At 34.9% G+C, this 144,179-nt stretch overlaps 3 protein-coding genes, 2 long non-coding RNA genes and 1 pseudogene across 5 annotated transcripts in view; 4 read left to right on the top strand and 2 right to left on the bottom strand.

The window, feature by feature from the left end:
* LOC140853304 (uncharacterized) overlaps window positions 1-1,773 on the top strand; it is a 2,538-nt gene extending 765 nt beyond the window's left edge. Inside the window, exon 2 of the long non-coding RNA XR_012136315.1 lies at window positions 1,458-1,773. This is a non-coding gene — a long non-coding RNA (uncharacterized lncRNA). The remainder of the gene's footprint in view (window positions 1-1,457) is intronic.
* Window positions 1,774-37,930: 36,157 nt separating this feature from the next.
* Window positions 37,931-40,764, top strand: LOC140853359 (uncharacterized). Its single transcript, XR_012136360.1, has 3 exons — window positions 37,931-38,541; window positions 39,552-39,664; window positions 40,516-40,764. It is a non-coding gene; the product is annotated as an uncharacterized lncRNA (long non-coding RNA).
* A 15,437-nt stretch (window positions 40,765-56,201) lies between these two features.
* LOC105060714 (zinc finger protein 1) lies at window positions 56,202-57,389 on the bottom strand. Its single transcript, XM_010944523.4, has one exon. It carries the CDS (start codon window positions 57,173-57,175, stop codon window positions 56,456-56,458), a length of 720 nt encoding a protein of 239 aa, XP_010942825.1. The 5' UTR covers window positions 57,176-57,389; the 3' UTR covers window positions 56,202-56,455.
* Window positions 57,390-81,340: 23,951 nt separating this feature from the next.
* On the bottom strand, window positions 81,341-97,643 carry LOC105060713 (mitotic checkpoint protein BUB3.1). The gene is made up of 9 exons (XM_010944522.4): window positions 97,320-97,643; window positions 97,058-97,188; window positions 91,078-91,160; window positions 86,185-86,451; window positions 82,791-82,866; window positions 82,026-82,106; window positions 81,859-81,937; window positions 81,671-81,771; window positions 81,341-81,570 (listed from the first exon to the last, which is right to left on the bottom strand). The coding sequence occupies exons 1-9, from the start codon at window positions 97,443-97,445 to the stop codon at window positions 81,483-81,485; spliced, it is 1,032 nt and encodes a 343-aa protein (XP_010942824.1). The 5' UTR covers window positions 97,446-97,643; the 3' UTR covers window positions 81,341-81,482.
* Window positions 97,644-107,635: 9,992 nt separating this feature from the next.
* LOC105060711 (uncharacterized) lies at window positions 107,636-121,987 on the top strand. The gene is made up of 10 exons (XM_073247770.1): window positions 107,636-107,867; window positions 108,494-108,574; window positions 111,635-111,752; window positions 111,854-111,948; window positions 114,328-114,399; window positions 116,701-117,009; window positions 117,140-117,248; window positions 120,311-120,497; window positions 121,168-121,255; window positions 121,604-121,987. The coding sequence occupies exons 1-9, from the start codon at window positions 107,844-107,846 to the stop codon at window positions 121,253-121,255; spliced, it is 1,083 nt and encodes a 360-aa protein (XP_073103871.1). The 5' UTR covers window positions 107,636-107,843; the 3' UTR covers window positions 121,604-121,987.
* An 11,416-nt stretch (window positions 121,988-133,403) lies between these two features.
* LOC105060731 (uncharacterized) lies at window positions 133,404-135,148 on the top strand (annotated as a pseudogene).
* Window positions 135,149-144,179: the final 9,031 nt, after the last annotated feature.

The raw sequence follows: 144,179 nt of genomic DNA, 5'->3' as shown, positions 1-144,179 counted from the left end.
CTGTAAAATGCTATGACTTTACAGATTGTTTAGATATGTTTGGAAAAATATTTCACGTCCTCGACTCAAACAGGCAGCAGACTTGATACCATGTATGTACTTAAACCCAATTGCTGTGTATTTGAATTGTCTATATATCCCAACAGGGGTTTGATAAAAGTAATTCGGATTTGTTATATTGTTCTACTTAGCTTCTCGAACTGCAAATTGGTTTTAGATGGTCTATAGATTTATTACCCAATAGCTATAAGATATTCGTATCAATGATGCATCTTTTGATTTTTTGCTATTGACTGATGTCAAATTTTTATGCTTCAAAAGAACTGTTGTTGCTAGACTATCATCCAAACATTTTTGCTCCTATTATGCACCATCATTGTTATGCTATTGACCACTGTCCATGGACTAAAACAGCTAGCAGAAACATGGGCCAAATCAGCTAGCAGAACGAAGCAAAAACAGCTAGCTAGCATTGAGAACAATAATTCACGTTACTTCGACCACATCCACCATAACATGTCTTGTCTTGATTGAATCCAAGATTCCAAATGCAAATTTCTGCAGTAGGAATGCTTCATATTGCTCGTTTCTTCAAGAATAAAGTTTTACATCTTATAACAATCAAATATATTACCTACTACTCATAACAATCACATGTCTAGTTCACAGAAAGTCACTTTAACTTTAGCATGGGCTACAAAACTATTTTTCTTCATCATTCCAACTGCATGAATGCCAGTTGAATATCAACTGCAAGAGCTATTTTGCAGAACCTCAGGATGAATGCCATCCTGCAAGGAAAATCAACAAGTTTTAATTGCTGGGAAAATCCTTCAAGCAACAAACTGCCACCAAGGATAACAAATAACAGCCAAGACCTAAGCAATGCATATTTATATACCTTCTCGGTCCCTCGAGCTATTGTTTACTTTTCCATAATTATCTTCTCCTTAGTATGAGTAATTTGTTTCTTCTCTTTAAAAAAGACATGCCTCTTGCTGAAGCCTTATAAATTTCTCCGTAGTTTTTGTGGCTAACTCAGTCTCATATCTGCAAATAGAAGAATCACTCCGCTTAAAGTACTTGCATTGCTCATTAACCTATAAAGCAATTGTTTCAAATACTCAAATTAGCTCTCACATCTAACTAGAAAATTAATGAAAATCCAAAAATTTAAGAACTTGTTCTATATCTGAAGCAATCACAAAACCGTCTTCCAAAAATTTTCTATCATCCATGATCTCTTTATATTTGATCGGACGAAATCAACCTATTATTGGTGTTGCTTGCAAATGATAAATTGGAAGACATAGTTCATAGCACCTGTATTACCTCAGTCCAAGGATTATATCAAAAATACATCATATTCTATCAGCAAGTTTTAAGTGAAAACAACAATTGCTAGGTAGCTTACCAAATCAGTATGTTCTTACTTTTCTGCTTTGGGTTGGTGACAGGAGACTTGGATTTGGTGAAAGAAGTTACAATTTGGAGATTTGGGGAGGGAAATGATTCAAATCAAGTGAAAATGAATCCTGGACCTCTATTTTCAGATGAAGTCGCACTCTGTCACTGTACAGGTGGGTAACAGAGTGGCATGGTGCACAACGGAGCTTAGCTTAGGTTGGTTAAATGTTGCCTTTTAAACCATATGTGGATTTTGTGAAATTTGACCATAGCACATATGGATAATCTATAATTACTCCTATATAATATTATATGTTATATATATTTTATATACAATAAATTATCGGATTAAAATTTTAATTCGTATATTCTTTTATCCTTTGGATCAATTAAATTTTAATTTAGACCTGAATCATATGTTGAACTAGAACTTGAAATCAAGAATCAAGCATTCATTTGGGTTTGAACCAGACTTGGTTCAATGTCAAGTTGATTTTAGATCTATTTGGGATCATCAAGATGATCAAATAGGCTCAAGTTTGAAATAATGTCAAAACAAATCAATCTTGATTTGGAAGTCCAGCTTGAAGTTAATTTTTTTGCGATCCAAAGCTTGAAGTTAATTTCAAAGCAAGCTTCATCAAACCCAGGCTATTACACCTTAACCAATGGCCTGTTCTCCGTTGCTTCAACAAAATCTGACCAGCCACTGGGAACTACTCCCGCGAAAGCATTGGAGGGTCTTTTGGGGGGCATATGTTGGGCAATTTCTTTTGAGAATAGTAGATTGTATAAGAAATCTAGATGCATATCTTCATATAGAGCTTGCTTGTACTCACAGATTATTGTGGATTCTTGTTCTTAGAAAGGAAAAGATTGTGCTTAATTTTGAGCAATAGCTCAATGACTAAGCTTTACAGGATGATTATAGTTGGTGCATGCAAAGGCTAAATGGATTTATCAATAGGTCTAGCCTAAGTCTACACTAGAAATCCAAAACCTAGAAGCTAGATCTAGGTTTGGTAGAGCAAACAAACAAAACATAGAACAATTTATGTGATTCAGCTTATGGCCAATGCTCACGGGCAAAAACGATGAGATTTAGCTCACTAATAATGCAAGAGAACAAAGGAAAAGAAAGATCTCCCAATCTCGCCTACACTCCAATGACCTAAAACAAGAGATAGTTAGTCCCCAAATGCCAAAAGATCCAAAATACACATGCACCAATTCCTCAAACACCTTGATTTGATGGCTCTAACCCTGAACCATCAGATGGGCCACCTAGCAGTGTGGGGCTTCTTCAATTGGGCCTCAGCCTCTTGGCCGAAGGCAGAGAAGAGGAGGTCCTCTTGATTTGATGGCTCTAACCCTGAACCATCAGATGGGCCACCTAGCAGTGTGGGGCTTCTTCAATTGGGCCTCAGCCTCTTGGCCGAAGGCAGAGAAGAGGAGGTCCTCTTAATAGTGTATCCTCTATCTTTCAAATACAAGATACCACTATAACATAAGGTAGTCTGCATATATTACAATTTGGTGACTTTGAGAGTGTAGAAGACAGAGAACATTAACAGCAACTTATATACATACTAAAGAATCAGGAAAATGGTTTCGTGTATCACTTGTCAAGACAAATACCAAACCACATCTACAGTAACGTTCTTGGCAGTGAACTTGGGGGGGTGGGGGGGGGGGGGCGCAAATAAAAAATAATCCCATTCTTTGATCTCTCTGTTTGAACGACTGCGAATCCAATCCAAAACGGTCTCTTTGGTTCAGTTTATATTGTTTTTTGAACATTCAATTGGTTTCGGTCTGAAAAAGTTTTAAATCAAAATCATTTGGATCAGTTTATATATATATATATATATATATATATATATATATATATATATATATATATATATATATATATATTCAAACCTATCTGGTCCAATCCATTTACATCTATATCTATAAATTTTAATTTTAATTTGTTTTCTATTTTTTATATATATATAATAATATTTTTATATTTAAATTTGGCCTAATCCATCGAATATCAATCCGATAAACCAAATTTTTGGATCAGTTTCTGGCGATTGTTATATACAATTTTTTTCAAACATGCACTCCTAAACATTAAAATTTACATTAATACATTTTCAATATATATATATATATATATATATATATATATATATATATATATATATATATATACTCATAAAATATTTGTTTTGTACGTGTATCCTTCTATTTTCTTTTTTTGGCACATGTAACCATGTCATCTAACACCGATAAGAAATGAATAGTTTTAAATTGAAATAACTAAAATTTCCTTAATGGATCATATGCAAAAAAAAAATATTTATAAAGGCATATATACGTAAATAAAAATTTTATGAATATTCATGTAATTTCATATATTTAAGAGGGTACATATGTACAAAAAATCTTTAGATTTTTATATGAATGTTGGCTTTATGTGAATACACTTCTAAAATTGATATTTGCATGCATATTTTTATAAAAAAATTATTTTTATATCAATACCTTCGACATGGCAGTTCTATTGATATTATTAGCTAAAATCATATTTTTAGATTAAAAATTAATTAAAATTATAAAATTATTTTTTTATTTTAAAAATAGATAATAAATTAACAGATTCATTGGAAACTTATCCGACCATTTGAACTTCCTCTCTTCCCAATAACAAAACATTTTGTTATCTAATCATCGAATCGTTCTATCTTCTAAATAATATTTTCATAGAAAATATTATTGAGAAAATACTAAACTAGTCTAAGTATTAAAATAAGTTAAAATAGTTAAAAATAGAATATTTTTTTTTGTATGTATGCCCTCCAAATATGTTAAATTACATGAATACCCTCATAAAGTTATTATTTACATATAAAATCCATAAATATTTCTTTTGCATGTCTATCTATCGAAGGTATTTCATTTATTTCAATTTTAAACCATTAATTTTTAATGGTGTCACATGGCATAGGTTCATGTGGAAAAAAATAAAAACAAAAACAAAAACCAAGGAAAAAAATAAAGGCATACATGTAAATTAAATGTTTTATAATGATATGTACGCAAATATTAATTTTAGAAAAGTATTCACATAAATTCTAATTTTTGGAATGGTATATATGTAGAAAAGCCAAAGTATATCAGAAAAAATCTTAGAAATGATCAAAATAATCTTAAGTGATAGAATAATCATTCAAGGATATAAGAAAGTGCACGCATTTTTCTCTGATATTAATTTTTCATTGTAAATAAATGATTTCATAAATATTATTAATTAATTAATTGAATGAAAGTGTAGATTTTATAAATTATTAGATGTAAGTATAATAAATATAAATCTTCAAAAGAATTTTGCAATTTACTTAACTTTTTATTGAGTTGCTTGCGAACCATCAAATGGAATGTGCCAGCTGGTGGTTTGCGTCAGTAATTGTATTCATACATTGTCTTCGCTGGAATGCGGAGGATGATGGGTTTGGAGAAACCCATCATAATAATAGCCAATAAGAAGTGATCCACTCTTACTTCATAAGCAGAGTCGATTAGTACAGGGGGGTTAACCATGCAAAAAATTACTTTATTAAAAATGGATAAGAAAGTAGATATTAGGATGATGAATGTGAACCCACAAATATTTTAGTCTATTTATATCCATAATATGTCATTTGAGTGGATAATTTATAAGTATGTTACAATTTCTAGTAAATTTATTTTTCTTATCTTGCTTTTGCTTAGAGAGAGGCAGTGGAAGAGAAGCAAAAAAAAAAAGGGGAAAAAAAAAAAAGAAAAAAAAAGGGAGGAAAAGTTATGTCAAAAAGTATGAAGCTAATCAAACATAAAAACAGAGGAAGAACTCTCAAGAATCATGGTTCATGCCTAAAACTGTTGATCATGGGGGATTGTGTCGTCAAGCACAGACCAAACAGCTCCTTGTTTGATTCTTCAGGATTATTTATATATTTTTATACTAATTCAATTCATTCTTTAAATTCAAATTCATTCTTTTCTCACTCAACCATAATATTTATGCAAATGTTTTTATCATGCAAGTTATTTTTTGACCATCTTCAAGTGTTTTATCATTCAAATATTCAGTTGATTTATTTTTCGAGATTTTTATGTACATACCCTTCTAAATATTAAAATTTATGTAAATAACCTTCTAAAATTAATATTTATATATATCTTTATAAAATACTTATTTTGTATGTATGTCCTTAATTTTTTTTTTCTCTTTATTCATATGTATCCATGCCATATAATGCTATTAAGAAATCAGCAGTTTAAAATTGAAATAACGAAATATCCTTAATAGTGGCACATGCAAAAAAAATTATTTATAAGGATATATATGCAAATAGCAACTTTGTGATAATATTAATGCAATTTAACATATTTACGAGGGTCTACATTCAAAAAGAAATAATTCAATTTTTATCTATTTCAACTTGTTTTAACACTCAGACTCACCTAATGTTTGCTCATCAATAATTTTTATGAAAATATTGCTTAGAAAGAAGATCGATTCGATAATTAAATAATAAAAAATTATTATTGCAAAGAGAAGAAGTTCAATTAGTCAGATAAGTTTCTAATAAGACCCATTAATCTATTACCTACTTTTGAAGTAAAAAAATAATTTCATAATTTAAATTAATTTTTAATTTAAATAAATATAATTTTGACTAATGACATCAGTTGAACTATTATGTCATAGGTATTTATATAAAAATAATATTTTGTTAGAATATATATGTAAATATTAATTTTGAAAGAATATTCTTGCAAATCTAATATTTAGGAGGGTGTTCACATAAAAAATTTAAAGACTTTTTTGTATTTATATCCTCTTTAATATATGAAACTATATGAATACCTATAAAAACTGCATTTTGCATATACACCCTTATAAATGCTTTTTTTTTTTTTTTTTTTTTTTTGCATGTGTATCTATTAAGGGTATTTCAATCCTTCTAATTTTAAACCATTAATTTTGTAATGGCATTAAATAACATGGATATATGTGCAAAAAAAAAAAGTAAATAAAAGGATAGACACACGAAATAAATATTTTATAAGAATATACATATAAATATCAATTTTAAAAAGATATTCATGTAAATTTTAATATTTAGGAGGATATGTATGTAAAAAATTCTTATATATATATATATATATGGTCTTTTTAATTTCAGTGTTAGAAAACCGGTTTGAACCGGTTTTGATTTCCTATTTAGCTCCAAACCAACCAGATCTGACCATGCACACCCCCGGCAGGAAGGCCCATGTATTCTCAAGAATAAAATATAAAGAAATTCTGCAAGAGCAATCTAGTAAACAGGACTTAATCATAATATGATATTCTCATTCTGCCATCTGGTAAAAGAACAAACAAAATGGATGAGAACTACCATGAATAATAATATTATCTTGGTTAAACAGAATTAGTGAAACATGAAAAAGTAAAAACGAAATATTGGATTAATCAGGTATTATAACCAGTTAAATATTAATCTTTGTTAAAAAATGTAATTCAATTAGGTTCAATACATACCTGATTTCTAACCCATAACGGGTAGGTTTGTATCAATCTTGGAGCCTTATGAAGAAATATATTATGTTGACGAGCTCCCCCTCCCACCATGGTCATTGTAAACACTAGAATAAAGGATGGTTGCAGCAATTTTCCCCTCAGAACCAGGATAGAAGGCATGGTATAATTCCTAACTCCACCTCCCATAGCATTTTTATCTTGTAAAAAAACATGAAGAATGGCTGTCCAATTTGTAGCGCAAAATAGTTCTAAATACATGGCATCTGGTACCGAAAATCTGATACCATACATTTTCTAATCCTATCCTTACCAAACTCACCTTATCAAATTAGATATTTAGCGCACATTTGGTTGGTGACCAGAATTCAAATCGGAATTGGAATGGGATTTAAATACCGAAGGAGAATGGAGATTAGATTTTGAGGCATTAAAGCATACACACTCCCTCTATTCTAATTCTCTCCAATCAAATGACTGGAATGAGAGTCAATCATTCCTATTCTTATTCCAAAATTCAACTTTCCCAACAAAACATGCACTAGACACACTGGAGGTGGATATTAGATCCATTGATACATATGTTCATGAATGTAGAATTAAAGCATGATGTTGCGAACCTCCACCTCCTACATCCATTTTATGTTCCTCATCAAGTGAATTAGATCAATCCATATTCAGATGCTATACTCTACCACCCTCGATGTCGGTGAGGAAACAATGGATGCTTGGCAGGCTCTTTGCTCATCTTTCCAATTATCAAAGGTGGTTCACCATTCTCGTGAGACTGGTGCAGAAACTTTATTTCCATATAAAATCAAATAACCCTTTGGATCGAATAGGTAGCAGGTCTAAATTTCACAGCCAAATCCACTGTTGCTTGCCCACAGGCTTGAAGAAATGGACATGATCATGCATGCTATAAGTAGCAGCTTTTGATGATTGCTTATGCAGGAAAATCTCCTAGCATTTGAAGATTAAAAGGTTTTTGGGGAATAATTTGATGCTGCCACGAAATTAAACATGTTATTAAGATATACAAGCAATAATTGGTCTAGTGAAAGAAAAAAACCTTAAGTTAAGAGGTCGCTAGTTAGTGGATGCAACCCTGGTTAAGGTCGACTAAAACTGCAGAAGGACGAAAATGCTCTTATCTTAACAACGAATGAGTCTTGGGACTTGGCCTCTTCTCACTTGCTTCGCTCTCTTCTCACTCCGGACTGGGCTGCTGGGGACCGACAGTAGAGAGGCATAGGTTAAATGGTTGATTAACTTTGAGGAGTGAATACAAAAATATCTAGAAAGTATGAAATTTATATCATTGAGAGATTAAAAGTAAAATATGCTATTCAGATCTAATTATGTCAGCTTGAGAGATGTTTAAGCAATAAATTACAAAATTTTAGGGAATAAAACTAAAATGAAAAAGACATGGATTAATTTTCCAATATAGAAGTTTTTAGGGACTAATTTGCAAAAGCCCATATAAATTTTATTTAGTTCGTCAGCTTATTTCCTTGCCCAAATGCAATTAATCAGTAATACTCGATAGAGTAATACAATTTGGATGTTCCAAGTACTGATAGAATCCATTGGAGAAGAAAAAGATAAAAGACAATAAGTGCATTAACTGTAACTCATCCATGTTGCAGAATGGGGAGAAATCTCTTCATTACTCTCTAGTCTAATGGGAAACCACATCTAAATTAAGGTGGTCTACGGTATCTTAATGGGTACTGCTTCAGCTGGAGTTGGCTGGGACCTTGTTGCTTCACATAAGGCATGGTTGAGACTCCACCGTAGGACACAATCCTCTTCCTAGCTGGAGACAATTGCTTGTGACCCAATTTGGCTGCGGAGGATGCCCAAGTTTCACATGAGATCGAATCTCAGGGACCAATTGAAGCACAGCTCTTGAGCTTCTGGCATCCATCATCCAGACTGAGCATCAGGGAAAAAGGAAAGGAATCAGATTTTTTTTTCTTTTTTGAGAATTCAATAATCAATAATCTTGAATGTCAAATATTGTAGTAGTATGGTACATGCATAGACTAATTAAAAAGTTTATTCATCACTTTTACTAAGTTTATTGACTTTTAGTTTAAAACTCAATAAACTTGGTAAATTATGCCAACCAGACTTGGCCAACTGGCACACCTCTTGGCAATAGCCAAGTCCCTAATTCAACTGAGGAAGGCATGAATCCAATCATATATCTTGAAAAGAGCAAAACAAAATAAAACGGTATAAAAATATTAACAAGTGATGCTAATTTATGTGTTCCAACAACTGGATTTAATTATATTAAGATATCATCATAAGCCATCCGAGTACAGTAATACTAGCCCTTTTAGCAACAAAATTTATATATGGCACTGAGTTTCTCCACTATTTATTATGTTTTAAAAATTATGGTAGAAGAATTATATTATATATATATATTCTAATAATAAAAAGGCACTAGCAGAATAATAAGGTTGCTCTGCTGTGATCTAAATGTTGTAAATTCAAAATATGAAAATAACCTCTTCATATGTAAGATAAGAGATTCTGCCATAGCGAAACTCTAGGGAACCATTGTTAGATTCTAATAAGTAGATTTTTTTTTTTAAAAAAAATCTAGATCTAGATGCATCAAAGTATCATCTCACAAACTTACCTAGTGCTTAATGGATGATGGGTAAGTTGGGATCAAACTTTGAGCCTTAGGAAGAAAAATATTGATACACTCTTGCTGCATTATCATGGCAACCACTAAGATCAAGAGCACTTGCAGCAATTTTCCCCTCCCAACTGGAGACAAATGGAGATAGAAAACATGGTATGACTCCATATTTGCTACAACCACTTGCTTTTTGGTCTCGTCAAATCCAGGAAGAATGGCTATCCAATTTATAGCTCAAAATGATTCCTGATACATGGCATCTACAATGGCAAAATCTAGTACCATATCTTTCGATCCATGGTCACTCTTTCTAACTGGATACATGGCATCTGTAGTGGGAAAATCCAAAGCGGTATCTGTCCCATTCAGTTCATCCCATTATCGCATTATCTAGATGGACACATTGCATCTACCATGGGAAAAATCTAGGGCCATATTCTTTTTCCGTTCAATTTTTTCAACAATAACCTTTTCTAAGTTGATAAATGTTATCTACATGGAAACAACCCAGTGCCATATCTTTGCCCTTCAATTCTTACCGTAACCTCCTTTTAAAAAAATATACAACGCATCTACAATGGGAAAATCCAATGCCTTATCTCTCTAATTTAATTCTTATCGTTGTCACCTTTTCTAAATTCACAGACTGCATTTATGATGGATAACTGATGATTTTTGTTTTGTAGCAAAACTAGTATGGTAGATCGTGACCAATAATGTTGGTTTTCATATTGGGAGGTTCAATTCATTAAGTTTGATTAGGAAGCATATGGAGCTAAATGCTCCCGGAAGCATTCCACCTTAATTGTACAAGCACATGTTCATATGCACAAATATCTATTACTTGTGCTTGCACGCATGCATAAACTTGTAAGAACCCGATCCCTTTTATTATCCCCACACGAATGTTAAAGCAGAACCAAAAAAGAAAAAAATGAACCTCACGCGCTTAGCATAGGAGTAAGAGAACTTCCAAAGGAGTCCATCTCCTCTTTGATTCCAACCAGGAAAGAGAGTCTAGGGCATATCAAACTCCGATGAGGACCTTAGGATCCCTGTCTATAAATCCATCAGTTCTTTTCCTCTATGCATCGTCCAAAATTTCTATCAAATCGCCAGCAAAATCACAAGATTCATTGGATTCTTTCTATCAAAGGTTTCTGATGAGCTACCATCAATTCATCACCAAACTTGAGGTCTTGATCTTGTTAGCCTTATAGGGGACAGTGTCTTTTGAGGACTCACTAGTGGTGCATGATGGTCCAACCTACCGCTTGAAATCAATCTAACTTGATGCAGATCCACCCGCAATACGTATAGATGTGAAGTTCTGTTCCCATAGATAAGGGCGAATAAAATCTGTCTTCTATGGAGCAATTGCCTTTTAGAAGAGTGGTCAAGGCTATGATCCTAACATATGGTATCAGAGCGAGGCCTCTCTTGAGGACTCTTTAGCAGTGCATGACAGCCCAACCTGCTGCTCGAAGTTGATCTAACTTGATGCAGGTCGGCTCAAGTGTGAAGCCCCTCAGGCCTGCCCACAATACATATAGATGCGGGATGCTATTCCTGTGGATAAAGTCTAATAAACCGTAGCTTCTATGGGACAATTGCTTTTTAAAAGAGTGGTTGGAGATACGATCCTAACAAATCTTCTATTCTCCTTCCTCTTTCTTATTCCGAATCCTACGAAGTCCTTGATAGCTAGATTAAGCGACCGACCACCAAATTTTATTGGAGACCAAACCTCTCCTATTTCTTCTTTTTCTTTTCTTCAACTGGAGTGGCCACTATCACTTGATGTGGTCTTGCTCCGATGGCCAAGGGTTGAAGCCACCCTTGCCAGAGTTGTCGGGGGTTGCTGCCATCGAGGGTCGTGGCCATGAAGGTGGTTGGTCCTAGATTTTCTCTTCTCCTCATTTGCCACAAAGAAGAAAAATGAAAACGAGAAAATAGAGAGAAGGGAAAAAGAAAAGAAAATAAGAAAATAAAGAAAAAAATAAAAAATGAGAGAGTTTCTCTCTCTCCCTTCCCTCTTTTCACTTGCTTTTCTTAATTTCTCACTCTACAATTTTCTCTCTTCACATACTTCATTCTTTAGAAATTTTATAGATCAATGGAAAATTCAATTATCTAGGTAAATCCAGATCAATTGGTTGACCCTAGAAGGAGTCCTAGATCTATAGTATTCCAGTATTTTTTATAATTTTCACCATCAATGGTCATATATAATTTTTATGTCTAACCCTGATTATTTAAAAGTGCAATTATCTACACAAGGCGTTGAGTGAAATACCTTGACCTTGAGTTCGAGAATCTCGGGGTTGATCGATTACTGTACTTGAGTCTGAGACTGAAAGAGATAAAGATCTATTTAATAAAAAAAAAGAGAGATAAAGATCCTTTTACATGATCATCTATATGTATGTTTTTATATTATGTATCGTCCAAAATTTCTATCAAATCGCCAGCAAAATCACAAGTTTCATTGGATTCTTTCTATCAAAGGTTTCTGATGAGCTACCATCAATTCATCACCAGACTTGAGGTATTGATCTTGTTAGCCTTATAGGGGACAGTGTCTTTTGAGGACTCGCTAGTGGTGCATGATGGTCCAACCTACCGCTTGAAATCAATCTAACTTGATGCAAATCCGCCCGCAATACGTATAGATGTGAAGTTCTATTCCCATAGATAAGGGCAAATAAAATCTGTCTTCTATGAAGTAATTGCCTTTTAGAAGAGTGATCAGGGCTATGATCCTAACATATGGTATCAGAGCGAAGCCTCTCTTGAGGACTCCTTAGCAGTGCATGACAGCCCAACCTGCTGCTTGAAGTTGATCTAACTTGATGCAGGTCGGCTCAAGTGTGAAGCCCCTCAGGCCTGCCCACAATACATATAGATGCGGGATGCTATTCCTGTGGATAAAGTCTAATAAACCGTAGCTTCTATGCGACAATTGCTTTTTAGAAGAGTGGTTGGAGCTACGGTCCTAACAGATCTTCTATTCTCCTTCCTCTTTCTTATTCCGAACCCTACGAAGTTCTTGATTGCTAGATTAAGCGACCGACCACCAAATTTTATAGGGGACCAAACCTCTCCTATTTCTTCTTTTTCTTTTCTTCAACCGGAGTGGCCACTATCGCTTGACGTGGTCTTGCTCCGATGGCCAAGGGTTGAAGCCACCCTTGCCAGAGTTGTCGGGGATTGCTGCCATCGAGGGTCATGGCCATGAAGGTGGTTGGTCCTAGATTTTCTCTTCTCCTCATTTGCCACAAAGAAGAAAAATGAAAATGAAAAAATAGGGAGAAGAGAAAAAGAAAAGAAAAAAAAAATAAAGAAAAAAATAAAAAATGAGAGAGTTTCTCTCTCTCCCTTCTCTCTTTTCACTTGCTTTTCTTAATTTCTCGCTCTACAATTTTCTCTCTTCACATACTTCATTCTCTAGAAATTTTATAGATCAATGGAGAATTCAATTATCTAGATAAATCCAGATCAATTGGTTGACCCTAGAAAGAGTCCTAGACCTATAGTATTCCAGTATTTTTTTATAATTTTCACCATCAATGGTCATATATAATTTTTATGTCTAACCCTAATTATTTAATGGTGCAATTATCTACACAAGGCGTTGAGTGGAATACCTTGACCTTGAGTTCGAGAATCTCGAGGTTGATCGATTACTGTACTTGAGTTTGAGACTGAAAGAAATAAAGATCCATTTAATAAAAAGAAAGAGAGATAAAGATCCTTTTATATGATCATCTATATGTAAGTTTTTATATTATGCATGATAACTTTTGGCTTTATGATGGATATAAGATTTTTTATTATATGTGTATCACATGTTGACTATTTTGATTATTGAAAATATAATTATTAATATTTTAAAATTAAACAAGAAATATAATATAAATTATTGAATGAATTGTTGACTGTGTAAGAAGATTTGAACTAGCCATAATATGGATTGTACGTCATCCATCAAATTATGATATTCACTATAAGAATTCAGACTATTAGCGATAGTTAGCTGCCATTGCTAATAGTCCATATCCGTCGCTAATAATCTCACCATCGCTAATTCTGTCGTAACAGCCAATCTAAAAAAATCTTATCACTAAATATCTTTATTAGCAATGAAAATCCTAGGCGTCGCTAATAAAGCTATTAGTGACGGCTTTAGCAATGAAATTTTTTCATCATTAATTATTTTTTAATTTTTAAATTAAATTTTTAAAAAAAATTTAAAAAATATTAGCGACGATATTTTTATGGTTAATGCCATCGCTAATAATTATTAACGATCAATAATACTGTTGTTAATATCATCTCTATTTTTTTTAATTTTTAAATTAAATAAAAAATTTAAAATATATTAGTGACAGCATTATCATCGCCAATGTTGTCACTAATAAATATTTACGACGATATTTTTCATCGCTAATACCGTCACTAATAATTAATTTTATTTTTTTAAAAAATAATAATATTATTTTTTAAAAATTATTTTAATTAATCATAATGAATTATGATTCCTAATATCTGTTATAATTAAAATTTAAAATTAATATGACAATCAAAAATTAAAAATCAATTATATTATATTAAAATATAAATTATATAATTTTTTTTACAAGCAATATCAAAAAAAAAATCAGATTCGATCCTCATCGTCGTCCACCTCCTCCTTCTACTCCTTTCCAACAGCTAGTGGATGAGAGCCGGATGTCTCAAGATCATGTAATGAAATAAATAAAATAATATTAGTAAGTTTCGATACGGAGGTGTATCTTTCGATATACTCCTTCAATTCTTGAATAAATTATTCCTACATGTTTCATTCGATGATATGGAGCTATAGACACCCCTAGGCTCATCGATTGAATGGTTAGATAGAATTTTTAGCCCTTAGATTTTTTTTTCGGACTCAAACCTAAATATATGAAGCTTCTAAATATGAAAACTTAAAACAAGTAAAAAAATTTAATAATATAATTATCTGATATAATGGTTGGGACGACGAGCTCAGATCTGAGATGTTGAGGCCTGTGAGAATGCCAAAAAGTATCAAGTCGTTGGAGGATTGAAACTATGACCTGACTCCTACTCACCCCCTCGTGGTGTTGAGCCATCCCTCAAGGTCAAAAGGGGCTGAGAAGACAGATCATCGCCGTACCTCTCAGCAACATATGCCGCATAACGCATCTGCATAGTTCAGAAATACATTAGTTCTAATATAAAAATCAAATTTTATAACAATTTAATTAATAAATAAAGTTTGAAGTTCTTACCGCAATCTGTCATGATGTAGAATCTAAATAGTTACCAATCCTTTCAGATTGGTGTGTGGCCGCCATAACTGCAGCTGGTCTGGTGGATGATCCAACATCCATATCTATAATAAATAAATAATAAAATTAAATTAATTAAAATATACATACGAGAGTTTTTACAGTTCTAGTGAAGAATTTTTGTATAGATTTCTTACCAGTTTGTCGGCCACAATATGTGTGCCGATCGAGCCGTTCGTATGCCTGATCGACCCTGCTGGGTGGTCCAATTCTACTGAACCTTCTACCACCTATTAGAGCACTCCTCGCCACTCCACTGTCACAGAGGGCCTACCATATATCCGCCCGTATCTAGTATGAAGGACCTCCAATCCGATGGTGACTGGGAACTAAAGTACTAGATGGCAGACTGTTTGAGGCTGTAGAGGCCATCTCAGAGCCTCCGTGTAGCCACCTTCTCGAAGATCCGATGACCAGTCTCCTCATTCTGGGGAGTCTCGAATCGGTAGTACTCCTGCAAGATAGAAACAAGCATATATTAATATGTAATTAAAATACCAACATACTGAGAATTTAAAAATTAAACTAGTTTTTACTTATCAAAAATATCTTCTAGACTGCATCACGAGCTCCTGATGGCCAACTCAAGAACTCGTTCATCAGTTTCGACATCAATCGGCATATGATCCCAGTAACGATACAAGATATAGAAAGCTCTCTGAATGTACTACAAAATTGATTTCAAAAAAATAAATATTAACTATAAAATTATTAAATTCTAAACATATTAATTGAGCATGTAGTACTTACGAGCGACTCTGGATATGGATGATCTCTCTATCTTTTGATCAAGTCGGAGATGCTGCAAGTCGGATGAATCCTCGACCATTATGCTGTATCTGAGAGCCGACGGTCATTGCTGCATGTGACTGTGGGGTCATTGGTGACCCCCTGTCCTCTGAACTTGAGCGCAAAACATCTAAAACAAAGAATATTATGTTAGTTAATAAATGACAAAATAACACAAATAAAAATATATAAAGTGTTAGAGCTTGTTGTCTGATGTGAGAGGTGCAGACCACACAAGCTGGCCGCATGATCACTCTCTCCTCGAGAGCTCTGCCTTTGGCTGGTGCGAATCTGGCCTCTAGAAGACATGATGTATGCTCTCTGAAAATAAAAATAAATAAATTTACCAAATTAATTATACAATTATGGATGGCAATGGAAGATTTAAAATGATGCAAGATAAATAATTAAAATGATCCAAAAATTATATACTTAGCACTACTCATCGGCCTCTTCAGATGTTTAGTATTCTTCAGAATCTTCTTCCTTTTCTTCCTTTTCTTCCTCTTCTTCCACCTCTTCCTCCTCTTCTTCCTCTTCTTCCCCTTCTTGGGAAGGATTATCCTTTGGAACAATCTCAGTTGGATCTACCCTCATGTTGGCCATCTTCACGTCGGAGAATTCCTGGAGCATCCAATTCCACATCATCAAAAGATTGATGAACTCCTACTGTTTCATCTTCTTGAAAGTATTCTGATAATTGACGCTCTTCTTCTTCTTCGAGTGTGTAATAAATGGTTCGAGACTTAATTTTGCATACAATTCACCAATCTCTTCTTCCTCTTTTCTTTAATAAAAAAGAAGTATAATACACTTGAGCAGCTTGTGCAGCTAGTACAAATAGCTCATTGACATAAGCTTTTGATCCATGTTTGATTTTAATAAGCCTATGCCATGGATCAACCTTCATACCATTATCGGTATCGAACTATTGGGACTTAAATAGAATGATACTATTATCTTCAATGTAGCTCATCTTCATCACTTTTTCTAGGATTCCATAATAGTCGCTCTCCACTTTATCTTTCCACCAGCTGTCTTTTATACACATACCACTGTTCATTATACTTTTATAATTTTTATATTGCTGGATGTGAAATTTTAAATTATTTATGTTATAGCCATTATAGCATGTCACATATTTTTCAAGCCCGTAACCTAATGGTCTCAGCTTCATTGGGATTATGATGGACACTTACAAGATATGTGGGTCGATCTTTGCGTAGTTTAACAAAACATGTCTCTACCTATCGAAGTTTAGTATCGGAGAAAATTTGACGAACCTCATGCTCAAATTTTTGAGCAAGATAGACAAATATTAAGATCTCCTGCTTTGATCTCTCAGCACCATCGTCATCATTTCGGTCCACTTGAGTCAGCTTGGTCTGCACACTAGAATTAAAGTAGTATCGACTGAAATTTAAAATCTCTTCTATTATATAAGTCTCCATAATAGAATCTTCGACTCGGGCCTTATTTTTCACTTTCTTCTTGAGACTGTACATATATCTTTCAAATGGATATATCTATCCGTACTGTACTGACCCCCCACCCTAACTTCATATGCCAGATGAATCACGAGGTACTCCATGGAGTCAAAGAAGCTGGGAGAAAATATTTTCTCCAACTTGCATATAGTCTCGACACTGCTAGCCTCAAGACTGAAGATGTAGTCGGTGAATAGTTCGGTAGCACAATTGTCTCTAAAGAGAAGGCTAAGCTTGGTCAAAGAACTTCATATGGAGTTGGGAATGAGATCACACCAAGTCAATGAAAGTAATTATTGTATTAATACATGGCAGTCATGGCTTTTTAGCCCATAGAACCTGCAATCTTTGACATTGACGCACTGAGCTACATTACTTACATAACCATCTAGAAATTTAAAGCTCTTACACCATTCGCAAACATCATTCAGCTACTCGCTTTTAAGGTATAAGATGTTTTCGGCTTCAAAAATTTTTCAGGTGACACCTCAATCAACTCTAATAGAGGATGCTTGCATATATTCTTCATATCTGCTCGAGCCTGGAGATTATTTTTCATCTTGCCCTTGATATCCATAATAGTATAAAAAATATTATCGAATATATTCTTCTCGATATACATGACGTTAAGATTATGACGGATCAAGTTGGTGGACCAGTGCGATAATTCTTAGAAGATACTTCGTTTCACCCAGTTATGAGTAGTACCGAACCCTCGAGGCTTCTGTTTGTCAAATTTAATATCAAATGAAACTTCATCCAATTTGGATACCCCCTAAAATACTTCTATATCACTGATGCACTGGGGTGCATGGTCCTTCTCTATCTTATTTCTCCTAAAACTGTCCCACTGCTTTCAAAAAGAACGATGCTCGGGAAGGAATTAACGATGACAATCGAACTAGTAGGGCTTACGACCATACTCAAGATGAAATAATTTTGTATTCTCCATGCAATAGGGACATGCTAGCTTCCTATGAGTGCTTCATCCCGACAGCATCCCATAAGCAAAAAAATCGCTAATGGTCCACATCAATGTGGTCTTCATTATAAAATTTTATTTTTTTGATATATCAAAAGTATGAATGTCATCGGATCATAACAAATACCTCAGCATACCGTTTGATTATTGTAATAACCTATAGAATTACTTGTATTTCTCAAATTATCCATAATGGACAATCAATTGATCAATGTACATAATTCTTCTATCTGCACCAAAATAAATAAATATATGAATATATTAGAATATGTACATCAATCAACTGACAGGTCTATCGCTCCATGCAATATAAATTTTAAAAAAATTAACATATAATTAATATTGTCCGATACCTTTCATCGATCAGAGCGCACAGGGCGTGCAAGGGCTAGCTGCCTTGGATGCTAGCTGTGACTCGAGGCCCAGACACGTAGGGCACGCCTCGGTCCCATGTTTGCAATACTGTCCGGCACCTTTTCTCGATCCGAGCACTCTGTATGACAAGACCCAAGTCCCATACATCTAATTAATTAATTAATTAATTAATTATCTAATTAATTAATTAAATCAATATTTAATTAATTTTTAGTGACGATACTAGCCATCGCTAATGCCATCACTAATACTAGACAACACTAGCCATCACTAATGTCGTTGCTAATACTCATAATAGTAGGCGCACAGTCAGAATGACGGGGATGGGGCCATAGGGAGGCTGGTGGGGATGGGGCCATAGGGTCCGATCGATGGAGTCGGGGTGGCCACGGACGAGGTGGGGCTGGGGTAGTCGACTCGGGGCTGCAACAGAGGAGGGGCTGGTGGGGTCGGGGCAACCGCAGGCAAGGCAGGCCCGAGGTGACAGGCTTAAGGCCATGACATAGGAGATGTCGGTGGGGTCAAGGCGACCGTGGGTAAGGTGCGGTCAGGGCGGCGGGCTCAAGGCTACAACATAGGAGGCATCAGTGGGGTCGGGGCAACTGCATGAGAGGCGGGGTTGGGGTGATAGGCTCGGGGCCACAGCGTAGGAGGCACCGGTGGGGTCGGGACACCAGGAAGGAGGACGTGTGGGGAGCGGGGAACATCGGGAAGGACACGTCGAGGAGGAGGGTCGCCGTCGGTCAAGAGGAGGCACCGGTGGAGTGGGGAAAAGCTGGGAAGGAGGAGAATGAGAGGAGATTCACGGAAAGGAGAAGAACAAGTATAGAATTTATTTTTCCTTCCGACGGGCTGGGGTGTTTTTTGCCTGATAATTACTGATGGCAACGCGACCGTCGATAATATGATCGGTAAAACTTTATTTTATATGTCAGGATATTAGCGATGATAATTTTCATCGATAATACCTATCCACCGTCGCCAATACTATTAATTTTTTTAAAAATATTAAATTTTTTAAAAAAAATTAAAATAATATTTTTTTAAAATTATTAACGATGATAAATTATTCTATTGCTAATGCCGTCGCTAATACTATTAAATTTTTTAAATTAAATTTTAATATTAAATTTTTTTGGTCATTTTTTGGGTGGTTAAAAATCATTATTAGATGTTACTAAATTTTTAGGCTTAATTAATTTATGGATCAAGTCTTAATTGATTTAAATTTAATTTAATTTAATTAGACTTGACTTAATTTGAGGTTAATTAGGTTTTAATATTCTAAGTAGAACTTAGATTCAAAGCCTAATTAAACTAGATTTAACAGAATTTTAAGTTGGATTCGAATCGGATTCAAATTGGATTCAAATTGAATCATGGATCAAGTCTTGATTGATTTAAATCAGATTTAACTAATTAGACTTGACTTAATTTGATGCTAATTAAATTTAATAATCCAAGTAAGACTTGAATTCAAAGTCTAATTAAATTAGGTTTGACAAGATTTCAAATTAGATTCGAATCAGATTCAAATTAGATTCGAATTGAATCATAAATCAAGTCTTAATTTATTAAAATTATATATAATTTAATTATATTTAACTTAATTTAAGATTAATTGAGTTTTATAATCCAAATAAGACTTAGATTCAAAGTCTAATTGAATTAGGTTTGACAAGATTTCAAATTAGATTCGAATCAGATTTGAATTCAATTCGAATTAAATCATGGATCACGTCTTAATTGACTTAAATCAGATTAATTTAATTAAATTTAACTTAATTTAAAGTTAATTATTCTAAGAAAGATTTAGATTCAAAGCCTAGTTAAATTAAGTTTGACAGAATTTCTAATTAGATTCGAATCGGATTCAAATTAGATTCAAATTGAATCATAGATTAAATCTTAATTAATTTAAATTAGATTTAATTTAAGCAATCTTGATTTAAGTTGAGTCTAATTGAATTTTATAATTTAAGTAGGACTTAGATTCAAAGTCTAATTGAATTAGATTTGACAGGATTTCAAATTGGATTAGAATCAGATTTGAATTGGATTCGAATTAAACTCAAATTAAAAATTATTTTTTTAATTTATTTAAATTAGATTAAATTTAATTAAATTTGATTTAATTAAAGGATAATTAAATTTTATAATCTAATTAAAATTTAAATTCAAAGTCTAATTGAATTAGGTTGATAGGATTTTGAATTGAATTCGAATTAAATCCAAATTAAAAATTATTTTTTAATTAATTTAAATTAAATTAAATTAAATTAGATTTAACTTAATTTGAAGATAATTAGGTTTTATAATCTAAGTAGGACTTAGATTCAAAGCCTAATTAAATTAGGTTTGACAGGATTTTAAATTAGATTCAAATCAGATTTGAATTAGATTCGAATTAAATCTAAATTATTTTTTAAATTATTAGCAATAAAAAAATATCACTGTCACTAATAATATTTTTTTAAAAATTATTTTTTAAATTATTATTTTAATTTTTAAAAAAATTATTAGCGATGGTAAAATTTTTATAGCTAATAACCTCAATTCGCCATCACTCATAATTATTTTATATTTAAATATTAAAAAAATTTAAAAAATTTAAATACTTTTAGGGATGGCTTTTGCCGTCACTAATAATTAAATTACCGTCGCTAATAGTATTCGCTATGGCTAGATTTTTTATCGATTTTGTGGTGGCTAAGAGGTGGTATTAGTAACAAAAAAATTTTCATCACTAATATCGTCGCTAATATTCAATATTCTTATAGTGATTTTAGATTATCAGTCATGAATCAAATCATGATATCCTGATTTGCCATCGCAGGCCAAAGTGCAAATATTCTAGTTTGCCATTATAGACCAAAATTTAGATATCTTAGTTTGCCATCGTAGGCCGAAACATGGATATTATGGATTATTATTATCAGTCGAGGCATAGTTTATGGTTTGCCAGTCACAGACTGAAGCATGACCATGATTAGTTTCAAAATCAAAAGACAATTATTGATTTAGAATATGTTAATGAAACATAAATGATAGGTCATATGAAACCATTAGTGATACCTATGGTGGATTTATGATAATGCATGATTTGTGATATATGTTTATATAACTATTGAGTTATATTGGATACTTGAAATGAAATTTTATAATTTATATTTTTTTTATAATATTATTTATTAATTATTTTGAATTATATTATTATATTGGTGTAAGTGTGCTAGGATTCTTATTGGATCATAAAGCTTATAATCCTGATTTTTTCCTCTCTTTCAGAGTTACAGGATGTGTAGCATTGGATAGATCTAACCATGGAGTTTGAATGATAGAGTCATCTTATAAGCCTTGCATGATCTCTGGGATTGTCTAAGGGTTTATGCAGCCGTGTCATATGATCAACCTAGATGATGGGTTCGGGGTGTGACAGAACTTGTGAGTACACTTTAGCCTACACTTATCATGCATCCTCTACTAAGTAAATCCTTTGCATATTCCTCATGAAATGTGTCAAATCAATCTGCATTGAAATTCTTTTTGGGAAGGAAATCTTGCATGATTTATGGGAATTTTGCTTTTCTCTATCAATTGTAAAATGGTAGTATATCAATTAAAACGTCAGTGGATTTTATCAAAAAAAAACTAAAATGTTAGTGGTTCTAAAATTTTTCATTAAAATTTGTAAGAGCAAATCTAAATAAATCTAACAAATCTCCATCCCAGATCATAATTTGTTATGGCAAAAATCTAGATCCAATGCTAGTAAACTATGGGATATTTAATCATCTATAGGTTTTTCTAAAAGAGATAACCATAAAACATGATTTGTATATGAAAAACATTGGAGACACAAATCATAGTTTATGGCAAATTTTGAAAAAACAAGTTTTATGTAAAACCTCTAAATAGAAAATCAAAAATGGATATCGTTATTTACATGTTAAAAGGGATTGAAAACTTTTTCTAATGAAGTATGAAGATAAAGTGAATTTTATTAGAAATCCCTCAATTCTGTCACTTCTTAGAATCCTTTAAGCAACAACATGAGCCTAATGCCCTAAAATAGTTAATTTATATGTATATAGGTACTTTCAAAAAATTGGTTCAGGGGCTCCAACTCGAACCATTTACCTATGATGATATTCATGCATATTGCATGCAAGGACCACCATATTGGTCTTTAGTTCCAAGTTTAAGGCTCAAGGAGGAGCCCTCTACCAATACATCCTCTAGATAACATAGCTCAACCAATGATATTTCTTTTTGAGAGTACAACTACTAAAATTTTTAAATATAAGTACGGGACAGCGGAAAGACATACTCCATCTTGTCCGGTGAAGATACATCATCACCTTATATGATTGGTCCTAACTCAAAATTAATTGATTCACATATCCTCTCCTTCTCAACAATGGTCCTAGGTCTCCGTACTTATGGTAGATATGGCTATAAACAAACCAAGCCAATAATCCATCGCATAAGAGCTTCTAGATCTCAATGATAATAATGGAGATGTGGAAATTAATCGTTCTATCACTCTATGTGGGGTACACAAATTTTAGTTTTCTTTTGGACATACTCAACCTCATAGATCAGTCCCTTTATATAGAGTAAATCCCACTAATAAAAGATTAGAATAAAAAGTTTTTATCATATCGGTTGGTTGCTAACTAATCTCTATGGTGTTAGTAAGATTATTTCAATTTTAAATTCATCAAATCCAGCCCACAAATTGGTGCAACAAATTCAATTCCAACTGAATGCCCAACATTCTTCCACTCGCATATTACGGGAGTGATGATATAACAACTACATCTCAACATTGCTTTATTATTGAATCTATTTATACAGGCTAATGAACAATGTGACCACTGAGTCAACCTACACTTTGAGAATTTGATATTGAAAATTACTTAGATCAGCATAAAGACATCAACCCTCTAAAGATGAGCAACTCAGGATGCCCCAAACCAACTTGATTATGTTAAGCTAAGCATCTCTAATCCCTCAAAGAGTCATGCTTAACTTCTCAACACATTCTATTCTATACCCATGATCATATTGCTACTTCAAAAGCACCATAACCTGTTGACAATGATACATAACACATCGACGTAATTCAAATTGTCTTCCTTTGCCCTAATACCATTAAGTTGGTGATCAATTGCTTTTCCAATAGTGTTCCTTAAAACTGAATTAATCATGATCATAGGTAACATGCTAAAGTAGCTAACACTGATTATTCACTTCATAACATAGTCTAAAATCACAAAGTAATCAATGAGGATAATATTATATATATCCTAAGGACTCACACAGTGGTGAAGTAGGGATCCATTCATTCTCTTTTTTGATGCTTGAGAAAGTATATATAGTATGAAATACATGCTATTGCAAAGAATCTCAATCAATTAAGTGCATGTCCTTCTCTCACATATGCCATACGAATCTTGGTTCAATCACTCTCTGAGTGCTTGAGTTCTCCATTTGCTCACTATTCTAAGTGCCAAATAGTGATCTCACATCCGGCTCTAAAATCAGGCTTATATGGATTGTGGGACTATTCATATATGGTTTTTCTAAAAAAATGGATCTCATCTTAGCATCTACTAAGATGGCTTACTTAATACCTTAACTTTTACTCGCTTACACAAGCACCAAAAAGAATGACTGTCTGTGTGAGTGGCCAATCAGCATGTGGCATACTGCTAATCATAATCAAAAAATATAAGTGCATATATATATATATATGTTGCTAATTTTTGTTTATGCCAACAAATATATATATATAGATAAATAATAAAATTTTATTATTGCATGAATAACCAAAAATATTCTATGTACCAATAACATAGAAATGATCAACTATCTATATAATCAAACTCTATGAAGTCCAAGCGACCTAACATGAGCCAAAAATATATTTCTATGAATAGGCTTAGTTAGAAGATCAACAACCATGCGACTCATAAAAATATGTTCCAAAACTACTTCCTTCTAGTTTACCATCTCACAAATATAGTGATACTTCACATCCATATGTTTAGTCTTACCATGATACCTGGGATCCTTTACATAGGTAAAAGCTGCCAAACTATCGCAATAGATTGTTATAGGATCGAAAGCATAAGCGACAACTCCAAGATCTTGAAGGAACCTCCTCAACCAAATAGCCTCTTGAGCTACAGTTGAGCAAGCCACGAACTCTACCTCCATAGTGGATGAGCCATACAAGTCTGCTTCCTGCTACTCCACAATATTGTGCCATGGTTCAGTAAGAAAATGTATCCCGAGATCAATTTACTCTCGTCTAGGTTATTAGTCCAATTGGCATCACTATAACCTATGAGCCCTAAATCCGATCCCGATTTTATAGCATGTCGTCCATAGTTTCTTTAAGATAGCAAAGTATTCTCTTGACCGCTTTTCAATGCTCGATTTTAGGATTCAATTGATAACGACTGACCAAATCTATAGCATAACAAATGTTAAAGCTGAGTACATATCATAGCATATATCAAGCTCCCAACTACACTAGCATATGGGATACGATTCATCTTCTTCTTTTTGTTTCTAGCCAATAAGATATTATCAATATACAAAGAGCATAACAAAACTTCTCTTAGACCATTTAACATACACAATGGTCTTCTTTGATCATTAAGAATCCATCATCAGTGATGGCCCTATGGAATTTTAAATACCACTGCCTGGATGATTGCTTCAAGCCATAGATAGATCATCGGAGCTTACAAACTTTGTGCTTCTCACCTCTACATCGAAGTCAGTAGGTCGATTCATATAGCTCTCTTCATCCAACTCTCCATTGAGAAATATTATTTTGACATCCATTTGGTAAAGTTTCAAATTCAAATGTACAATAATAGCTAAAATCAGATGATTTAAAACAAATCTAACAACTAGAGAGAAGATTTTCTTGTAATCAATATCTTCTTTTTAAGTATATCCCTTTGCTACTAGATGAGCTTTGTACCTTTCAATTGAATAATTTGTCTGGTATTTGACTTTCAGAATCCATCTATTTTCGATGGTTTTTTATCCTAGAGATAAGTCAACCAAGTCACAGATATGGTTAGACTTTATGGATTCCATCTCCTCCAACATCACATCCATCCATCCATTCCTTACAAGTAGATAATGAGATTGCCTCTTGATATATACTTGGCTTATCATCATCATGTACAACAATCATAAAAGCTTCTCCTTCAACCTCAAAACGACAACAGGGAATGCTTACATGCATACTTCTATGTAGCTGAGATTCTTAAGAGCCTTGAGTTGGTGGAATCGATTCACTACATAGTAAGTCGCTCCCACTATCTCCAAAAGGTCTCGAAGTTGCTTCCTCAACCTCAAATGGTCTTATAGTAGTGACATGCCATGAATCTTTCTTATAAAATTCAATCTCTCTCCAAACTTCGATCTTATAAGAAAATTCTTCTCGAGAAATTTAACATTTCATGACTCAATTTCAGTCACACTTCCATCCGAGTGCTTCCTGATAAACACATAATTTTTTGAGTGCTCAGAGTATCTTATAAAGACACATTTTTCTCTCTAGGGCCTAACTTTCATACTTTTGAGAAGTATTATATATGTAAGCTGCCGAATCCCAGGGTCATAGATTATCCAAATCTTGTTATTTGCTAGTCCAAAGCTCATATGGGGTGGAAGGTACTGATTTAGAGGGCATATAGTTTAAAATATAGGTGGCAGTCAGTAACCAAAAAATGGATAAATTAGCTTACAGTATCATCGATCTCACTATGTCAACCAAGGTGTGATTCTTTCTCTTAGCAACATCATTTTACTGCAGAATCCTTAGAATCGTCAACTATCTAATTATTTTCTTTTCTTCATATAATTTTTTGAATTATTCTGATAGATACTCATGGTCTCTATAAATTTTTATAATTTTTATTTTTCAATCTAACTAATCCTCAACCTTATTGATAAAGTCTAAAGTAGTCTAATGCTTCAGATCTATGAGATCAGATAAACATGACAGAAATATATATGGTCATCTATGAAAGTGATGAAATAGAAATTACCATGCCTTGCCCTAATATTCATTGGGTCATAAATATTGAATAGATCAATTGCAGTGGATATTCTGCATGAGTGGTTTTACCAAAAGATTTTTGAGTTTTTTTTTTTTTTTGCTAGACAATGCTCATAAATAGACAACTTGACTTTAGCGAGTGAGCCCAATAAGCTTTCTCTAACTAGTCTAGTCATTCTACATTGGCCAATATGATCCAATCTAGCATGTCGACATTTAACAAATCATCATGATCATTATCTACAAAAGATAGTAAGAAAAAAAAAAACTATCAAAACTATTATTTAAATAGTCAATATCAAGAGTCATAAAATCATTCATAATAATGCCACAGCCATAATAAATTATTTCAAGATGAATTTCAATAAAAATATTCTCAAAACTAAAGCAAAATCCTAACTTAAACATAGTAAGAACATAAATAAGATTTTGTTGGATCTCTGGAATATAAAAAGCATCATGGAGGTAAAGAGTGCAACCTCCTCATATCATCAGCTTATACGTGCTGATACCCAATACATTAATATTGGAATGATTCTCCATGAACATCTTCTTGCTTCCAGTAGGTAGTTGTGGTACTCTACAAATCATGCTCGATCCTTTGTTGTATGGTCGGTTGTTCCAAAGTCTAGAACCCACACAGGAAGAGATTCACTAACAAGCACAATACATACAACAAAACAATGAATATGAGAATTGTGACTATTAAGACTAAAATATACTTCTTCGGCTCAGTGCACTCACGAGCGAGGTGTCCCAACTATCCACAATTATAGTAAGGCATCTTGATCTTATCTTTCTTGCCAGCACGTTTTTCTCTCTTCCTTTTGGTATTATTCTCCTTTTTAAATAGGGTTCCCATATTTCCTTGTGCTTTGTCATTTTTCTTTCACTTGGACGTAAGTGCCCTACATGGATTAGTCTCCACAGCATCGAAGGTTTTTAGCAGCCTCAAGGTACTCTTCCTCGAGTTTCAAATGGCACGCAATGTTCTCGAACATTTTCACATTCTCGTTGTACATCATGTTAATTTGCATATGTTCTCACAAGTTGGGAAGGGAGCCTATTATAGTCTAGTCCTGCTGCTAATCAGTCAAATTATTGCTAGTAGACTTCAACTAGCGAATCATGTTTGATATTATCCTTAGGTGCTATTTCATAGTCTAGTTAGCACGTTTTTGGTAACCATCAAAATACAAGGTCAAACTACATAATCTAATGGCAGAAGTAGCACCAAACTTACTTTTGAGAGCTTTCCATATATCATGTGCTATTGCATACTACTTAAATTTGTACAAGATATCATTTTGCATGCTGCTCAACAACAAAATGCAAGCGATATGATCTTTCTGGAGCAAACTCTGGTAGGATTCTATCTCTCCATGACTTGAGCAACATTAGCCTCTCTGGGTTCTTCCATAATTTGGATCAAGGTCTCAATAACCTCTTGCTCATCAAGCACATATTGAATCTTATGGTGCCAGATATCATAATTGTCACCATCATATTTCTTTCTTTTATTAAAATCAGCAACTATTTATTTTGAGGTTATTTCAAGCTGAAATATTATAGCGTGCAGAAAAGGGATATTTTAAAATTAACACCACACTTATATATATATATATATATATATATATATATATATATATATATATATATATATATAAAGCCTTCTACAGAAAAACTCTAATAAAAATCAGACCCTAAGCATGTAAAGAAAAAATTACTATGCTCATGATCACATTACATAACTTATATCTAATTATTAATATCGAATTAAATTATGCAAAAAGAATACGATGATCAATAATTTATTTAAAGAAAAGACTTCTATTAGATTCAACATGTCAATAAGAATTTAATACCGAACATGCATTTTCAAATAAATATACCATTATCTAATTTATCAAAATAAAATTGACTAAAAGGCATAACAAGCTAGTTAACATACTTTTTACATAGACATACTAAAAATCAGTAGAAAATATTTTTCTAATAATAGCTGAAAAGGCATTATAAATAAGCTTTCATTGGGCTTAATCTAATTTTTAGCCTATTAAAAATAGTGCCAAATAATTATCTCTATATATAAAATAATTTTAAAGAAATTTTCATGGTTCAAAAATATCCTAGTGCATGTGCATCATGAAAATATATAGCTCGCAAATGTAGATGAGTGCACTTTCATGCACAAATACACACTGTCACATATAGGTGCACGTGGTAGAGTATGCAGTGCGGCTGTTGATGATCCGTGCATCTAGTCTAAAATTAAATTCCGCAGATGCATTGGGCCAATCCTACATAGTGTTGGATGGGTCTGCACTATCACACAGAGTCTCTTTTTTCTATTTAGGATGCATGATTGGTCTGGCACATGCTCGTAGGATGTTACCATAGCATATTAATGCACAGCCCAAAAAGAACTAAAACTTTCTTTCTAAAGTCATAGATCTTGAGAAAAGGTGGTCAATACCTCAATCAACTATCCCAAAACAAAAACCACAATCAAAACAAAAAGGAGATGCAAAACTGAGCGCCCGCGATGCGATCACATGTCCACATATGATCATCTTCTTCCTCGAATGGATTTTTAAAATAGAATTTTTTGAGAAATAAAATTTTCATTACATAAATCTAAAAAAATGAATATAATATATCATTGAAAAGCTTATTCTAATAGCTTTCCAATGTTACCAACATTCAAATAAAATAATGACCGTAGAAGAAGGTATATGTAATAAAAAAAAAGAATCTATCTTTTAATCTATAAAACATTATTTTTGCTATTATAAAGGGTGTCAGAGCATGAGAGTTTTCTGATTAAAAGAACATATATATAAGAGCATAGATCTACAAAATTTTGGCCTAACTCTAGTATACAAAAGAAATGTCATTAACTAGGTTTTAAAAAATCTAGGATTGCATAAAAGAGACAATATAGTATTCATCCATGAAACTTTTACTATGTACTAGAAGTCCAACAAGGATCACTGATTCAAACTTTGGGGCTCTATACCAATGTGGGATAGTAAAAAGACATACCCGATCTTGTCCAGTGAAGATACGTTATAACTCTATATGATCTATCCCAGCATAGAATTGGTTAATTTACATGCCCTCATCTTCTTAGCAATGGTTCTTGGTCTTCATACTCATAGTAAGGTTAGAAACAAACTAAACTAATAATCTACCACACAAGAGCCTCTAAATCTCAATGATAACAATAGATGTTTGAAAATTAATCTCTCTATTACTCTACATAGGGTACACGAACTTTAGATTTTTTTGATCATACTCAATCCCAAAGATTAGTCTCTTTATATAAAGTAAATCCTACTGCTAAGAGATAAGAATAAAAGGCTCTTATCATATCGGTTAGTTGCTAACTAATCTCTAAATTATTAGCAAAATTATTTCAAATTTAAATTCATCGAATCGGGTTGTAAATAGGCACAACCGATTCGGTTCCAACTGAAAGCCCAACAATAAAGTAAACCTTTGATCTAGGTAGATAGCCTTTTACCTTGAGCAAAACTAACCTACAATTCTAGTATTAGTAAAAATAGCTCCAGGCATGCATGTTGTAACAATAAATTTTTATACATAAAAATTAGGCATTTTATTATTTTTACTTAAATACAAAAAAGACATTGCAAGTAGTTGCCTATCTTTGGATATTTTATTTTGGCTGTTTTATTTAGAGAAATGTTCCACCATTAGTATGATCAGAGGCCAAATTTTTTTCTCTCTTTGCCAAGCTAATCTTTCTTTGGTTATATATAAACCTATATACTATGACATATCGATGCAAAGAGTGAATCAGAAAAATTAGTTTCTTCTCCAACATGTATCCACCACTAATTAGTGCCATAACCTTTCCTTTCTCTACTTTATATTGGTTTTCCATCTCTTATGTGTGAGTCCCGTAAAGACTAACCAGTGTACAGCATTGTGAAAGTATTGATCATGCGATATTGCCGTAACAGAGCTTCTGTCAGCCTCTCCTTGGTTATCAAATTGCTGAAGCATACCAGATGCACGAAATGCTAGAAAGCTGTTCTGATCTTCCAAAAAATAGGCATTCGAAATGGGATTCAAGTCATGTCATCTTCATAAGGTCATTGGGCAGAGACAGCCCATTAAGAAGAATAAGATGGTTCTTCTTGCTTGGCAGTGGACCGATTGAAAGGTTTTGTTTTTAGCTCAGCTGGTGTCAGAGATGAATGGTGGCACCAGGGTGAAGCATTGTTAATTTGGTTTGCTGTGCCTCGTCTTAAGCCTCTCACTACATTGTGTCCCTCTTTTCCCTCATCTTGTTCCTTTCCCACCTTGCTTCGTAACACTCCATTGTGTCTTTCTAGATAATTTTGCTCGATTGTCAAAGATTTCACATTTCCCACAGCCCACAAGACTTTGATGAAAAAAGAACAAACAAACCAAGGCTGTCAATATCAAATATGATCCTTCTTTTAAATTAAATACAACACAAAGTTTATATTAACTAAGGACTACTTTATCATTAAAGGAGTATTGAATTTCTTTTTCTTGAGCTAAAGTACATCGCTCAAGTGCTTCATTATTTTAAAATGAAGCCCAAATGTTTCATCATTGATATCTGACACCTAAACTTCCATGCATTTAAAAGGGAGTTAACCTCTCAAAAAAACAAGCACATGCAAATTTCATTTAGCTAGTTATTCTATTTCTCTCCACTCATGATTGATCAATTACCCTAAATGGATATGGTTTTCTGCCCTGGAAATAAGTCAACCAAGTCCCACACATGGTTAGACTTTATAGGTTCCATCTCCTCCAACATTGCATCCATCCATCCCTTACAAGCAGATAATGAGATAGCCTCTTGATATATGCTTAGCTCATCATCATTATGTACAGCAATCATAAAAGCTTCCCCTTCAATCTCAAAGCGACAACAGAGAATACTTACATGCACACTTCTGTGCATTTGACGTTCTTGAGAGCCTTAAGTTAATGGAATCGATTCACTAAATGGTAAGCCGCTCTCACTATGCCCAGAAGGTCTCGGAGTTGCTTTCTCAACCTCAATTGATTTTATAGTAGCGACATGCCTTATATCTTCCTCCTCATAAAATTCAATCTCTCTCCAAACTTCGCTCTTATAAGATAATCCTTCTTGAGGAATTTAACATTTCGTGACTCAATTTTAATCACACTTTCATCCAACTGCTTCCCGATAAATACAAAACCTTTTAAGTGCTCAGAGTATCTTATAAAGATATACTTTTCCCTCTAAGGTCTAACTTCTCATACTTCCAAGAAGTGTTATGTATATAAGCTGCTGAATCTCAAGATCGTAGATTATCCAAATCTGATTGTCTGCCAATCCAAAGCTCATATGGGGTGGAAAGTATTGATTTAGAGGGCACATAATTTAAAATATAGATGATAGTCAGTAACGCATCTCCCTAATAAGAAATGGATAAATTAGCTTGCACTATTTTTGATCTCACCACATCAAGCAAGGTGCGATTTCTCCTCTCCGCAACATCATTTTACTGCTGAGTCTTTAGAATCATCAACTATCTAATTATTTTTTTTTCTTCACATAATTTTTTGTTGCACCATCTTTGATCTTACCACATCAAGCAAGGTGCGATTTCTCCTCTCAGCAACATCATTTTACTGCGGAGTCTTTAGAATCATCAACTATCTAATTATTTTTTTTTCTTCACATAATTCTTTGAATTGTTCTGATAGACACTCGTGGTCTCTGTCAATTCTTAAAACTTTTTTTCCATCTAACTAATTCTCAACCTCATTGATATATTGTCTAAAGCAATCCAAAGCTTCAAATTTGTAGGAGATCAGATAAACTGATAAACATGGTAAAAATATATATGGTCATTTATGAAAGTGATGAAATAGGGACTACCATGCCTTGCCCTCATATTTGTTGGGCCATAAATATCTGAATGGATCAATTGCAGTAGATATTCTGTCTAAGTGATTTTACCAAAAGATTTTCAAGTTATTTTTTCTGCTACACAATGCTCAAAAATAGGCAACTTGACTTCAGCAAGTGGACCCACTAGGCTTTCTCTAGCTAGTCTAGTCATTTTATATTGATCAATTTGGTCCAATCTAACATACCATTTAACAAATCATTATGATCATTATCCATAAAAGATAGTAAGAAAAAGAACTATCAAAACTATTATTTGAATAGTCAATATCAAGATCTATAAAATTATTCATAATAATGCCACAACCATAATAAATTGTTTCAAGATGAATTTCAATAGAATTATTCTCAAAACTAAAATGAAAGCCTAACTTAAGTATAGCAAGAACATAAATAAGATTCCATCAGATCTCTGAAACATAAAAAATATCATGGAGGTAAAGAGTGCGACCTCCTTGTATCATCAGCTTGTATGTGCTGATATCTAATACATCAATACTAGAATGATTCTCCATGAACATCTTCTTGCTTCCAGTAGATAGCCGACGGTACTCCACAAATCCAATTCAATCTTTTGCTACGTAATCGTTTGCTCCAAAGTCTATGTAACGACCCAGAAAAAAAAAAAAAAAAAAAAAAAAAAACAGAGAAATCGGGAGGAAGAAGACTCCCGTTGAGAGTCTTCTTCCCACCGTGAAAAGGAGTGGGGAATCCGAGTAAAAACCGGATTCCTCCTCTATAAAATCCCCTTTCCCCTTCCTTTAGGTTTTTATCACGGGATTTTGAGAGATTGAGGGATTTTTTTTCAAAAGGATCCGCGGGTTCTTAGATGGAAAAGAAAAAGATTGCCGGAGTTCTTCTCGGCTGCCGGAGCTCGAGGTAAGCCCCTCCCCTTCTTCCTCTCCCTCTTCCCTTTCTCCCCTGGCCCAAAGCCTCGCCGTCGGCCACCGTCTTTGCCGGAAAATTCATGAACAAGAAATCCCCTGTTTTTTCGATCTCTTTTTGATTTTTTGCCGGCCGAACCTCGCCGCCGGCCGTCCATTGCTCACCGCCGCCTCCACCTGTTGCCGGATCTCCGACCAAGCCGTCGGAGCCCGAGCCATCGAGGGGGGGGACCTCACGGTCCTCCCCTGTTTCAGCCAAGGGAGGCCGCGGGAAGAAAAGAAGAAAGGAAGAAGAAGAAGAAAAGAAAAAGAAAAGAAAAAGGAAAAAGAAAAAGAAAAGAAAAAGGAAAAAGAAAAAGAAAAGAAAAAAAAAAAGGAAAAAGAGAAAGAGAAAAAAAAATAAAAATAAAAGAAAATAAAATAAAATAAAAAAGAAGAAGAAGGAGAGAATTTTCCTCTCTCTCCTTTCTCTCTTCTTCTCTCTCTTTTCTCTCTCCTCTCTCTACCTTCTCTCTCTACATTTTCTCTCTCTAGATTCTCTCTCTAGACTTTTTTCTCTCTTTACGGATTTTGTCTCTCTAGGATCTTTTCTTTCTCTCTGATTGCATCATGAATCCTAGAATAAAGTTGAAGATGAAAATAAGATGATCTGAGGTTGCTCCGAAATTCGTGCAGTAAATCTGATCCCAGTTCGATCCTATTCAAAATTTGTAACACTTGATTCATATTGAGTTACCCTGATAGGACCTCTGATGATCTCGATCATGAGTGCCTCATCGGAAGGATACGAAAGTTTCTCTCTCCACTTTCTCTCTCTACTTTCTCTCTCTAGAATTTTCTCTCTCTTCATGGATTTTCTCTCTCTAGAAGTCTTATGGATCAGTGGAGGATCCAGATACTTAGGTAAATCCTAATTTTGGTTAATCCTAAGAGAGATCCTAGATTTGTGTTATCAGATCGATTATCGGTAATTTTCTCCATATATGTGATTTTTATATTGATCAGGGTTATGAAGAGATGATTGTCTGCATATGATATCGAGTGGAATATCTTGTTAGAGAAATTCATAAATCAAAGAAGAACATTGATTTCTGTGTTTGGATCAGTCACCGGTAAAGGTAAGAATCCCTGTACATGATCACTATTATGTATATGCTATTTTACTGTTGGTCTAGCATCGTTGGTTTTGCATCGTCGGATTTGAGATCGATGAATTTATTATACCTGAGATACTGTTATTTGATTTTGAGCAATGAGTATGTTATGTCAATATATATGTATCAGAGATTGATGGCATGATTATATGGATATGACATATCTGAATTGATCATAATGCAAGACATAATTGATTGATGAAATCAACACATAATGATTAAATGAAAAGAAAGAGATATATGGTATGGACTAGCCTTGTCATGTGGAACAGCCGGCCAGGAGCTTATGCCTGGGACAGCCCGCCAGGAGCTTATGCCTGGGACAGCCCCCACTGGCTTACAGGTGGATCAGCCGGCCAGGAGCTCATGCCTGGGACAGCCCGCCAGGAGCTTATGCCTGGGACAGCCTCTCACGGGCTTTGGTACGTGGGACAGCCGGCCAGGAGCTCATCCTGGGACAGTCTTGAAAGACTTTTTAAAGTGGATTCGATCCGGATGATGACTGAGGTATAGACTTGGATAGTCCAGAGCCAGAAAGAAAATGTTAAAAATCATGTGATTATGAAAGGAGAAATGAAAGATAAGACATGAAACAATTGTTGAACAAAAGTGTTTCACCTGTTAACATATGATGATGCATCTATTTTGACAAGACAGCAAATTTATGAATGTTTGCATTATTCTGGACATTGAACATGAGATTTTATATTTTATTGCTATTCTTTATTTTCAGACTATATTACTATATCAGTGTGATATGGGAATTCTTACTGGGCTGTAAAGCTCACACCCCTTTATCTTTCTTTTCTTCTCAGAGTTACAAGATGTCCATGGTTGGCTATGGTATGGATTTGTGAGTGAGCGGATGCATAGATAGAGTACCGTTGATACTTGATCAGAGGATTGAAGGAATGTTAATTGTAATTATGCAAGTTTTATGAATTATTGTTGAAATTAAATATTATGGTTGATAAGATTGTAATGATTTAATTTGGCCTTGCATATTCTTTAGGGCTTGCTCTAAGGAGTGTGCGGCCATCACGTATCCGACCCGGGTGTTGGGTTCGGGGCGTGACAAAATGGTGTCAGAGCATAGGATATGATCGTTAGGGATTATGATATGAGTGATTAGAATATTACAGAGTAATATCAGAGCTTAGGTTATGATCATTGGAGATTACAATATAAATGATTTGGATGTGATAGAATAATATCAAAGCTTAGGTTTAAGATCACTAGAGATTATGAAGAGATATTAAAACTTTATGTAAGATCAGTAGGATGTGACAGAGTGGCATCTGAGCTTAGAGCTTAGGTTACGTTCATTTGGAGACAATGATATAAGTGATTAGGATATGACAGAATAGTACTAGAGCCAAGTTTAAGGTCACTAGGGATTGTCATATAAGTGATATCAAAACTTTGGGATTATAATCACTAAAGTATGATTGATAATATCAGAGTTTAAGATTTTGATCATTAAAGGTATGATAAAATGATATTAGAGTTTAGGTTATGATCACTAGAAAATATGATTTAAGTGGTATTTGAGTTTAAGGTTATAATTATTCAGAATTGTAATTCTAGTGATATCTGAACTTAGGTTATGATCATGAGGAACACGATAGATATGAAAGAGAAGATTTAATATTTAGATTTCGAATCAATAGATATTAAGATGGAATTTATGCATAAGTGGCATATGTTATCTATAATAAAATTGACGAGTTATATCTTGGATTTCAATTAGTAAGGTTGACCTAAGTATGAAAAGAGTTGACCTTGGAATGAAGTGGGAGGTATTGATAAGTTATGTTGAGAATACTAGATGATTTAATGATTGAAGATCATGATACTTTTCTAATTTCGATGATAATTATCTGATGCGTTATGAATTTTGGACTTATCAAAAGAAAGTTAATTAGGGTATGATCTAAGAAGAAATTTCATCATATGAGAGAGAAATATTTTTGAACACTGAACCTATAAGAGGTCATATATGAAACCCAATCTTAGATGAAAAAAAAAAAAAAAATATATATATATATATATATACTTGAATTTTATTATGAGAATATGAGATACACATCTTGATGAAATTTTTAGTTACTCAAAATATCATATTCTGAATATGATTCTTTGATCTTTCAAGTTGCATTGAATTTCAAGTCAATAGTTTATTTTTTAAGTGGATCAAAAGTCTTTTGATATTGTTGTTAAATTAAATAAGAAAATTTATTTTGTCAGAGTATGATATACAGGTTATGATGAAATCTTTAATAATTCGTATTATTATCTTTGGATTAGATTTTTTTTTTATGACTGTTGAAGATGATGAAGTGTATTAATTATTCAAGTCAAAGTTTGGATTTTTAAATTGATCTAAGACATCTTACTAGTGTTAAAGTTTGAATGACTTATACAAGGGACAAGATTTTGTATAGATTTATTGATTAATATTAAGGGTTGTGATGAAGGGAGTTCTATAAGAAATAATCAAGTTGATTCTACTTAAGGATGCTGGCTTGAGTTCTTCTAGTTTGTCAAGTTAGAATTAATTCTTTTAAAAAGAAAGATTAATTTAGAAATTATCTAAATGATTGTAAGATAAATCTAAGGTTAACTCTAATTGATTCTAGATATGTTGGATTCTTGAAGAGTGATGAAACTTATGCAATGATTTCAAACACAGAAAGTGGGTCAAGATTTAATTTTTATATACTATACCCGAAGGTAGTAAAGATAAAGAAACTTAAAATTTTATCCTAAGTTTTATCTGAAATTTGAAGGTTGGATCTATCTTGGATCGATCTAACATATAAGGATATTTTTATCTTTGATATAATTATATAATTTGATAAACCAAGATCAGAGTGCGCAGCAAAAGCATGGTGGGTTAAATTGATTAGAAATATTAATTCTTTGATTCTGAAGATATTATGGAATACATTAGTTGTTAATAAAGAATAATTTTAATCTGATCATAGTCGGATAATTTTTGTTAGTAGATTGTTTCATTATAGATAATGCCAAAAATTTTAGATATCTCAAGTTTATTAATAGCTTGATAGTTCTGATATTAGTTCAAATTTAGAATGTCCTGACATAGATCTCATATTTTTTTTAAATTTAATATTGTTACTCAAACTGATATAGAAGATTGAGATTTTTCTTAAGATGAGAGTCTATATATAAAATTTGTTGGAAAATCAAGTGAAGAAAGAAATCGATGATGGTAAAGAGTGCTCGATGTTTGATCTTTATTTATCAGGGGTAGTATGAGATAATTATGAATTTCGAGTGAAATGTATTAGACAAATAACGGTGGTATATTAATACAAGTTTAAAATGTTACAGTTCTTCAAAAAGTTGAGAAATCAATAAGAAGGGATGAGTTTGAGATTTCAAATAATTTTTGTTATAACAAGATCATGAGAAATAAAAGACATTATTGTAAGCTTGAGAATGACATGAAGAATGTATACTTTGAAATAGATATCTCAAACGACATAACCTAATTTCGAGGACGAAATTATTTTAAGGAGGGGAGAATGTAACGACCCAGAAAAAAAAAAAAAAAAAAAAAAAACAGAGAAATTGGGAGGAAGAAGACTCCCGTTGAGAGTCTTCTTCCCACCGTGAAAAGGAGTGGGGAATCCGAGTAAAAACCGGATTCCTCCTCTATAAAATCCCCTTTCCCCTTCCTTTAGGTTTTTATCACGGGATTTTGAGAGATTGAGGGATTTTTTTTCAAAAGGATCCGCGGGTTCTTAGATGGAAAAGAAAAAGATTGCCGGAGTTCTTCTCGGCTGCCGGAGCTCGAGGTAAGCCCCTCCCCTTCTTCCTCTCCCTCTTCCCTTTCTCCCCTGGCCCAAAGCCTCGCCGTCGGCCACCGTCTTTGCCGGAAAATTCATGAACAAGAAATCCCCTGTTTTTCCGATCTCTTTTTGATTTTTTGCCGGCCGAACCTCGCCGCCGGCCGTCCATTGCTCACCGCCGCCTCCACCTGTTGCCGGATCTCCGACCAAGCCGTCGGAGCCCGAGCCATCGAGGGGGGGACCTCACGGTCCTCCCCTGTTTCAGCCAAGGGAGGCCGCGGGAAGAAAAGAAGAAAGGAAGAAGAAGAAGAAAAGAAAAAGAAAAGAAAAAGGAAAAAGAAAAAGAAAAGAAAAAGGAAAAAGAAAAAGAAAAGAAAAAAAAAAAGGAAAAAGAGAAAGAGAAAAAAAAATAAAAATAAAAGAAAATAAAATAAAATAAAAAAGAAGAAGAAGGAGAGAATTTTCCTCTCTCTCCTTTCTCTCTTCTTTCTCTCTCTTTTCTCTCTCCTCTCTCTACCTTCTCTCTCTACATTTTCTCTCTCTAGATTCTCTCTCTAGACTTTTTTCTCTCTTTACGGATTTTGTCTCTCTAGGATCTTTTCTTTCTCTCTGATTGCATCATGAATCCTAGAATAAAGTTGAAGATGAAAATAAGATGATCTGAGGTTGCTCCGAAATTCGTGCAGTAAATCTGATCCCAGTTCGATCCTATTCAAAATTTGTAACACTTGATTCATATTGAGTTACCCTGATAGGACCTCTGATGATCTCGATCATGAGTGCCTCATCGGAAGGATACGAAAGTTTCTCTCTCCACTTTCTCTCTCTACTTTCTCTCTCTAGAATTTTCTCTCTCTTCATGGATTTTCTCTCTCTAGAAGTCTTATGGATCAGTGGAGGATCCAGATACTTAGGTAAATCTTAATTTTGGTTAATCCTAAGAGAGATCCTAGATTTGTGTTATCAGATCGATTATCGGTAATTTTCTCCATATATGTGATTTTTATATTGATCAGGGTTATGAAGAGATGATTGTCTGCATATGATATCGAGTGGAATATCTTGTTAGAGAAATTCATAAATCAAAGAAGAACATTGATTTCTGTGTTTGGATCAGTCACCGGTAAAGGTAAGAATCCCTGTACATGATCACTATTATGTATATGCTATTTTACTGTTGGTCTAGCATCGTTGGTTTTGCATCGTCGGATTTGAGATCGATGAATTTATTATACCTGAGATACTGTTATTTGATTTTGAGCAATGAGTATGTTATGTCAATATATATGTATCAGAGATTGATGGCATGATTATATGGATATGACATATCTGAATTGATCATAATGCAAGACATAATTGATTGATGAAATCAACACATAATGATTAAATGAAAAGAAAGAGATATATGGTATGGACTAGCCTTGTCATGTGGAACAGCCGGCCAGGAGCTTATGCCTGGGACAGCCCGCCAGGAGCTTATGCCTGGGACAGCCCCCACTGGCTTACAGGTGGATCAGCCGGCCAGGAGCTCATGCCTGGGACAGCCCGCCAGGAGCTTATGCCTGGGACAGCCTCTCACGGGCTTTGGTACGTGGGACAGCCGGCCAGGAGCTCATCCTGGGACAGTCTTGAAAGACTTTTTAAAGTGGATTCGATCCGGATGATGACTGAGGTATAGACTTGGATAGTCCAGAGCCAGAAAGAAAATGTTAAAAATCATGTGATTATGAAAGGAGAAATGAAAGATAAGACATGAAACAATTGTTGAACAAAAGTGTTTCACCTGTTAACATATGATGATGCATCTATTTTGACAAGACAGCAAATTTATGAATGTTTGCATTATTCTGGACATTGAACATGAGATTTTATATTTTATTGCTATTCTTTATTTTCAGACTATATTACTATATCAGTGTGATATGGGAATTCTTACTGGGCTGTAAAGCTCACACCCCTTTATCTTTCTTTTCTTCTCAGAGTTACAAGATGTCCATGGTTGGCTATGGTATGGATTTGTGAGTGAGCGGATGCATAGATAGAGTACCGTTGATACTTGATCAGAGGATTGAAGGAATGTTAATTGTAATTATGCAAGTTTTATGAATTATTGTTGAAATTAAATATTATGGTTGATAAGATTGTAATGATTTAATTTGGCCTTGCATATTCTTTAGGGCTTGCTCTAAGGAGTGTGCGGCCATCACGTATCCGACCCGGGTGTTGGGTTCGGGGCGTGACAGTCTATAACCCACATAGGAAGAGATTCACCAACAAGCACACTAGATACAACAAAATAATCAATGTAAGAATTATGACTACTAAGACTAAAATATACCTTCTTCAGCTCAATGCACTCACGAGCGAAGTATCCCAGCATCTACAATTGTAGCAAGGCATCTTGATCTTATCTTTCTTGCCAACATTCTTTGCTCTCTTCCTTTTGGTATTATTCTCCTTCTTAAATGAGGTCCCACATTCTCTAGTGCTTTATCAACTTTCTTTCACTTGGGCTTAAATATTCTACATGGATTAGTCTCAACAACATTGGAGGGTTTAGTAGCCTCAAGGCACTCTTCCTCAAGTTTCAAATGGCACACAATGTCCTAGAATGTTTTCATATTCTCATTGTGCATCATATTAATTTGCATATATTCTCATGAGTTGGGAAGGAAGCAAATTACAGTCGGGACCTACTGTTGATCAGTCAAATTATTGCCAGCAAACTTCAACTAGTGAATCATGTTTGATAATATCCTTAGGTGCTATTTTATAGTCTGGTTAGTACACTTTTGGTAACTATCAAAATACAAGATCAAACTGCGTATTATCATATGTAGATGCACACAATAGCAGTATGCAATGCGGGTGTGCATGATCTGGGCATCCAACCCAAAAGTAAATTTTGCAAATACGATGGGCCATTCAGCATAGTGCTAGATTGTTCTGCACTATCACACACAACCCTTTATTTTTATTTAGGGTGAATGATCAGTCTGACATACACTTGCAAGATGTTACTACAATGCATTAATACACAGCCCAAAAAAAACCAAAACTTTCTTTCTAAAATTACTGGTCTTGGGAAAAGGTGGTCAATGCCTTAATTAACCATCCCAAACCAAAAGCCATGATAGAAACAAAAAGGAGATGCGAAGCCAAGCGCCCGCGTTGCGATCATGTGTCCCCACATGATCATCTTCTTTCTCGGATGGGTTTTTAAAATAGAATGAAAAAAATACAATTTTTATTACATAAATTCAAAAAATGAATATAATATACTATTGGAAAGCTTATCCTAAGAGCTTTCCAATGGTACCAACATCCAAATAAAATAATGACCGTATAAAAAGGTTTATCCAATCAAAAAAAAAATCTATCTTTTAATCTATAAAATATTATTTCTTCCATTGTAAAAGGTGTTAGGCTATGAGAGTTTTCGGATAAAAAGGACATAAAGAGAGAAAGATAATATAGCATTCTTCCATGCAACTTTTACTACATACTAAAAGTCAAACAAAGATCATAAATTTAACCTTTGGGGCTCTAAACCAATGTTGGATGGTGGAAAGATATATCCGATCTTGTCTAATGAAAATACATCATGACTCTATACGATCTGTCCTGGCTCAGAATTGATTAAATCACACACCCTTTTTTTCTCAACAACAATCCTATGTCGATCTCAATATTCATGGTAAGTAGGGTTACAAACAAACTAAACCAATAATCTCCGTACAAGAGCCTCTAAATCTCAATGATAACAATAGAAGTGTGGGAATTGATCTTTCCATCACCCTACATGGGGCACATGAATTTTAACTTTTTTTTTATCACACTCAAATCCAAAGATCAGTCTCTTTATATAAAGTAAATCCTACTATTTGAGAGATAAGAATAAAATGCTCTTGTTGTATCGGTTGGTTGCTAATTAGACTCTGAGTTATTAATGAGATTATTTTTAATTTAAATTTATCGAATCGGGCTGCAAATGGATGCAACTAATTCGGTTCCAACCGAATGCCCAACAATAAGGTAAACCTTTTATCTAGGTCGATAGCCTTTTACCTTGAGCAAAACTAACCTACAATTCTAGTATTAGGAAAAATAGCTCCAGACATTCATTTTATAACAATAAATTTTTATACATAAAAATTAGTCATCTTATTATTTTTACTTAAATACAAAAAAAAAAAAAAAATCATTGCAAGTAGTTGCATATCGTGGGATATTTTATTTTTACTGTTTTATTTAGAGAAATGTTCCACCGTTAGTATGATCAGGGTCCAAATTTTATTCTCTCGATCTTTTCCAAGCTAACCTTCCTTTGGTTACATATAAACACTAACCTGTGTACTGCATTGTGAAAGTGTTGATCATGGGATATTGCCGTAACAGAGCTTCTGTCAGCCTCTCCTTGGTTATCAAGTTGCTGAAGCATACCAGAAGCTCGAAATGCTAGAAAGCTATTCTGATCTTCCAAAACATAGGTATTCGAAATGGGATTCATGTCATGTCATCTTCAAAAGGTCATTGGGCAGAGATAGCCCATTAAGAAGAAGAAGATGGTTCTTCTTGCTTGGTAGTGGACCGATTGAAAGGTTCTTTTTGGCTCAGCAGGTGTCAGAGATGAATGGTGGTACAAGGGTGAAGCAATGTTGATTTGGTTGGCTGTGCCTGGTCTTAGGCCTCTCACTACATCACGTCGCTCTTTTCCCTCATCTTGTTCCTTTCCCACTTTGTTTGCTAACACTCCATGTTGTCCTAAGATTTTCTAGGTAATTTCACCTCTATTGTCAAAGATTTCGCATTTCCCACAGCCCACAAGACTTTGATGAAAAAAGAACAAACAAACCAAGGCCGTCAATATAAAATATGATCGTTCTTTTAAATTAAATACAACTCAAAATTTATATTAACTAAGGATTACTTTATGATTAAAGGAGTATGAAGTTACTTTTTTCTTGAGCTAAAGTACATCGCTCAAATGCTTCATTATTTTCAAATAAAGCCCAAATGTTTCATCATTGACATCTGACACCTAGTACTTTTGATTAAAGGAGTATTATGAGCTTCCTATTCTTCAAGCACACCATGCAACACCTAGTAGTCTTGCATGCTCATACCTGCCTCTAAGTCAGCCTATCAAGCTAGAACTGTAAGTTGGAAGCGCTCTAAGGGTGGAAGAGGACAAAAGAAAGATTTTGAGTAAATAGAAAGTTGTACAGCACCATGAAACTCTCTAGAAGGCTTGTTTGCTTGCTTGCTTTGGCCAAATGAGGCCTCCCCTTTGTATGAGTACCATTATATACAATGAATGGCTATGAATATGTATAAGTGTCACAAAATCTAACATTTAGAATCTTTCTATATCACTCTAGAACTTTCCCTCCTTTTTACAGGCAAGGGCTAGAAAATGTCTAGCTTCCCTTTGCAAAGTCTAGCATGTTCTAACCAAATCCATAAGGTTCTAGAAAATTCCATGAACCTTGGAAATTCAGCTTCTTAAGGTCCTTTTTGGCACATATATTCTCTTTTCCCTTCCATTATCATTTTACTCTTTTCCACTCTAAATACAAAAATTTAATGGGACAATTTGATCTTGACGACAAAATCTAAGCTGCCATGAATTTCAACGTGCATTAACTTCAGCTTATTCCCTCCACCTATTGCCTACATTTATTCCTCAACCAAATATCAAAACCCATCTATTCCACAAAATAAGCCTATTTTTTCGACGATGCAAGGGATATTAGGACTACAGTACAAATCCATTCTACCAAAATGGTGAAATAAACTTATACGTTGAATTGGCTTATCCTTATTTCCTTCAATTACTATTTTCCCCTTACCCACTTTATAAACACTCAAAATTTCAAAAGGCAATTTGGCCTTTAAAGATAAAATGCAAACTGAGGTTAAGCTGAGTGGTGCATTAAATGCAGCTTATTAGCTTTCCCTATTCCCACTTTATCACGCCCCGAATCCAACACTCAGGTCGGATACGTGATGGCCGCACACTCTTTAGAGCAAGCACTAAAGAATATGCAAGGCCAAATTAAATCATTACAACCTTATCAACCATAATAATTTATTTCAACAATAATTCATAAAACCTTGCATAATTACTATTTAAATTTCTTCAATTCTCTGATCAGATACTATGATACTCTTATTTATCCTTCTGCTCACCCGTAAATCCAAGCCATAGCCAATCATAAGCATCCTGTAACTCTGAGAAGAAAAAAAAGATGAAGGAGTGTGAGCTTTACAGCCCAGTAAGAATTTCCATATCACACCAATATAATAATATAATCTAAAAATAAAGATAAGCAATAACACATAAAAGTCGATGTTCACTGTCCAGAGTACTGCAAACATTTATAGATGATCTATTTTATCAAAAGAGATGCATTATCATATGTTAATAAGTGAAACAATTTTATTCAACGATTGTTTCATGTCTTATCTTTCTATTTTCTTCTATTATCACATCGTCTTTAATCCTTTCTTTTTGGCTTTGGCTTTGGACTCCCAGGATCATGCGACGATCTTTTATTCGGATCGATTTCTGTGATCTTCCTCGAATCGAAATATTCATGATCTTTCTCGGATCAAAGTGGCCATGATCTTTCTCGGATCAAATCATTCATGATCTTTCTTGGATCAGATTCTTCCACACATAAGTCTGTGAGGGCTGTTCCAGGCATAAGCTCCTGGCAGGCTATTCCACATGACAAGATCAGTCCAAATCATATTTCTCTTTCTTTTCATTTTCATGAAATTATAATATTTGACTTCATTAATCAATTCAAATTTTGCAGTGTAATAAATATGTCATACCCATATAATCATGCCATCAATCACTGATACATATGTATTGATATAACATACTCATGCTCAAAATCACATAAATAAATAACTGTGTCTCAGATATAACAAATTCATCGATCTCAAATCCAACGATGCAAAATCAATAAGATAAAACCAATGGTAAAATAACATATATAATAATGATCATGTACAGGGATTCTTACCTTTATCGATGACTGATCCAAGCACCAAAAATCAATGTTCTTCTTTGATTTATGAATGTCTTTAATAAAATATTCTACTCGATATCATATGCAGACAATCATCTCTTCATAACCCTAATCAAATATAAAAATCATATATGAAAAAAATTATCCGATAATCAATCCACAAATCTAGGACCTCTCTCAGGATTAACCAAAATTAGGATTTATCTAAGTATCTAGATCTTTCACTGATCCATAAGACTTCTAGAGAGAGAAAATTCATGAAGAGAGAGAAAATTTTAGAGAGAGAAAGTAGAGAGAGAATCTTCGTATCCTTCATATGAGACAATCATGGTCGAGATCATCAGAGGTCATATTAGGATGATTCAATATGAATCAAGTGTTACAAATTTCGAATAGGATCAAACTGAGATCAGATCTACCGTACGAATTTCGGAGCAATCTCAGATCATCTTATTTTCATATCAATTTTATCCTAGGATTCGTGATGAAATCAGAGAGAGAAAGACACTAGAGAGATAAAATTTATAAGGAGAGAGAAAGGTCTAGAGAGAGAAAATGTAGAGAGAAGGTAGAGAGAGGAGAGAGAAAAGAGGAAGAGAAAGGAGAGAGAGGAGAGAGAAAATTCTCTCTTTTCTTTTTTTTATATTTTTTATTTTTCTTTCTCTTTTCTCTTTTTCTTTTTTTTTCTCTTTTTTTTCTTTTCTTTTCTTTTTCTTTTTCTTTTCCTTCTTCTTTTCTTTTTCTTCTTTCTTTTTCCTTTTCCCCGTCCAAAACAGGCATCGTCCCCCTCCATCTCCTCTCACCCTCATGCGGCCAAGGAGGGCCGACTCCAGCCACCCTCCAACAGCAGCCGACGGCGATGCATCCACAGCCCCGGTGACAACCCCAACGATGGTTGTTGCCGGTGGCACACGGGGGAGAAAAATAAGAAAAATAGGGATGGCCCTGTTCTTCTCCAATTCGATGGCTTGCCATCAGTTGCCAGCAAAAGAAGGATGTCTAGGAAGGAAGAAGAGTAGGAAAGGAGCTTACCTTGCACCGACGGTCGAGACGAACTCCGACGACCTCCTTTTTCCCCATCTAAGAACTCACGGATCCTCTTTAAAAAAATCTCTCAAATTTTTTAAAATCTCTTCAAAATACCTTTTGTAGATACCTAAGGGAGAGAAGGAGGGTTTTATAAGGGAGATTTCCTACCCTTACTCGGACTCTTAGAGGAGAGGAAGAAGACTCCGATGAGGAGTCTTCCACCTCCCATCGGCTTTCTCCTTTTATTTTTGTTTTTTTTTTTTTGTATGGGCTGTCAAGGGTTTACAGGCCCAAGAACCTGGGCTGTTACAATCTCCCCTCCTTAAAAAAAATTTCATCCTCGAAATTAAGTTATATCGTTCGAGATACATATTTCAAGTATCCATTCTTCATGTCATTCTCAAGCTTACAATAATATCTTATATATTATTTATTTCTTGTGATCTTATTATAACAAAAATTATTTGAAATCTCAAACTCATCCCTTCTTATTGATTTCTCAAATTTTTTTTTTTGAAGAACCGTAATATTTTAAACTTGTATTAATATACCACCATTATTTGTCTAATATATTTCACTCAAAATTTATAATTATCTCAGACTGCCTATGATAGAAAAATAAATAAAGGCCAAATATCGGACACTCTTCACAATCATCGATTTCTTTCTTCTCTTGACCTTCCAACAAATTTTATATGTAGATTCTCATCTTAAGAAAACCTTAATCTTCTATATCAGTTCAAGTAACAATATTAAATTTTAAAAAAATATGAGATCTATGTCAGGACATTCTAAATTTGAACTAATATCAAAACTATCAAGCTGTTAATAAACTTGAGATATCTAAAATTTTTTGGCATTATCTACAACGAAGCAACCTACTAACAAAAATTATCCGACTATGATCAGATTAGATCAAAATTTATAGTATCCTTTCATTATCAATAAAATCCTTCTTTATTTGCAACTAATGTATTCCATCATAATATCTTTTGATTTAAAAGATTAATATTTCAAATCAATTTAATCCATCATGTTTTTGCTGCGCACTCTGATCTTAATTTATCAAATTATTTGAGTCTATCAAAAATAAAAATATCTTTGTATATTAAATCAATCAAAGATAGATCCAACTTTCAGATTTCATATACATTTTAGGATAAAATTTAAGGTTTTCTTGTCATTACTATTTCTTAGGCATAGCACATCAAAATTAAATCTTCATCCACCTTCTATGTTTGAACTTATTACATAAGCTTCATCACTCCTCAAGAATCCAATATGTCTAGAATTAATTTGAGTTAACCTTCGGTTTACCTTATCATCATTTAGACAATTTCAAAATCAATCTTTATTTTTAAAAGAATTAATAAAAACTTGACAAACTAGAAGAACTCAAGCCAACATCCTTAAGTAGAATCAACTTGATTATTTTTTATAGAGCTCCCTTCATCACAACCCTTAATATTAATCAATAAATCCATACAAAATCTTGTCCCTTGTATAAGTCATTCAAAATTTATCACTAGCAAGATGTCTTAGTTCAATTAAAAAAAAAAATTCAAACTTTGACTTGAATAATTAATACACTTCACTATCTTCAACAATCACAAGAAAAATTAAAAAAAAAATCTAATCTGAAGATGGTAATATGAATTATTAAAGATTTCATCATAACATATATATCATACTCTGACAAAATAAATTTTTTTTTTAAATTAACAATAATATCAAAATACTTTTGATCCACTTAGAAAAGTAAGCTTTTGACTTGAAATTTAATGCAACTTGAAAGATCGAGGAATCATATTCAGAATATGATATTTTGAGTAACCAAAGATTTCACCAAGATGTGTATCTCATATTCTCATAATAAAATTCATGTATATTTTTTTCATCTAAGATTGAGTTTCATATATGATTCTCTTATAGGTTCAATGCTCAAAAATATTTCTCTCTCATATGATAAAATTTCTTCTTATACCATATCCTAACTTTCTTCTGATAAATTTAAAGTTTGTAATGCTCAGATAATTAATATCAAAATCAGAAAAGTTATCATGATTTTCTTTCATATAAGTTTAGCATTCCAAAATCATCGAGTATACTCAACATAACATATCAATACCTCCCACTTCCTTCTAAGGTCAACTTTTCTTATATTCAGGCCACCCTACTAATTGAAATCCAAGATATAACTCATCAATTTTATTATGGACATCATACGCCACTTATGCATAAATTTTATCTTAATATCTATTGATTCAAAATCTAAATATTGAATCTTCTCTTTTATATCTATCATATTCCTCATGATCATAACCTAAGTTCAGATATCACTAAAATTACAATTCTGAATAATTATAACATTAAACTCAAATACCACTTAAATCATATTTTCTAGTGATCATAACCGAAACTCTAATATCATTCTATCATACCTTTAATGATCATAATCTTAAACTCTGATATTATCAATCATACTCTATTGATTATAATCTCAAAGTTTTGATATCACTTATATGACAATCCCTAGTGACCTTAAACCTGAGCTCTAGTATTGTTTATCATATTCTCTGATTTCACTCTGTCACATCCTATTGATCATGCATAAAGTTTTGATATCTCTTCATAATCCCTAGTGACTTAAAATTAAGCTCTAATATCATTTATCAAATCCTAATCACTTATATCATAATCCCCAATGATCATAACCTAAACTCTGATACCATTTTATCATGCTCCGAACTCAACACCCGGGTCGGATACGTGATGGTCGCACACTCCTTAGAGCAAGCCCTAAAGAATATGCAAGGCCAAATTAAATTATTACAACCTTATCAACCATAATAATTTATTTCAACAATAATTCATAAAATCTTGCATAATTACTATTTAAATTTCTTCAATTCTCTGATCAAATACTATGACACTCTTATTTATCCTTCTGCTCACCCGTAAATTCAAGCCATAGCCAATCATAAGCATCCTGTAACTCTGAGAAGAAAAGAAAGATGAAGGGGTGTGAGCTTTACAGTCCAGTAAAAATTTCCATATCACACTAATATAATAATATAATCTAAAAATAAAGATAAGCAATAACACATAAAAGTCGATGTTCACTGTCCAGAATACTGCAAACATTTATAGATTATCTGTTTTATCAAAAGAGATGTATTATCATATGTTAATAAGTGAAACAATTTTATTCAACGATTGTTTAATGTCTTATCTTTCTATTTTCTTCTATTATCACATCGTCTTTAATCCTTTCTTTTTGACTTTGGCTTTGGACTATCAGGATCATGCGACGATCTTTTATTTGGATCGATTTCTGTGATCTTCCTCGGATCGAAATATTCATGATCTTTCTCGGATCAAAGTGGCCATGATCTTTCTCGGATCAAATCATTCATGATCTTTCTCGGATCAGATTCTTTCACACATAAGCCTGTGGGGGCTGTCCCAGGCATAAGCTCCTGGCAGGCTATTCCACATGACAAGGCCAGTCCAAACCATATTTTTTTTTTATTTTCATGAAATTATAATATTTGACTTTATTAATCAATTCAAATTTTGCAGTGTAATAAATATATCATACCCATATAATCATGCCATCAATCACTGATACATATGTATTGATATAACATACTCATGCTCAAAATCACATAAATAAATAACATTGTCTCAGATATAATAAATTCATCGATCTCAAATCCAACGATGCAAAATCAATGGGATAAAATCAACGATAAAATAACATATATAATGATGATCATGTACAGGGATTCTTACCTTTACCGGTGACTGATCCAAGCACCAAAAATCAATATTCTTCTTTGATTTATAAATGTCTTTAACAAAATATTCCACTTGATATCATATGCAGACAATCATCTCTTCATAACCCTAATCAAATATAAAAATTATATATGAAAAAAATTATCCGATAATCAATCCATAAATCTAGGATCTCTCTCAGGATTAACCAAAATTAGGATTTGTCTAAGTATCTGGATACTCCACTAATCCATAAGACTTCTAGAGAGAAAAAATTCATGATGAGAGAGAAAGTGGAGAGAGAATCTTCGTATCCTTCGTATGAGGCAATCATGGTCGAGATCATCAGAGGTCATATCAGGATGATTCAATATGAATCAAGTGTTACAATTTCGAATAGGATCGGACTGGGATCAGATGTACCGCATGAATTTCGGAGTAATCTCAGATCATCTTATTTTCATATCAATTTTATCCTAGGATTTGTGATGAAATTAGAGAGAGAAAGACACTAGAGAGATAAAATCCATAAGGAGAGAGAAAGGTCTAGAGAGAGAAAATATAGAGAGAAGGTAAAGAGAGGAGAGAGGAAAGAGGAAGAGAAAGGAGAGAGAGGAGAGAGAAAATTCTCTCTTTCTTTTTTTTCTATTTTTTTATTTTTTATTTTTTTTTCTTTTTCTCTTTTTTTTTCTTTTCTTTTCTTTTTCTTTTTTTTTCTTTCTCCTTTTCTTTTTCTTCTTTCTTTTTCCTTTTCCCCATCCAAAACAGGGGCATCGTCCCCCTCCATCTCCTCTCACCCTCATGCGACCAAGGAGGGCCGACTCCGGCCACCCTCCGACAGCAGCCAACGGCGATGCATCCACAGCCCCGGTGACAGCCCCAACGGTGGCTGTTGCCGGTGGCACACGAGGGAGAAACATAAGAAAAACAGGGATGGCCCTGTTCTTCTCCAATTCGACGGCTTGCCGTCAGTTGCCAGCAAAAGAAGGATGCCTAGGAAGGAAGAAGAGTAGGAAAGGAGCTTACCTTGCTCCGACAGTCGAGACGAACTCTGACGACCTCATTTTTCCCCATCTAAGAACTCACGGATCCTCTTGAAAAAAATCCCTCAAGTTTCTTAAAATCTCTTCAAAATACCTTTTGTAGATACCTAAGGGAGGGAAGGAGAGTTTTATAAGGAAGATTTTCTACCCTTACTTGGACTCTTAGAGGAGAAGAAGAAGACTCCGATGAGGAGTCTTCCTCCTCCCATCGGCTTTCTTCTTTTATTTTTATTTTGTTTTTTTTTTTTTTTTATATAGGCCGTCAAGGGTTTACAGACCCAAGAACCTGGGCTGTTACACACTTATTCTTGAACCAAATACCAAAACGCACATATTCTATCGGACAAGCCTATTCCTTCAAAAGTGCAAAAAATATCCCTACCAAACACCAGTTAAGAGAATCATGCCAGGCAAACTTATTTCGGCAAGCATACACCCTATCCTTGAAACGATGGTCTCTTTTTACCCCAAAAAAAAAATGGTCTCTAGTTCGACTCGGGATAGCAGCACTCACATCATATTTCTCAAATATATATATATATATATATATATAGAATAACATAAAAAGAATAAGATTTTATAAAAGAATTCTATGTAGTATGCATCTAGAATTGTTAGTTGTGCAAAGTATTACAAGCAATTCTGATAGAGAAATAAAATTGGCATTTGTTACTAAAGCTTCCTCCATTTTTTATCTTCTCTTAACAGTATATATGTATGTACGTATGTATGTGTGTGTGTATAGGTATGTATGTATGCATGTATATCAAGTATTGCTAACTTTTGAAGTATAAAGAAATAAAATTGGCACACATTACTCAAATGATATACACGCATATAGATGCACACGCATGTGTATATATACGTGTGTATTTGTGTAGCTCAACAAATCTTATTCATAAGCATATTAACTTTTGGTCCATTTTATTTTTTTTTTTTTTCCTGACTTGCCATCAATCTATTAGGAGTCATTTTTAAGTTTAGAGATCCTACTCTCTCTCTCTCTCTCTCTCTCTCTCTCTCTCTCTGATCACTCTTCGCTTTCTCTGAGTCTCCGCGTGCTCTTGGTCTTTAACCAACATAAAAAAATGTTAGTTTCAACCTCAAGAGGATTTATGGTAAAATCCCATTGGCACCCAAGTTATCCATGTTGTAAAGGTAATTTGCCAAAAATTTTGTGCCTTTTGAACATTTTGTAATCAATTACATAAATCTACAGCACTCGATGCTAGTTAGTTCATTTTTTGTAGAAGAAATAGTGCCAATGATATTGAGTCAAGCTGGGATGTTGCCTTATACTACTATAATTATTGAAGGTATGTCTCGATATTTATATAAGATTGATGACTTAGGCCATTCATTTAAACATAGCCCAATATTAACCAAATCCTATAAGATTCATGACTTGGGCCATTCATTTAAACATAGCCCAGTATCAACCAAATATCACACAGTTCAAATCTTGTGGAAAGAAGAAAAATATCTTCATAATTTTTTTATTATTATTATTATTTATTTCTATAGTCCAAAGGCTAGAATTTAGATTGGATTTGGACAGATTAATCTCGGAAACATGATTTTCAGTCTAATCCTACAGGAATAATTAAATGAATTCTTAATTCTTCTAACAAGATTAACATCTCTTGGTCTAGGTCTTTTCCCATCAGCTTCTGATAAGACCGGCGTCAGTATGGTCTACACGAATTGAAGACCATGAAAGCTGTCTGCTAAGAATCAAGTTTATTCCAAACCGCGTTAGGTTAAAACCAAAGTGTCTTCCAAGCAACTGGTGGCACAGTAGAAGCCGTCAAAGGGGGAATGGAGAAAACTGTTCTCCTTTCTCTAAGCCATGGAAGGCTTCATTCAAAAAGTCCTATTCGACTCTTTGACTTCCTAAATAAAGGGCATTCATAAGCATTGAAGACGAGTGCAACACTGTGAGACAATACCTTCTCGAAAGAACCATTCCACTTGTTTTCCTAGCCGACCCCATGGCCCAAAGAGAAGCCATCAGGATGACATTCCAAGTGTTTTCAGCTCTAGTCAGGCCAGAACGAGACCATAAATGGCCCTAGTGACGTAGAAGTGGTGGACCCATGGGTGGAGAAGGAGCAACCATGTTTCTTTTTGTGACTCACGCTCCTCGACTAGCATCATTTTCTTAGTACCGCGTCAACGGCCCTGTGATGGCTATACCAATTGGACACTAAATTGGACTTGATCATCAGGTGATGGAACCTTAATTGGTATTTGGCATTTATATTAATGAGTCATCTTAATTTTATATCTATCCATTCAGCGTTCACGCGTAAGGAGCCATGTCATTGATATTAGTCAAGTAGGATGGGCTGCCGTGCCCCTAGTAAATTGCAAGTTTAACTTGCCTAAGTATTTTGGACACATGATACATGATCCATGTAGGAGCACAACTGGATCAGGACCTACCAGTCTCTACAAATTTGAGACTAGGTCGGCCTTTCTCAACAAAATTCTGGTCAAATGATTGATCAAGTTTGGGTTGGGCATCTTGGACTACCCACTTGATATGGCTGGTTCGAGTCAAAAGTAAAATTGAGAATATTGGTATCTAGGCAGGCAAAAATTTAGCCAGCTTTTACTTGGTTCACTAGATAGACCATCTGTTAACTTCAGTTGCTCAACCAAAGCAATAATCTACTCTCAAGTAGAATGCATGTAAGATCGATATATTATGGTAACTCACTATTTGCTACTTTCTAATTACTCCTATAATATAAAATATTTTAGCTTTGAGTTAGGTTTGCATTTGTTGATAAAGTCTAAGCCATATTTGGATTTTCTTTTTTTCTATAAACCAAATTTTATTCGACCTAAACCAGCCTCCCAAGTTGACGGAAAAAACTTCTATAGTCAGGCTGATTATGGAAGGAATTATGGTCAGATCATCACCATCTTGCCACGTGCATATATTGAGATATCCATAAAAAAAAAAAGCGGTTATATAATGTTTATCTAAACTGTTCAAATATCCTTAGGATTTATCCTTTTTTTTTTCTTAGTATTTATACGTGCATGGCCACCCATCTTTTGATTGACGTTTTCAAAATATGTCCAACTATAATTTCTTTCATAATCTGTCCGACTATAGAAGTTTAATCCCAAATTGACCACCTTAATCCAATATTTCTCTTTTCCTTTGTATGACACATATATATTTAATTTCACCAAGAGTTGGAACCTACAATACATAAATGTAATTGAGTATTGGATCTTGGTAGGACAAAGGGATGAAAGTTAAATCCTTACTAAACCTTGTTCTTCTTCTTAACAACTCATTTTTTGCGTGGTATCCAGCTTCTCTAACTCAAAGACTCGATCTTCCTTTTATTTCTTTCTTGGCGGACCATTTACACCACGAGTAATTGGCATGGGACCCGAAATCCGTATCAACATGACTTTGCGACGATTGACTTGCAATTAAAAGCGTTTCCAAGCAAACCCACTTCACACACCACACCGCATAAATTTCCACCTCCATGAAGCAAATTCATAGCAGATCCACCGGCCAGCGAGAGAGAACTATTTTAGTTGCCGACTACCTGCCACGTCCAATCCAATCCACCCTCATACGTGCATGGACCCACCTCAAGTTGGTGTCATGTAAAGGCTAAACAAGGAGCCAGTGTGGAGCCTAGTTGGAGTCACCAACGTCAGTGAAGATGTGCTAAAAAGTAAGTGGAGAACTGGGCCACTCTCTCTCTCTGTGATTCTTTCTACGTTTGTTCGAGGAATTAAAGCCAGTATATCATCTGAAGGCTAGACAAGTAACCTCTCCCTTTCTCTCTTCATCAAGTTAGATTATGCTAGAAATGTTGTACCTTTCTACAATTAAATATTGATATTTTGTTAGGAAATAACGTTAAGAATATTAATATCTAGTTGAAAAATTCTAGGAACGCCACCTTACCCAGCACGAAACATCCAGGCCAAAATCCTGGACGCCAGCCAACTTAGCAAAACCGTGTCTGCAGCTATCATCGACCACATCATCACAAAGCTTTTATTAGATCATTGATCAAACCTCTTTGTTTTAAATGCACCAAAAGTGACCTCAGACGCTTGCCACACGGCACCTCCACCGCCACCTTTCGGAGCTTCCAAAGTTTTTTCCATTCCGATCCGTCCATGCTGCCTCTTTGTTCGGTCTCGCTGGCTGTAAGGAGAATAATCCCAAAAACTATTTTCTAGTTATACTTTACCAAAAAACATATTTTCAGAAAAAATCACATGGAATGTTTAGTTTTGCTAGTTTTCTTTTTTTTTTTTTAGAATTTTTCAACTTTTCTTTAAGGTAGTAACTTTTTTTTATTAATTTTACATGGAATTATTTTTTTATTTTTCTTTCTTAAAGGTTCTACAAACTAATGTTAATTCTTATATTATATGAAAGAAAAAGAAAGAAATTTAGTTTCTAGATAATTTCCTCTAAAAAAATATTTCCTCTCTAGAAAATCTTATGAAATAACTTTTGTTTCTCTTTTGCTACAAAAATAAACTTTTGTTATCTTTTTCATAAATTTAGTGTTATGGCGGTTGCTTCCGTCACTGTTTCATTTCAACAGCAGCGAGCATAGAAGCAAAGGAACTCTTCTCTCTCCTCCCACCTTCCCTTCCGATCCCCTCACCAAAACCCACCTCATCAGAATCCATATTCTCGAAACTAATATTAATCTATAACATAAGCTAACGACATGAAGAGCCAAGTCAGAATCCATACCTTCTAAAAAAGTGATGATAATAACCTTATAATTATCTCTAACCAACACAATAAGAAAAAGATACAAATCTTGTGAACAGTATACAAAAAATAATTGGTAATTCCCTGTACACCAACAAATAATTATGACATCATTCCAAACCCAAAACTTAAAAAATAATAATAAACTAAACAAAGGCGGTCGCAGGATCTTCTGCGACCGCCTTCTTTCTGTAAGTCCAAATCGAGAACCCCGGCTTCTTCAGCGACCTGCGACCGCCGCCTTTCTTTTAAGTTGAAATCGATAACGCCGGCTTCTTCAGCGACAGAGGGCTCTGCACCTCCTCGTCGTCGGCCGCCGCCAAACACCAACTTTCTGCGGCTTCGAACCCGAACTCCGGCAGCGGCGGCAGGTTCAGATCGAACACCCTCGGCCCCGAGCTCGCCGCCTCCAGCGTCGTCACCCCGCTCCCTCCGGTGGCTCCAGCGGTGGCGCCGCCTTCGTAGTGGCGTCTCTTGTGGCCTCCCAGCGCCTGCCCCGTCGGGAACGTCCTGTGGCACACCGAGCACTCGTGCGCCCTCCCACTGCCGCCGCCCGACGACGAGATGGTGCTGGCGACAGTGGAGCCGATAGAGTCCACCTCCTCCGCTCCGCCGCCGGGGATGTTGGGCTTCCGGTGGCTGGCCTTGTGGCCACCAAGGGCCTGGTAGGAACTGAAGGCCTTGCCGCAGACGGAGCACTTGTATTTCTGCCTTGTCTCCGGTGGCGGCGGTGGCGTGGGGAACGGGAGGCGTTGACCGGCTTCGCCACCGCCGTGGGCAAGCATCATGAGGCAGAGCGCCAGGTACTCCTCTTCGGTCGAGTGGTGATCAAAGAAGCGGTGACGCTTCGACCGCTTCCGCTTTGCCCACCCCTCCACCTGCTGCGGCGCCACCGCCGCTTCTCTCGATTCAGCAACACTAGACTTCAACACCGAAGCCGGCACCGGTGCCGAAGTTTCCAGGGCCATCAGAGCTTGAAACAGCGGCAAGATGAGAAAAGCACAAGAAGAGAAAGGGTTCCGTTGGGCAGAGAACTAAAGAGTGGAGAACAAGGAAGGGGAGTTGGGTCGTATAAATAGGTGGTGGGCAGTGCCGTCAAACTTGGGGACTGGAGCAGGTTAAGCGGCGCGGGAACACGTTAAGTAGCAGGAGTGCTAGCAGCGGCCTAATGGGGCAACAGGAAGTGTCGCGAGAGTGGACTGGAAACAATATGAAACCGCCTCTCACGAACACGATGGAGATAGTCTTCTCGTGCTGTAAACATTAACGTATGAATATAAACAAGAGTAATATAAAGAAAGGAGGCATCTTATTGGATAGAATTATAGAATGTCGACATAAATATTGTAGATTAGGGACACCGCACCGTAATCCAGGCCTTACGTGGCTTTGGCTTCCTACTGTGCCACGTGGCATATATATATATATATATATATATATATATATATATATATATATATATCTGTGAATCAGAACCAACATCTACTAGAAGTCAAGGATAAGGAAATCTCCGTGAGAAACACAAGAGGTTGACACGTGCTTCTCGTTTTACCTACGTACACACATTCGTCAAGCCACCGTGGATTAGCGTGAGTTTGTTTTACTCTGCAACGTGTAGTTTCAGCTATTTGATTAACCAAAAGCAGAATTTAAGTGAATTCCTGTATGAGCCATTTTAGGGAGAAAAAAACCCCAAGTGGTTTCGATTTAGGGGAAGCTGAAATCACTCAAGGAAGTAGGCTCTTTGGCTCAGATTTGGGTTATATCTTTCGTGCCACAGACTGATTCACTAGATCGCACAATAATTGCTATGAGATCTATATGTATAGATGCCGCGCCGCTGCCGCCGCCAAAATATATATATATATATATATATATATATATATATATATATACTTTGAAATCTGTGCGAGATATACTCTAACGGTTGGTGTGGTGAAAAAAAGAAAGGAGATCAGCCATTCATTATTTATAGCTTTATATGGCACCTTCTATGATAATCTTCCTCACTCGTTGAATCAGGCACACCAGCTCTAATACGATCTGTCACGGACCAAAAATTTTAAGCTATTAGTAGAGGACCAACCCGGGCTTATCAATCCACAGCTCAGCCTGCAAACCGTACATACCCTAATTCAATGCATGTTCGCATGAAGTACGGATCGTTTCTGAAACATAAGTGGCGTGTGAATGATGGGGATTGCAAGAGATTTCATGATATATATCTAAGTAATTGAAAGTTCACTTCCATCTGCATACGACTTGAAAAAAATTTATCAGCTAAAACTAGTTATATCTCCATCTCCTCTGCCATAGTTTAATTTGAACTAATAATTAGTTATTTCTTCTGCTCAAGGAGAGACCATCTAGTTGAATAATAACAAGATTACAATCAAAACAATGCATCACGTAAGATATACGAATTAAGGATAATTATAATTTCTGAATCATATATGAAAGATCTCGATTTTGAGTCACCTGCCTATCTCGGTTCTTACATTGAATTGTCTTAGACCCAAAAAAAAGAAAAAAGAAACTAAAATATCTTGTCTACTAACTCATGCACCTCTTTCTTTTTATGGTGCACAATAGGAATCAGGCAGACGATCCACTCTCTTATTTTCTTTTCATTGCTCGCAGCCAACCCTCTCTGTAGAATAGTGAATGTGGCAATGTTGGCCAATCTTACAGAGCGCCTTGAAAACACCTAGGTTGATACATTAATTTTCATGAAAACTAGCAAGGAATGCATTGATTTTCACTTGTGTAGCTTCGAATTGGTCACAGGAATGTCCATCGATTATCAAAAGAGCTCAATCTCTGATATCTCTCCTTCCTCCGTGGGAGAGGATTGTGCCGTATGATTGAATTATCCTCCTGTGCCACTTCCCATAAAATATCTGGGTCTTCCATTGCGTGGCAACAAATCTTCAAAGTTGGATTGGCTAGTATTTATTCAAAGAGTGAAATCTAAATTGACATAATAGAAAAGCAAATACCTTTCCAGTGGAGGTGGCTTATTGGTGTCAACTCGATACTCACATCTCCTCTCACCTATTTCATGTCCATATACAAGGTCCCATCTTGGGTCATCAGGAGGACTGACTGCATTAGAAGATCTTTCCTCTAGTAAAGCCCGGCTTCAGCTAATGGCTTCTCTTGCAAAATGAATTGGCAGACGGTTGGTCTCCAAAAGGAAGGGGGCGGCTTGGAAGCAAAGGTATCTAATTTCAATTTCAATCAATCTTTATTGGCGAGATGGGGTGAACCTCTCTAGAGGACTCAGGTCTCTGGAAAAGTCAAATTCAGTTTGCTTACCATAGAAAAAAGGTGAAGGCTTTCACCAAGTTGGAAACCGAATGGAAGGTGCTCTAGTTTGTGGCATGACATCATTGATGCCCTTCAAGCCTTTTGGAGTAGGACCCAACATTTGATTGGCAATGGCCAAAACACTCTTTTTTGGAAAGATAATTAGATGGCATATGCCCCCTCGAAATCCATCTTCCCATCTCTATGCCAGTTGAGTACTGAAAAAGAATGGATTGATTGCTGACATTGAGATGGCGTACCTGGAAAATCAGATTGCATTGAGACCATCAGCTGACACTCAAGAACAGTTTGACAACGTTTCATCTTTGTCAGCAATTGTAACACTGAATCTGGAAGATGACGAGGTCCTTTGGAAAATGGATGGAATGAAGGCTTTCTCAACAGCCTCCTTTTACCTTTTTCTCAATAGCAGGGTAGTTAGATGCAATCTTGCTTCAAAAATTTGAAAGCTTCCTATACCGCTAAAAGTCAAATGTTTCCTTTGGTCATACTAGAAGAAAAGGCTAAAAGTGGAAGTTGAAAGCTTCCGACTTCGTTTCTTCCATCCATTTTACCATCTTCAGTGCCTCTACAATATCCAGCTATCCTATTCCTTCTTGCGCTTCTTTCATCTCAGAGATAGGTGTCCAGATTATTTTTGTTGTACCAGCTAGTTAACTTTTTGCTGACTCTTCTTGATCTTGCGTTTTATTGATCTATGTTGCTATTGGTCCCCGAAATGACATCTACGTTAGTAACTCCGAGGCACAAGGAAGCCTTTACCGAGCTGAACAAGGGAGAAGACCGAATCTATACGATAAGTCCCTTGTTGGAATTATTTCGAGCAGAAATCCTCCAACGCTCAAGTTTATCAGAGAACAATGGGAAGAAAAGAGCAAGAGGGACTCAAGAGCTTTCTTGGGGTCTCCTTTGCCCTCTATCTATGGATTGGGGCCATTTGGCAGCGGTGGCTATAGTTGAGGATATTACGCAGCTTTTTTCATATCTAATAGGGGTGAGCTGTCATTTGACAATCCGAATATACTAGCGATGTTAAATGGATATGATAACAATCCAATGAATAATTGCCATCGGAAATTTTGGTCTGATATGATATTGGTTCCATCTCGTACTGAGCCGAGGTAGGTAGCTCAATGACCAATCGAGGTATTACATACATCGATCACAACTAAGATAAGCCTGTACCTTGTATCGATGACTCTCATTCTCAAGTCCAAGCGAAAATCTTGCTCGATTGAAGGGAGTAGAAGGCTGACCGAGCTTGTTATCAAGTTGGGTCGGATCTTGCTTAGGCATTAGCTCCAAGGGACATGTGGCATGATTGGATGAGGTGAATCATCACCAGGTCAGGCACTGTGAGTGGCGATCCATGGGAACTTAGTTCGACCAATACTGAGCTGACACATGTTGGCCATTGGACAAAGCTAGATGAACCGATGCTTGATCAGAGCTTATGCACTCCATAAATAGAGGTCTACCCTCACCTTATCCTTTTACTATTTTATTAGGCTGGGTGCAATGACCACTGCAATTTCTAGAGAGTGCAGAATGTTTCTGAGTTTTCATCCAATGATCTTTCTGGCAACATTTCCACTAACCAAGCTTTGGTAAAATCAATATTCCGAGGTCAATCCAACTCAACTTGGTTTTCATCCTCCTCCCTCTTTCCTAATCCTTTGTTCTTCTCATCCATCCTTTCATCATTAGTTTATTTTTAGTCCCATGGTCCAAGATGAGTGGTACCACGAGCTCAATGGGGAGCTAGTCAATCGACTGGAACCTATCTCAAGATTACGAGATTTCTTCCTCCTTAAAATATAAATCTAAGAAGCTAGAAGTTGGGACCAAGGAAGCCTTTGGCCCCAATGCTTCTAGTCAGTCCTCGATCAAGAGGACCTGGAGGTAATTCACCCAAATACCGACTAGATGTAGGAACCAGATCTAGGGTTTCAGGGTTAGATCTTGAAACTTTTTCAAGATCATACAGCGGAAGACTAAAATAAATCAAAATTTATTTTCTAAAATCAGAGAATCCCTAGATCTAAGATCCTATTACATGATTATTATATAGCATTAAATCAAAAATTAAAATATATAAATATAGCATGAACTACATGTTGATCATATCAACATGTTTCTATACCACATCTAACGTATGTATTAAACAATAGATCAGATCTATTACCTTGCAAGTTAGATGCTCTAACCTCGCTGATCCGGGCTTGAGGATGATGTTGCAAGCCGCACATGCGTCCGGCCTCTAGGAGTCATCCACACGAGCCCACGAATCTCAATCAGAAGTCCTGCTTCAGGAAATCAGCACAGTATGCTAGTACTGCGCTGATCCTTCTTTGATGGTTGATCATGTGCCTCCTTCTTTTTGATTTGGACTCTTCCAAAGATAAAAAGTAAAAGAAAGAGTTTCAGATCTGAGACGCTCTCAGAAAACTCAAGATGGAGGGAGGAAAGATACGAAAACAAAAAATCCTAGAAGAAGACCCTCTTTTTCTTCACATTTTTCTCTCTAAATATCCTAACTTGCGTCTTCTATATCTCCACGATCCAAAGGTCTTTCTCTCTGATTTTTGGATGGCACAAAGGTCTCTCAAATCTCTATCTCCTCCTAAAATTTCATGAAGAAACTCATTTTATACAGAGAGATATGATAGAATCCTTGTCTAGGTCAAATACCTAGTCAAGGCTTATCCAAACATGGCAAGTTAAGGGGCGCCCAACTCTTGAGCACCTCCTCCATATTTTTGTGCATAGATCACCAGCAAAGAGTGCACAATGTGTACCCTAAAAGCCACAAAATTTTCAAAAAAAATTTGGATAAATTCGGTGCAAAATTGAAAGAGTTTTGGATTTCTAAAACTCTATCTCATAGAATTCGAAATCCAAACTTATTCCTTTTTTATTTGATCCAAACCACCTTCCATGTAAGAAAGAAGAGAGGAAACTTTTTATGAACGTGGGAGAGACCTGGGAGAGGGCTTTTGTCGCACAAAATAAGTGAAGATTGGCGTTGAATAAGAGAGAGAGTGTGGGGAAGGCTTATGTGGCGCAAGGTGGAATCCTAGTCTTACTAGGATTCTATCTCATGACTTGTTTTAATTTGGTTTCTCAAATCAAATCAAACCAAAATTAGATCAACCTAATTAAAATAGGTCTTAACCCAATTAAAAACTTAATTTAATCAGATTAAATTGGATTTAAATCTAATTTAATTTTTTAATCAAATTAGAAATTAGATTGACCCAAGTCCTAATTGAACTAGGACTAGTTTTTTCTTGTACTTGGCTTATCCAATAAATCAATTGGACTTGATCCAATCAAGCCCAAACTAAATCTAATTAAATCATATTTAATTAAACTTAATCTCAGCCCATTGGTTTAATCAAATTAAGCCAATTAGCAATCGAATTGCTAATCGATCCTCCTGCAACACTTGCACTGGGTTAAATGTCAATCGTATTGATCATTTAACTCTAGAACGATTCTTAATCGTTGATCAACCATCCGATCGGATCATGAACTCTAATGTGTGTGACCTCATAGGTCCGAATCTAAGTCGGTAGCACAGGAATAAATTTCTGTACCAATCGAAGTGACCATCTAGCAATGGTACCCGACGACCGGATAGGTCGAATATGTAGAACAACATCCTTAGAACCCATGCGAATATAGTTTTCATATAATTCATCCCCTTGACCAAAATGATCATAGGACACCTCAGAGTTCAACTGTCAACTCTGATCAGGTTGTCCACATTGTATTTCAAAATATCAAATCCATCTGATGGATTATCCTGGCCAAGGTTTTGCTAAATTGAAATACAGCGACTCATTCTTCTCCAACTCTTGGAGTGGTCAATCACATCTCGATCACACTCTGACTTCGCAAGTACTTGACTATGCCCAGTAGCCTTCCGTCCCTGAATTAGAAATTCAGTTAGTCCAGTACCAAAGCACAGTGAGTTGCTTGCAAGTCACTGAGGCGATCTCAAGTCTAAGGGACACTTATACCTATATCCCATCAGAGACATTCTCGACAGCAGAATATTCTAGAGTTGGTCACGTTCAATGACGATGTACCCTTACATCTCACCTGTATGCCATACCAGTATCTCCACACTCCTTGGTTAAGAGGACAACCAACTCATATGGCCTACAGCGACCTATGCTCGATAGAAGCTGTCGTCCTTATTAACAACTTATCATTTGGTCGTGAACAGTTTTAAGGACTAATCGATAAATCATCTCTTTATCGAATCTAAATAGTCCTAAGGACTTCATCATAACAACGGAGTTCATTAGAAGATGAAAGCTTATGATGAAAATACCAAATATATTTTATTTATTAACAAATCAATTACAATACTTGGTTGCTCAACCGTCAACGGTTTGACGATTGGCTTTTTGGGACACATTTTCCAACAACTCCCACTTGTCCTAAAGCCACTCGGCACAGTATCTAATACCCATCTTCGACTTGTGGTTGTCGAACTCCTTTATCGCCAGGGCTTTAGTGAAGGGGTCGGGCAGGTTCTCCCTTCTGTCGATCTTCTGAAGGTCGACGTCACCTCGATCCATGATCTCTCGGACCAGATGGAAGCGGTGCAAGATGTGCTTCGTCCGCTGATGTGCTTTGGGTTCCTTCACCTGAGCTATGGCACCAGTGCTGTCGCAGTAGAGCAGTATCGGACCATCGAGGGAGGGTGCTACTCCGAGCTCGTTGATGAATTTCCTCAGCCACACAGCTTCCTTCGCGGCATCCGATGCTGCGATGTACTCCGCTTCACAAACAAAGTCTGCCACAGTATGCTGCTTGGAACTCTTCCAGCAGATGGCTCTACCATTCAGAGTAAAGATATAACCCGACACGCTCTTGTTGTCATCATGGTCAGATTGAAAGCTGGAGTCTGTGAACCCCACAAGTTTCAGATCTGACTTGCCATAAACCAACCATTGGTCCTTAGTATTTCTCAAATACTTAAGGATGGCTTAACCACATTTCAGTGATTCTCTCCAGGATCAGATTGGTATCTACTCACTACTCCTAGTGAGTAGGCCACATCTGGTCTTGTACATGTCATGGCGTACATGATAGATCCCACAACTGAAGCATATGGGACTCTACTCATACGCTCTCTCTCTTCAGGAGTTGTCGGACAATCCTTCTTAGAGAGAGAAATTCCTTGGCCTATCGGTAGATAGCCCTTTTTGAAATTCTCCATGCTGAACCTCTTCAGCACAGTGTCTATATACATGGACTGGGATAACCCAAGCATCTTTTTAGATCTATCCCTATAGATCTTCATCCCTAGGATGTAGGATGCTTCACCCAAGTCCTTCATGGAGAACTGTGATGACAACCAAACTTTTATTCCCTGTAGTGCGGGGATGTCATTCCTGATTAAGAAAATGTCATCACGTACAAGACAAGGAATACCACAACTGGACCATTTGCCCATTTATAGATGCAGGACTCTTCTTCATTTTTAATGAAGCCATACATTTTGATCACCTTATCAAAATGCATGTTCCAACTCCGAAAAGCTTGCTTCAGTCCATAAATGGATCTCTGAAGCTTGCACACCTTGGACTCATCTGTGGATGTAAACCCTCAGGTTGTATCATATACACCTCTTCGGTCAGTTCTCCATTCTGGAAAGCTATCTTTACATCCATCTGCCAGATCTCATAATCCAGATGGGCAGCTATTACAAGCATTATCCGAATGGATTTGAGCATTGCCACAGGAAAAAACATCTCGTCATAGTCAATATCATAATGTTGACGATACCCCTTGACGACCAGACGGGCTTTATAGGTCTCCACCTTTTCGTCTGCGCCCCTCTTCCTTTTGAAGACCCATTTACACCCAATGGGTTTAACCCCTTCAGGTGGGTCAACCAATGTCCATACATCGTTGACCTTCATGGACTCTATTTCGGATTTCATGGCTTCAAGCCATTTCTCAGAATCAGGTCTTTGCATTGCATCCATATAGGTGATCGGATCCTCATTATTCTCATCAAGTTCGATGGGATCACCGTCCCGGACCAAGAAACAGTAGTATCTGTCCGGCTGACGCGGTACTCTACCGGATCGCCTTAATGGTGCAGGTACATTAGGCTCCAGATATGATCTAATCATATCAGACTCAGGTTCAGCTATTGATGTCGGTCCTTCTACCTGTTGAACTTCATCAAGTTCAACCTTAGAGGCAACGGTTCCTTCACCAAGGAACTCCTTTTCTAAAAAGATTGCCTTAAGGCTGACGAACACCAGCATGGTAGAAAAAATATCTTTTTGTCTCTTTGGAGTACCCTATAAATGAGCATTTGTCAGACCTAGGTCCAAGTTTGTCTGTGACTAATCGTTTGACATAGGTCGGGCACCCCCAGACCCTAAGGTGTGAAAGTGCTGGCTTACATCCCGTCCATATCTCATATGGAGTCTTAATTACAGACTTACTTGGAACCCTATTTAACAGATAACAGGCCGATTCGAGTGCATATCCCCAGAAGGATATCAGCAAGCTAGCAAAACCCATCATGGATCGGATCATGTCTAACAGAGTCCGATTCCTCCTTTCAGACACACCATTATGCTGTGGTCTTCCTGAAGGAGTCCATTGGGAGAGAATCACATTCTCTCCTAGATATGTGAGAAACTCACTAGAAAGGTATTCTCCTCCTCGATCAGATCGAAGAGTTTTAATACTCTTCCCAGTTTGTTTTTCTACTTCACTTCAAAATCATTTGAACATTTCAAATGAATCCGACTTATGTTTCATCAGATAGACATATCCATATCAGGATAGGTCATCCGTGAAAGTTATGAAGTAGAAATATCTACCTTTAGCACTGGTGCTCATGGGCCCACATACATCAGTATGTACTAGGCCCAAGAGCTCAGTAGCTCTCTCATCTTTTCCAGTAAAAGGTGACTTGGTCATTTTACCAAGAAGACAGGACTCACAGGTTGGAAGTGATTCACAATCACTGACTTCGAAGATTTCCTCTTGAGTCAACCTGTTTATTCTGTTCTTGTTTATATGACCTAGCCTCTAATGCCATAAGTAGATATCTGACACACTATCTAATCTAGGGTGCTTGCCAGTAGAATAGACTCTTATCAGGCTTGATCTTTTTGGTCTGGCTCTGCACTGTTGTCCCAGCCTGAACTTGCACCTTCTTCACTTTCTTTTTCTTGTTCTTCTTCTCTTTCTTAAAGGATCGAGAACCAGAAGACGAACCTCCCACTAAGTTCACGGACTCCTTATGGAGTTGGTGATCTTTCTCAAAGTTCTGAAGCAATCCCAGTAACCCGTGGTAGTTTACTTCAGACTTTGTCATTCTATAATGAGTGAGGAATGGGAGATAAGACTTGGACAGCGAGTTCAGTATTGCATCTTTCCCAAGCTGCTCATGCAAGGGAAAGTCGAGCTTGCTCAATCGTTCCATCAGCTCGATCATGTACAATACATGATCAGTGACAGAGGCACCATCCCGCATTTTGGCGTTGAAGATGGCACTAGTCTTGTGCCTCTCCACGTCATCGGGTGTGCCAAAGGCATCCTCTAACACTTGAAGCTTGTCCTTTAGCTGAGCCGTCTCGAATCTGCGACTGAACTCGTCGCTCATAGCAGCCAGCATGGTACAGCACATCATGGTCCGGTCACTGAGCCACTTCTGGTAAGTATCTCTGACTGTTCCACGTGCATTGACAGCTGGCTCCTCAAGTGCAGGATCCATTATCATATATAGGATCCGTTCATGCTCCAGGACTATCTTCAACTTTCGGTACCAGCTACCGAAGTTGGGTCCCACCAACTTATCATTGTCCAACAATTATCGGAGAGATAGGGAAGTGGCCATATTTGCACAAAGGAGAACCATAATCTAATTAGTAATTGATTCATTAAACCTAAAGATTTAGACTTTAATCAAAAGGTTTCTCCCACTATTTTATTCAAATTGATAGTCTCTACCTCCAATTCGAGGAAATACCCTAATTTTTTAGTGGGTACTAGAATCCACTTAGACTGCACACAAGCCCAACTTTGGTTGGCCAACCCATGTACATCTAAGGGTAGGTTCATAACCAATTGTTTCTCTAAACAATTTCTAGTAATTTTAATTTTGCCCCAGAAACCTAATCAGTAGGCTTTGGCCTCCACTGTAAGGATCCAGTTAGGTCCAACCATTAACATGATCATACTTGGTGTATCTAACCAACGAATGATTAAGCCCAACTTTGGTTGGCTCACCTAACCACCATTAGAGAGACACTTCCAAGTCATCATATGATGAGTGATAATTCCATTAGTCAACAAGCACCAGGCCTTTGGGTCTGTAATGATTATGGAGTTAATGGACTCATTATCAAACACCTTAATGGGAGGCTATGACTCAGTTATCTCCATAACTTTATCATTTTAAGGACCTAATAATTTTAGAAGATTTAAATAATATAGAGGATGAGGTCAGATGAACCAGCTTATCATGATTCTCCCACTGGCTTCACCAAGTCAGCTTAAAGGAGACCATTAAAAGGGCTGGTCTAGGAGCACCTAAATCAGTCACACTGATTTACCTAGCTGACATGGGTCAGCTCGAATAGTCAAGTGATCCGATCAAAATATAATTTCACCAAGAGGCCAGGTAAGTTCGATCAGTGGGAGGGTCTACCAAAGCTTGCCTTAGACACCATCAGAAATGGCCAGGTAAGCGGGCTCCCAATTAAAAACCACCGGTCTGGTTTACCTTAGACACCAACTAATTTAATTAGTTTCGATTAGATCAACCTAACAGTTCTTGCTAGACCGCTAAGCCAAGAATCAAGTCCATTTGGTTCTCGTTAAAGACATGGACTTGACCAACTACAACTATTGTAATTGATATAGAGAATCCTTGACCTAATTTAAGACAACAATTGATAAGATTTAGTCAATTCTCTAATTAAGTCCATCTTTAATCTAACCATAGGTCTAACCCAATTAATGGACCTAATTCCCACTAACCCATTAACCCAATGTGTTATGATTTGTGTCTTAGGTTCTTCAATTCACAATCCTAGAACCTAATCAAACAACTTCTTAATTCTTAATTAAGTTTTGGGCTGAGGGTTGGGTTTGATTTTTCAAAAAATAATTTTCATATTTGTAAAATAATTTTACAAAATGATTCTACCAACCATATTGCATGTTTGATTCATAATCAAGATACAAGTGAATTAAACATGAAACTACTTTAGATCTAATCTAAACAGGTTCATGTAATTGAAATAATTTCAACTTTAAACAATTTCTTTGCACAAAAATTATTAACAAAGAGATTTTATTTTAGATTTAAATATCTTTTAAATTTAATAAATTATAAATTTAATCTAGATCATATCTAACAAATTTATGATTAAAGATAGATCTACACAAACTAGGACAACCTTTGCACTGTAAGGGGTAAACCTTACAGCAGGACAACCTTGCAGTTTGTGATTGATCTAAAATTTTAATTTCAGATTTAATAATCAGATTATAAATTAGATCTAATCTAAGAAATAATCTAAGCATGTATAAATAATCATGTAATAAAGAACCTAGGCTCTGATACCAATTGTAGGAACCAGATCTAGGGTTTCAGGGTTAGATCTTGAAACTTTTTCAAGATCATATAGCGGAAGACTAAAATAAATTAAAATTTATTTTCTAAAATTAGAGAATCCCTAGATCTAAGATCTTATTACATGATTATTACATAGCATTAAATCAAAAATTAAAATATATAAATATAGCATGAACTACATGTTGATCATATCAACATGTTTCTATACCACATCTAATGTATGTATTAAACAATAGATCAGATCTATTACCTTGCAAGTTAGATGCTCTAACCTCGCTGATCCGGACTTGAGGATGATATTGCAAGCCACACACACGTCCGGCCTCTAGGAGTCGTCCACATGAGCCCACGAATCTCGATCAGAAGTCCTGCTTCAGGAAATCAGCACAGTATGCTAGTACTGCGCTGATCCTTCTTTGATGGTTGATCAGGTACCTCCTTCTTCTTGATTTAGACTCTTCTAAAGATGAAAAGTAAAAGAAGGAGTTTCAGATCTGAGATGCTCTCAGGAAACTCAAGATGGAGGGAGGAAAGATATGAAAACAAAAAACCCTAGAAAAAGACCCTCTTCTTCTTCACGTTTTTCTCTCTAGACATCCTAACTTACGTCTTTTATATCTCCACGACCCAAAGGTCTTTCTCTCTGATTTTTGGATGGCACAAAGGTCTCTCAAATCTCTATCTCCTCCTAAAATTTCATGAAAAAACTCATTTTATACATAGAGATATGATAGAGTCCTTGTCTAGGTCAAATACCTAGTCAAGGCTTATCCAAACATGGTAAGTTAAGGGGCGCCCAACTCTTGAGCACCTCCTCCATATTTTCGTGCATGGATCACCAGAAAAGGGTGCACAATATGTACCCTAAAAGTCATAAAAATTTTTAAAAAAATTTGGATAAATTCGGTGCAAAATTGAAAGAGTTTTGGATTTCTAAAACTCTATCTCATAGAAATCGAAATCCAAACTTATTCCTTTTTGATTTGATCCAAACCACCTTCCATATAAGAAAGAAGAGAGGAAACCTTTTGTGAATGTGGGAGAGACCTAGGAGAGGGCTTTTGTCACACAAAATAAGTAGAGCTTGGCGTTTAATAAGAGAGAGGGTGTGGGGAAGGCTTATGTGGCGCAAGGTGGAATCCTAGTCTTACTAGGATTCTATCTCATGACTTGTTTTAATTTGATTTCTCAAACCAAATCAAACCAAAATTAGATCAACCTAATTAAAATAGGTCTTAACCCAATTAAGAACCTAATTTAATCAGATTAAATTAGATTTAAATCTGATTTAAATTTTTAATCAAATTAGAAATTAGATTGACCCAAGTCCTAGTTGAACTAGGACTAGTTTTTCCTTGCACTTGGCTTATCCAATAAACTAATTGGACTTGATCCAATCAAGCCCAAACTAAATCTAATTAAATCATATTTAATTAGACTTAATCTTAGCCCATTAGCTTAATCAAATTAAGCCAATTAGCAATCGAATTGCTAATCGATCCTTCTGCAACACTTGCACTGGGTTAAATGTCAATCGTATTGATCATTTAACTCTAGAACGATTCTTAATCGTTGATCAACCATCCGATCGGATCATGAACTCTAATGTGTGTGACCTCATAGATCCGAATCTAAGTCGGTAGCACAGGAATAAATTTCTGTACCAATCGAAGTGACCATCTAGCAATGGTACCCGACGACCGGATAGGTCGAATGTGTAGAACAACATCCTTAGAACCCATGCGGATATAGTTTTCATATAATTCATCCCCTTGACCAAAATGATCATAGGACACCCCAGAGTTCAACTGTCAACTCTGATCAGGTTGTCCACATTGTATTTCAAAATATCAAATCCATCTGATGGATTATCCTGGCCAAGGTTTTGCTAAATTGAAATACAGTGACTCATTCTTCTCCAACTCTTGGAGTGGTCAATCCCATCTCGATCACACTCTGACTTCGCAAGTACTTGACTATGCCCAGTAGCCTTCCGTCTCTGAATTAGAAATTCAGTTAGTCCAGTACCAAAGCACAGTGAGTTGCTTGCAAGTCACTGAGGCGATCTCAAGTCTAAGGGACACTTATACCTATATCCCATCAGAGATATTCTCGACAGCAGAATATTCTAGAGTTGGTCACGTTCAATGACGATGTACCCTTACATCTCACCTGTATGCCATACCAGTATCTCCACACTCCTTGGTTAAGAGGACAACCAACCCATATGGCCTACAGCGACCTATGCTCGATAGAAGCTGTCGTCCTTATTAACAACTTATCATTTGGTCGTGAACAGTTTTAAGGACTAATCGATAAATCATCTCTTTATCGAATCTAAATAGTCCTAAGGACTTCATCATAACAATGGAGTTCATTAGAAGATGAAAGCTTATGATGAAAATACCAAATATATTTTATTTATTAACAAATCAATTACAATACTTGGTTGCTCAACCGTCAACAGTTTGACGATTGGCTTTTTGGGACACATTTCCCAACACTAGAGACCTCAGGTCTAAGCGAATAGATTTGCAAGCCTCCAAGAGGTCAACTCGGACTGTATGAAGAGTTTATGAGAGCCGGCCTAAGCATTCCCCTTACATCCATTTTCTTGTTTACCTCTTCCCCTTTTTTGATATTGTCCGGAGTTTAGTGATTCTGAACTCATGGTATTTTATTATCGTCTTTATTATTTTTGGCTTCCTGGCCGGCTTCCAATCTTCTCTTCCACTCTTTGGGGCTTGTTTCACTCTAAAGAAGCATTTGATAAAGCAGGATAAGTGGTATGTCTCTCCTTGAAGAGGGCTTCTCCTGATCCAAGGAACTCCTTCCTCCATCCATCGATGGAAGGAGCATTTTTTCTTCATTTATTCTAAAGAGAAGAACTAGGGCTTTTCAACTATATAAGATCAACCTCAGAGCTTGGTATCTGACACGAGGTATAAGCTTACCTCAGTTGTGATCGATGTATATAATACCTCAATTGGCCACTAAGCTATTTACCTACGCTCAATACGAGATACAACCATTATCGCACGGAACTGAGATTTCTGGCAATAGTTACACATTGGGTTGTTACCATATATGTTTAACATTGGTAGTACACCCCAAAATCGCTAAATGACAGCTCACCTAGGCCAAAATGAGAAAACTACATGATTTCCTCAACCACAACCATCACCCCTTGCAAGAATAGCCAAACAGGCCCTACCTATAAATAGGGAGCAATGGGGAACCTAGGTAAACTCTCAAGGGTCTCTTGTTCTCCTTTCCATTATTTTCTACTGATTAACTTGAGCATCAGAGGACTCCACCGAAAACAATTCTAGCAAAGAACTTATCTTGCAGGTTCGATCTTTTACCTTATTCAGCTTGGCAACTACTTCTGTCTATCTCAAAGTTACCAATCTAGGAATCATTTCAAGAACCAATAGCAATAGATTGGTGTTAAAGAAATAGCTCAAGCTCGTTTTCAAGAAGCAAAAAGATATCGTCATCATGAGATCATGTAGAGAAGGATCAAATGCTTTGCACTACTCCAACACAACCACATCAAGATCGATCGAGGTGTAGCTCCCTCTTACTGAGGCATCATCCTAGACCAAACTGCCACCTCTGCAGCCTGAGGTGCAACTTCTACCATCCCAGCCCACTCTGGGAGTGGCTCCCGAGCAGTTCAACCTATTTTTCCAACAAGTACAAACCCTAGCCATAGCTGTCTAAGCAATCCAGCAGGCAATCATGGCCTTACCACTACATGAAGCTCCGCCATAAGTTCCAATCCAACAACAGCCTCCTCGGGTGCTTTCTCACAGTCTGGATCCAAACATAGTAGAGCTGACAAAATTGATCGAAGAATCCTGATCATGGTCATCAAGGGCACTCCTTGACTCTATAATCAAGAAAATATTCTATCATTGGGCATTCTCTATCTCGACATTCAGAGCACTACACTGTCTGAGATATCAATGTAGACCGAAGACTTCAAGAAATGAACCAACAGATCAAGACATTGTGCGATCAAGCTTTAACGTAAAATGGTGCCCTTCAGCAACAGGATTATGGATGAGCTGGTCCCAAATCAATTCAAAATGCCACAATTCGAGCCATATGATAGAATGACCGATCTGTCAACCACCTGTAGAGTTTCAAAGCTATCATGCTTCTATACAGGATCTGGATAGAATTATTTATCAAGCATTCTCTTTTACTATGTGAAAAGCAGCTCGGTACTAGTATTCAAGCCTCCTGTCGAGCTCAAGCCATCCCTTTGAATAATTCAGTTATTTATTCATGTTTTGTTTTATTGGCAGCAAAAGACAATACCACTGATCGGACTTCCTAGTGAACATCAAGCAAAGGGAGAGAGAGTCTCTCAGAGACTACATAGTTATTTCAACACAACCACATTAGAAATGTGCGACCTTAATCAATCGCTTGTCATGTCTGCTTTAAAAGACAAACTCCTCCTTCTCTAAGGAGAAAAGGTACTCGAAGGATATTGTCGAGATGCTTGTCCAATTTGAGAAATACACCAACATGGAGGAAGCCATGGAGTTTCATGGGGTTTCTCCCAAGAGGAAGCCCAAAGAAAAGAAAGGAGAAAATAAAAACAAGAAGAATGAGTCAAATCACAATAATCAACATGGAGGAAGAACTTCGTGACGATCTCGAACTCCACCTTAGGGGTGTCGATCTCGGACCCCACCTCAGAGTCAATGCTTGCACTCTCCGCCACGATGGTTTGCCACATAGACTCTTCTGAATGCTCTGATGATGTAGATCTTGACGGAGATCAAGGATAATGGATAGCTGTCATGATCGAGGAAGATGCAAGCTCCCCCTAGTTGACACACGCAAACAAGTATTACTTGTTCCATCACAATGGGGGCCATGACATCAAGGAATGCATTCAGCTCAAAAATGAAATCGATGAGCTCATCCGACAGATGGCTCAACAAGAACGTTAGAGATCGGCGAGATAGAATGAAGCTTGACTTGAACCACCTCGGCTCGCAGGAAACTCGGACAACCAACCTACAGTTGAGGTCACCAACACTGTAACCTGAGAGGAGGGGGATAATTTGGTGGCGGCACATCTAACATCCCTGGACGAGAGGATGAAAAATTATTGGTAAAGAAGCAGAAGACTGAAGACATCATTACCTTTTATGAGGTGGACTCTCAAAAAATTCAATCCCCACAGAATGATGTGGTGATTGTATTTTTAACTATATGACAAAGATTGGAGAGGGTGGAGTCTCTTAAAAAGAGCGTGGAGCTTCTGGATAGTTTGCTCAAATGCTTGATAGAATGATATGGGACTTCAAATGGAATTTTGAGGAGATTTATGTCATAACATAAGGAATAGCTGGGGGTGCTTGGTTGGGGGGGATCAAAATCTGAAATAAAAATCAGAATGGGTGACTCTCATTCTAACTGCTTGGTTGGAGGGAGTCCAATTTCGGTTTCAGGATGGAATGAAAATGATACAATCTACCTAATAGGATGCTTGGTTCACGATCAAAATCAAAATTGGAATAAAAATTAGAATGGCTTAAAATCAGAATTGGAATCGGAATGATCAAATCCTCCAAAGTGCTTGGTTTGTAACCGAAATCGAAATCGAAATCGAAATTGGAATGAAAATTTGAATCCATAGAAAAGAGTAGGGATTGAGTTTTATGTATATTGGGCCATTCTCATTCTACCCTGGAATCAGAATGGGACTCCTACCAACCAAACAGTTAGAATAGGAGTCATCCATTCCCATTTCGATTTCAGACCCCCACTCTCTCCAACCAAGCATCCCAAAACTCAATCCCTACTCTCCCCTATGGATTCAAATTTTCATTCCGATTTCAATTTTAATCATGAACCAAATACTTTGAAGAATTTGATCATTTCGATTTTCATTTCAATCCATTCCGATTTCTATTTAGATTCCGATTCTAATTCCGAACCAAGCACCCCGAGCAAGTGGTAGTTCTACAAAATCTAGTTTGATTATATGACGTACATGATGGTCGATAGACCTAGCTAGATTGAAAGGCTCCTTTTTTTTTCTGTCTCAAACCAACCTTATGTGCTATCCACCCGAACACCTGTCCGCTACTTCTAACAAGAACCTTCTTAGCCACCTGAGAGTGAGAGAGAAGGGGTTGGGGGTGTACCTTTTGTGCAAAAGAAGGATACACCTTCCTTCATGTGAATCCATCATTGGATTGTGCAAAAGCCATTCAAGATCTATGCAAATGGATGACCAAATGGTTCAGAGTGCTTCAAGATCTGCGCGGGCTATGATCCAATGGTCCATGTCTCAAAAGAAGATCAAACATTTTTTTCATGCAAAAAATACAACCCAAACCCAAGACAAGTGGTAGTTTTTGGGAGTGCTTAGTTCATGACCGAAATCGAAATCAAAATCGAAATAGATTGGAATGGGAATCAAAATAATGAAATCTTCTGAAATGTTTAGTTTATGACTAGAATCAGAATCGAAATTGAAATTAAAATAAAAATTTGAATTCATAAGGGAGAGAGATAAAATTTTAGGCAGATTGAGCCATTCCCATTCCATCCCGAAATCGAAATGGAACTCTTCTCAACTAAGCGGTTGGAATGGAATCATCCTTTCTGATTTTTATTCTGGACCTCCATTCCCCCCAACCAAGCATCCCCTTAATTTGATCAATGCTCATTCATTATACTTAAATAACATACTTGTGTTGATATTAGTATAGTAGATGACGTTATATGAATCAGGTCGTGTTGTTTGAATTATCAATTTTCCCTAATGATAAAAGATGAAAAAATAATAAATATAATTATTTATTTTAGATAGTTCAAAAATTTTGCTATTTAAACAATTTTTTTAAAAAAATCAATAACTACTGCATTTTTTTCTTTTTTAACAATTAGCTCAATTCACTTTTTTCTTTTTAAAAAAAAAAATATTTCATGTCTAAATGGTTGGGATGTGGTTGGGCCAGTGACCTAAGCCCTTTAGCCCCTCTGAGGGGGGGATTCTTTGTGCACTGCAAGCAGTGTCGAAATTCGATGTGGAGTACACCGTCTTGCTCGATTGATCCATGAAGCCACCACTTTCTAATATGTATTTAATACTTACAGTTTCGCTTTTTCATTTGAAATTTTGAATGATGAAAATACTCCTCTTTAGAAAAAAATATGATATCCTATGACATATTATGACATCCTACATCAAATTATGACTTCCTACATGGAGGATGTCATAATATGGTCTAGAAAATTATGACATCATGGCATATTATGATATCCTGCATCAAAGTATGACTTTCTAAATGCATGATGTCATAATATAACCCAGCATATCATAAAATAGGAAGGATATTTTTGTCCAACTACTTTCTAACACGTATTTAATGTCTGCAGTTTTATTTTTTTGTTTAAAAATTTTGAATAACAAAAATACTCCTACTTTTTAAAAAAAATTATGACATCCTATAACATATTATGATATCCTACATCAAATTATGACATCTTGTGCCTTAACTTATGACTTTCTGCACGCAAGATGTCATAATTTTTTTTAAAGAATAGGGACATTTTCATCATTCAAAATTTTAAACGAAAAAATAAAATTACAAACATTAAATACACATTGAAAAATAAAAAATATAGATATTAAATGTGTTAAAAGGTGGTGTTACTGGTATTCAAGCCTCCTATCATGCTTAATCTATCCCTTTGAATAATCCAGTCAATTATTCATGGTTTGTTTTATTGGCAGCAAAAGGCAATACCACGGATAGGACTCCCTAGCGAACATCAAGTAAAAGGAGGGAGAGTCTCTTAAGGACTACATAGTCATTTCAACACAGCCATATTGGAAGCGCACGACCTCAATCAATCGATTATCATGTCCGCTTTAAAGGACAGACTCCTCCTTCTCCAAGGAGAATAGGTACTCGAAGGATTTCGTCAAGATGCTTATCCGATTTGAGAAATACACCAACACTGAGCAAGCCATGGAGTTTCATGGGGGTTCTCCCAAGAGGAAGCCCAAAGAAAAGAAGGGAGAAAACAAAAGCAAGAAGATTGGGTCAAATCACAATAATCAACATAGAGGAAGAACTTCACGACCCTCCAGAACTCCACCTTAGGGGTGTCAATCTCGAACCCCACCTCAAAGTCGATGTTTGCACTCCCCGCTATGACGGTTTGCCATATAGACTCTTCTGAATGCTCCGATGATGTAAATCTTGATGGAGATCAAGGATAATGGACAGCTGTCACGATCGAGGAAGATGCAAGCTCCCCCTAGTTGACACACCCAAACAAGCATTACTTGTTCCATCATAACGAAGGCCATGACATCAAGGAATGCATTCAGCTCGTAGATGAAATTGATGAGTTCATCCGGTAGATGGCTCGATAAGAATGTCAGAGATCGGTGAAACAGAATGAAGCTTGACTTGAACCACTTCGGCTCGTAGGAAACCCGGACAACCAACCAACAATTGAGGTCATCAACACTATAATCAGGGGGGAAGGGGGACAATTTGGTGGCACATCCGACATCCATGGATGAGAGGACGAAAAATTATTAATAAAGAAGCTGAAGACTGAAGACATCATTATCTTTTTTGAGGTGGACTCTCAAGAAATTCAATCCCCATAGAATGATGTGGTCATTCTATTTTTAATTATATGACAAAGATTGGAGAGGGTGGAGTCTCTTAAAAGGAGAGTGGAGCTTCTGGACAATTAGCTCAAATGCTTGATAGAATGATATGGGACTTCAAATGGAATTTTGAAGAGATTTATGTTATAATATAAGAAATAGCTAGAGGTGCTTGGTTGGGGAGAATCAAAGTCTGGAATGAGAATCAGAATAAGCGACTCCCATTCTAGCCGCTTAGTTGGAGGGAGCCTGATTCTGATTCTGATTTCGGGATGGAATGGAAATGATACAATCTACCTAAGGGGGTGCTTAATTCGTAACCAAAATCGAAATCGGAATGAGAATCAGAATGGCTTGAAATCAAAATCAGAATTGGAATGGTCAAATCTCCCAAAACGTTTGGTTTGTGACTGAAATCGAAATCGAAATCAAAATCAAAATTGGAATGAAAATTTAAATCCATAGAGGAGAATAGAGATTGAATTCTATGTATATTGGGCCATTCCCATTCCACCTTGTAATCGAAATCAGAATGGGACTCCTCCTAACTACATGGTTGAAAAGGGAGTCATCCATTCCCATTCTGATTCTAGACCCCCACTCTCCCCAACTAAGCACTCCCAAAACTCAATCCCTACTCTGTCCTATGGATTCAAATTTTTATTCTGATTCCAATCATGAACCAAATACTTTGAGGGATTTGGGCATTCTGATTCCCATTCCAATCTATTTCGATTCCTATTCTGATTCTGATTCTGATCGCGAATCAAGCACCCCCAACAAGTAGTAGTTTTATGAAATCCAGTTTGATTATATGACATACACGATGGTCAATGGACCTAGCCATGTTGAAAGGCCCCTTTTTTTTCGTCTCAAACCAACCTTATGTGCTATCCACCCGAACACATGTCCGCTACTTCTAATGAAAACCTTCTTAGCCACCTGAGTGACAAAGAAGGGGTTGGGGGTATACCTTTCGTGCAAAGAAGGATACACCTTCCTTCACACGAATCCACCATTGAATTGTACAAAAGCCATTCAAGATCTATGCAAATGGATGACCGGATGAGTTCAGAGAGCTTGAAGTCTGTGGAGGCCATGATCCAACAGTCCATGTCTCAAAAGAAGATCAAGCTTTTTTTCATGCAAAAAATACAACCCAAACCTAAGACAAGTGGTGTTTTAGAGGGTGCTTGGTTCGTGATCAAAATCGAAATCGGAATAGATTGGAATGAGAATCGGAATGACCAAATCTCCTAAAATATTTGATTCATGATTAGAATCAAAATTGAAATCGAAATCAAGATGAAAATTTGAATCCATAAGGGAGAGTGGAGATTGAATTTTAGGTAGATTGGGCTATTCCCATTCCATCCTAGAATCGGAATGAGACTCCTCCCAGCCAAGTAGCTGGAATGAAAGTCATCCATTCTGATTCTCATTCCAGACCACCATTCTTTTCAATCAAGCACCCTCTTAATTTGATCGATGCTTATTCATTATACTTAAATAACATACTTGTGTTGATATTACTGCAGGAATGATGTTTTATGAATCAGGTTGTGTTGTTTGAACGATCACTTTTCTCCACGATAAAAGATGAAAAAATAATAAATACAATTCTTTATTTCAGATAGTTCCAAAATTTTACTATTTTAATAATTTTATTTAAAAAGTCAATAACTACTGCAGTTTTTTCTTTTTTAACAATTAGCTCAATTCACTTTTTTTCTTTTTAAAAAAAATGCATTTCATGTCTAAATGGTTCGTGATGTGGTTGGACCAGTGACCTGAGCCCTTTAGGGGGGGTGGGGGGACGGGCATCCGACATAGAGTACACCGTCTTGCTCGATTGGTTTATGTAGTCATTGCTTTCCGATACACGTTTAATGCCTGCAGTTTCACTTTTTCATTTGAAATTTTGAATGTCTAAAATGCCCCTCTTTAAAAAAAATATGACATTCTATGGTATATTATGACATCCTACATCAAATTATGATTTTCTGTATGTAGGATGTCATAATATAACCCAAAAAATTATAACATCGTAGCAGAAAATTATGACATCCTGACATATTATGACATATTGCGTCAAAGTATGACTTCCTGCATGCAGGATGTTATAATATGGTCCGATAGATCATAAAATGAGAGGGATATTTTTATCCAATCATTTTTCAATGCATATTTAATGTCTGCAGTTTTATTTTTTTATTTAAAAATTTTGAATGACGAAAATATTTTTATTTTTTAGAAAAAATTATGACATCTAGTAGCATATTATAATATCCTGCATTAAATTATAACATTCTACGCATCAAATTATGACTTTCTGCATATAGGATGTCGTAATATGGATATAAGATATCATAATTTTTTCTAAAAAATAGAGATATTTTTGTTATTTAAAATTTCAAACGAAAAAATAAAATTATAAATATTAAATATATATTAAAAATAATGACTATGTAGACCAATGAAATAAGATGATGCGTTTCACATTGGATTTTTTATACCACTCTCACCCTCGGTGCACAAAATCTCTCTGAGCGGATGACATCACAATCTTAACTAATAAACTATACTAGTAGGTGAGGGTTGGGATAAACCCAAATCGGGCCCGGTGCCCCTGTACCTAACCGGCTAATTGTTAAGCCATGTAAGGTAAAGGGGTAACCGGCACAAGTTTGTCAACGGTCAAAAACCAAAGCAAGAGAAACTACTTGGCCTTTTTTCTGGTTAAAGTTTTCTATTCCTCTGTTTTCTCCCCGTAACGGGTGGTCCCCCAATGGTTAAGAAAGGGGGGCGACATGGCAGATGATGGTACACATTTTTCTGATACATTTTTCATTTCTCATTAATCATGTAGCATCTTTTTCGACCCAGGGGCAAAATCACAAGGGTTCGCGTATCATAAGTAGAAATTATATATCAACTACCGACTTGTAATATATGGGGCACAAAATCAAATGTTTTTCTTATTCAATTCCTTAATGTTTCTAAAATAAAATAATGAATACCTACAATAGCTGCAGTAGAACAGTCAATTGGAGGGCAGATGAAGAACCAAATTTTCACCAAGTTATCCTCTATCCTAACAACGTAGATAACTAAACCTTGGGGGATGTTTAGTTACGAAGAATGAGGATTTAAAATCAGAATCAAAATAAATGACTCCCATTTCAATCGTTTGATTGAAAAAATTATTTAATTAAAAAAAATCTAATTTTGATTTCGATTTTAAGATGGAATGAAAATGACTCAATCTATATAGAACTCAATCCCTACTCTCCTCTATGAATTCAAATTTTCATTCTAATTTTGATTCCGATTTTGATTCCGATTACGAACCAAATACTTCGAAAGATTTGACTATTCCGATTCTGATTCCAAGCTATTCCGATTCTTATTCCTATTCTGATTTTAATTACGAACCAAACACCTCCTTGCTTTCTAGAAGAAAACTGACCCTTATTTTTGTTTTAGCGAAAATAACAGTCATTATTTCCTCGTTGGCTGAAGTTTTCTTTTCTCACAACAAAAGCTGTTAGAATACACGTACACGTAACCACAAGAAATAGAATAAGTATTCTCGAATAAGCATTCTACAAATTTAAACTATCTTGTTTCTAGTGATGAAATCAACTCATGGAGGAGGTGCAGGCAATGCCTTAGGCTTTGGCTTGACTTCGACCTCATTCACATTCCGCACAAAAATGGCATCAGGCTCACGACTGCAAGATGATAAATAAATTAGCGATCGCATCATGGCAGTGGCACTATTTTAGTAGGAAGAAATTTTATGAGATTAACTAAATAATTTGATTCACTCACGCTATATCCCCCTCTTCAAATGTATAGCTGGATGCCACAGCCAGCAGACGTCCATCTCTGCTGAAGGATAATGCTGCAATGCTAGTCGGGTATTTTGAATACTGTAAACGAACAGAAGAAAAGATTTAAAATGTCATCCATAGCTTCTCAATGATGTAAAGGTGTCGCCACTGCATGAAATTAGTTACCTGGTATAATCTCTTCTTGTTGTTACCATCCCACACATTCACATATCCATCACAGCCTCCAGTGGCAAATGTTCCATAACTACAACAACCAGATTTAAGGGCAAAATTAAAGGATGCATCCAAGTGTGTGTGACACACACACAAAGAGAGAGAGAGAGAGAATTTACATGGGATGGAATGCTATTGCATTGACTGGATAAACAGTGTCCTTCCCAGCCTCTGATTTCCGGTGGCACTTGAATGCATACCTGGATGAAACATTATTCAGTTAAGGTAATGGAATTCAGGGAATGTATGGAAGCACCGAAATTGTCATGACCACTAAGCAAACAAAAGGCAGTGGAATGTTGCAAGAAACAAATGCTTTGGATATTTAGTAGTACTTGTGGGAAACAGAGAGGTTAGTTTCATTCTATTGATTGCTCATTGAACCAATGAACTGCTTTCTCTGCAAACAGACTAATGAAGAGGAAGTCATTGCGAATTATAATCTTTATCTCTACTGTACTGACAGTAAAGTACTAAACAAACAGGATTCTTCACACAAAGTAGATAGGAATTCTCAACATAAAAAGTGCTATATAACAAAATGTAAGCTTTTCCCATCAGACAGCTAATAACCAGGTCCACTCTGAATAACAACTTGGAGATTGAATACATTCAACATTTGCTTCTCTATGACAGTACATATACATTTTCAGACATGCACAAGTATGTTCAGATAGAGAGCAGTGTGCAGCTTTAAGCAAAATCAGGATTAATCACGTCATTGAACAAATCAGTCTCTACCAAAAAGTAGTACCATCTGTACAATTCAAGGATCTACAAAGTATGATCTAAAATGTGTTGACATAAAGGCAGCATATATCTTCTGAAGCAGATGTGTTCCTATTTCTAGTATTCATATAATGAAATTTAAGAAAAAAACATACTTCTTGGATTGGCCAGCCTCAGATAAATCGAAGAACTCCATAGCAACCCGACCTTCCACCGAACTAAGTGCAAAGCCTGAATCAGAGTGCAATCCACGTTAAAAAATCAAGTTCAGCAGATAGGATGACTGCATTATTACCAATATATGGAATGTAAAAGGATGAATGTAAGTGATGAATGTGTGATATAAGTTACTAACTAGTTGGCACGACAGCCAGTTTTATAAATTTGAATGAAATCTCATATGTTTTTTAAAAGAGTGCAGATACACAAGCTCCTCCATCATACTTGCAGAACAAATTAACAAGCAAAGCATCAAAAGCAGCCTGGAGTGACAAGTCAAAAAATGTAAATTCTGATAGCACTTTAATACTGACACTCAGTTGAATTCTTACATTGAAAAAAAGGAGAAAGGAATAGAAACTATGGAAATTATAGACCCCAAGATGTTCCCTCTTGACCATCCTCCATTTATAAGACTAGCACTCTTAATGGCAATGACATCTCATCATCACATGATCCAATCATCATAAACCACAAACCTGAGTATCACAGCCAAAGACAACTGGCAAAATTGTACACTGTATTAGAAAGCTAGAACTTCCTGGCCGCCAAAGTGTCAGCATTTAGGAATGACATATTACATGGTTACATACTTGTAAAGCGTGATTTACCTTTGGGCATCAGGCAGAAGGCTTGTGCAGCTTTGCAACAAGCCTATCCCAACACATGTCAGATTAAAAGGTGAAGCAATTAAACTAATAAAGTAATAGGTTTTCTAAATTAGATGAGTTTGAAGATGCTTTAAAGCAAAAATGCTTGACAGTTACCTTTGTGACTAAACTGCTATGAAGCATAAATTACTCTTCAATTAATACTGACAATTTCTTAAATGACACATTTTTCATACTTGGAGATATTACTTTTGAATTTCAGACTTGCCCACCTTGTTTCCAGAAATACGCTTGTAGATGTTTATCCATTATTTGTCTGAGTGCTATGATCACCACTATAATAACTACCTAAGTGCAATTCTGAATACATGGACCAATGCCTTCGTCAATGCTTTATCCTATCGCATGCAACCTTGCCAACTATTTTAGCTAAGTTGATGCTCCTAATTATGTCGCATTTCCTTCCACCAAGGCATTCCTAAGCTCAACACTCACCATTTAGCTGCAGCCTTCTCAAAAGTCCTCTATAAACCTGCTACTGCCATCAATATTGCCATGTTAGTCTCCTCAGATATGTTGTAGCAATGGATCTTTGACTCAGCTAAAATTCGCTACACAACCTTTAGGTCACTTACATTGTCCATCATACATCCTTAACCTCTTCATTTCAAATTTATAGACTTGATAGTTCACTCCATGCTACCTAGCAATGCACTCTTGCACATAGTTTCCAAATTAAGTGCAAGAATAACACACTGAAAGAAGCGGGGAATAAGCATCCCCCACCTTCAAGCGAAAAAAATAAAACAGAAAAAAGAAAGAAAGAAAGAACACAGGATTGTAGAAGTAAAACAATAGGGAAATGCATGAGAAACACATGAGTACAGGTAAACCATTCAGAAATTGGTTACTGGTGGTCTCCTTTTTTATTTTTTTAAATAAAATTGCTTTTGCTCATATTCTAAGCTTCTCTGTAGATATCTCAAATTTTTCCCCATTTGGGGAAATCAAATTGACCTTGTTTCAGAAGCAGCTTTCTCAAGATACAATATGCTGCATAAGAAATGAGTTCACCCCACTAACCAATTTCGTATTACTCACTTTGCTTTCTTGTCCATTAAATCAAGGCCTCAAAAGGCAATGGTGGTAGCTGTTGGTTGAGGTACCACATGATGCACATGCAGTAAATAGCTGCATATATAGGACACCAATGTGGTTGGTATTTTTAAAATACCTAAAAGTAAATAAAACATGTAAAAGTTTATAGAAGTAAAAAAAGGGGGTAAAAAATTCGAAAAATTAAGTATACATTGCTGAGCATATCTTACCATAATATGACATCTTAGCATTAAAAAAAAAGGGAAAAAAAAAAAAGAAATTTCTTCACAAAGTATGCCCAAATCAATATGACACATTAACATAAAATTATAATAAAAAGCAAGAGGAGGTGGAGGAGGTTCTTTATGAGGTATGCTCAAATTTCAGGTCCACAAGTAAAATGGAGAAATCTACAAATAATCAAAGGATGAATAAAAAGAAAGTAAGCAGCAAGGATGCATGACTTATCCACTTAAAGTGTCTACATATTAAACAAAATACATAGTATTTAAACTACCAATATTCATAAAGGCACTCAGAAGTCAATCTTCTTCTTCAAGTAGTGATTTATCGGGCCCAGGCCACATATGTGAGATATTAGGTGCTAGGTGACTCACCATGCAACAGAATGCTAATGAAGAATAGAATGCTGATGCAGATGCAGTGTAGTCACCAGGCCACATCCACATAAGCTAGCACATATTCAGCCACCTAGACCACACTATTAAGTATTGCATTAGATTTCCTTTACCTTTTTATTTTGCAAACCAGCTTATAAATTCAATTCACTGGATACGGTATCCTCTTCTACATAAAATTGTATGTGAAACAAATGACTAAGATTTAGCTGCAGATGTGCAGATAATTATGTGTGGAGCATCTTTTTCTTCATTATCTGCTACATCAAGAAATGTGATTGTGTCCTTTTCACCTGACTCTCTTGCTTAAAAAACTTAAGCATGTAACTACATCCAGGCTTAACTATTTAGGACAAACTGGTGTCATGGCTTTAAAACATTCAAGCCATCAATTCCACTCATCCCCCAACAGTAATAGTGAATGCACGTGTTTCTACCAGATTAAATGCACACAGATTGAGGTCCTTATCCTTGGAGCAACTCTACATTATTTATGTTTTCCCTGATATATCAGCACTCAAGAAATGTTAATGATTTAAATTTAATTTCAGGTTCATAGGTGTCTGTTATCTGTGGTGGTGGATAGTGGCCAATCTGATGTTATTGCGAGCTTTTCCTTGACTTTTACCGACATTAAAATTGGGCCTTCCCTCCTTAAACCATTCAACAAAGATTACACAACCTCTACTTACCAAATCCACCTCTGATCTATCTTAACAGAAAGCTACCACCTCTCACATATCACAGATATTTTGCATAAGGCTAAGTTATGTATTTAACAAGAAAACATTAAAAAAATAATATAAGGCCCATCTATATTAATAAAAAAGAAGTTAAAATAGCTAAAAAAAGACTCCAAGGAAAAGCTTGCTTCTTATGAACTCACCAGTAAGTAAACGCATCCATTCATGATGACATGCAAAAACATATGTGTGGAAATTTTACAACTATATCAACTGCTTCAAGTTCTTACAAATGTTTACCTGTGCCATTGGGATAACAACGAACACATCTAGTTTGATATTTCAACGAAGACTCCCTCCGTTGTTCTGGTTGAGACATATTGCGCAAATCATAGACATTCACATGCCTTCCTGCAGTTGCAACAACTAATCGGTGGCCAACAAGAGAAAGTGAATACACACGTTCAGGTTGTGGATATGTCCCAACAAGTGTACGATCTGGCCCACTTGCACCTCTAGGATCCCAGCACTTCAGTGTTTTGTCCCAACTACCTGTGATTACTTGTCCTGACAAGATATAAATAGACAAATCAGCACAAGTAAATGTTGCATATGACAAATTATTGTTTGACATCATACTTATGAGTCAATACACATCATAAATGTTGCATATTACAACTTATTGTTCGACATCATACTTACAAGATGAAAGTGCAATACATCATGATAATGCATAAATAATGTGATTGGATAGCAATGAATGCATATATTAGATAGAATGCATCACCTAGTGCTATCACAGAATTCAATGGTAAAGCAATTTATTTTCCAAGACAGATCAAAGTCAACAACGAATCTAGTTGCAACGTCCAATGCTATATGAATCTCAATGGCATTAAGGCCGCATTTGGAAGCAGTATAAGAGGGAAAAGAAGTCATCTAACCCAGTTATCCCATCCTTTTTCAGCCAAACACTCATTGGAGCATTTGGGATAAACTTTTCAAAACGTAAAACAGGCATTTCTAAAAATTTGGTAAACAACATTTTGCCTTACAAACCCCTTTACCCATTAACCCAGGAATAAATTATTCCATCTAAGGTAGAGTAATCTATTCTGTAGTAAAGAAGAGCAGGAGTAAGTTAACTCATTTATTTTGGGTTGATTTATTCCGCTTCCAGAGTAGCCCTATATATATATATATAGAATCAATGACATGACTTTACTTACCCAGAGCAGAACCGGGTATAAAAGCTGATTCAGGTGCAGGTGTGGGAAAGCATATGAAGCAATTAGAATAGGAAACTCTTAGCAAGTGCAGGAATGGCTTCTTAGAGATCCTATCGCATGAGCAGCAACCTAACTAGAAGTTTCAAGCTACTAGCAATATGGCCTAAAATGATGACTGAAAAAGGAAGCCCTTGCAACATCCCAACTTCAGCTTCAAATGGTAGTCAAATCTATTGAGTGATTTAGAAGTAGGATATCCAGAGAAGACTATAGAATGCTTAAAGATGAGCATGATGCCTGATATAAAGGCCAATGAGATAGATTCATCCTGCTTTCAAGAGCTATCTTCATTAGTTTTATGAATAGGTTATAATGTGAACACAACTGCAACATCATGTTAACACAGCCACCAGTGAACTGATTCTGATATAATGCCTATACCTATCACAGAGTCAGATAAAAATCTCAAAAAATAGATCTCTTATTTTCGGTGTTGTTTTACATATTAGCAAGTGAGATTAAAAATGGTAATGGCATTTGATTTGTTAACAATTAGCAGACAAATGTACAATATATGGGCTTTTTTCACACGACAATGATAAATTCCATAATAGAAATTATTGAGTGACATTAGCTATATTGACCAAATGCACTGGAACAGAAAGTGATACATGCAACATTGCATAATTCTTTATGAACAAGAACCTAAAATTGATTAATCTATCAGCATAAAGAATAAGCCACTGTAGCCACTTGATTCCAGAGAACCCTTGGATATGTATTACTGATCCAATAGGTAAGTGGGGAAAAAACACTACAAATCACAGCCATAACCACAGTCATCTTACCTTATCCTAGCTCTTTTGGTCAGCTTTATGGATCACATTCTATTTAGGGTCATCTTTGATGTCATTTAATGTCCTCCATATCTTCTGTCACGACCTCGAACATGTTACTTCAAATCCTCCCCTCCTTGTCCCGCATCCTTCAACGATTATCTCCCTTTACTAGAGCAATAGAGCCCTCTCATATTTTCGTTGTGCATGCCAATAGCATCTCAATCAATGTTCTATCACTTTGTACTTAATTTGTGCAACACCTAAAAATGCTTTAATAGCATTCAAATTCTCAATCCATGCTTTTTGGCATACCAAAAATTTTTTATATTTGCATTTCTGCCACACTCAACTTGTTTTCTTGAACCCTCTTTAACGCCTAACACCATACAAAATTTCAGACCTTATTCTTGTTCTATAAAATTTTCTCTCAAGCCCCCAAGTTGTGCATCAATCATGGGGAAAATACAACAAATGGATTATCAACATTGATATCAATAGTTCTTGATATTTTCAGGAAACATGGAATCAGTTGTTTGCTCAACCAATTAGCTTTCCACTTGAGGAAGAGGACTTTCAAATTAGTTTTTCTAGCCAACTTGTTTCCCAGGTTGAAGATTAATTATTTAATATTTTCAGACAGCCATAAAGAGCAATATTAATATAAGGTGGTTAGAAGCTTAAAATACGTCAGGTCAAGAACTAAAACAGGTGATAGCAACAGAATATGTTGTGGAGTGCCCCAAATGTCTTGGTAGCTAAAATTTATGAAAGGCTGAGCAAACAAAAAGTATATCCACATCATTTGATCGAGAAGGGTTAATAATTGATGGTCCAAACATCTCAATCTGGAAAGGCAAAGGTTGTACGCCATATTGGTAATTCTGAAAAATCTGATAAATGTTTCTTCAACTTTCAAAATCATTCTCAAGGTATTCTTCAGAATATGTGGCTTGTGGTGTGCTTGTATGCACATTGAACATCAGAACCCAACCAGTTGCCATATTTGAGATACTTCACATGGAAAAATGTATACAATCCTTTTATATTTATGCATATATGACCTCATGCATGATGCTGACATAGAAAACTTGATGAGGACCGCTAGTGATTTGATTTAAAGAAGTGAAGAACATAGGATTGCTGGGTTGGTGCATTATTCCTTGACTAGATCACACATATAACCCAATTACTAGCTTATGAGATGAGGTAGAAACATGAATAAATAAGTAAAAACCTTTCTCACTGATTATAATAACTTTTCTTAGTTGTACTACAATCACATAAATAACTTATAATGGGTGTTTTAATGGTCGAAGCACATGGAGAGTGAAATTCACACACAGTGGGATTATTTTTTTTAATTGAATATCAGATTTAAAATTAAGAAGGGCACAAGGTTCAGACATAAATCAAGTTTCAGACCATAGACTTGAGGCGAATTAGCAATAATGTAATTAAATTAGATCAGATAAAACAAGAGACTTCCTTTGGGATTAAAGTTTCCTATTTTTGGGGAGAAAAAAAAGCATTGCCTCCTTTTTACTGACCTCAATTTCTAATAATACATTCTGTATATAAAATATTCAATTTAGATGGAATAAGATAATAAATCTTCTCTAAAAACGCAACCTCTTCCACTTGTGGTCAAGAATCTGATTATTTTGTACTCAGAAATTTGTGAATCCCACATATAGGTTTCAAAGGCTGTTTGAAGTTGCAGAGTTGGTGGGAGAAGCAGATCAAACTTACTGATGCTGCTGTATATTATTTTTTTCATGGTTGAATCACAAAGCAGAGAAGTAGTCAAATATTGGTGTCAACCAAGACAGAGCTTGTTAGATCAGATTAAACCAAACTGGCATGCCAACGATCAAATTGGCAAAATCAAATTTGTCTCTAAAATTCTTAGATGTTATACACTAAGGAAAAAAGGGATTCTATATGCATAAAATTTTTATTTAAAAAAAAAAAAGGTCAAAAAATGATCAACCTTCCAGGAAAACTTGATCTATCAACTTTCTTAAGCCTACATTCCTAGCCCAAAGAGTTTCCATTTGTTTCTCCTGGTTCCAACAAATTTCCATTTAATTATTCTCAATAATCCAATCAAAAAAGGTGCACACAAAGTATTGTAAACATGGATAGGCAATGTTTTAAGGCCCACAGGTTAAACAGGTTAAATATGAATAGTACTGTGAATGTGCTAAAATCACACATACAAGGGAAGCAATGTAGGACCCAACTCACTAAGATGCAGATATGGGCAGGCATGTTTTATTTGCAGATCGGGTATAGGCCAAGCAGTAACAACCACAAGTTAAACAGGTTAGGTGTTGATAGCACTATGTTGTTGATGATCCCTATCAAGTACTGTGCTCGTATTGATAACTAATTACTACAATCAGAGACAGGAGAGGAGCAACCGATCATGTAGAATTCAAGAGGTTAAAAGGGTTGGTATGCAGGTCAGTGGATCAAGAGCAGGTATTGATGACTAACCCAACCAAACCATTGCGACTGCCAAGTATAGAGCTATGGGTTAAAATCTTATTACGGTTATATAGTGACTCATAAGAGTCCTTATGCACAGATTAAAGTCTTTCAATATTATATTAAGAATTTAAAATAGGATGTGCATAAATGGTTTTATTCTAGTAACATTTTTTTCCGACATTCATAGTGCAGTGCACAAAGGCATCTAAAGAGACTGATTACTCAAAGTAACAAATAAATTTTGAATAAATTTAACAGAGAATTCAATTGCATGCACATGAACTTGTCAAAATTGAGTGATCCATAAACATGATTTATGAGAACAGGAATAAAAAAGGGAGAAAAACTGCATCAGTTCAAAAAGAGTGAATGTTGCATAAAATCATTTCATTTGCCTATCTTGAAGTACCCTATGTTAAAAGTGAAACCCTTATAAGGCTCATGTAAATATGCAATTATTGATGCTTGCCTTATAAAGTTTGAAATTTCAACATATGATCAGTAAAAACAGTAATAGTAACAATAATAATGAAACTCTCAGGTTGACATAGTTTCTTCTGTAAAACTTAATAGCATAATCAACCAAAAAAATTGGCAGCTATATAGTTTGAGTATACAAAGAGCCAGGCAACCTGCTGCATAAGAGTATTCAACACAACGCACAGGAGCTTCATGACGTCCCAAAATGTCCTCCTTGCCAGTACCAAAGACAAACCTGAAATAAGATAGTTATTGTAAAATATTTGACTTAATTGATTTTCCAACTTGGTATGGTTAAAATTTCAAGTATGGGTTATACAATAGATATTCAACATGTTGTAAAATGGATAGGCAACTAAGCACCAATCAATGCCTCATCAGCAAAACTTTGGAAAAATTATGTTCCAGAAAGTTGTCTACTATAATTGATGCAAAATGTTTGCAACCAGACACAAAAATATATATATGGATGACCTATCGATCACATGGCACCACTTAAAAGGGAAAAAAATCTCAAGTGGGTCACAAAGTGTCTTTCCAACTGCTTGAGATTTAAGATGCAACTCAAAAACAAAGGGACATTTTAAGACTTTATATTTACCTATGTTCCATGTATTTATTGTGAGGTTCGATGCATGCCTTCAGCACATCAAAAATGACAAAGTTGTGGAAATCCACATTTCCAGAGGGAAAAAGAATTTTCAAGATAAAATTTGTCAAAAGGAAGGAGTATTATCTTGCCATTTTTCTTCATGGTTTCCTTCAATATTTCACTTGATTACTTGAATTGCAAGCAGGTATTAGGTGCATGATGGGACCATGTCTTTTAAATAATAATGATAAAAATAATAGCAAAATAATGAGAATAAAGAAGTAAGGAAGCTTAGCCAGCAAAATTGTTGTCAGAATCAGCTGCCTAGGTGCCCGAGTGGTCTGCTGCCTAGCCAATGCCCAACTAAAAAAAATCTAACCCATTTGACCTTCAGTCATTTACATCGCCATATATGGAAATCGCAACACTCACTTCCTACTCTCATTAGGCAACAATTGTCCATTTTAGAAGGATAAAAAACACAGCTTGCGAGGAACCTTGTGAACCAAGAAGTTTAGCTGGGCAGGCCATGCTTTTGACTCACATGCCTTTCAATGAGGAAAAAGAAAAAAAATGAAAAAAATTAGATGCCCTTTGCCATTTGGTTCTAAGTCGGTTCCTCTCATCACCTTTTCTATTTGTCATCCTCTTCTTCAATTCTTCCTCATCCTCTTATTGATGGCAACATTGGCATGAAAACCTGGATTACCTACATGATGACCTCCCTCCATGTTCTCCTACCTTGTCCTTTCTCAAACAACTTCATCTTCTAGGCTTGACTCAACTGCAACTTCTACTTTGTTATCAATAGCTTACTAGCACACTGTCCCCCTTGCTAGTGCCAACACCTTGACTATGTAAGGTTGCCGACAACATGAAGTTATTTTGCAATTCACCATCTTCGAGCTTGATTCACGGTAGAGAAATAGTTCAACTATTGTCAACAATTCTTAGCATATATTCATCTTGCTAGAAATAACTGATCCAAGGTATATTGCATGTGTACCACAGAGGCTCTCTTTCAAAAATCAGCATTCCTTTTTATTTTTACAAATTATCAATTTGATCAAAGGAAAACTATTCAGTGGTTAAAAAAAATTGAAAAAAAAAAAATAGTTGTTTGGCTGACTGAGACCCCGAACAATTATGTAGGTACAGACCTCCATACTCTTCCATAGTGTATGCTAAAATTCTACATATGGATTGATAGTTATGGATGCTTGCAGGTTCTCCCATATTATGCAAAGAATCGATCTTGAGAAACCTTCTTGATTAGTTGAGGGCATGGGAAAGGTGTGATAAGATGATGATAAGACCTCATGCCTTCTTTTAAAAAGCATCAGTTTCATATCCACTTATCCAATATTTGTTTCCTTCCTGATTCCTTCTGCTTTGGCATCAATCAAACATGAATGTGTATTGGTTATCTTTGACAATTGATCATGTCATAGACTCAATCTGGAATCAATCTTAATTACCTTGTTCTATCAATAGTGATCACCATGGGTTTCTGTAGGTTCTCTTTATAGTGATTACTAGTGGAAAGAGACACAAAGCAACTGAAATGAAGGGCTTCTCACCCTTAAAAAAGCACTGTCTCGTTATCTCTTTGTTGAAAGCCATGTAGATCCTTGAAAGCACGATCCATCCCTGCTGAAGTAACCCACTTGATCCATAGGTCCTTTGCAAGCTAGGTTTTTTATCATTCTAAAACCGGACAAACATCGACTAACTAGAGAACGAAGCTGGTGTTGTGATCATCATATATGGCCATCTAAATTGCTTCTTTACTTATTCTCTTTTTCCTCTTCTTTTTTCTGCCTCCTACCTCAGCAGCACCCAACCCGGACTGAAGCAAAGACCCAGGCAATGGTTGGTAGGGCTCCACCAATAGGCAATGGATATATGCACTAGAGGCAATACAAGCCTCTATTTTACCCCCTGCTTTTTCCTGTCTTATTTCATCCTTTTTTATGCTTTTGCTATTGTTTTTCCACTTGCTGCTTGGTGGCTAATGGCCCACAATCTGCTTTTTCTTCCTACTCCTCTACCTCCTTCTATGTTGCCTTGTGCTTAATGTTGTTAAAGCTCGCTTGCAGTTTGTTACTTGTAGGATTCTAATTCTTCTCTTTTCTCCCTGCTCTTTTATGGCCTAAATGGATCCTTTTAACACTTTAAATGCCTTCCTCCCCAAGGTAGTCAAAGGCGAAAGGCACCCTTAAGGCGCTTGGGGGGTCTGGCGCCCTTAAGGTGAGAGGCGCTAGAAAAGTGCTCACTCGACTGAAGTAAGACGCTAAAATTGAGAAAAAAAAATATATATGATATATATAAATAAATAATAACTAGAGATAACTATTATAACATAAATTACCATATAATTAATAATATAAGCATAAAACATATATAAAATAGTAAAATGCTCAACTAGTTCAAGATAAAGTATATGATAACAAGTCATAGGCAGATCTAAATTCATGAATGAAACAGAAAACATAACAAACCCTAAAGTTCATCAATAGAGTCTCATAAATAAAATCGAAAACATAAACAGCCCTAAAATGATCCCCTTCTGCCTCCCTTTCCTCGACAATCTCCTGTGGTCCTTAACAATCTCCCTTTCCTCTCAATTTTCTTTTGTTTACAAAACCTTAAGTCACTAAAATCAAAACTAATTCCATACTAATTGACCATTTTACCTCCTGTTAGTAATAGAGCTAAGAAGTTAAATGAGTGGCCTTTTAGGATTTTTTACACTTTTCAACCATTAAAAAAAAATAATCATCGAGTTTACTGAGGCGCCAAAGGCAAGTGTCTCACCTCACTAAGAAAAGCCCTAAAAGACACCAAAGGCGTGCGCCTGAGTGAAGAAAAATCGCCTAAAGCATCAAGGGGCGATGACCCCTTTTGGCACCTCACCTGAGCGCCTGAGGTGCGCTTTTTGGCGTCTTTGACATCACTGTTCCTCCGTAGGTGACAACCTAGGCTTTGAAAGTCCAGGATCAAGTCTCACCTAATCAACTTCGCAATCTTTTGAAGTGGGCACCAGAGCAATGTCTGGGAAATTGTAAAGCAAGTTAAACTATGTTGAGATTTTTGGCTTTTGTAAGAATTCCTAAAAATGATATCCGAAGAAGGTGGTTGCATCCATGGTTTCAAATCCTGGTGGGACGTCTTGCAGAATGCTTGGAAAGTATCATCCCAAATAAGATTTTAAATCTCGTGAGACAGAGCTGTCCCGATTTTTCCATGAAACAGAACGTGCCATTGTCCCAGCCTATCCCGACACTTGGGACAGAGGATGTCTCAAGACGTCCCGATTGAGATGCTGGGACGCTAGCGAAATAGCCCTATCCCGACACATGGGATGATACCCCATCCCCATGTCCCGCAGGACGTCCTGCTGGGACCTGAATCCTTGATCCCAAGTGTTAGGACGGGATCATCCCACCATAATCTCAATGTCCTGATTGACACTCCTCGAACATCCCCATCCCATAAATCAAGATGGGGTAAAGTGGCAATGCATCACATCCCATGAAAGACTAGGATGGCCCTATCACATGAGATTTAAAACTTTGGTACTTGCACATACCTTTATTCTCCTTATCTTTATTAGCATACTTAATTCTTATAATTTACATAGCGGCAAAAGTGACCATTGATATCTCAAAATAAGTAGTTGATGAAAAGGTGTTACACATAAACAATCAAATAGATGATAGAATTATACATGAGTGTTCTAGCATTCCCTCTAAAACTAAAAATATTTGAAGGGGTGGCAATCTGACCCTAGCCTACCTCCCCATCCAAACCCACATAAAAATAAATGGACCTATGCAAGGGTTTTTCAATAATTGGGTGGTATCAATTATCCGAGCAATCTGGTTATAAATGGTCAGGTATGGGTTTGGCCCTTCTGACCCAATGTGTTGCCATGGACTAAATAACCCTTTAAAATCCATTCCTCCAAGATGGTCCTAACAATGCAATGGTTTATAGCCTGATCGAGGACTGATTCAGATAATTAGAACTATTGCATGATCAGTGATAGGAGAATTAAAAAAACTTCAATAAAAGTGGAGGACGGAGTGTTTGAGATGTCACATTTCCTCCACCTTAATTTTTCTTATCATTTTGTCACTTTATTTGGATTCAAATTCTAAAGCATCTGTTTTTGTACCATATTTTGCTATAGTTCACTAACATATGTCATGAACAAGGGAAGCACTCATTGGGTTGGCAGGTTGGGTATGGGTCCATATAAAGTAGATGGGTTTGAGTATAGCTTTATACTTTCCAACCTGATTACATGGATGTAAATGGATTGCCAGGTTGGTCTAGGTTGAGAGTCTTTTGACTTGTTCAAAATTTGACCCAATCCAACCCAGTACATTCCCATCCCAATGTTTGATATGCACATAGTTTCCACTTTGTGACTCAAGACTCATGCCTTTTAAAGGTTGCTAACCTAGAGTAGATGAAGATAACATTCTTATCACCACATGCAAAACAATAAGCCATTGTTATCCCTCAATCCTAATTAAATAGGTGAAAAGTCGAGCCTAGGTTTAGAGTTTATTGTACCAAATGAGGCTTACGACATGACATGGAACCTTAGAAAGATTTTCCTGAATGAGAAAAGATTCATACAGCCAATCCCAAATGTGGGATAAGGCTTAAGAATCTAACGTCATCTTTTTCTAGCATTTCCTTAGATACATATGGAAAAGGCAGTCTAAGATGTTTTCACAGGTTCAAAGTTTTTAAGATAATATCAGTGGTACGATCATCCTCCTCAGACAACCGATTGCATTCTGCAAGTAAAACTCTCTGCTTCCCCAACAAGAAGGGTGATATACAACAAAGCATGAAACCTACAGCAAAACCAGCCTAGCCAAAACCAAACCATAAGCAACCCCCCAATAAGAAAAGCTTTTCTTTTTTTTTTTTGTTCTTGTTATCATGCATGTCAGGGAGGGAAGGGGCAACCTAATTCCAGTTCCCACTTGAACAGACTAATGAATTATAACAGATAGCACATAAAGTCCAACTTTTCCATCTGGATTTCACAGAGTTGTGTACTCAATGCTGTTGTCAATTCTACTTGCAAACTCTAGCCCATCAATGCTATTACTAGCTACGAGCATTCAAACTGTGATGTACATATAGTACCAAGTTCCAGCTTATGTGCCACTCAACAGACAACAATCCATGAACCCCAATGCTCCAGCTTTGTCAAACTTGAGATAGACAAAGCTAAAGATGGCATCGAAGAAAGGAAAAAAAGTGATAATATGTATACATTCAAGCTTCTAATTACACTGAGAACTTCTATTGCCTACAGGCTACAGGACATAAATGCAGTATTATACTAAACTAGCTAAACCAAAAAAAAAGTTATTTTTGATGATAGAATGTGAGAGAGACAGAGCTTATGGTCGCCATAGATCAATTTTTCAATCTCATCAAATGATCAGCATATCTCAAAAGTTCAGAAGAACTCCACAACAGAACTCAAGCCTTAAATGTTCCCCCCTTACCTCCGGACCGTGTTGTCAGCACTCGCACTGAAACCAGAGAAATCATCATGGAAGCAGCAATCGAGAACGGGGCCTCCGTGCATGAATTCCCCCTTGAGGATATTGGCACTAGCGTCGTAAAGCCGAACAGTCTGATCAAAGGACAGGGATCCAGATCCAGTGGTAGTTAAAAAGAAACCGCTAAACGAAACCCTAGTGAGATAGAATTAGGGTTTTGGTGGGGGAGGGAGGAGAAGTGGGGAGAGAGAGGAAGGGTGTTTACCTTGTCCCACGAGGAAACGAGAAGGTGGTCGCTGTGGTTCGAAAAGCGCAGGTTGGAAATGCCATCGGAGGGGGGATTGGAGAGCTCCCTCCCGCCGCTGCTCGTAGGAAGGACGGCGGCGCTCATGGCGGAGGCCGGAGATCAGAGAGGCGAGGGGTTTAGGGTTTTGGCCCTTGGGAAGGAAGAGGAGAACGGTGGGAATTTGAATTTGATGGAAGCTTAGAACAGATCTAAAGAAGAAAGTTGGATGCGGTGGCTGAATCCTCGGGGAGCAGAGCGGGCGGTCAGAGAGGTTCAAATTTTCGGAGCTGGTTTTTTTTGGCCCTCTCTCTCCTCTCTCGGGGTGGCGCTGAGCACGTGCAATATGAGCGAGCAATAATTACGGATGACAATTTTAATCAATCTATCCGATCCCATCGGATAGGTTTTATCTCACGTAATTAGAACAGCGCACTGATATAAATTTTAAAAGTTGTATTGAAAGTAGATTCGAATTGATATATCTCATTTTAAATTAAATTTATATAACTTTAATTTTAATTTTAATTTTTAAATTATAATTATTTTATAATTATTGTATATCTATATCTCATATTTAAGATCAGATGGTGAGGGGACAGCACGTGCTACTAGAGATTCTTTCCGAGTTTTGGCTTCAAACCTACAAAAAAAAAAAAAAAATTCTGTCAGCAATATTTTTTGATGAAAATCTTTCGACATTTAAATCAAAAAATAAAAAATAATAAAAAAAAAAAAGAGTCGAGAACTTATTTTTGAGAATCTCCGCACCCTTTTATGTTTAGAGAGGGAGTTTGAGTCATTCACGTCATGAAATCTTGATCGATCTCCAATTTTTGTGCATAAATTAGGCTAGCAAAGAGTTCTTCTCTTTTGAGGTGATTCAATTGCAATAGAGTTCTTTTTATCTAGATTTTCCCGATTTATGAGAAAAGACGGATTCTATTGATGAGGATTTTTCAGCTATAGCTCGACTGGCCGATCTGAAATAACTCGTCCAAAATCGAGGAGAATACCTCGGCAAAAATCGGAGATGGAACTATTACTTCTAGTTCAGTGCTAGATGCCTGGCACCTTTAAGATAACTAATTGTCTGTCAAGTTCAATTGAGTCCGATCTCTCGCAGCTCTAATGGTACTGAAATCAAATTTGACCGAGGTCAAGGTGGAGATTCACAATAATAATATTTATATGATGAGTTCCTTATCCAATCCGATCAGTGCTCATTTATCCGATCCGCACCTCTACTTGATGCGACGCGATCCAATCTGAGATATATTCAAGACCAATATGGATATAAAATTTTTAATTACAGGATATATATAAATATTAACTAATTTGATTGATACCAAATTGGTTGCCATTCCTATCACTACGGTTCAACTTAGGTTAGGCTCAATCCGAACCAGGTCAGCCCATTTAGCTTATGAGAAGGATTTGCAAAATTTTATGAGCAAGTCGGATCTGACTTGATCCCAATTTGTTCGGATTAATTGTGACATATAATCAAAATCCAACCCAAATCAATTAATATCTAAAATACATACATATATATTTATTTTTTATTTAATTATAATTTAGTTTTAAAATTATAAATTTGTTAACCATTTCAAAACGAGCCCGACCAATATAACGCAAGTTCAATAGAATTTTTAAAAATACCTTTTTGAGTTGTATTTTCTAATTTGTTATATAAATATACTCCAAATTTTGCAAGTACATAGATGTACATTTCCAGTTTGGATATTCAATATTGGTTCTACAAGCAAATAAGCATATATTTTTGGATAGATAACTATGATATTTTTTAATAAATATTGGTGAAAACTATCACTCTTCTATTTTTGTGTATGGAGATCACTATTTAATGGCGATCTAGCTTCATATTTTCCAAACCGTCAGCTTAACTGTCTCCACTCATTGTGAATATTTTGTAATCAAAAAATAATTATGTAGAGTTGTAATCAATTCAGCCAACTCGTGTTATTTTTGAAATGTGGCATTATTTTATTGCTTATTAACATAATATGTACATAAGGATAACTTCAATCACTTGATTGTTGTCGAGAACCATTATTAATGAGCTAAGTCTTTAATAAATCATATAATAATGTTTCAAGTATTTTTTTTCCCAACTCAAAAAAATTTCTTGGATCTTTAATGCAATTGATTTTAAAAATATTTTGTTATATCAATTTACATATTATGCAATGAAATTTAAAATTAAGATATAATGTATATTAATCTATATAAATTATTTTATGATAGTATGGTTGACAGAATAAGATTCTACATATGCCTTCATTTGATAAAAAAATCCCAATTGATATGTAATTAGATTCCAAATATAATATTCATAGATAACATAGAATATCAAAGATTAGTCTAAGTATGGTCTAGCAAATTAAATTGTACTTAAATAAATTTTACTTTAAATAATAAATATCTTAACTTATTATTTGAACCTTGTTTATAATTATGAAATCTAAATATAACTTTGGAATAGATATAACTAAATTTTGTTTATTTAAAAGTTTATCGTATTATCAAATTCTAAAATCTTTACATGCTTCAACATGTTTACTTGAGAAAAAATAAAGTATAGAGAATAGTTCAACCATATACTATAATTAGTAATAGTAACATGGCATTAAATCTATTTTAACTTTAATTAAATACTTGTTTTATTTTATTTCAATATTAACATTGTTGCCTTAATTTAGAATTTTGTGATACATTGTATCATATAATTTCTATTTAAAATTATTTATAATTTATTAGTTTATAAGCATTATTGATCAATAATAACATAGCATATATATATATATAATTACTATAGCAAGTTTGTTGAGATGCTCACTATCTTTGTGACAAACTTATTAAAAATCAATCTCCAACGGCCATTAATTGAATAGTTAAACTATTAAATACATTAATCAATAAGTTTAAAGATTTTAGAACTTCAAAATTATATTTTAAGAAATTTTTGATATATCTTATATCAAGTGAGTCGATCATGAAAAAAATTATTACTCTCATGTTTAAATGGTAGTAAATATTATTTGACCAATTAAAATTTAAGATAATTTTATTTAAAAATTTAATGAGTATATTAGAATACAGTTATTACTCTAAGAGTTCGATTTCTTCCAATATATCATAAAGTTTAAGAGGCATGAAAATCAATTGATTATAGTAATTCAAAATGAGAAGCATATGAAGAAAGAAAATGATAATAGAATATGGTATGAAAATAGAAATAATAAAAAAAAAGAAGTTTATCCATTCTTTATAAACCATAGGAATCATGTGAACAAAAAATGATATAAATATATTTTTTATATATTATATGAAATATTATCACATCTTTTGTATGAGATGATATCATAAAAATGCCTTTCATTTTTCTACTTAATAAATCTGATCATGCAAAATAAACTAAAAGTTAGCAATGTATTAAATATTAAATCTTGATAACCAAATTGAATAAAAATAAAGAAGGGCTAATCAAAATTAGACGTCCACATTATATGATCATAATACACACTAATAAAAATGCATAAAGACTCAAATATCATATGCTTTGATGATATTCTAACTGTTGTGATGTAGATGGGAGGGTATTATTAGTTCCACATTAATTGTAAGTCAAGAAAGACTTTGGCTTATATAAAAAGAGACCATTCTTTCCACATAAGATCTTCTTTAGAAGGACAAAGGACAAAAATCATAAGGCCCATAAGCCAAAGCAGACAATATCTCACGTGCCAAACTATGAGCTCTTGGTCGCACGATCTGTAAGAGTATACAAATTTCTTTTTGATTAGGGGCTATATTGTGGTGAGGGGGTATATGGATTTTTTTTTTATTGAGGGGCTATGTTGTGATATAGAAGGAAGGACATCAGTAATCCTTCATTAGTTGTGAGTCAAAAAGAACTCTGACTTATATAAGAGAGGACCATCCTTCCCACCTGAGGCATCTTTTGAAGGACAAAATCGTAAGATCTATAGGCTAAAGTGGATAATACCTCACGTGTCGAGCCATGAACTTTTGGCCGCAGCACTAACTATACTTTGAATCCAAGAAAAAAATATAAAATTAGTTTTATGTTGAAAAATATGTCAAATCTTGTGAATTGAAAATTTATGTAGATACGATATAACGTTCAAAAATATTATCTACATGATATTTCACTGGGCATTTGACTTAGATCTAGCAAAACATTACATTGTATTATTAAAGTTGTTTATGTTTTATATTAATTTAATGCATAAGTTACAAAACTTCTAAACATATTATTTTTAAAGTAAGTTTTAATTGCATAAATCAAGATAATATTACAAAACTACAATTTGGATGAGTGATTATTGTTTCTTTTAATAATTAAATACTTCATCAAAGATTTAAAGCTTGGGCTTTTTTTTCCTTAATCGCTTCGTGCATACATATGATAGAGACATGCATATAAATGTTTGTGTATATGTTGGATCATTTTGGTAGAGTCGAGTTTTAAAAACTGAAAAAAATCCGTCTAGATGATGAATTTAGAGAAGAGGATACACTAATAATGTTTTTTAAAAAGTGGTGCAATTATAAATCATGTAAAGATATTTTGAGGATACAAAACTCTTCACATGGGAAAAACTATTAAAATTGTTATATAGTGAATAATTAACTATTCAAGAAATATTTTGCCATTAGAGGATTTTGATTCAGTGGTCAGTAGCTATGTCTAATTTGGATGATAAGGAAGAAAGATAGCTCCTAAGAGCTACTATTAGCTTTGTTGAATAAGAATAGAAGAATATGGAAGTAACAAAAATATCAAAGAAGATAAAAATCAATAGAAATAGACCTCTTCAGATCGTATCACATACTAAATCATATATGACTTTAAAAATTTTTTATTTTAATATTCTATCAGAAGCCCCAAATCTAAAGCATGAACCTTAAGTGTTCATTATTTTCTTCAAGTTTAGTTTTTATTTAGGATCAGAAATATGATCAAACTAGTCAAAAACCGCCAACTCGATAGATTTTTTGAGAAAAATTAATGAATCAAATTTTGACATAAGCATCAAAACTAGTTATTAAAATATGGTTTTTTATAGTTAAATCATAATTTAGAGAATTTATAGAGAGAAACTCTCAACCACTACCATAATTCCTTTTGGGAGCGTACTAAGAAGCTTTATCATATTTATTCTATCTCATTAGATATATTTTAAATAGGTCTCCACAATCAATTATTTTCATAATAATGAAAATATATTTATACTTATTTAATTTTTTATATTTTAAACCTTACTATTCATAATATGAAAAATATAAATAAATTTGCATACTTTTCTATTTCATATATTTTTTTTAATATTTATCAAATGATAAACGACTATTTTGTGTTTATGGTGGAACTAAAGGGTAGAGTAGAATGTTGACTTGCGTGACTATAGTGTAGTTTTTAATAAAAATCTATCAATTATTAGATATATTTAATTTTTATTAATTTAAATTTTTATAATTTTTATTTTAATATATTTTATTAGATATTAAATTCTCATAAAAAAGGTTAAATTCATATGTAAAGGGGAGTTTGGGCATCATTTTCATGTATCTTGACTTGTTTATTTATTATATTTATTGCTATTAATTATATATATATATATATAATATATTGCACTAATATATTATCCATTATATAGTTTTTAATTAAAAATCTATCAATTACTAGATATATTTAATTTCTATTAATTTAATTTTTTATAAATTTAATTTTATTATATTTTACTAAATATTAAATTCTGATAAAAAAGGTTAAATTCGTATGTAAAGGGGAGCTTGGGTATCAGTTTCATATATCTTGACTTATTTATTTATTATATCTATTGCTATTAATTATATATTAAAAATATGTTACACTAATATGTTATTTATTTTATAATATTATATTTATAATTATATTATTATATTATAATATATCATATCGTTATTGGATTGTTGTTAATGTTGGTTGTGAAAATTTTTGTTACAGAAATAGATGGTTTGTGCATCTCTTGGTAGATTCAAGCAAGTGCACGAGCGTGCCATTAGTATTAATAACTAAAAAAAGATAAGAAGAAGGATTGATAATGTGGGTTATGATGTCTTAACCTTCAAATACTTTTATTACCTTAGTGTCATTTGTCTGAAAGAGGAGGCAGTAAGATAAGGCTGGGGCTATGAGTCTATGCTATGACTATCAATAAATTTGAATAAACTTAGGCAATTAAAGAAACAAAATTAAATATAAATATAATAATAAATTAGAAATAAAAATAATGATAAAAATATGTGCGCAATACAACTTTAAACTATTAAGTAATAGCTTGTTTTCCATACTCATAAATTATAATTATCCCAATTTATTCAAAATAATATCTATAGCAATTATGATAATCACATTCCATGACTTTACTTGTGTCCTATTGCATAACCATATGCCGAAGTTTTAATTATCAACCCTTATTGGAGTTGACTCTAAAAAGCTCAAGCGATGTTTGGCTTGTGCTGCTATATCTCTTATGGTCGTTCAATCTATTATGATCAAGCTCCATTCGGTTTAATAGAAATTGCATAATAACTCTATTCTAATCTATTATGGGCCTCAATCTTGTCAATGTGGCATCTATTTGGAGTACTTACTTAGATTACTAAGATAAGATATAAATTATTTATTATTTAATTATATTATTATAATAATATTATTATACTTATCTTATTATTTTGATACAACTATAGTTATCATAAATAATATAATATTATATAGTTTAATTTAATATGATATAATAATATAATCTACAATGGTATAGTATAATATAGTAATAGTTATAACTGTATTATTTTTATAGTTATTCTAATAATATTAAAATTAACATCGATATTTATATTATAATATGTTGACACATTTATATGATAGTCATAGCATATAGTATTATAAGAAAAGATCCATATGCTATAATATAACAATATTAGAAATTAATATTCTTCGATAATATTATCTATTATACATTTTAATATCATTTATAATGATATAGAAATAATTATTTTAATGATTAGTATAATATTAACATATTAAATTCTAATTGTATTATTATCACCATTATTAGTTATATTATTAAGATAATATTAATATAATAAAAAATACAATAATATTAAAAATAATATTTCTAAATAATTATGTGATATTAACATTAATATTATCATAATGTTCAACAAAATTAACATAATATTGTTATTAATATTTTAATATTATCAATATTATTATAATCAAATACACTTACCATATTAATATTAATATTAATATTAATGATATTATTATCAACACTCTTTTATGATGCATATTTTATCATATTCTACACAATTTGCATAATCATTTTCACAATATCATGTAATATTAATTTAATATAATAATATATTAATATTGATATAATAATATTATTTATAGTATTATCATTTTTTTTGAATATCATTTTTATATAATGCTACTAAAAGTTAATATTTTTCAAAACTATTATATATTATGCATTTTAATTTCATTTTGTAATGTTATAGGAATAATTATGTTATGACTATTCAAATTAAATCTAATTATACCATTGAAATGATTAGTAAATATTATTAAGGTAATACTATTTTATTAATAGTAATATTATCATAATGTTTAGCAAAACCAACATAGCATTGTTATTAATAATTTAATATTAGTATTAATATCAATGTTATTATGACCAAATAATGTTACTATATTAATACTAGTCTTAATGATACTATTATCAACATTCCTATATATTTTATTACATTCTATTAGATTTGTATTGTAATTTTCATAATATCATATAATATTAATATAATATAATATTATTAACATAACATTCATGCTATCAGCTATGTTTCATTCTTTGGATATTATTTATACTTATTCAAACTAAAGAGATGAAATGATTGTTCTCAATGATTCTATGAATAGATTGTCCAAGAATATGAAAATAATTGTTGATTTCAATTATTGATGACCAAACATAGCCTTATAGTTAGAACAAAACTAGATGATTTATGGTGAATAATTTTTTTTTTTTTTTTTGTAATGACAATCTGACCACTCCTAGCAACCTTTTTGTTTTAATACTTGTTTGGTTTGCAGGGAGTGGAGGGGAAAGTATAGTCAATAACAAGTAAAAAAAATCCTTCTTATTTAATTAGGATTTGTTTGATTCATAAGAAGAACTTTTTTTTCTTCAAATTTCTTTTCATATAAATATTAATATAATATATATATATTAATATAAATATAATATTATTATAATATAATATAATATTAATAATTTAATATATATTGGTATAATATTAATATTATAAAAATATTATATTAATATAAATATTAAAATAATATTATTTTAATATAATAAATTTATCAATATAGATATTAATATAATATTAATATAAATACTAATGATATGAATATTATATGAATATTAATAAATAGTATATTAGTATAAATATTAAAATAATATTAATATATCATAAATATTATAATATTTATATTAATATAAATATTATGTTATATTAATATAATATTATATTAATATTTATAAGAACTATATAGAAAGATATTTTCATAAAGAAAAAAGGTTGCTAAGTTCCATCCTATGGAAAGTTTCTAAACCCATCTCCTCCATAAGTTTATACTTCCCATGAAATGTATGAAGTAATTTTTTATAGAAAGAGTTTTTTATATTCTCTCTTCTCATAAAACTCCAATCAAATAAGAGGATTCTCCTCCACTTATCATGAATTGCCATTTTCTCTCCTTCACTCCCCATGAAACAAACAAATCCTTAGGGTTCGTTTGGTTGGAGATAATCTAACATGAGAAAATAAATTCCATGTCAGATTATCATGATCAGTATAAAAATGAGAGAGAGAGATGACAAAAAAATTGATGGGCCTTATATTTTTTTAGATAGAGGAGGTAAAATAAATATTATGAGGGGTTGGTATTTGATAAATTTTCAGAGTGAAGTAATCCATACTTGACAAAAATACTCTCAATAAAGCTATATATATAATCATTGTATTTGTTTTGATGTATTTCAAATTCATTTCATAAAGAGCTTTTACAAAGAAATTAAGATGGAGATGATGTTATGCAATAAGCTATGTAATTATAGTTATTATATAAAAATTAATTAGAGATGACAATACTATCTTAGTATTAAAAACTTATTTTATATTGAAAGGTATATTTATAAATTTTGTTATATTTGTATATAGGATTACCTCCAACTAAGTGTAGTAAATTTTTTCCAATATCATTTTTTGGAGTAATTTTTCTATCAATCAAATATAATAAAAATTATTTTTCTTTACAATCATTTCTTTAGATAAATAATTCTCAGAAATCATCACATTATCCTATAATTTGACACATCCCAACCAAACGGGCCCTTGGAGTTTCAAAAATAAGAGATAGGAAAAAAAGTATTACTGTAGGAATAAAATTCTCCTATTTTGTAGGAAAGAAAAACTCATGTAGGATATAGTTTTTTGACTTTTGCCTAAGATGAAAATTAGAGATTATTAAATTTTTTTTTTTTTAAGATATTAAAAATGTACGATTGAAATGAATATTTTATGATCGAAAATATACTTAACCATCATAATTTTTTATTTATAAAATAAGATATACAATAGAAAAAGATTTTTTTTGATAACTGAAAAGATTTTTTTTTATACTAAAAATATAATAAATATTTTATACAGCTTTTTTTTCAGAAAAATAAATTCTCACTGGACAAAAATCAATTGAAAATAAACAATTTTTTATGATTAATTAAATATGTTAAAATTATTTTTTCCAATACCATATTTTCAGATATTTGCTTTCAGCGGTAACATTCCGCCGAACCAAATTGATAAATTCTTTGTCCTCGTACCCATCGCCAGCAACAATACTCGGTAAGTTCCAGGACCGGGTTCCACCAAACAAAAAAAAAAAAAAAAAAAAAAAGGAGGACTGGATACGCCTTCCAAGCAATTGGATGTAAATTTAACGGTCAAGATCAACAAAATAGCAGCAAGGTATGACATCAAACAACAAACAACAGCCGTTCAATTAAAAACGGACGACCATAATAACAAGCCCCGGACCCACATCCTATCCATATCGGCGGTCTCCGAACACGAGGATTTGCGTTCCCAGACTCGCGATCTGCAATCAACGGATCTGATTTTTCCCTTTCGTTGCTCTTAAATTCATGCACGCGTTTCTTCGTCAAGAGATGAAATGCTTGTTTTTATTACGAAATGCCACTCTCCTACCGGAGTCCCTAACCTCTCTGCTCTCCTTGGATCTCCCTCTCCCTCTATCTCCCCCTTCTTTCTCGAATCCATACAAATCTCCGATCCCTCTTCGATTCTCTCAGCGACAAGTTCCGGTCACTCTTCTTTAGGTTCTTGGTAGAAGAGATGGTTGTTTGCAAATGCCGCAAGGTATTCCCGATCCAATCCCTTCAGCTCTCTTCTTCCCCTAACTCCAATACTACATTCGATTTTAATTGATTTTTTTTCAGTTTCCTCAATTTTTTAGTGGGTTGCGTAGAATTGGGAAGAGAGATTTCTTTCATGCGAAGAAACCGTTAACTGTGCGGCGATTTGATGAATTATGGCCTTTTTTGTATTGAGATCGGTTGCTTTGTTTTGTTGCCTAGTGCTGTGAATGTGCTCGATCGGTTACTTTTTTAGTTGGTATCTATTTGAGTGGTTTGCTTCGAATTGGGTTTGCCAGTGGTTGAGATTAGACAGTTTTGTAAGAATTGATTCAGTTAGGGTACAAATTCTGCTGATTTACAATGCGGTCATCGTGGTTCTGAATGAAGCGGGCGAAAAAGTCTTTTATTCTGGGGTTTTGGATTTATTGGATGTTGAGGTTTTCTTCGTGATAGAGAAACTATGGATCGATGAAGTAAAATCTGGTGCTTTTTTCAGTAGATTTTGGCATTGCATAGGATGATTAGTTGTACTCCACGATTTTTATAGTTTCATTTGATATCTGGTCTTTGGGTTTTCTGATCCTTAATCGTTCTTTGATAACTAGTAATGGAGGTTTTTGGTTTCAGGCGACTAGGCTTTATTGCTTTGTTCACAAGGTGCCTGTTTGCGGGGAATGCATCTGTTTTCCAGAACACCAAATCTGTGCGGTAACCATCTGGACTTTTGTCATATACATGCAGATATATTTCTTTTGCTGGTATATTATGATTGCAAGGAAAAACGGTCCATCTGGACTCATGATTCATGAACAAAATCATCACATCACTGAATAATGTTCAGTGTGAATAAAATCTGCCATTCCATAGAAGATAATTATAGTTATGAAAGTATATCAAGTTTGCAGCTTGATGAGTTTATGCATCTCACTTGATTTATATAGATTCTATGGAGGCAACATCACAAACAAGATTTTACTTCGGAAATGTTCTAGCATGCAAGTTATTTTGCATGTCCCCTTTCTTATGTACATTGGTCCCTACAAACTTTTCACAACCTCTCTGTCATATGCTTTCTTGCTGTCAATTATAGCTGATGCCATTTATTTTATTTGAATTCAGAATCAGACTAGTGCAATTTGATGATTGTTTCTTCTCTCCTAATAGTGTCATGTGAATACCTCTATAATGGTTTTAAGAATTTTAGAGAAGAAGAATCAAAGTGCAAAATACAAAAAAAAGAAAAAGAAAAAGAAAAAAAAAAAGATGATAATATAGGAAATATGACAAGAGATTGCTATCCATTGTAGCTTCTAATTGCTAAACAACACCACTCCAAAGTAAAGTTTCTATCCATATTCCTTTCTTGCAGTTTTATCCATTCTGTTGTATACCTGAAAGTTTGGAGGAAAGTGCATTTGTGTTGCTTTATGCCTTTGTCTTTCCGCATTTCTGTGGCAACATGCATTGCATGTGCCATACTCTAGTCTGCATCTATATAAACATTCTAGATGCTTGCTTCAATTTCAGAGTAAGATAAAGTCACTAGTCTTGACCTCTGTAAGGCATCATGGTGACATCTTGAAGTTTGCATTTAGTCATGGTCACCTCCCACAATTGCCTCTCGTGATTATCGAGATTAGTCTCTTTTTGTCTTAATTAATAGATACTTGATGCAGAGACTTAATGGCCTTATTTGAATACTTAAGTCATAGCTATTGCTGCAGCAAGGATTTCTTTTTTTCTTTTTCTTTTCTTTTGGTGGTGATGTTGGAGACGGGTAATAACTACTAAAAATCTAGAAACACAGTTTCTATTTGAATATCATAGACATAAATATAATTTTAGTTATCTCAACCAACTAAAGAAAGTTACTGGAAAGAGAGTCCATGCAGTATGGCATGGCATTGGTTGACATATTGCTTGTTTTTTATGATTACATTAAAGAGACTGTACAAAATGCACATTCCCCAAATATTATTTATTTGTTTTGAAGCATATTCTCTTAAAAATTCATGATTATGGTCTTTAAATGGATATGTAGATATGCATGTGGCAAACCTTCTTGTATTATAAATTCTAGCTAGAAAGAAAACAGGTTTTGGCTTTTTGGATGAAAAGAAGGCATCTTAGAAGCCCAAAAACACAAGTTTTAAGGAGCACTTTTAACTCATTATGTGGTTTGATGGTAGGCATAGATGTAGTTCAAAGCTTTGCAAAATTATTAAGTTTTGCATAGCACAGAATGCACGTAGACAGCTACTCAATTGCCCACACCTTGTCCGGTTTTGAAGCTGCCTTCCTCTAGCAATCAAATTAGACATCTCATGTCCCATGCTTTCTGCTCTCTCTTTGATATAATTGTTGCAGTTATGGAATCATTTATTCATAAAGGGAATCAGTTTCTCATAAACAATCCTGCATATGTTCTACTGAAGGCATCACAGGAAAAAAGGCATAGAGGCAAAAAGGAAATTGCCTTGTGATCCAACAGTTTGCTGCACGAATAGTGAACAGAAGACTCATTAATCATTATAACGACCCGGTTTCATATCCCTTATGTTTTTTCACCGTCTTCTGATTGATGGCATATTCTTTTTTGAATTTGTGATAGGAAAAAACTTATGTTCATATTTTTGAAATTTTCACATTGGAACAGGGCAAAAGGATTAAAAGAAAAAAAGGATAGATGATAAAGAAAATGAATGAACAATGACAAAAGAACTTATCCAGGTTATTAGAGACTACTTACAATTATTTGTTGTCCTGCATTTCTTCCTTAACCTCTTCTGTCTCCTTTGCTTCTCTTCCACCTGGATTTTAAAAACCTACTTTAGAATAGGGTTGGGTACTCAAGGACTTTGGATTCATTGAGATAGAAAATAGAAATAAGGGCACAAGTACCTCGTATCTCACTGAAAATCAAGAAAAGTGTTCAATTGATCATAACCATGCATCTCGGCATGGATGGTGACTCTCTCTCTCTCTCTCTCTCTCTCATAAAAAGCAGCTAACCTACCAATGATGAATCCCAATTTCAGGGAGCAATTTTATCACCTAACCTCATGAATGGAGGAAACGAAGAACTGGGAGAGGGCAAAGGTCTTGTTGAATCATCATTATATATGTTGAAGCATTTTGGGCCTGGGGGTAGTCTAGAAAGAGCTTGTGAATATAAGTTATTCGATCCCACCGGCACAGTCCATTCCAAAATTTTCTTTTCAACATTTTATACCGTCCCATATTTGACTGGGAAGATTAGTTGTTCCTTCTTAACTACCATTGTCAATGAAAGTTAGTTGTGCTGCAAAAATCTTTATTGTAAGTTCCTTCTTCTTAACTACCATTGTCAATGAAAGTTATTTTTTACTCGAACTTGCAAGTGCCTAAAATTGACCAGTTAGGTTCATCCTTTGGAGATAAATCATCTCCTAAGCATCTTTTGTTGATTATCATAATTATGAAAATATCTTGATAGCAGCATCGAAGCATATCAGCTTTATATTCCCTTTCCCTTTCTTTTGTAACTTTAACTTTTTGTTTGTATCTTTTCATAGGATATTGTGCATTCTCTTTATAATTTGTACTGACACATATTTGTGCACGTATAACATGCATGGTAGACTTAGATAAGTGTATAAACAGATCTGGATTTACATATACATGAAACAACCAATATTATAGCTTTATTGCAGTGCACCAGCATAAAAATATTCCTATTTAGTGGTCTATGTTGGGACATGATGACACTTATTTTTGTTGATCTTTTAGGTAAAAAAATACTCTGATTGGGTAGTTGATGGAGAGTATGATTGGCCTCCTACATGCTCCTTCTGTAATGCTGCAGTTGAAGCTGGAAATGATCAGACTACCCGACTGGGTTGCTTGCGTATGTGATTCTTTACCTATACATTTATAATTTAGCTTTCAAGAAAGCATGCTACTCAAAATGTAGTAAACCTAAGATGCTTTCTCTTTTGCTTGTCTCAGATCTTATGCACACAAATTGTTTGGTGTCGCATATTCAAAGCTATCCACCACAAACTGCGCCAGCAGGATATATTTGTCCTGCATGTTCTTCACCTGTAAGATGCACTGGGATAATCTTTGGTTAATTTTTGTCTTGTTTATTTAATTTCAATTTTCTTCTCTCAGCAAGTAGTAGTTCAGTAGTATTTCTTGTTTCTTGAATGGCCGAAGTAAAAAGGAATGAAAATGGATTTTGTCTAATGGCATCAACAATCTTGACAACTTGAGGGGTGGTTGGGGACAGCTAACAAGTTTATTTCTGTAGAAAACTCATGTCTATCATGCTTTATCATTGGGAGATATTTGTTCTGAATTATTATCCAAATGCCCGACAACCTTAACCCAAAGCTGAGACTTGAGATGCTTAATTTTGAGGTCAGCTTTGTCTTACCTATACAGACAAAAACCTAAAAAATTGTAGTAGGTAAAAGATAAGAAAAAGGACATAAAATGCTTTACCATAAAATATAAAAATAGAGATAAAGATACTTCATATTTTCATGAACATTGTAATATAATGATCAATTTACAACCATGATTATTGTTTTATTACTTCATTCATAATGTTATGAAGGAAGATAATTTTTTAATCCCAAGTAAATAGTGGTAAAAACTTTTTTCTTGGATTAAAAGGGGGCTATAACATAGCAGTGGCCATTACATTGTTATGGTATCCCTCAAAAACATCAAATATGCTCTCCCATGGTTCCCATAATTCCCAATGTCCTAGCATGATTTACAGCCCAATTGGCTACATGGTTGGCATCCTGGTATATGTTCTGTATGTGAAGATCCACGAAATCCCTTGTAAGGTTGTGGCAGTCATTAATGATAGTGAAAGGGATGAGTCATCCCTCACTCCACCTCAGAAAATGCAGGAGGTTAAGAAAATAACTTTCAATGATGACCTGCACATTGAAGATGGTGGTGCCATGCCAAGGACAGGGTCTCATGGAGATCCGAAGCCTTAGCTAGGAGAGAGGAATCTGAGTTAAGAATCATACATTGGGCCATGATGGGCCACCCAGCATGAACATGGATGAGAGCGGCTGCTCTTGCAACTCTGCTATCTGAAGTTACAGAAGATCCATCGGTGTTATTTCTATACAATACTGGGGTGGAGGCTCCCCATTGGACCCATGTAAGCTCCTCCTGAACAATAGAAGCCTTCAAAAATTTCCAAACGAACCAGCAAGTGGCATCAAAGAAACTCATAGCCCAAATTGGGATTGATACACCAACCCAGAATTAGGACCGAGCCATCCCCATCCCTGGCCTGGTTCCAATCCAAAGTTTGCCATCCTCGTTGCATCCAAAGAGCATTCATATTTCTTGCGAGTATCTGCACTCAAGAAAGAATTGTCAAATGCCCTCTGACTGACAAGATTAAACCTGCAACATATGTCATCAGAGTAAGAAAAGGTCAATTTATACCACACATTTGTTGGTAATCTCCCAAAAATAAGCTGCCAACCAAAAAGTTTATCTTCTGGGGCAGCAGGTAGTTTCCATAGGAAATTCGAAATTCTACTGTTGCCACCTACAAGTATATGTTCCTGTTGAGCCCCAAAATTGTAGGTGGATCTGGAAAGCCCTTTACCCTGTAGGGCAGGAGCCTGTTGCCAACCATCCATAACATACGTATAGTTTTGCATGCTAATTATTTTCTTGAGTCTGGGCATCCCATAGCCTTCGTACATTCCAGCTATTATGTGCAATTATCTCACCTGCATAAACCTCAATTAATTCAGGATTAATGTAAGTAGGCTTATACCTGATTGGTATATCAAAAGCCATGGGGGGTCTAGTATCCTATGTGCCTGGCCATTTCTAATATTGTCTGCCAACTGACAGCCTAACAGCACCAAGAAGAATGCTTGATTTACCTTCTTTTATTCTGATTGATTTTCTTTTGTTCTGCTTGATGTACTTTCTTTTGTTCTGTACCTTAGTGAGAATGTTTATAGTTTGATGCCACACCTGGACCATCCTCATGCATCTACTCTTCAAGCATACCCTTGAAACCTCAATTAGTGTCCACTAAGCTTTCTATCTCTTGTATTGTTGAATCCTTCTAGTATTTCTTTATCTGCTCTCTACTTAAAATTGCTGTGCTTAAAGTAAACATCAGAAAATTATGTTTTAGAATTTAGAATTATTATCGTATGACTGGAAAACCACACACTCAAAAGCACTAGGTGTCTTATGATGGTTTTTCCTCAGTTTATACATCTTAAATTGTGGGTGGAAGGCTGGAAGACTTTGCCAACCCTTTGAACTTTGGAGGGCAGAATGCTTTTTGCTGTAGATTATGATATTGATCTGTTTCAACTTCGAATCAAATGCTATGTAATTATTCTACTTTTATATATGTCTGCCTTGAAAATCAGTTCATGAATTTGTTTAATATCAAGAAAAGCACTCTTTTGATGCAGATATGGCCTCCTATAAGCATTAAAGATACAGGATCTCGCCTCCATTCAAAACTCAAGGAAGCAATAATCCAGGTAAGACCGTCATAACTTTATTTCTAGAGCTATCATCGTGTTATTGTTTTCTTTTCCTACCATAACCCATTTTCTTACTTTACAAGCTTTGTCTCATATATATATGGCATGGTTTCACCATCTGTTTATTCCATGTAAGTGCTAAATTGTTGATCAAATAGGCAACAATATGTTAAAATAATTTCTGCTACTTGACATCTGTAAATAAGTATACACTTTACTGATGCGGTACATTCTGATTATTGTGACTATCTATGCATAATTGCATATAGGTGTCCTAGCTTTTCCCTTCTTTTCTATTCTTTTCTTTTCTTTTTTAATAATCCTTGCCAATTTAGGGCTGGATAGTAGTTGCAATGAAATTATAGTGTTTATTTCAGACTTACCTAATGCAAGGTTTCCATCTTGGCCGATATCACAGCAAGATATCAGTTTATATGGATCTTGGGCATCTAATGATATGATATGTTCTAAATATCAGCTTATTTTTGGCTGCTATAAACCGTTATATCCCGATTTCTCAGCTGATACAATATCAAGATACTGGCTGAGATTACTAGTTTTTTATCATTGGTTTTAGGATTTTCTTAAGCCATATTAATGGGTGACCTATCTTTTTTGGAGACTGCGATTAGGAGACAATTGTGGTAGAGGTTATCTGCCAACATTCGCTGTGTAGATTTTGCAGGTTCAAAAAAATCCACCATCAGAATAGGGACTTTGTGGAGGAAGGCGAGTAGGAGAGGGTGTAATGGAGGTGTTGCCATGGTGGTGTCTGGGGTGTTGCCATGATTGGGCAGTAAAGGCCACTCGTTGAGATGAATGATTCATCTCGTGGTTAACTTTGGCAACAATGATGAATGAACAAAGTCTTTCTTTCTTTTTTTCCTTCCCCGCGCCCCCCCCCCCTTTTTTTTGCCATTATTGAGATGAAAGGGGTCCTAAGGGAATAGAAGTGGAGAGGTTACATGGATATGGGAAATATTCTTTTCTCTCTGTGTTTTTTCTTAAAACTTTTGAGAAGAATGACTCTGCAAATAATTAAGGTTATTATATGCCAAGGTCCATGTATAAAGGAAGTAAATGATGTATTTGTGTAATCAGCCAAGTTTCCAGTCCATTAGTCCTTATGTCTTGGCCTGAATATCCAGAAATCATGGAAAATGTTCTCTTAAAAAACTTTTCCTTTTCAATCTTGGCCGGTGGCCTACTGATTTTTCTGAGATATCACGTACTTAAAACCTTGGCCTAACCATGTAGATCTGTGTCAGCTTGCTCTTTTATAAAGATTAACTTGTGGGATCATGCTGAATGTTTGATTCATTGGATGATTTAAAGTTCAATCCTGAAAGTAAATTTTGGATCTCATATTCAAGAATTCTAGATTCGAGGTTTCTATTTCCTGTGTCCTACGTAAACTCTTTGGTGCATTAATCTCCCTTGTGAGTTTAATCTTATTCCTTCCAGATATCTAGCCTTTTGGGTGTCCAACAATCTTCCAGAAGCTAGATCCATCATATATCTGGCTATTCGAGTCACCATGTACTAGACTGCCCTTCTTAGGTTTAAATTTATACTTCAAGACATCAGATCTTGCTTCCTATGGAATCTAGCTTTTTTTGGGTGTTGGTTTTAGCACCCAGAAGTTCTTAAAGATATGAGATCTGTTTCCTGTTCTTTCATTCAGAAGCTGTTCTACTTCATGGTCCCTTGACTCTCTCTTTCTCTCTCTCTTAATTTTCTAGAGTTTGATGTCAAGCAGTAATCCACCAGCTTACTCACACATGCAAGGTTGTTTGGTTATTATGGATAACAATAATGGATTTATTAATCAGCTTACTGAACTAATGAAGATTTATCAGGACTGCACCACTTTATCTTATGAATAGTGCATGAGATTTCTATTAACTGCTACAGGAACTGAATATCAACCTAATGCTTTTGATTTTTATGCAATGGACATTTTAGTTCAACTTTCTGTTAAAGAAAACGAAGCTTGTCAAAACTTTAATATGATTATATATCAGAAATTCTTGTGCTTTCTGTTTTAAATGTATATATTAGAAAGTGATCTAAGCAGTTCTTAAGCTACATTTTTTTTAAAAATCCATTTATCCAGATGTCCTTCATTTTGAATATTTGATTGAACGTGCTTGTTTCCTCATTGAGTTTTAGTTATGTTAATCATCTTGCATTTTCAGCTATTGCTTAGCATATTTTAGTGGCCTTGTCAAGACATCCACTCAGTAACAGTTGTTAAGACTCCTTAAACTTATTCCGCATGGTTTCTGACATTTGCAGAGTGGCTTGGAGAAAAATGTATTTGGAAATCACCTTGTTTCATTGCCTGCAGCAGAGAGCCGTGTTCCTCCTCCTGCTTTTGCTTCGGATCCACTTATGCGTGTATCTGGTGTCGAAGATAGAGATAAAAGTAGTGCAGATTCATTTACCAAAGAAGCAAAATACTCAGATGAAGCACACTCTGCTGCTGGAACAGGTTCTATTAAACTTTCAGAATCGGAGATTGTTGAAATAGATGATAGTTCGTTAGGAAACCAATTAAAGCCAGACCAAGAGCCCAACTTCATAAAAAGTGTGAGCCCGAAGGGTGTAAGTGATATCTGAGCCAATGATCAACCATTTTTAGTTCTTTTTGTGTAAATTTAAATTCATAAATTGTGCATTCAGACAAATGTAAATGGTGTCTGGCACTATGATCTTGTGTTTTAACATCATGCAGCCTGGTGCTACCACAAGGAAGGGCACTTACCATGTTGAAAGACAAAATTCAGAAATATCATATTATGCTGATGATGAAGACGGAACACATAAAAAGTACACAAGAAGGGGTAAGTTATATGGCAAAAAGCTAAATATTTCCCTAAACATAACTTCTCTCTGTTATGTGATTGGCATGCTTTTGACTGAATAAGGATTGTCTAGCTTGAGATTATTAACATGGACACTAAGCCTTTTTTTTTTTCCTGATAAACGACACTGCCTTATTTCACCTGTGTGAGATTGATGCAGTTAATCTTATTTCCCAATTGGTTCCTAATAATAACTAAACAGTTGGAAGTGCTATTTGTATGGTACCTTCAGATCCTGCCTTTCTACAAGGCTGGTTTGGTTTCCCTTCTTTGATCATTATGGACGTGGCAAAACCATAACCAATACATGTTCTGTTAGTATGTTTCATTGCTTATGGCTGTTTCTGTTTTTGTTCGATTTAGTTCTCATAAAATGCTAAGTTCTCTTAATGTAGTGTTTGTTAAACATGTAGTTGTCAAAGGAATTTGCCTTTTTTATTTTTATTTTTATTTTTTTATTATTTTTTATTATTTTATTTTTTTTGTGCTGTCATCTGATGGTATCCTTTTTCCTTGAATTTGATTAACTTCAAGAAGTTCCTGCTCTGTTTGACTCTTTTACTCTTTCAGTACCTTAACAGTTTGGTGTCTTTTCTTCGTGTCTACGCCTTTCTTCAAACCCTACAAAGGCATCCTGCGCTTGAGCAGTTGCACTCATTGCATATATGTGGCTGAAACAGGTTCAAGTTGTTGTGGACCAAGGATGTATTTTTGTAGTTGATATTGCAGTCTCTTGTCACGTCCATTGCAGAAACTGGAATATTATGAATCTCTGCATATAGGATTTGATCCATTCTTGTCCAGCGAATTCTCTAATATGCATTTGGTTTGGAACTGTTTTTGGAACCTTTTATGGTACATGCTATAGCCTTGAATTTGAGGTCTCCCCTGGTCCAGGCATGACCTAAGTTTGTCTATATGTGGACCCATGTCTGGTGCAGTCTGGACTTGAGTCCTGCCTGTGCCAGATATTTATGCTCCCACAGTACCACCTTCTGTGTGGCCAAGGGCTGGATGCTCTGCTTGGAGTCGTAAGGGGCTGCCAAGGAGGTCCTGGCAGGACAAGGAGTCCAGCTTTGTGGACTTGTGTCTGGTACAGGCTGGACTCAGGTCCTGCCCATGCCAGGTCATTAGATTCCACTGTATCTTTGAACTCTGGAGGTGGCCGAGGTCTGGATCTCTTAGTGGGTCGGTAGGGGCTGCCAGTTTGGTTTTCATCCATTACTATTTTTTTGGCTAATGTGAATTATGCATATGCTATAACAAGATCTAAGGTTGTCCAACATGGGATCCATTTATATGTACTATTTCTTGGTATGATCAAATGAGGAATCGAAGTTCTGAGTGTTCTTTTGATACTTCACATTAATTTAGAGACTAGATTACTTATATCACTTGTTTGTGTGTGTGTGTATTTGTGATTTTATGTGTATGATCATTTTTAGGACCCTAATGATGCTTGTGCATATTAGCAATGGCTTAAGAAATATACAGATTTCTCCTAGAGCCTTGTTGGATGCAGGGATAGGGAGGGCCTTGGTGTAATGACAAGGTTGCTCCATTGTGACCTGGTTGTCACTGGTTTGAAGCACAGTCAGCCTCTCCTCACTCGGGGGTAAGGCTGCGTACATTTGACACCATCCCTAGACCCTGCAGTGATGGGAGCCTTGTGCCCAAGAACACTCTTGTTTTAAGCCTTCTTGGATGCAGGCACAGTATGAGAGGTAGTTTCCTCCTTGCTACCACTGCCAAATGCTTGCCTTAGCTATTGATGAAAAATTCTAGCAAGACTTGGGGATCCTTTGAGCAATCCTGTCAGAGGTTGAGAACTATTTGAGCCCTAAAAGAAGCTGCTTGTGTATTAGGCCCACGCAAAGATAAATTTCCAATAAATATGCAGTTGTAAGATTTCATGGTCCTGTGTGGAATCTTATTGTTGTTCTGCATTGATTAAATTCACTGCATATACTACTTTTATCTTCCGTTTATGCACTGATTAGTTATTGCATTCATTTAAAACAAATGTTGATGTGATGTTTGTGAAACTTGTTATCAACATATGTCTAGCAATTAATCGTAGATTTTTGGAAACTGTACATCCACACTGTATAAAACTTAGATGTGGTCCAAGTGTTTTTGATTGTGTCTGATAATATGTCAAAAGCACTTGTATTTTGTAAGTCATACCTGCCTTTGCATTCATCAGAGAGAAAGACAGAGAGAGAGAGACAGAGAGGGGGGGGGGGAGCGAGAGAAGAGTGGATTTATTAACTACATGACCTATTATCAAAAAGAAAACTGTCACATATCCTTATATAAATACTTAACTGTAACATAAACAAGGTCGCACATGCAGCAGTATGTGTCCAATGTTGTGACAGTGAATTCTATATAAGCCCCTTTTGCTTTTTCTTTATTTTAAGTTTTCATGGTATGGTTGAAGCACCTGGACACTTGAGATCTATGCAAAGCATGCCGGTGAGATCTAGTTAGATGTCTAAGGTCAGGAAGCAGCTTGTGCTTTATTTAATTTAGTTTTAGTTTACTGATTAACTACAATTAGCAGATTATTTTGGCTGAGCTAAAGCAAGTGGTAATAATGCGCTAATTGTTTCAAAGTGGATCTAAGTAAACTTGCAAAGATGGAATAATATTTTTTTTGGGTGAGCTGAAACATATAATTAGGTTATATATTGACATATTCTAGTTGGGTCTTGATCATGGTTTGCTGTACCGCCCCATACCGTTTGATACGGAGTGTATCGTACTATACTAGTATACTGTTTTGTACCATACCAACACTCAGTAATGCTATCTCATACCGTATCGAACTGCGTATTGGCATGTGATAGAATGGTACTAGTACGGGGTCTCATACCGAGACGGCAAACTCTTGATCATCATGCAAAGATGGAATGATTTACTAAATCAGCATATATTAGCATGCAAGTAGATTTAATGACTAATTTACTACAAGTTGTACCAAGTTACATCTGCAATACCTGGAAACTTATGGAAAGTGCTACTATTTTGAATTGCAGGTCCTTTCCGTCATAAGTTTCTGAGAATGTTGCTTCCTTTCTGGTCTAATGCATTGCCAACTCTACCAGTGACTGCACCACCACGCAAAGATCTAGCCAATACAAATGATGTTCCAGAAGGACGTCTGCGACATCAAAGATCCTCAAAGATGGACCCCAGGAAAATCTTACTTGTCATGGCGATCATGTAATGTTCCAGATTCTTTTAACATGAAAGTCTATTCTGTATTCATTGGCTGTTGTTGAGCACAAAACCTTGACTGGTATTGTGGTTGGAAATTTTGCTGTTGTGACCATGCGATAACCTTTATTCTATATGAACAGTTGAACTTGTGCTACTTATTTTGCTGCTCTAGATTTGACATGTTATGGTAGTCAACAGAACCATCATTCTATTCTTGAATTCATATTGTTGCTGTCAAAACTTGCAGAGTATCATGTGCGTCGTAGTTTGAACTTTGAAGACACTAGTTATCATGGTGTCTGTTTTCCAATATCTCTGGTTTGGTCTGTTTGCATGCTACAGTGCTAGGATTTCTTAGGAACTTGCAGACACTGGTAGGAGCTCCCTGTTCACATATAACTACATTAATATGCTTGCTGGTATATTCCAAGTTTAACAATGTGCCCAACATACTCCAGGCTGCTTTCCAACTTGATTAGTGTCATGCAATCATTTATGATTTTATGGTTTGATCATATCAACGCATTTTGGTGTCTTGTGCTCACAAGTATCCTGGACATGACTTGATGGTCATGTTTAAGGTTTTTTGGTCTTATGCTGGAATATCAATCTTTCATCCGGCACAAGCTTTTTTATCCCAGAGAGTGATTGCATGGTCTGTGTATTTCTGCAGGGCATGTTTGGCAACAATGGGCATCCTCTACTATCGATTGGCACAGCGCAGTCTTGGTGAAGAAGTGCCTGAAGATGAACCTCAGTAGGTACTGTTTAGCCTTTTCTCATGCAAGTGTTGTGTGGTATTGTTTCATAAACTTTTCGGTTTCTGGGCCTTCATTCCAGGCCATTTCCCTTCCTGTGAAGCAAACATACCGCCACCAAAAAACTACTCCTTATAGAGTGATTAAATGTTGTTTACCTGATGTTGAAAGAACTTTTGCTTACCAAATCATTATCTACTCATTTTAGTCATTTCCCACTCCCTTAGAAACCATGTACGGCAGCTACTTTTGGATTGAAGAATGCAAGTTGTAATCTGTTCACAGCCTGATCTATTGTGCTGATAGGTTGGTTTATATTATGTCTTCCTTTGTCATGATTGCCTTAATAAGATGCAGAGAATGCTAGCCATGCTTGCCTTGCTGTTTGAGATGCCTCTCCGTGATGCTTTTCAACATCTGTTTGTTTCCTATGGTTGTTGAGGACCATAACAGATGCACCATAAGCTCTCCTCGGATCACTCTGCACTCTTCTCTTTTGGATATATGCACTTTTTTCTCGAGTGAGGTTCAGACTTCAGAACCAGATCCTTGGTTTAAAAAAATGTCTTCATGGTGAATAGTGTAATATGGAAATGGTTATGTATTTGCCATTTAACAGGCGGTACTGATTTTTTTTATATATTTTGGTTGCTACTTATCTATTTAATATAAAGTTAGAAAAGAATATTTCTTTTGTACAAATTGATATTTATTCATAAGAGCTCTCTTCCACAATGAATGCTTCTACTTTTCAGCTGTTGAAGCTGTTGTTGTTTGGGGTGCAGTTGACTTTGTGGATATGGGGAAATGAACATACATAGTCAACTAGTCTTTTTTTTAATATATATCTCTGTGTGTGTATATATATATGTATATTAACTTGGCCCTCTGTCACCATGGTTTTCCAACTATTTTCTTTAATTGGGGATTTTCTGTATGAATTAATGTAGAAATCACGAATCCAATTGGTAAATGTTTCTATTCTTCAACAAGGCAGTTGACTTCAGGAGTTGTGGGGAATGAACCCAGATGGTCAAGTATTAATTTTTTTTGGTTTGACTTGTACTTATTCTTCAGTCTCCATGTTTGATCTGTCTATTTGACTTCTGTTGAAAATGGAGATTATTGGTTCAGTTCAGCACCTTTTTTTTTACTCATATCAATCCAAGGCGAAGGCATAAATTCATCCATTCGCTGCTTCTTTTTTTCAACTATTGAAATGTTGATGAGCGATGTATTTGTTGACTTGTTGGGTATTCGAAAATAAAGATTGAAGAATTTCTCAATGATGTGTTTGTGATGTAGTTGACTTGTGAATATTCCACAATAAAACCTCATAATAAACATAATACTGTTTTTTGCTGAAATTGCAATTATTCCTCCGTGACCATGGTACCCCTATTTGTTTAACTGTTCTTGAATCTATCAGACAAGTTCAAACATCCATTTGTTTATGTAAAGAGAGAGCCATAAATCCAAGTCGCAATACCGACAAACAGCTCAGATAGTTTCTTAAACCGGATTGTGCTTGTACCCCTCTACTTTCTGTTGGTTGCTTTCTTTGATCCCTACACAGGTCTCCTTGTTTCCAGGATATGAACAAGTGTAGGTTTCCTACTTTCCACATCAGGCATCGTGGGTTCTCTCAAACGGGCATCAGGGTCTAGGTTTTGTGAAAAACTTCCAGCAGAATGTTAAAAAATAAAAAGAAGAACCATTCGAAGTAAAAGAACCATTAGCATGGTGAGATCCACAAAACCAACCTTAAAAGCTTAAAACGTTGTCCCTAGTCCAAGTACAGACAAAAACCCATGTAGGGATATACAGACAAGCACAACACATATGTACGATTTGACCATATTATCATGAGACACGTGTCTTCGTAAAAATATTTTTTATTATATACAGAAATCTAAGCGATAATTACAGCAATATCTTTTCGGCTATTTACGGTTTATACTTACATCCAAAAAAATTCTAATTTTTTAATTAAATCTTAATATTTAATTTTTTATTACAATACGATCCAGTCATCTATCCAAGCTCTAACACTGTTAGTAACAAATATGAAATGATTAAATTATCATAAAAAAATTATTTTTTAATTTATTAAATAATTTTTCAACTCGTAAACATATCTTTTAAGAATGGAGTTCATTGAAGGAGAGATGCAGTTGTGTTTCTTCTTTTGAGATTGTGGTGCTGCCTTCTCTACCACCAATGATTGGGATATTGAAATTCTCTTTCCTGCCGTCTCTCTCTCCCACTCCCTAACACTCTCCCTCCTTACTCCTCCCACTTTCTAACACTCTCCCTCCTTACTCGAGCATGTTTCTCTCTCCTCCTCATTTCTTTTTTTTTTTTTACGCCATCTAGGGTAATGAAAAGTTTTCTTTTCCCTGTTTGAAAGATTTTTTATTTTTTTACTTCCAACTTGGGTTGCAGTGGAGATAGAAGGAAAGTTGAAGGGTGGGTAATGGGAAGGTTTTTTCTTTAAAAAAAAAAAAATCTCCTTTCTACTTTTTCCTTCTCGTCCATTATTAAATATTGATGTTACATGAGAGTTGATATCAAAATGACTCCTTTTCTGGATAATGTGCTAGGATAGAGTTTTGATATAAGAGAAAGTAATAGTAGTGAAAATATAGGTACGATAAAATGGCTAATGTTGCAACTTCTTATCTATTTTCAAATTAGAAATTAGAACAGATTAGTTGTAACAAAATAACAAATTGCTTTACAAAACAACAAAAGCTTTTCTTCCTTTTTCTTTTTATGCCTTTATCTTCTTCCTTAGCTTCGTTTCTTTCCACACCTTTATTATCATCTGCTAGTTGAGATTCATCAATATTAGATTACACAGTCTTTTTGCTCTCACCTCCTCTTTCTATATTTACAGCAGTCAATTAGGTTTGACAAAATCTAACCACTGGAAAGGTGAATTGGGAGGGAAGGGTATTGGGGTCTAATTGAAAAAAATCAGATATTTTAGGATGTAAGTGTAAATTCAAAAAAGTTAAAGGGATATTACTATAAATTTTTTAAAAATTAACCCCTCTCCTATTTCAAAAAGAGAAGGATTTTTCTGGAGTATAGTATTTCAAGTTATGTCACACGATAATCATATGCTTATAGATCCTGATGGAGAAAGATGGGTAGACCATATTGCAACAAAAAAAAAAATAAAATTTTATAATTTAATTAAAAAAATTAAAAATTTTAATATATAAGTACAAAATGCGAAAAGTTAAACAGATATCTCCGTAACTTACCCAAAATCAAATAATATATGTCCCATGAATGTACACGTTTTGTGGCACCCCGTGATTGACCTATTTGTTTGAAGACCTTTCTCACATGCGAGAAAGCTTAAATAAAATAAGCGTATTGTTTTGTTTGTCCTCAAAAGAAACAAGAAGACAGGATGTTGCGGCCTTAGAATTCCTCTGGAGTTGAACAAATTTCGTGCGTTCCTGCACGTTCTCTGTGATAAATAATCTGATATTTTCTGATACGCTTGTGTTTTTTCTGCCTTGCATGGGAATATTCCTAGGGAGAGTCGGCTTAGGCTTTGACCCCCTGGAAGTTTGTCGGGGTAGTAGGTTGAGGAGAGGGCCAACTTGTTCTAAATGGCTCATGTTCATCTGGTGGGACGTGCCGGGTCTCTTTTTGACCACAAGAAGGTCACCATCTGGCCATGTACATTTGTTTTGGGGTCCTGCATTGTTCTCCAGGGTGGATGTGGTTTAGGTTTCATCTACATATACTTGCATGTATTTGTGATGCATGTGATGTATATGAAGTCGATCGATCTAATGGATATTGTAAGTTGTGATGCATGTGATGTATCTGAAGTCGATCGATCTAATGGATATTGTAAGTTGTGTTGCATGTGAGTCGAGGCATATATGGTTTATGGGAACTGTTAATTGGTTCACTTTATATACCTTTGTCGTGGTATGGTACTAAATGAGTCGACACTAAAGTTTCCTCATTGGGATTGCCTGCTATGGCGCATTGTGGGATTCAAAGGCAAAACTTTGAATATGTTTTTCATGCACCACTTAGCATGCGATGCCACTTTCAAATCTCAAAAAGCTCTCCTACATAGCAGGCCAAGTTAAAGCGGCAACTTAATTTCGAGGCTTAGACTCTGGAATGGAATAGAAATGACTCTCATTCCGGCCGTTTGTCTCGTTCTAATTTTAAGAGAGAATGTGGATGTTTTAATCCCTCAAAATTCAATTCTTATTTTTTTTAATATTCAAATTTTATTTTGATTCTGATTATGAACCAAATATATTGGAAGATATAACCATTTCGATTCCCATTCTAGTCATTCTGATTCTGATTCTGGAGGTGAACCGAACATGCCCAAAAAAGTATTAATTGTTTTCTTATATGAGAATATTATTCAAACTCATGTCAAGCTTAATTGTAAATAATTAACCTTCATTTAGCTCCCAGTGGAAAGAGGTTGAATAAACTAGTTATCAAGCCAAATTTAAGCTTTTACTTATTATTATTATTTTTTAAGACAAATATAGAGTGTTTGAGTTTGATTTGTTAATTAAGCTTTAAATGAGGCTTGAACTTGTTTCTTATGCAAGTGAGCTCAATAAAACTCCCTGCAAATGGTTCAGTTCATTTTTGATCTTAGCACGCTAGGTTAATCTTCTGTATCCAGGTGGGTAGGGATGGAAATAGGCCAGGCGGCCTGTCAGGGGCCTACGGCCTGGTCTGCTGTCGGCCTGGCCTGGCTTGACCTATTTATCTAAATAAGCTAGGTATAGGCTTTTAAAAGGCCTGTTTAAATAAATAGGTCAGGCCTAAAATTCCAAAGCCTGGCCTGAAAGCCTGTAGGCTGGCCTGTATAATATATATATATATATATATATATATAATTTAATAAAAATTATTATTTTATTAATATATATAATTAATTAATTATTGATCTTACCCATTAATATCCAATTATCTTAGTCCTTTCGAGAATCAAGAAGACGGAAGAGTCTTTTTAAATAGGCTTTCAGGCTAGGCCAGGCTTTTTTATTTTGCAAAATAGGCCAGGCCGAGCCTCATTTTAAGTCTGAACTAATCCAACAGGCCAGGCTCAGACTAGTATTTTACAATACAGGCCTGACCTGTTTAAGCCAAAGTCTGGCCTGGCCTGGCCTATTTCCACCCCTACAAGTGGGGAACAAAAGTAATAATATTTTTGAAATTATTGAAAACTTCTTCAATGGCTAACAAGTCTAGCACATTAGCAATGTATTAACTATCTATGAGAATTTTTTGATTTATGATCTTGATGGTGGCGTTGTTGCCGCTTACTTAGCTAGGTGCTTCTTGGTAGAGCATCATGTGACCCCACTAAGTGCACTAATGGAGAACTTTTGCTATTTTAAGGGTGTGTTGGATTCATGACTAGGACTGGAATTATAATCAGAATTGGAATGGATTAGAATAGAAATTAGAATTGGCCATACCCTTGATATGGTTTGTTCATGTCTGGAATTGAAAGCTGAATTGAAATGGAATTTAAATATTAAGGGAGAGTAGGAATTCGGTTTTGGTGGATAGGGGCAAATTCTCATTCCTCCTAGAATCGAATTGGGGATGAAATTCTTCCGAACCAAACAAGTAGAATAGGAGTTGCTCATTCTCATTTCTATTTCAAAGTCCAACTTTTCCAACTAAACATATCTAAAAGATATCCGGCAATCTCAATGAAGACAAGGCCGAATCAAAGTGACCTGATACTAGGGCCCATGAATCAATATGAGTATATATAACCACCAAATAGTTTGTGATATTAGGGTGTGTTTAGTTCGTGAGTGAAATCGAAATCAGAATCAAAATAAATTGGAATGGAAATCGGAAAGGTCATATACTCTAATGCATTTGATTTATAATCGGAATCGACATTGACATAAGATTTGAATCTTAAGGGAGAATATGGATTGGATTTTACAGTATTAGGTCATTCCTATTTACTATTGAAATCAGAATAGGAACGAGGCTTCTCCAATCAAATATCTGGAACAAAAGTCACTTATTTCCGTTCAAAGCCACACATTTCTATTTCCATTTCAGACAACTCCACCAAACCAAACATGCCCTTGTAGCTTCTTAGTCCAAGGTAGGCATTCAATGTATGAAAGCCCCGAGGAATGGTGTCCAACCGGGAAGCAGCTCTCAAAGTGGGCTCTTGGCTTCCTCCAAGAGTCGTGCAGGCCGGTCAAAATCGTCCTTTAAAGTGCGCACCAGACAAGAGCCAAGCCTCCCACTTCAGCTCGCCAACATAAAATTGTCAATAAGGAACAACCACTAATTTATATGTCTAATCTAAGTAAGCGAGGCTAAGTGGTGCCTATTTTGTGCAACAAAAGCTTCTCTTGTGGCATAAGTGGATTGGCATAACTCATGGGAATTATAATGCGATACATGGAGAATAATTGAATATAGAGTTGCCAAGCCAGTATTAGGTAGGTTCAAGGACTTTTTGTGTGCACGAACAGGTTATCCTACGTTTTTTTTTCCATTTAATTTATTGGGTTGTCGAAAATTTATGATTCTTATCCTAGTATGCTTTATAATCTTGGCTTTTGTTTGCTAAAGACAAGATCTCAACATCTAGTCTCAGCACTTAATCTCCATTAAATATATAGAAGATTCGAGATGCCCGAAATAGAGGATTAAAAATAAAAAAATACAAACAATCTTCGCCAGTAATTGGAGAGAAGATATCGCGAGCATCTCTTATTTTAATGTCTTATAATATTGCAAATGAGGTCTTCTAATACTTGTGTTAATTGTTATCAAGGCTTGTTCTCTAAAAAGAATAAAAAAAGACAGCAAGATCACCGACCAGGTTATCTTGATGCACTTATAGGCCATGCTTATGCTTAGCCAGATAGATGTACTAGGTCATCTACATCAAAAGTAAACATCTACTAGGTCATGCTTTATGTTATCTTTATGGCTAAAAAAAAAGATCACTCAATCTTTGTAAAGATTTAGGGAGGTGGATGGAGGGGGCCATGAGTGCAAGATTAAGCCCAAGGCTCATGTTGGTAACCCTAGAACTAAACCTAACGAAGTTAAGACACATATCTCTTGATCCGAACATTGTATTCTATATTAAGCTCTTGCATAGATGATATTATCTCTTGGCTTTATAAACTTTTTTTTTTCCCTCAAGTCCATTACGTGGAACATTTGCAATGATATTATTAATTGGTCACATGGGCCATAACTTGGATAGGTCGCACATATTTAAAATATAATATTACTCTGGATTTTTTTTTTTTTTTTTTTTTAGTTTACTGAAAATGCCCTGAAAAGATTGACTAACTGAGTCAACCAATTTGCAGTTAAAACTATTCACGTTGCAAATTAGCCATTATGCCCGAGACTTAGTTTACCATTGGGCGGACACTTTTAATATTCATGTTGCAAACTGGCCATTAATGCAACTCACCCGCATCCTCCCACCCCCCCTCTCCCTCTCCGAGACTGAGTTTGAGAGATTGACTTTACTCCTCTCGAAGAGGAGGATGTCTAATTCTCTCAGTTCTAAAATTAATAATAAAATACTCAAATCAAAGATTTATACCATTGAAAGAGGCAACAAAAAAGATTTATACCATTGATTATGAACAATACCAGTAAAAATATCTTAAGACAACAGAATCATATATTTGGCGGTCTCTAATTTATGCATCAAGTATATACAAAAAAAAAACTATAAAAATAATATGAATTTAATTATTTTCAAAATTTTAAATTTTTTGGGGGTTTTCATTTTTATCTTGAACTTTGATTCGTTGCAATTAGATCCTCAAACTTTTATAATATTACAATTTCTTTCTTGATTGTTATTTTCATCTAATGATCATGATGGAAATATTACGTACTATCATGTGATATATACAAAGCCAGTCCTGATATTTTTTAGACCTAGGATCAAATAAAAAAATAGAGTTTTTTCTATTAAAAATTAACGTACTTTAAAAATTAATTATCATTGAAAAATTAATCTGTGTAATAATTTCTTATAGATATATTCGTTAAACAGTGTATAAAATCCATCATTAATCTATTTAATTATTTTTCTGATTATAATATTATAGAAAGCCATCCTTGCATATCATTGGAATATCAATGCAGGGCCTGGGGCCTGGGGCGGTCGTCCAGTTCGACCTGCCCCAGGGCCGGCCCTGGATACATAGTGGATGATGATGTGGAATCCTAAACTTCTTCTTCTTTCTTTTTTCTTTGTAGCTAGGACTTTTACTTCAAATTTTATTACTTTTTCTCCACCGTTATATCCTCTAAAACCCCATCGGCACCTCCATTTATATCATTACTATTTTTAAACCCTTCGCTATGGCTACAACCATGATCAAGTCCGCTTTTATCATCATCTTTTTTATTAAGTATTAAAAAAATTAAACTTTGAGGTCACAGAGATCTTGATTGTCTTCTTTTATTTGTTTTTTGTTATTTACATTTACTTGAAAAATTGTGTGATTGATAGGTTTTTTGGATTTGTAAAAATGATTTAAATTGTTGGTTCATTTGATCTATAACTAATCTTATAAACTCACAAAGCTAACCATGGAGAATCTAAATGTCAAAAAAAATCAAAAAAAAGTGAGAACAACTAATCCGAATCCTCTATGCTTTGTTCTCCTATCTTCTTCTTCTTAAGTGGATCATGCTCCGAAAGCCTACAAAGCTAAGCTTGGTGAGAATGTTTCGAAGTCCAGTGATCTCGGTGAATTCAGTATAGAATGGATAGTTGTAAGGCAACCATCAGAACTTTTCTATGTAGATGAACTCTCACTCAGCATCACCAAAGAATAAGCTGAAGGTTGTGTACTAGAAGTATTCAAGTGAGCAATTTGGAGTTATGGCTTTACAACCTCTAGTAATAAAATTGTTAGAAGAGCTGCATGCTTCAAGTAAGAAGAGTTGAATGCTTCAAGAAAATGATCTAGGAGAAATGATGTTGGATCACCCATTGGTAATTATTATATATTTGTTTCTTGCAACATTCTCTCATGTCCCTCTTCTGTTCCCCTGTTTGTAATTGTTTCAGACCTTATTTGGAATGGTTGCTTTGAATAAGGTCAGAAAGTTGTTTGATAAGCTTAAGTAGGTTATGGCTGGAAAACCTTTGAAACTGAAGTCCTGCCGTAATCTACAAATTGGAGAATTTATAGCTCATAGATGGTGTATTTACTCTCCAAAGTGCTCTGTAACTATGCTCATCCCATGAAAGATATCAATGGAAATATTGTGCCTAAAGATATTGTTGTGTGTCCCCACCTCCTTGTGTCCAGCTGCGTCAAGAATTGAAATCATCGCTTCTGTTTAGATTTACAAGTATCTATTATATTTTATATTATGTTTTCTACCATTTCTTCTACTATAAAATCTATAATGTAGGAACTTTGAATTCTTGTATATAACTCTTTTTTCTCTGCATTTTTAATAAATAACAATTGGTTGCCTCTTATTAGCCTAGTTTTTATTTAAAAGAAATTTATTTATTTATTTATTTGTTTCCAGAGAGTTGGATTGGTTAGGAAAAGAAGGTGCTAAAAAAATTAAATCATCCGAGTGATGATACAGAGTGATTTGGTTTTTCTATTGTGTCCCTACTCTTCACTCTAAAGTATGGTATTTAGAGAGAAAATATTTTACGTTCAAATAAAGATTCGGCATTCATTATGAATATAACTAAGAAGGTTACAAATCTAAATCCATGCAGATGGAAATATGCTTGTTGCTTCCAGTTATGGTGGGGTGACAGAGATGATCTTGGTGGTGGTGGTAGCCATGATGGAGGATTTAGAGATGGTAATAGTATAGACGGAGATACTGATGCTGATGTAAGAGGTGGTGGGGATTTTAGAGGAGGTCATGGTGGAGAAAAAATGATGAAATGAAAAATAAAAATTTTAGCTAGAAGAAACAAGTGAGAAAAAAAATATTTAAAATTCTACGTCAGCTCATTCTATGCCACATCAACTTTTACTGTATTACATAATAGCATGTGACATTTCCATCATAGTCGTCAGACGAAAGTAGCAATTAAAGAAAAAATTGCAACATTATAAAAGTTTAAGGATCTGATTGCAATGAATCGAAGTTTAGGATAAAAATAAAATTTTTCAAAAAGTTCAAGATTTTTAAAGTAATTAAGCTAAATGATATTAGATCATGTTTTGATACGATCTAAGTATATATTAGAATATATTAAATTTTAATCTGTACATATTTTAACAAATATATATTATGATTAATGAGGTGGGTTTTTATGCAATGAAAACTGTCCACTTTTATCTATTTAATATATGATCATCAAAACATAGGAATTTTTGTTTCTAGGTATTTTAGTTTATATATGTGTGTGTGAGAGATCAATAATGTAAATATTCAATTTCTGACTATTGATTTTGGACCTAAGAGGAGATACCTTCCAAACAAAAAAGGCCATGATAAAGGTACTTACATTAATACTTTTATCTGCTAAGTTATATATGAGATCCTTAAGACTGATGAACATCCCTTTGATTAACAAGTTAGAAATAGGTGTCATCCCAAACAATGTTTTGTGGCCCTCTGTTGGCCTCGAATGTGCTGACTAGCTAGCGTCACTAGAGTCTCTCTCAGTGGTGGTGCCACAAACATAGGATCAAGTTCTTTTTCACCAGGGGTTTTCAGGTGGAAAGGCTACGTTTTATTGGTGTAGCCAAAAAATTACTACGGCCCTCGCGTATCAAAAGAAAGCGAGCAAAATGACCTTCCAAGCCACTTTTGCTTGGATGGTGAAAGACATTGGTAGCAACTCTCTCTCTCTCTCTCACAAAAAATATTATTGTTTCTACAAATATCAGTATTAGCCTAAACAACAACTAGCCTTGCACAAACAAAACATAGTATACGGCTAATCATAATATCATGCAAGTGTTTTGTAAAGATATCTTGCATTTAGATTATTATTGACTACAAAGTTAATAGGAGCCTTTCCATTTTATTGGACGAAGTGTGAACCTTGTACTCAGTGTATCTGTTTTTGTGAGATATATGGTGTTTTGGAGCTAGAATATTTTTTTAAGATTTTTTGTTTTATATTTTAAAATTTTTAATATTAAAAATAGTGAAAATCTTCTAACCATCTCTGTCTGTGATTTTTCTCTTTGATTCAAAAGATTTTTCATGTAAATCCTGAATTTGCATTGATCTTTATTTTTTTCAATTTTTTTTTTATTTGACGTTTTGCTACCACATGTCTTACATTGGAAAAGTCAACTTAGCACATCCCTATTATTCATTTTAAGAAAAGACTGACACTGTAGAAGCTGGCAAATAATGAATCAACACAAAAGTTCCATGGAGTGATTTTGGATCAGTCGCTTTATTTTTTCACCTCAAGTTCACAAAGAGGACTAACATGAAATTCACAAGGTGCTAAGAATTGATTGTAGCAGCCAAAACCATTACATCCCAATAATTTTTAATCCAGGGAAAGAAACAGTGGTTAGGTATGCAGCACCCATGGGAGACAAGAATCACTTCTTCTGATACGATGTCCCTTTAAAACTCCTTAAGAATTTTCAGAGCCCCTCCCCACGTTCCTGCAGGCCTCTTCTCTTCCCCTCCTTTCTTTATTCCCACAAAACCTTTTTCCTTAGTTTAGTTTAAAACTCTAACAACACTCCCCACGTTCTCCCAGTAGCCAGATCACACAATACTCACACTCTCTCACCCCCTCGTTATATTTATAGTCTAAGCCTCTCCTAATCATAAGCTTATCACCTTTCAATCATTCGGTTCAGACCCTTGGACCACTTGTAAGAATTCCACTGAATGCCGACTTCACAAGGTCATAGATAAGCTATTTTGTTCTTCTCCTGCGAAGAATCCCATCTTTTTTAATCTGTTATTTCCTGAATTTAGCACTCTTTGAGCTGTATTATCCCTATGGTGGACTATGAAACATGTTTATTATTATTGATAATTAAATGATTTGCTGGTGCTGGCAAGCCAACTCTATACGTGTGCTATTCAAGACTAAACATATAAGTACACTATCATCAACTTCGTTAGGCCTCACCAAGCCATTCTGTCAGTACTCAAACCACCGAAGTCCCTCCTTTCTATCACCACCCAAACTTCTAACTCCAAAATGGAGTCTGAAGGATTGGTCTCAGAAGCAAGTTGGAACTCATTCGATGTAGCAATGTCGGCCAAGGAGTCTGATATGATTGCACACCTCCTAGGTGGTCACCAATTCCTGAATGAGCTTGATCAAGACCGGAGAATTGAAATGCCACCAATCTTTTGGCCAGACCATGGTGCTGATCTTTATCATTGTTTGGATGAAATGAATCACAATTCATACTGTTTTTCTCCAGTGACAAGTAGCACTAGTACTAGTAGTTTCTCTCTTCCCCTTGCTAACAATGGAGGCTACTACTCTAGTGATTCTAATGCTGTTCTAGAGATCAGCACTAGTCCTACCACAAAGGATTTTAGCACTGGGAAAGAGCAAATTATTGCTCAATCCCTTCCAGCTGTTTCCTGTCATCAATTCAATGAACCAATTTGTGTGACCATGAAGATAAGCAGCGATGAATTCAGAGTCTCAAAGGAGAAGACATTGGTGCCTGCTCTTCCTTCTCATCAGAACTCACAAGCCATTAAGAAAAGGATCCATGTGAGTGATGCTGAGCAGCCCACTACAAATGAAAAAGATGGCATCTCGATTGGAAGTCCTAAGAAAAAGGCCCGGGCGTCGGCACCGGTTAGTATGCAACCCTATTCAAACTACAAATCTACATATATATGATTTCTAAGTTCTTATTGGAGTATTATCTAGATATTCTGATGAAAAGAGTATGTATACATATCTTAGGTACCTAAGAAGGGGAAGAATGCTCAGTCTAAGAAAGCTCAAAAGAGTTCAAGTACCGGCAATGAGGAAGAAGAAATGCTGACTTAAATGTGCAGAGCTCCTGCTGCTACAGCTCTGAGGATGATTCAAATGCCTTTCAGGAGATGAACGGAGGAGGTGGTGCAAGCTCTAGATCAGCTCCAAGTCCAAGTGAAAAAACAAGCCAAAGCCTCTATGAAAGGGTAAATGTTTGGATTTCATGTGAAACCCATGGTGCAATAATACTGCTACCAACTTTTTGGGTTCTGATGACATTGCCACTTCTATAATTTCCACAGAAAAGGAGGGAGAGAATCAATAAGAGACTAAGGATTCTGCAGTACTTGGTTCCCAATGGGACCAAAGTCAGTCTTGGTTACTGCTTCAGTACTACTGCTTTGCTACAAAATTTTCAGAGTGAAATGTTACCTAAAGAGTTGAAATGGGTATAATCTTGCAGGCAGACATCAGCACAATGCTAGAAGAAGCAGTTCAATATGTGAAGTTTCTCCAACTCCAAATTAAGGTGAGGATTACCTGACTCATGTTGTTGGACAAATACTAACTAAATCAACAAAACACACCAAAAAAAGATGCGTTGCTAAACAAGTCCAAATCAATTGAAGATGATAAATTTTCAAATTAATAACCACACGTTTTCTTTTATCCTAACTCAGTCATTGCCATCGAATCTATAAGAGAACATCGTTTGATGTAATTAGCATTTAAACCAGTTTACTCAAGATTTCTGAATTATAGTAATTTTTCTCCAATTTATATGTGCAGCTTTTGAGCTCGCACGAGCTGTGGATGTATGCTCCCACCGCTTACAATGGGATTAACATTGGACTTTGATCTAACACCTCAACAATGAGATCTGAATGACTCAGAGTTTGAGATTGCACCAGCACTAACAGCCAAAAAGATGATGCTGCATCTATGTTGTTTGCAAGTCTCTCATAATTATATCTTTATTTTTTCATATATTCATTGCTACATAGCAATAGGTTTATCTAAATAAGCTATTCTGTTATCTGAGGACTGAGCTTAATGATCACATTGATCACTATCTCATGTTCTACAAATGTTTACACCAATCTTCAAGTATAGGGTGTAGATGGGGTGAACCCCGACTTTTAAAATATTAACAGCAATTATTCTGTCCATTATATGTAAAAAAATTTCTACCAAAACTCTTCTCCAAGATAGCAATGACCAGTGGAGGCTAATCGTAGTTGCAACACTAGGGATTTAGTACAAGAGGACTCTTGCAACAATCTTGAATAGGCCATCCTTCAAGTGTGTACAAAGGGTAAGGATGTAGTCAATGCAAGTTGATAACTCGTGCTTGCTACGAATTCCTTGTTGAAGACTACAATTGCGATGTCGATTAAGTTTATTGACTCGTTGAATACAACAGTATAGTGCGTGTGAGGCCTAGAATATCTAAGGACATCACAGACTTGGAATGGGTCATATGTTCAGAAATCATGAACGAGAGACATTGGGGTGTTTATCTTAGTTTATGATTCTTTTCCTTTCTTACGTACCAAAAAAATAGACACAATGGGGTGTTTCATATGGGCTATAGAATAATTTAGCCCGGTTCCTCTTGCTGGACCCATAAATACCAGGCCAACTCGGTAATTGGGCTTCGGTCAACTTGGGTTCACCATAATTTATTTGCACTAGAAAGAGGTCCATGGGGATTGGGCTACGTAATGGGGAGTAGCCCTCTCCTATAATCCATGTAAAATGGTTCAGCTAGTGACCTGTGTACTTGAAAGCGACCTTCATGTAGCGTTGATGGTTTTAAAGATCATGAAAAGGGTTTAGCTCGCCATTGGCAGAGAGAGGAGGGCAACTCTTATGATCCAAGCTTTCAACATGGAATAGAGTTCAGCATTCTCTGAACATTATGCCGGATTATTGGCCAAAAATTCCAACAAGATTTCTGACTTTTAGTAATTAGCATGTAAACCAGTTTACTCAAGATTTCTGAATTATAGTAATTTTTTTCTCCAATTTATATGCGCAGCTTTTGAGCTCAGACGAGGTGTGGATGCATGCTTCCATCGCCTACAATGAGATGAACATTGTACTTTGATCTAACAATATCTCCACCTCAACAATGAGATCCTAATGGACTCAGACTTTGAGATTGCACCAGCACTAACAGCCAAAAAGATGGTGCTGCATCCATGTTGATAATAGTTGGGATCAAATCCCCGCCGTCTGACCAAGGTAGCGCTGCCATTTTTAAGGCCATGTGTTAGGGCCATTTTATTGGCATAAGTCGTCGACAATCCGAGAACTGAGAACACCAAGGTTCATGATGAACTTTTTATCTAGATCTTTTCCCGCTAGCTCCCCTTCGAAAGAAGAGATTGTCAATCGTGAAGGATCTATCGTAGGGCATACAGAAAAACAGTTCGACAACTGGTCGATACCAAAAATATCAAAAAGATCCACATACAAAACTAGCAACTATAGGATTATCACAGATCATAGAATTAAAATGGTAGAAAAAGCTATATCAATTTCAAATAAACATGAAAATGATAAAAACTCATAAGTCTGAGTATGAATTTATCCATATAGGATTAATCCAGGTTGCAGTTAAACCCTTGATTAGCAAAGGATTAAACATTGTCATTCTTCTGTGTTTAAGGGATGATAGGCTGACCGACTTCTAAGACTTCCTCTTATGAATGGTAAAAGAAAACAGTCTTTATGAGGGATCAATTTACTTTACTTGCAACATAGACTTTGACTGTCAAAATTAGGGATAAAAATATTTTAAGAAGCTTAGAATTAGAAGTCAAACTTCATAGGGTAAAGGTGCTCTCAGTATCATATCCCACAGCAATCATATATGGGATGTACTGCAAAATATTAGACACTTTAGACCATATTGGAGCCATTAACAAAAGAACCTTTGGTAAGGCTACTTTTTTCCAGACAGATCCAAACAAAGAGAATATCCGTATTCCCAAAATACTAATATGGGATCAAATACTTTACCAAAAGACCAGCTTTTAAAGAAGACAATCTGCAAAATTAGACAAGAAAATAGTAGGTTAGAAACCATAAACTGCTCATCCTAATGGAAATATAATAATTAAGTTCTATAGATCAAATTAAGCTTAGAAGTCAAAGTTATAGAATAAGTAGTCCAATCAGTGTACCCACAATTACTCGTAGAAATAGTTGTTCTACCATTAGCTCGCCTTAGTGGAATAAACTATGACCAAAAAATTTCTCAAACACAGTATGAAGAAAGTACCAATCAATCACCACCAATATCCTCTACTTATTCACAAATAACTGAAAATAAAGACTTTGAAATATGTATTATCTCAAAAACATATGAAATAAATAAGAAGGCATTAAGAGAAGAATTTTACTTAAAACACACAAAAAAAAGAAAGAATTTTTTAAAATATATTCAAAACAATAAAGAGATAAAATAGAGAAAGAATATTACAAGTTCTTAGAACCACACAAACTCAAACACTCTTTTTTGAATGATTTGACACTTACAAAAATGGAACCAAAGAAGTCAATATATTGAAAAATAAAATTACAATATCATGGTAAGATGGGAAAGGCCAAGTAATGGAAAAATTCCATCCACTTTTACAAGAAATTAAGATCTCAGTAACAGGCGCTCAGGTGATGGCCTCACCTTTTAAAATTAAATCAAATCCCCAAGACTCTTCCAATGGAAGAGATATTAAAAACATAATTGAACAAAATAATTTTACTAACCAAAACTTGAAAACCATAGGAGGCTAATTAATCAGAGTAGAATAATTAATTAGGGAAGAAAATGAGAAAATACCAATTAAAAAGAAGAAACTCCTATGTTCAAACATCATGAAATTCTAAAAGAATATATACCTCAATTAGTAGAGTTATATATGATGAAAAAATAAACAAAATATTAAATGCAGTGGATATACTTCAAGCTAATATACTTTAAACAGTACTAGACACGCCAGAACAATCGTCAGAAGGAAAGACAATAACTGTGTTAGGATAGAATAGTGAAGACGAGTTAGAAACTGGAAGTGAAACAAGTGAATCAAGCATAATAGAGTTAGAAATAAATAAAATTTAAAATTAAAAAAAATTCAAAGAAATATTGCTATCCTAGAATAACCTTACGTGACATGATAATAGAAGGAAGAAATCAATTTAGACAAAATCAATACTCAGTAAATACTATCTACGAATGGAATATAGATAGTACGACTGAATATCATATATTAAATTTTTTATAAGACCATGGTTAGTATGGCCTATAGGACCAAACAAAATACCTCAGATCATGCAATAGACTAAGTGTTGGTGGCTAGATTTATAGGACAATTAAAAAGATGATAGAATCATTACTTAGATGAATTAGATAGAGCTTGCATCCTCAATGCAGCCAGAAAAATCTCTGCGGGTATCATAATAAAAAATGAAGATGGAATGGATGTACAAAATGCGGTTTCCATATTGATCTTTACAATAGCAAAAGACTTTCTTGATGACCCTTCTAAATTCAAGGATAGAATTTTAGAGATTCTCACAAACTTTAGGTGTAAAAAATTACAAGATTTTCATTGGTACAAGGATGTATTCCTTACTAAATTTATGACTAGAAATGATTGCAATCAGTTATTTTGGAAGGAAAAAAAATTTATAGCAAGACCGCCTATAGTCTTTGCAGAAAAAATTGGAATAAAATTAAGAAACCAAAACCAGAGAATGATACCTTTTGATAAATTAACTTATAGTGATCTAATCAATATTATCAATGAAGAAGGTTTATTATTGTGCAATGACCTCAAAATGAATCAACAAATAAAAAAGGAACAAATAACAAGTAAAAGAGATAAAGAAACTTTTCGCGAATAATTTGGACTTCAACCTTTAAATAAAATGACAAAATAGAAAAAATCAACGAACACAAGCAAGCCCCGTAAAACTTGTATAAAAATTTTTTTTTTAAACAAGAACAAACTAAAAAAAAATTTCCCACCAAAAAGAATAACCAGAAACCAAAAGAAACCTCCGACGTGCAATCAATGTGGTAGAATAAGATATTTTAGTAACAAATGCAAGTTAAACACAAAGATTAATGAACTAGAAATAGATAAATTAAATATCAAAGAATCTATCAAATAATAACTACAAAAATTATTACTAAAATCTAATCCCAAAGAGAACAGTTTAGATGACTCATCATCATTAGAACCATATGATGAAGAAATAGGATCTAGTGAAGGAGATGTATGTGTAATAACAAAAAAAACCAAAACTTGTTATTAGAGTGTATTCATAAAATCACTGATCCAAAATTAAGAAAAGAATATTTGCTCAAATTAAAAGACTCAATAAATAAGGAAGAAGAAAAGGCAGCTTCTACAATAATATATAGCTTGTGTAACATATTAGAAAGATCTAAAAAGGATAGCAAAAAACCCATCACACTACAGGATTTACAAAGAGAAATAGATCAAATTAAAAAAAATGAAATAAATCAATTAAGAGCATAGCTTAAGCAAATAAAAGAAACAAAACAAAGATCAGAAGATTTACGAGACAAAGAAGACCAAAGTTTTATAGAGGTAATATCTTAAATTACTATCCAAAAATGATGTATAAAAATTACGATAATAGTATGAGAAGAATTCAAACTAAATATAATAGCCCTTATAGATTCAAGAGCAGATTCAAACTGTATCCAAGAAGACTTAATCCCTATAAAATATTTTGAAAAAACTAAAAAAAAATTAAACATGGCAAATGGATCAGAGTTAAAAATCAAATATAAATTGACGGAAGCCTATGTTTGTAATCAAGAAGTTGAAGAAAATGCCATCACATGGTGACACACATGCATACAGAAATTTGAAATTTTTATGTAGTAGAAAGAAAGATTTCAGATCTAAACTCTTTAAATCTAATTAGATCTAATCTAATGTAGCATCATAAAGATCAAATTTCATACTCAAGAATCATTACATATACAAGGTCAAGATCTAATTATTAAAGATATAAAATTTACCTTTGCACGGATAGATTTCACTACGATCTAAAATTTATAAATGTCTTTTAAGATTTTTTGAAGCCGCACACGCCTCCGACCTTTATAGGTATCCACACAGGACTAATCTTGATCAGGAGACTCCAAAGATCATTAGAGTGCTAGCTTTTTTGCAGATCTTTCTCTCTTCAAACTGAATCTGACTTCTTCTTCTTTTTTTCTCAAGAAACAAGAAAGAAGAAGAACCTTTTGGAGAGAAAGGAAGAAGAGAGGAAGATGGCACATAGTGACACACATGCATACAGAAATTTGAAATTTTTATGTAGTAGAAAGAAAGATTTCAGATCTAAACTCTTTAAATCTAATTAGATCTAATCTAATGTAGCATCATAAAGATCAAATTTCATACTCAGGAATCATTACATATATAAGGTCAAGATCTAATTTATTAAAGATATAAAATTTACCTTTGCACGGATAGATTTCACCACGATCTAAAATTTGTAAATATCTTTTAAGATTTTTTGAAGCCGCACACACCTCCGACCTTTATAGATATCCACACAGGACTGATCTTGATCAAGAGACTCCAAAAATCATCGGAGTGTTAGTTTTTTTGCAGATCTTTCTCACTTCAAACTGAATCTGACTTCTTCTTCTTTTTTTCTCAAGAAACAAGAAAGAAGAAGAACCTTTTGGAGAGAAAGGAAGAAGAGAGGAAGATGGCTCTTCCTCTTGGGCAGCTACAAGAAAAGAAGAAGCTCTTCTTTTGGGCGGCAAGATGAGGAAAGAAAAGATGATGAAAAATAAATCACTTCATGCTTAGATCTATCCCTTATTTATAACCCCATGCCTTACCCTTATCTAGGTTTAAAGTTTTGAATTCAATTCAAACTTTAAAAATAGATAAGGATAGAGAGATAAGAGAGAGAGGAGAAAGACTCTTTGGGATGCACGTCCCAATCCTGGGTTGCACGTCCCAACCCTTGGACGCATCCTCTTAGGCATGTGGGATGACAGATAGTCCCAATCCAACTAGGATCTCAACTCCTAATCCTAATCTTCTTTAGCTCAAAATTAAATTTAATTAGATTTAATTAAATCCTCATTGGACTAGGACTAGATCCGATTAGAGCCAAATTAAATCTAATTTAATTTGTATCAAGCCCAATGTTTAATTAAATGATCAAATTAAATAATTAATGATTAATTCAGTAATAATTGCTAATTATTCTTACATGACTGAGTAAACTTTAGCAAGTCTTCTCTTGTAATTTTTACAACTTAATCCAATCATCAATCAAATTGATAATTATATCCATCTACAAATCAAATTCGCAATTCAGTTATTTGATCAAGTTAAAACTTCTTTTGTGTGTGATTTTATAGATTCTATTCTGTCTGATAGTGAGATATACTATGATCTCCATCAACAGTATCATTAAAACTGCTTTCAATGGATTAGAATAATTTCAATTCGTCCAATGAGAATTATTGACCTTCAATAAATTCTTGCGGATCTCACAATCCACCAGTGACGTCTAGTAGCATGTAGTGGCAATCCAGCAGAATGAAAGAGTCTAAACCTCTAGGTGCAGTTAATGTCTGATTCAGTTCTTCTATTATGAGTCCCGACAAGACTAAGGTTATAAAAAATTTATCAAACTCCATCATCTGTCATATGTAAGATTTAATTAGCTTGAGTTCAAGTCGTAATGTCTCATAAAAATTATTTTTTATTAATCACATTATCGTTACCACAGTCTTAAGAACTCAGTTTCATAAATTACATAGGACTATTTGCTAACTACTAAGATTGATAGATTTCATTTAAGTGCGCATCTTGCTCCTACAGTGAACCGACTATAGCCAACATACACCGCAAGGATTCATATGATTAGAAGATCAAGAGAATGTGCAGTCAAATTACAGTAACCTTACTATGAATAGCTGAGGCTTCGCAGATCAAAGAACTATTCACATAATTACAGCATCGAGAAAGTCACTGACGAATAAGCAGACATCCAAGTGACTTCTCATATGATCATATTCGGTACTGATGTTTTCTAACGGCCATCTGTACTCTCGCTCAGTATCCTCACATTATAGACTCAATACTCATCTATCCAAAAAGAAGCGATCCATACACGAATCTCACCGAATCAATCATCGTGCCTGTGATGATCTATCGATCGAAAGTAATTTTAAAATTTAACCATCAATAATACATGCCTCAAATTCTCAATTTTTGAGAATGTGTCATCATCTTATTAATTTTTTGGATGATTCAATGACACGTAACAAAGAATAAAATAGAAAATATTCAAATTTATTAATAAATTAATAAGTTAAGTATAAATTTATGTCCTAAAAAATATAATGTGTCAGTCAAATTAACTTTTAGGGCATACATCTAATAGAAGTATATCTCAAAACATCCTTCATCTTAGTAGAATATTTAAATAAGTTAGTAATATTAGGGACAGTATTATTGAGCTTAATAAAATCATTTTGGGTACATAAGGAAGGAATCAAAACCCATATACTATGACAAAATCTAATATTTACCTTCATTTGCAAGGCATATTCTAAAGACTTAGATTTTTTAGAAAATTTATCAATCAATCAAAAAAAAAAATAGAAAATAAAAAATAATTAGAATACTTAAAGGAAGAGGTACAATACAAGAAAATAGAAGAACAATTACAAAATCCCTTTATAACACAATAAATCCAAATATTTAAAAATAAAATTGAAGAAACTGCCTGTTTAGATCTTCCTAATAAATTTTGGGATAGAAAGAAACATGTGGTAGAACTGCCCTATGAAAAAAATTTTAATAAAAGATAAATCCCTACAAAAGCAAGATCTATTCATATGAACAGACAAATGCTAGAATTTTGTAAAAAGGAGATCAAGACCCTTATCACGAAAGGGTTAATTAGGCCAAGTAAATTCTCTTGGAGTTGCATAGCCTTTTATGTCTGAAAAATGATAAAATAGAACGAGGAGTCCCTATATTAGTCATAAATTATAAACCCCTTAATGAAGCATTAAGGTGAATTAGATACCCACTTCCAAATAAGAGAGATCTATTAAATAGAATTTTTGAGATGAACATCCATTTAAAATTTGATATGAAATCTGAGTTTTAGCAAATCCGGATTGTAGAAAAAGATAGACACAAAATGACATTTATAGTATCATTCGGATAATATGATTGGAATGTAATACAATTTGGATTAAAAAAATGCTCCCTTCGAATTCCAAAGAATAATGAATAAAAAATTTAACCCTTGCACAAAATTCATAATAGTATATATCGATGATGCACTCATTTTCCCCTCATTAATAGAAAATATTTCAAATATATGCAAATATTTTTAGAGGTAGTCTTAAAAAATGGACTAGTATTATCAAAATCTAAGATAAAATTATTTCAAATTAAATAAGGTTTTTAGGTCATGACATTATGTAGGGAACCATCAAACCAATACAACAGTTAATGGAGTTTGCTAATAAATTTTCAGGTGAGATAATTGAAAAAAGACAATTATAAAGATTCCTTGGAAGCTTAAATTATGTCTCTAATTTTATAAAAACCTAAAAGTTATCACTAAGCCACTATATGAAAGACTCGAGAAAAATCCTCCACCATGGACAAATAAAAGCACCCAAATAGTTAAAATGGTCAAAAGACAAATAAAAATATTACCATGTTTATACTTAGTAGATCTAATAGTGTTTAAAATAGTTGAGATTCATGCCTCTGAACTAGGTTATGGAGGAATCCTTATGCGAATAAAAGGCGGCATAGAACAATTAATCCACACTGACTTCTCAACAAATGGCAGACCTAGCAAAGGCCAATCCCACCTTAATGGGATTAGAAATTTTCCAAAAAGCAATTGTAGACATTGCAAACAAAAATTTACAAA

The sequence above is a fragment of the Elaeis guineensis genome, chromosome 13, assembly GCF_000442705.2.
Source record: "Elaeis guineensis isolate ETL-2024a chromosome 13, EG11, whole genome shotgun sequence".
Lineage (NCBI taxonomy): Eukaryota > Viridiplantae > Streptophyta > Magnoliopsida > Arecales > Arecaceae > Elaeis > Elaeis guineensis.
This window is presented reverse-complemented; position numbering and strand designations above follow the sequence as displayed.

Bases quoted from the DNA above. Each gene is read 5' to 3' on its own strand.
- LOC105060714 (XM_010944523.4), bottom strand. From the start codon at position 57,175: ATGGCCCTGGAAACTTCGGCACCGGTGCCGGCTTCGGTGTTGAAGTCT.
- LOC105060713 (XM_010944522.4), bottom strand. From the start codon at position 97,445: ATGAGCGCCGCCGTCCTTCCTACGAGCAGCGGCGGGAGGGAGCTCTCC. The intron at 82,107-82,790 runs GTATGTTTTTTT...TGTTTCATCCAG, and splicing joins GAGGCTGGCCAATCCAAGAA to GTATGCATTCAAGTGCCACC. The intron at 81,571-81,670 runs GTGAGTGAATCA...ATCATCTTGCAG, and splicing joins TTTGAAGAGGGGGATATAGC to TCGTGAGCCTGATGCCATTT.
- LOC105060711 (XM_073247770.1), top strand. From the start codon at position 107,844: ATGGTTGTTTGCAAATGCCGCAAG. The intron at 107,868-108,493 runs GTATTCCCGATC...TTTTGGTTTCAG, and splicing joins TTGTTTGCAAATGCCGCAAG to GCGACTAGGCTTTATTGCTT. The intron at 120,498-121,167 runs GTAATGTTCCAG...GTATTTCTGCAG, and splicing joins TTACTTGTCATGGCGATCAT to GGCATGTTTGGCAACAATGG.